This window comes from Acomys minous (assembly GCF_964271855.1).
Source record: "Acomys minous genome assembly, chromosome: 6".
Classification (NCBI taxonomy): Eukaryota; Metazoa; Chordata; class Mammalia; order Rodentia; family Muridae; genus Acomys; species Acomys minous.
This window is the reverse complement of record NC_140487.1, coordinates 93038515-93170533: the sequence shown is the minus strand read 5'-3', so window position 1 is coordinate 93170533 and position 132019 is coordinate 93038515. Positions and strand designations below refer to the sequence as shown.

The 132019-nt window shown below is 44.9% G+C and overlaps 4 protein-coding genes across 6 annotated transcripts; 1 reads left to right on the top strand and 3 right to left on the bottom strand.

Moving 5' to 3' along the window:
- Positions 1 to 2567: 2567 nt before the first annotated feature.
- Positions 2568 to 12397, bottom strand: MOB3C (MOB kinase activator 3C). Of its 2 annotated transcripts, XM_084786664.1 has the most exons (4): positions 11377 to 12384; positions 7901 to 8356; positions 5512 to 5714; positions 2568 to 5205 (listed from the first exon to the last, which is right to left on the bottom strand). In XM_084786664.1, the coding sequence occupies exons 2-4, from the start codon at positions 8316 to 8318 to the stop codon at positions 5176 to 5178; spliced, it is 651 nt and encodes a 216-aa protein (XP_084642790.1). In that variant the 5' UTR covers positions 8319 to 8356; positions 11377 to 12384; the 3' UTR covers positions 2568 to 5175. The 2 variants fall into 2 exon arrangements, with proteins under 2 accessions (XP_084642790.1, XP_084642789.1); XM_084786663.1 differs by lacking the exon at positions 2568 to 5205 and having other exon boundaries at positions 5319 to 5714; positions 11377 to 12397.
- A 14780-nt stretch (positions 12398 to 27177) lies between these two features.
- Positions 27178 to 52134, bottom strand: ATPAF1 (ATP synthase mitochondrial F1 complex assembly factor 1). The gene is made up of 9 exons (XM_084786633.1): positions 51553 to 52134; positions 48982 to 49090; positions 46875 to 46925; positions 46191 to 46253; positions 40992 to 41042; positions 39645 to 39692; positions 38394 to 38489; positions 36443 to 36550; positions 27178 to 30225 (listed from the first exon to the last, which is right to left on the bottom strand). The coding sequence occupies exons 1-9, from the start codon at positions 51876 to 51878 to the stop codon at positions 30031 to 30033; spliced, it is 1047 nt and encodes a 348-aa protein (XP_084642759.1). The 5' UTR covers positions 51879 to 52134; the 3' UTR covers positions 27178 to 30030.
- A 4241-nt stretch (positions 52135 to 56375) lies between these two features.
- On the top strand, positions 56376 to 58832 carry TEX38 (testis expressed 38). Of its 2 annotated transcripts, none has more exons than XM_084786669.1 (2): positions 56376 to 56552; positions 57109 to 58830. In XM_084786669.1, coding segments are annotated over exons 1-2 (606 nt in total). In that variant the 5' UTR covers positions 56376 to 56551; the 3' UTR covers positions 57714 to 58830. The 2 variants fall into 2 exon arrangements, with proteins under 2 accessions (XP_084642795.1, XP_084642796.1); XM_084786670.1 differs by having other exon boundaries at positions 56379 to 56552; positions 57188 to 58832.
- A 1875-nt stretch (positions 58833 to 60707) lies between these two features.
- On the bottom strand, positions 60708 to 102272 carry EFCAB14 (EF-hand calcium binding domain 14). The gene is made up of 10 exons (XM_084786612.1): positions 101172 to 102272; positions 99383 to 99531; positions 93995 to 94140; positions 86365 to 86463; positions 82049 to 82159; positions 79459 to 79545; positions 76379 to 76570; positions 71284 to 71395; positions 69843 to 69962; positions 60708 to 64360 (listed from the first exon to the last, which is right to left on the bottom strand). Exons 1-10 carry the CDS (start codon positions 101354 to 101356, stop codon positions 64185 to 64187), a joined length of 1377 nt encoding a protein of 458 aa, XP_084642738.1. The 5' UTR covers positions 101357 to 102272; the 3' UTR covers positions 60708 to 64184.
- Between the last annotated feature and the right edge of the window lie 29747 nt (positions 102273 to 132019).

Genomic DNA, 132019 nt, shown 5'->3' with positions numbered 1-132019 from the left:
AGGACCACTGCTTGGCTTCAGCTCCAGTTCTAATAGAGTTTTCCCTGTGTGGTGAAGTAAACACCCCTCTCCCATTCAGGATTGTTGTTAGGGCCTGGTGAGCAAGGCTCTTAAAAAGCTTCTAGGTTTCCCACCACTCGTCTCGAAAACATTTGCTCTCTCTTCTCTCCTGGTTGGTGTGTTCAAGTATGATGGAAGGAAGTGGGAATATTCAAGACCTTGCTAGATTTCCAATCTTGATAGGAAAGGGGTGTCTTCCCTCAAGCTTTTGTATTTAGTCTATTTTCTATTTGAGTCCTACCCAAAGGCTGTATATTACAATCTCTTCCAGTTTACCACCTCCCAGGCCCACCAGGCATCATGTCTGTACAGGCCTTTCTAGTTTACTCTCCAACTCTCAATGGCCAACTGGTCTCGAGTCACTCAGGAATATACTGAGATCCAGAGTCTCCAAGTTACTAGCCCCCCCCCCCACCCTTCCCCACATATGGTAACCAAGATTAATTAACATTGGATAAGGATTTTTTGGTTGGTTGCGTGGCTCCTAGGAAGGAGGGCAAACCATGCAGAACTCAGACCTTCTTCTGGTTTATTCTACTGCATCCCATAGCTCCATAGTGTGGCAGCAGGGGACATTCACGAAAGCCACAGGCCGTTCAACATCACTTCCTCAGTGGGGGATGTTCTGTCCCAGGGTGGAGAGCATAGCTTACTTTCTTTTCTCTGCCCCAAAGATTGGTGCAGATCCTGAGCTGACAGAACGACAAAGGCCTGGCTTCCCAGGCAGGCTGCTTTTGCTAGGCTCTGCCTGTTTGAGTGAGAGAGTCTCTTTTCTCTCATGACTCAGGTGGACATTTTCCCTCTTTGTCCTCTAAATGCCCCTCTCAAGTCTCTTAAAGCAAGTGCGCGCGCGTGCATATGTGCTTCCTAATGTATTTCCAGACACCTCAACTTTGAGATAAATCTCTTACTTCCATAATATATGTGGACTTGCTAACAGTTAAAACGTGCAGTGACCAAAGAGATAATGGTTTGTAATAGGTTTGAGAACACCACTTTCAGAATGCTGGGCTCTGGGCATTAGGAAGAGGAGCAAGACTGTAGGCAGCAGGTGCCCTTATCCACTGAGTAATCTTGCTAGAACACCATCATCTCCTCCTCCTCTTCTTCTTTGGTTTTTCAAGACAGGGTTTCTCTGTGTAGCCTTAGCTGTCCGGGACTAACTTTGTAGACCAGGCTGGCCTGGAACTCACAGTGATCCGCATGCCTCCCGAGTGCTGGGATTAAAGGCTTGCACCACCACCACCCGGCTTAGGCCACCACTTCTGACCATAGAATAGATTGAAAGTGGTTTAGAGAGACCTTGTCATGTGACCTTGGGAGCTGGCTGGCGCTAGAGGTCAGGCCTCTGCCTGAATCTGGAAGAGATGCTGAGGGCTGGAAGAAAAGCCAGGCTAAAGAGAGACTTCATCATAATTCAAGTGATTGCAGCTGTGCTTGAGACATTGCACCCTATTGTTTGGACCATAAGGTGTATTTACTGCCCCCCAAAAGTGTGTGAGGGACTTAGGGTGTGCCTTATGGTCTGATTGCTGCTTTTACTGTTTTTCTTGTTTTACTTATGTTAGAATTCTGCTTCAGTCTGCCTACCTGTGATGTCATTGCTTACCTGCCACAGGGGCGTGGCCCTGCCCAGGGCTATATAAAAGGACAATCCTACCTCACCCCTCCCTCTTACTCTTCTCCTCTCTCTCCCTCTACACCCCTGCCCCGTACCCCTCATGCTCATTTAATAAACTATAACATAGCATCTGGCATCTTATTTTCTTTCTTTTTTTCTTTTTTTTGGTTTTTCGAGACAAGATTTCTCTGTGTATCCTTGGCTGTCCTGGACTGGCATTGTAGATCAGGCTGGCCTGGAAATCCACCTGCCTCTGCCTCCCGAGTGCTGGGATTAAAGGTGTGCGCCACTACCGCCCGGCTTATTTTCTTATTTTTAAAATCATAACAACTTCTCTAAACACTGGGTGCGTTTTATGGTCTGAAAAAAATGGTAAGTATGAGGCAAGCACGAGCACATTTATGTACATTCACAGGTTGAGAAAGAAGGAGCCTAGCGGTGATTCAGACCTCCATACCCACTTTTAAAAAAAAACAAATATGCCAGGTGTGGAGGTGCACACCTTCAATCACAGTACTCAGGAGACAGAGGAGGGTGGAGCCCTGTGAGTTAGAGGCCAGCTCACAACCGTGAGTCTACAGGATGAGTTCCAGGCTAGCCAGCATTATATAAGAGGACTCTGTCTCAAAACCACAACAAAATCATTACTGTGTTATGTGCTGCTGCATATGTGTGGGTACACATGCCAGAGTGGTGTCTCTCCTTCAGGCTCTACATGGTCCTGAGAAACAAACTCGGCTCATCAAGCTTGCATTGTTGGGCAGCAAGTGCCTTTATCCACCGAGCCATCTTTCTAGCCCCACCACTTCTGAAGTGGTTCAGAGGGAAGGTGCTGGGGGGTGGGGTGGGGTGGGGTGGGGTGGGGGTGGGGGGTGGGCAGCTGGGGCCGGAGCTCAGGCCTCTGCCTCCCAGGTAGAGTCCCTGCTGGCTCCTTTGCAGCTATAAGAGGAGCCTTTGTTGATTCTGAGCGGCATGTGGCTGGGGGCAGCGAGTTCTAGCTGCCTACTGGGAAACTGAAAACCTCTGGATTGAAACCTGCCCCTCTCCCCTTCCTCCCCCCACTTTGAGTTCTGAGAGCGGCTTCCTGTCCTGTGACTGGGGTTGGGGCTGTATTTCCCACTGCTCTTTTAGCCATTGGTTTCTCCAAGCCATCCAGGTATGAACAGGAGAGCCAGTGCCAAGTGCCTCAACAAGGAAAGATTTACCCCCTCACACTGAGTTCCTTGAAGGCAAGGCCCTGCATGGCCCTCTGCTCCCCTCCTCAAGGCTCCTAACTTAGCTTGGTCTAGAATTCAGAGCCCTGGGAGAACTTGGGTGTCCTCACACTGGAGAGCTAGGTCTGTCATCACTGTGCCCTTATGGTCCAGGAGCTTAGGTCAGAATGTCTTTTTAGCCACTCTGGTGGCCTCTCCTACAATCTGTCAAGACCCATGTGGCACCCAGACCACAGCTTCCCACTACTGGTTGCTTTAGTTTGCATCTTTTATTTTACCAAAAATAGCAAAATCTTCCCTCTTTCACAAAAATAGATTTCCCTCCCCCACCATCATCCCTTTTCACAGCCTGGATTTCAGAGTATACTCTGCAGCCCTATGTGGAGGAGTCTCCCACTCTCCTCAGTTCTGAACCACTGCCAAAGCTGTAGGCCTTGGGGACTTTTCTGGAGACGAGAGAGAGAGAGAGAGAGAGAGAGAGAGAGAGAGAGAGAGAGAGAGAGAGAGAGAGAGAGAGAGGTGTGTGTTCCAGGGCCTGCTGGTCTGGAGAGCCCCGGCTGTCTCTCTGGAGGGCAGGCAGTCCCTCAGCCATAAGGAGGGGCCTGGTTTTGAAGGTTTGTCTCAGCAGCCAACCCAGGCATGGTGGGGCTCTCTGGCACCAGGCTAGAAACCCTGGAGAGCGTCTCTGACAACCCCTATTTCCACATAAGTGGGACAATCAGCAGGCCCTAGAGAAGTCAAGAGCCTTGGCTTTTATGCAGGTTTTGGTTTCCTCTTCTGCACAGTGAGAGACAGGACTCTTCTGTGACTTCTTGTCCTCCATCCTGGCCTCTCAGGATAAAGGCTCTGGAAGGGCAGAGACCTGTTTCTGCCGTGGTTTCCCTACCTGTGAATCTGTGCACAGGCTCAGCATGGAAGTGCTGAGTAATGGCTACCGAACGAGCATCCCAGACTCCTCCAGCTCTGAGAAGCTGGAATGTGAGGGATGGTTGGGTGGAGGCAGGTATCTTTAGGGTGGAAAGGTCTCCATCAGCTACATGGTCCTCAGAGTCCTGATATAGGAGAAGAGACTCTGGATTCCCCGATTCAAGTTCCAGTGGCTCTCTGGTCTGGAGGGCTATTTTGTGCTAGCCTTCAGTCACGTCAGTAGGTTCTGGGTTCAAGACTGAAGTCCAAGTTCAAGATCCAGGGCCCTTTGTGGGCATGAGGGATCAATCTCAACCCCCAAGAGGCTTCCTGTTTGTTTTCTTTAGACAGGGTTTCTCGATGTAACCCTGGCTGGCCTGGACTCCCTCTGTAGACCAGGCTGGCCTTGAACTCTATGTCTGCCTCCTGAGTGCTAGGATTAAGGGCATGCGCCACCACTGCCCAGCTTAGAGATTTATGATATCAGCCCTTCTGGAGGCAGAGAGATGAGGGAAATGACAATTCATGGACATCCTTGGCTGAACAAATCAGCACACACGGTGGTAGGTCAGAGGTTTAAGGAACTCAAGGCAAAGCTGTGCTTCCTAACCTCTACCCAACTGCTTGGGACTCATGTTGATAGAAAATGGTAGTCTAGAAGATTCAGAGGTACAGTTCTGTCTACATGTACATGGTCAGGGCTGAGCTGGGTCACTAAAGCTGCCATCACTCCTATAATAATCATGGACTTATGTCAGCCTGCCCATCCATCCGTCTATCCGTCCATCCATCCATCCATCCAACATGAGGAGGGCCTACTATGTGCCAAGAAAGACCTGGATCTCTCAGACAAATCTCACAGTCAATTCACGTGTGCATGCGTGTGCGCATGTGCACACACACATGCACGCACACACGCCCGCGCGCGCGCGCACACACACACACACACACACACACACACACACACACACACACACCCCTGCTCAGATACAGGCATTCACTCTCTTATAATTTTCTTGCCCTCACTTCAGCCACACCCATATTCTTCCCCCCCTCCCAACACACCTCTAGGAACCACCATGGTTGGGTGAAAGGGTCAAGTATCAGAGCAGAAACCTGGTAGCGTACCCCACTCTTGGACTTGATGTGAGGGGCTAAACTCCTCCTTTCCTTCTGTGGCTCACTTGAAGCCCTCCCTTCTCCATGCATGCGGGGACACACAGACAGACTTCTGAGAAGTCCAGAGGTGTTGGGTATATAGAGGTGTCCTACAGGCCTTCAGGTTGCTTTACCAAAGGCTCCTAAGGGGCCCCTCTCCCAGCTACACTGTGCTCAGATGGTCCATCTCATAGGCAACAACATCCAGATCTGGACTCAGTGACAGATCCGTTCTGTCATCTCCCTCTGTAGAGACACAAAGTAAGGAAGGGTTAATTTGATCTCAGCCTGCTGGGCAACTCCTTGCCAAATCAATGGGTTTATTGAGCCTGACTCCCCCCCACCCATCCCCCCAGCTGCAAACCATGGCAGCGGAACTGGATTTGTAAACGGACATCTCCATGAACACTCTACGAGGGCACAGGACCCACTGTTGAGTGAGTTGCCCCCCCTCACTTACCCACCTGGCACAGGAGTTTCATACAGATCCTTTGGATCTGGGTGTTTAGAGGCTAGCATCGGCAGGGAAGGGCAGTGGAGACTCGGCCTTACCAGTGGCTCTAGCTCCCTCTGGTCCACCAGGCTGAACTCCTGGATAAAGTAGTAAAAATGCTTGTAGCAGGTGTTGACGTGCGCCTCCGCCCCCATGGTAAGGATGCTGTCGAAGTGGTGGATGTAGACATGGACAAAGACCCGGAAGAGGCGGGTCAGGATCTTGGTGCAGACCTGCTGGAAGTTCTTGGGGAAGGGAACTCCTGGCAATGGAGAGGGGTGGAAGAGGGATCAAAATCCTAGGGACGAACGCTGCCCCTCCCCCAGGCAGCCTTCACCCCTCCTTAGCACAGGACCCATACAGAACGGCAGGGCAGGAGTTTGGCTTTTTTCCTATACTTTTCTTTTCTGGGTGGGAGAAGTGTTGGGGATTGAACCCAGGAATTTATTCACACCACTGAGCTCTAACCCTAGCCACCCCCATCTTTCCTTTTTTTTTTTTTTTTTTTTTTTTGGAGACAGGGTTTCTCTGTGTAGTTCTGACTGTCCTGGACTCGCTTTGTAGACCAGGCTGGCCTCACATTCATAGCAATAAGCCTGCCTCTGCCTCCCGAGTGCTGGGATTAAAGACGTGCGGCACCGTGTCCAGCCTCCATCTTCCTTTTTAAATGAAGCACATATCTGAAAATGCCTTCTCCTTGCTATAACCCGGATCACCTTCCACATTTCCCACAGCCTAAAGCAAGGCTTGGCAGGCTTGTCACTGGCCAGTCTGCCTCAGACCACAGTGAAAATTATGGCCTACCCTCTCTTCCCAGACACGTGCATGCCTGCAGAGATATGCACATCACTTTCTCCTACACAGCCCAGTGGGAGGTTGTCAGCATAGGGGGACTATTTTTTTTGTTTTTGTTTTTTTAAATCACGGGCCTTCAGGGTTAAGTCTTAGTATCCCAGCATGCATGGAGCAAAGCCTTTATGAGACAATACTGATTGCCCTCTCCAGCCACACCCTCAGTCCCCCTGCTCACTATTCTTACCGCTGGCTCATGGCCCCCCACCCCCCACCTCACCCCCCACCCCCTGCCACCCCCAACCCGATGCTAACACTTCAGGAACTGCTCCGGATATCACTCATTCCTTGAGCTATCCAATAGCATGAAGAGCTTTCCCTCGGTGAGCCCAGCCCTTTGTACCTCTGCCCTATTGTGCTCATGGGTCTGGTAGCCATTCTAGATATGATAAAATGCAGGCAATGTGTAGAGGTGAAGGCACTTGCCTGAGGACACGTAATTATTAATTAGTCCAGACTGGAGGCAGGATTCAATCCCTCTGTGCACAGTTGTGCCTCTCAGAGATAAATGATACGGATCCTGCCTGTCCAGAAAAGGCCACGAGAACCACGGGAAGGCAATGTGTGCACAGGCCCCACATCCGAGGCAGGGATCCTGGTGGCTTACATCCTCTTTTCTGCTATGACAAAATCATCCAGTCATCTGGTTAAAAGTTTACCCAGGGCCCACAGACCCAGGGATGTAGGCTAGAGGGAATAAAAGGCAGGATCAGATCCGGCCCTACTCCACACATCTTCCTTCTCACTGCTCTTCGGGAGCTTGCACCCTGCCTCTCTGAGAGCCCAGCTTGGTCCCCACACCCGGGGTACCCATCTAGACTCCGGCACCTGGGCCCACAACACCTGAGCTCTACTTCTGAACCCTTTTCTATTCAATGTGCTTTCCATTGTTCGCCTCAGTTTCCTCCTGTGTAAAAAAGGGGGCCAGTTTGTACACGACTGTGCAGGAAATGGCAGCCACAGCTAGGGAGGACGGTGACTCAGTGCCCAGCTTTCCTCAGCACTGGGACTTCTTCCCTCTGGGCTTGACCATGTGCCCCACCCATTTGAATCTCTATAGCCCAGGTGGGTGCTGGGACCCAGGTTGCAGGTGGAGCTTCTGTGATGAACTTAGCTCAGCACCTGGGTGGGGAACCTGGGCCAGGGTGACAGTGTTCATCCCTCCCCCCCCCCCCCCCACCCGCCAGGCCCTGCTGAGATAAGAAAAGGACTCATGGCCTGAATCTGACAATGGAGCACCAAAACACTCTGAGGGAAAGATATCTTTTGGGCTGATTCAGCTTCCAATCGGTCCCTTTCCTGGGGCCAGGATTCACAGTGGACTCTCAGGGGGCTGGAAGCCAGATCAGCCCAAACTGATATAAACAAGTAATAAAAACATATCACTTGTTCTGGAAAGTGGAGAAACATTGTTTGTGGTCATGTTGGGATAGCCCACAGTGGAACGAACACTCATGCTTTGGACACGAGGTTCTCCGAATGGGAGTCAGACAGTCCTTGTTAAATGTTTGACCCTGCCTCAACTGGTTTCCTCTTCTACAATATGAGGGATGACCGTCCCTGCCTACGCAAACTCTCCAGCCAGAGGGTGCTCACCAACACGTGTAGGAAAGACATCCTCATCATTGATGAGACCCTCGATCCAATCCATGAGCAGTGCCATATAGCGAGGTGCTGAGAGCTTGGCTGGCCTCCGGTACTGGCGCTCGTCCTGCCAGCGGTACTCATAGCGAGGCCCACCAGCCATGACTGGGCAGCTGGACTCACTGCAGTGCTCAGCCATGGTGCCGTAGATGAGGTTGATACGGTTGAAGAAGTCCACCACGTGCACAGCGATCCAGTCATCGATGCTCTCACCGGGAGGCAGCCTCACCACAGTCCGAAGGTCCAGGCCGGACTTGAGTGACGCCTGTGCCTTCTTATAGAGCTCAAAGCGTTGCGTGCCAGGCTCGAAGCGCTTCCGGGGCCGGAAAGTCTTGTCCTTAGCAAATACCTGCTTCAGACACAGTGCCATGGCCAGGCAGGTGGAGCTGGATGTGTAGGCGCAGGGACCTGAAGATGCCCAGACAAGGACAAGGGCAGGGGAAGTAGGTGGTCAGGGCCTTATCCAGTGGGCTTTGGCATCCCACCACATCATTTTTCCCCTTAGCTGTCAGCCTCGGGGCAATTTCTTGACCTCAGTGAAACCTTCATCCCCTAGCAAGCGTTGTCCCTCCACCCCACCCCTGCAGCAGCCCCACCTGCCTTTTGTTTTCCTTACTTTCCTCCCGCTTTTCTTTGAATGTTGCAGAGGGTGTGGCCTGGGCTCCAAACAGGTGCTTACAGGGCAGTTGACCATTACAGAAGTGACAGAGGCTTCTGCAGGCCTACCAGGGAACAGGGAACCCAGATAAGACGTTCTCTGGAAGCCCCAGAGGCCAGCTGTGTAGTGAGAGAGCCTGGCTGCACTGTGCTAGGTGTGAGGAGGGGGTGGGCCCTGGACTTGGATTTCCTCTGGGATATCCCGAACGCCATCCGGCCACCGGGGATTCCCAGGGAGCAGAAGGGACTTTTCTACTGAAAATGTCCTTTTCTCTTTCTTTACTCTAAAAGAGGAAAGGGCCCTCATACAGCCAGCTGGGTGGCCTTAAGTGTGGCTGCAGGCTCTGCAGGAAGGGGAGGGTGGCAGGGCTTAGAAGAACCCGACTTCCTGTCACAGAGACTAGAGTTCTTTTTCTCCAAGGCAACTTCCTTCACTCCTAAACCTGCATGAGCTGCTGCACCTGACACTCCAAGGGCTTCCAGCACGCCTACTGTGCGCCTGGCACCAGGGGCTGGGGAGAGAGAGCAGCTAGACCCATCCTGTGGCCCTTCTGGCTATCTGCTTTGCCTCTCAGAACAGAACAGACTTCAGGGGGCATCAATCAGAGGCCCCAAAGTCCTGAGATCTCATCCCGGTTTCAAAGCTGGCTTGTGTGCATCACCGTGCATCAGTCCACGCAGTCCTGAGTTTGGAGAGTAGAGGGAGCTCCTGGCCTCTTGGAAGAAGCCTCAAGATGTGGAAGGCCGTCTCATTTATTCTGTGCCCCCAACTTCTTCCCAAAGAAATGCCAGGCTGAGACCCGAACTTCCTGAGTGAAAGCTCTGTACACTTCAGTTGCTGTCTCCCCTTTAAGCTCTTCCTGGGTGCAGGCTTCCAAAACCACTCTTTGGCATCAGTGGGGTTTCTGGTCCTCCACCTCTGATTGGCCTCCCCATTACTGTTGTTACAGACTCTGACGCTCTCTCTCTCTCTTCCTCCTTCCCTCTCTCCCTCTCCCTCTCTCTCTGCCTTTCAACCACACCCCCTCCTTTCCTGCCCCCCCCCCCCCCCCCCCCGCCCCCAGCAGCTCCTCTGGGCTTCTCCTTGATCCCTGAGCATGTCCTCACTCTCTGGACTGCTCATCTGACTGCATGCTGCCTCCTCCAGATCTCAGTCTTGTGTGGCGGCTGTCCTTTGACTGCTTCTGTCCCTACCCCTTTCCAGATCACAGCAGGACTGGCATAAAGTTGGCCAGGCTTTAGGGAAAGCCCAGCCTCAATTGTCTTAGAGTTGAGAGTAGTTGAGATGCAAGCGTGGGGACCATTTGGATCTCCAGAACCCATAAAAAGCCTCCTGTAACCCGAGAGCTCAGGAGGCAGAGGCAGGGGATCTCTGTGGTAAGCTGGCTAGCTAGACTAGCCAGACTTAGGAAGGCCCAGGTTCAGCAAGACCTTGCTTTGGGCTGGTGACATGTTTCAACAGATACACTTGCTTTCCTGAGATTCATGCCTGGGACCAACATGGTAGAAGGAGAGCACTCCCACACACTGCCTTGGACCTCCACATGTGCACTGTGGTACACAAATGTGCGCACACACATCAATAAATATAACTAATTTTTAAAAATAGACCTTGCCTCAATAAATGAAGTGAAAAGCAAGGGAGAAAGACAACTAATGTCAATGTTGGGCCTCCATACCTGCATGCCCACCCTTACATACTCACAACAACAACAACAACAACAACAACAACAACAACAACAACAACACACACACACACACACACACACACACACACACCCCTTCTAGTTGAAAGAGCTCTGAGAAATCAAGTGGCACATTCCACACCAACAGATGGGGAAACTGAGGCCCAGAAAGAGGATTTGAAGAGCCTGGCTTTGCATAGCAAGCTATAAGAAGTAGAGGTTTGGTATAAAGAGGGGCTCAACTTATAACAAGGTACAAAGGATCCTTTTCCTGCTCTGTCTGGACACTGGCCTGGTGTAGATGGGGGGAGGGGGGAAGAGCCCCATCTCCTTGCTGTAGAACTTTAAGGCAAGACTTTTCCTAGAAAGAGTAAACTTGGAGGTGAGTACAGGAGGTAAGAGGGCAGTCCCCTCCTTGCTATGTCTGTTACTGCTGTCTTCTCTGCAGCCTCGTGCCATCACTGAGACTGTTTCTCATGGAGCCTCTGTTCCCCTTCCCCAAAGACCTCCACCATAATTATTGGGTGGGGAAGTCACTAGTTTGTTCACGCTGTGACCAAGGATCTAATCTTCCCAGAGGAAGAGCAGAGACTGCCTGATCCTGCCTGTTTCTAATACCTAGACCCCTGCCAGGGACACACAGGCCCCTCCCTTGGCCTGACTCACAAACAGCCAGAAGATTGCCCTAGTTTGAACTCAGAATCAAGCCTACGCCTTGAGGTACAAGATCTAAGTTTTAGATCCGAAGAGAAAAGTGGAAGAGAAAGACAGCTCTTGTCCAGCCAGAACCTCCCCCACCTCCCGAGAGCCCCTAAGAGCCTCCCCCTTATCTTCAGCTGTTAGGACCAAACAGGTCCTAGGACCCAGAGGAGCCAGCCTGACATTTCCGCTCCTGAAGACACGCCCCCCAACAGCCACCGCCACCGCCACCCCCACCCGTCTTCGGGCGCTGTGTGAATCTCGGACTGTGGCCACCCTGCTTTCTGGCTGGAGTCGCTTCCAGAAGGTGCCACGCGAGGACCTAGAAGAACTGAAAGTCGAAGCTAGACCGGGCCTGGGGGGCGCGGAGTCCGGGTGCTCACTCACGCGCTCCGCCTGGGTGGACAGCTCCGAGTCTCTGGCTGCGGGGCCACACCGCAGCGCGCTGGGTTGTCCTCCCGCCTGTGATCCCGCCGGGCTAGTCTCAGCGCCGGTCCGCCAGTCTGCTCTGGGGCCGCGGCCGCCGTCCCGCCGCCCGTCCGCGAAGAGACGCCAGCTCCGCCCCGGGCTCAGCCACGCCGCGGCCACGGGGCGGGGAGGGGCGGGGAAAGGGACTCCCCCCCCCGTCCCAGGACACACACTCTGCTCTCCAGCCTTTCCGGGAAGTGGGAAGTCCGGTCGGACTCTCAGTCTCCAAGAGGGCAAAGGACTAACTTATCAGTCGCCCCAAGGGACCGTCTGGATATTCCTGAAGGAGGCAGCCTCAGATTTCTAGGCTGTAGAGGGGGAACAAGTCCAGCTTCCGCCTGAAGCAGAAAGAAAAAGGTCGTGATTTAAACGTTTCCTAGCCCCCCTGCAGCCATCTGAGTTTCACTTATCTCTGCCCTCGGTATGGGTTCCTAGCATCCAGTCTGTTCAGCTTCAGCCCACCGCCACACACAGCGCTCAGAACCCGCCGCTGGAGGCTGCAGACAGGCGTAGGTTGGCGCCGTATTTACTTCCCATCACTAGGGAAGCAGAGGCAGGCAGATCTCTTTGAGTTCCAAGCTAGCCAGGGATGCATGAGGCCCTCTCTCAAAACCCCCCCCCCCCACTTAAATAAATGAACAGCGGGTGGGAGTCATGGACTGGGTCACCGCAAAGAGGAAGGACTGACTCCTCCACACTGTGTCCCAAAGAAAGTTCAAAGAAGACCTCACTTTCCCCACACCTGTCACAGACTATGTCTGGTTGTGTAGATTCTCTCTCTACACAAAATCAGCCCATTTCCTATCTCCAAACCTTTGTCTCCGTGGTTCTTCAGAACGGCTTCTCTCACATTTGATCTTCGTTGCCCACTCTTCTACCGAGATTTCTCCTCGGAAACAGGCCGATATTCCACATCAGTGCTCAGTGACCCCGGGAACCAGTCTGCAGGTTCTGTCTGGGGTGGGGGAAATTGAAGACTTTCTAGACTAGGTGGGTGTTACGATTAATCCTCATTGTTAAATTCACTGGCTCCAGAATTGCCAAGGAGACACACCACTAGGAGTGTTTGACATGGGCTAGAGTCCTGGACTAAACTAAAAGCCAAAGAAGAAGAAGGGGGGGAGGAGGAGGAAGAGGAAGAAGAGGAGGAGGAGGAGGAAGAAGAGGAGGAGGAAGAAGAGGAGGTGGAGAAAGAGGAGGAGGAAGACAAAGAGGAGGAGGAAGTGGAGGAGGAGGAGGGGGAAGAAGAAGCCAACCAGTATCCACTGTTTATTTCCCGGCCAGCTACCTCCTGCTCCTGCTGCCACAGCTTAGAACCACCCTTCCTGCCGTACTTTCCTCACCATAGTGGGCTGCACTCTCAAACCGTGAGGCAAAACAAAACACCCTTCCTGAGTATTCTGTCACATCACGAGAGATAACTAATGCAGAAGGCCAAGGCAGGCAGCTGGGCTGCCAAAGTCACCCTAGAGAAAGTGCACAGTGAACAGTGTGACTGGGGACCCATGGGTGGTCTTACACCATGGCACAACTGCCCCCCTGGGATTCCCTGGGCCTGGGCCTGGGCCTGCTTTCTCAATTGCAGGAACACACACTTAGATCCTGAAGAATTTTAGGTTAGAGCTGAGGATTCACTCTTTGACTAAGGGCTTAGTTCTGCTCCAGCATAAAAATCTCTATTGTTTTGTGCCCAGGACCTTAATCTGTTGAAATTTTCCTATAAACTTTTACATATTAATGGAGTTCACATTTGCTCCATTTGATTTGATATAATAACCAATGCATTTTTGTTGTTTAGGGTAACCGTGTGCTGAGATCAAGATAATGAAACAGTCACTGATCTCAGGTGCTGATTGGGACACAACATATACAGGTGATGGGGTCAGGGCTTAGTCATTCAGAAGTGGAAATGGGTGACATAATGCATCGATGAGCCAACACTAGGCAAGAGTGGGGATATCCACAGGAAACAGAGCACCCTGGGTGCTTTGAGGAGCATTTAATAGTGGTCCCGCATATAGGTATAGTTAGTTGAAGGGAAGCCATGTAGAGACTATATCACCAATGAGGTAGCAAGGGCCGTAGATAGCTGTAGCTGGCAGGAATGCCAGGCTGAGGTACACCAGGAATGGGAGATCTGAGAAGGCTACAGGAAACTCTGCGGCCTAAGGTAGAGGCCAGACCTAGCTCAGTGCAATCAAGGGGAAAACTACCGGGCCAATAAGGGCCTCATTTCCTTCGGATTTTCTTCTCATCTTTGGCCAAGTTCCCCATGGCCGAGTCCCATTAAAAGCCAAGGACACGGGAACCTGTTGCCACAGCCCAGAGGTCAGTCCCCTGGACACAGAGCTGGGAGAAGGGTAGAAAGTCATCTGGAGGAACCGTGTTGGGTCAGGGGTGACTTCACAGAAGAAGTGACTTGGAAAATGTTTGTGCTTTTATTATTCTGTCCTAAATATTCTACCAATGCCCTTTATAATCCCTCTAACTCTTGGCTGACTTGAAAGTTAAGCCTTTTAGTTCCCCAAGACAGGAAAGTTTATGTATTTCTCGTTTATTTCTTCTTACATTGCCTTGTGGTTGGAGATCTTGGTCTATGAGATTCTTTGGAATTGGATATGACTTCCGCTGTGGCTTTGCACATGGTTATTTTCTGTGCCTCTGAGCTGGGTTTTATAGGGAAGGCAGGGGATTCAGTGAAAAACAGGAAGCACAGACTCCTCACTCTGGAAAATGTAGGTGATCCATGCTGAAGAAATCTTAGAAACTCCAGGCTCATCTGCAGAGGCTTGGATGTCTGTAGGGCAGGAGGTAGGAAGAGTTGGGCTGGGGGCAACACAGAAATGGTCCAGATTTCTTAATGCCTGTACCCCTTCCTGCCACTCTCAGTCTGGACTAGAAAGACTGTGCCCTTTCAGGAGGCCCTTCTGGGGCTGAGAGGACCCCAGACCATGTGGACGAGTTCCTGCTTTATTGAGCATTTATTGTGTGACCATGGGTTGGTACCACCCTCTCTGGTGGTATACTACAACTGTCCAGCTCTCACTGTACACCTATACAGGTAAGTCACTGTTCTTCCCACTGTGTCTTAAATGTGGTGAGGGCCCATCTCTTCAGCTTGATGGGAGCCAGCGAGGATCTAGGAGAGTATGCGCCCTCTTCCGTTACACAGCCCGGGCACCTACCTCCATGATGGCAGCTCCAAGTGACTGCACTGGTGTGTTCATGAGATCTGGACTCCTGTCCACTACTCCCTCCTGACTCCCTCCATACACGCTGTGGTGCCCTGAGAAAGCCCTAGCCCCTCTTTGGGACCCCGTTTCCTCACTTGTACCACCAAAGTAGCCACACCAAGGGTTCTCCAAGTGCCTTATGAGAACTAGCTCTCAGCTGCATCCCTCCAAGCCTGCACCCAGATAAAGAATAGCCACTTCCTGGGGACACACAGCCACTCTCATGCTAGGAAAGGCCCCCATCTCCTTCCTGAAATGAGCTACCACACTCCCACTTCACTTTACCAAGCATTTGGCATCTATTAGAACCTTTTTAGGGTCAAACCTCTCCCCATTCATTGTACTGTCTAAATCAAATTCTGCCCTTCCCAGCAGGCAGGATCGCTCATCCTAGTCTATTGAGCGGAAGCCTGGCAACCAGAGGAATTGAGGTGAGGCTTCCTTTAGCGCAGAGAAGACAAAGCTCAGTGAAACGTGACCAGAGAAGACAGGATTGACAAGGATATATATTAACGTTTAGTGTGACCTTGAACAAGGCACACATTCTTGCTGAGCCTATTTCCCCTTCTCTAAAATAGAAACAACATCTGCTCCGCCGAGGAGCTGTTAGGATTAGATGCGACAGCTCCTGTAAACAGCAAAAGGCGGTGGCAAGTATGTTTCAGGCTGCTGTCTTCAAAGCATTTGCGTAGAAGAGCTGAGTTGTTCTAGGGTAATGGGGGGGGCCAGTAGCAAAGGCTTGGGACAATATGAGAAGACACTGGCTCATTAGAGCTGCCCCCTGGTTGTGCTCCTTTTTCGAAGGGAGATGTGGCAGCAGAAGTGAACCAGCCCCCTGTGATGTCATATTCAGGGTTCTACTTTCCCTCAGGACTTCAGCCTGCTGTGTTCTTTGCACCAAAGTCCTCCTCCCTTCCAGCTCCCCCTCACCCCACTGAGCTGCGTCCACAGAGCTGGAGACAGCTTTTACTTCTCCAGGTTCAGAGTATTCTATCTTGGGGAGATAGAAGACCCTGGAGCTGGGGAATCTCTGTAGTTTTTTTTTTATAGGAGCCCTGTTTTCATAAATGGGGTAAATTCTTAGTCCTCTGGACATCAGCATGGCTCTGGTAGACACTGTCTCCTCCCATCCCTTGGGTTAGTTGGGAAGGAATTTTCACCAGTGTCCCAGGTCCAGCCTTCCTTGGCACCTACAAGCTACATAAACTGTCCAATCCCATCTCCCCCTATGCTGTTGTGGGCCCCCCAATTCCAGCCTTTAGGGCTACCTGCCTAAAGCACTGAGCTCAAAGTCCTTCTTCCCAAACCTCTTTAGACTTCCCCTGTCCCCACTGTACATGCTGGAGGCCTTATGGTTACCACTGGTCCAGTAGTAGGAAATCAACATCTAGAGACAGTATGACGGAAGGCAAGCTGCAATCCACTTTTCACCTGTCACTCACTCTTTTATTCATTCAATAAGTGTCAACCAAGGGCCTATTAAAGGTCATAACTTGTAGTGGACTAGGAGCAGACCAGTCCTTACCTGGTGGGACTCAGTCTTCTGAGGAACTTTCATTGCTCTAGTCATCCCACTGCCTAGTTCAAAAGGCCGAGACCAGAGTGGAATATTAGGGACCATTATTAGGAAAGTGAGTAGCTCTTACAGAAGGGCCCTTGGACATCACTTAGCCCATATCCTTGGAGGAGTTGAGGAAACTGAGGCACAGGGAAATATGGATTGTCCCAATGCTAAATCATAAAAAAAACTCCTTCAGTAAAATGTCTATATACTGGAGCCTTGCCAGGAGCCACTCTGTGAAGGGAGCTCACCAGGCATGTGGGCTGTCTAGGAGGTGATCTGGTATTTGCAAGTCTTGTACCATGATGCACCCCCAAACTGCTTCCAGCCTCTGATATGCTATCAGGAGCCATTGATTTGGGGAAGCACAGTAGGCACGAGAGATCTCTGGAGGTGATCCGGTATTTGCAAAGTGTGTATAGTGATGTACCCCAGAACTGCTTCCAACGTCTGACTACCCTGTCAGTTGTGCACCACTGCATCTCTCTAAAATCTGGCATTAGAGCCGGGCATGGTGGCGCATTCCTTTAATCCCAGCACCCAGGGAGGCAGAGGCAGGTGGATCACTGTGAGTCTAAGGCCAGCTTAGTCTACAAAGTGAGTCCAGGACAATCAAGATTATATAGAGAAACTTTGTCTCGAATAACCAAAAAGAAAAAACATCTGGCATTGGTGTGAACTCTTACTTTCTGGGTATTGACCAGCTCTGATTGAGCAAACTTCCTATGGGATTTTGATGAAAATGCACTGTTTGTTATTCAGATGAATTAATCCCTGATTATGGGATTCCTGATTTGATTCAAATAGTTTTAAAAGTTAAAGTTAGTTTATGGCTGTAATAAATACCTTTGTGGACCTCCAGATGCCTCACTAAGGGTAGCCTTGTAGCAGATTTGTGGCTTGAGATACACCTCCACTCCAGATGGCACCACAAATCCTGGTATTTCACCATAAATATAGGCAAGTTCGTTTAAACTTTCTATGAATCTAAGTTGGAATGAAGTTACCTAGAGATGTCTGAATTTACTCTGTTTCTTAGAATGCAAGACAGATAAAACTACTGTCCTGAACTCATTATGAACTAAGAGATAGCTGCATAATGTATAGTTAGGTCAGTCCTAATTGATAAGTTGTATATTCTTGTAACTTTTAGGCCTTGTCACTCTGAATTCACTGTGAACTTATGTAATGGATACTTAGATAAGGAATGTTTAGATTTAAAATATGTAACCTGTTGTATTTTAGAATTCGTCTGTTTTCCTGATTAATTGCCTTTTTTCAAGTATGAGGTAAGACCCTTTTCTCAGAAGTATAAGTACGGTCATCTTCAATAAATGGTGCTGAAATTGGGAAGCTTAACTTCAGTTGAAGTTAAGATGCCTGACCTCATCTACCTCTTCTCTTGAACCTTTTCTCTTCGATGTACGTGTGGAGATTGGGAAACCTGACTTCAGTTGAGGTCGAGATGCCTAATTTCATCCACCTCTTCTCTTGAATGCATGTATGTGAGTGGTTTATTTTCTACCTCTTTCTTATTTCTTATTTCCCTGTAGATTCACAAATAAGTTAGCAGACTCAGGGCCATCAGCCTTCTATGGCTAATAAGTCTAAGTTTACCTTGGCTTACTTGAGATCTCCACAAGGAGGCCTATCTACAGATCAAAGAGCCTCCTTTTACGACAGCCTCAGCCATAGGAAACTTGTGGTCAGTTTAAGTTTTTCTCCTCAGTAGCAGTACAGCCAGTCCCTAGAGAAGAAACCCTGAGCTCCACTTTCCTCTTTCTTTTTTCAATCCTGATCAGTTGCCTGAGCCATCAGCTCTGGCCACCCAAGAGATGAAGCGAACTGGAAGGGCATCCGCATCCAGCCCCGGAGACCCTGCCCTGGACCTCTCCAGAGCAGCAGCCGGGCATTAACAGAGATGCCTGAGATGCATTTTCTCATTTCTTCCTTTCAGCAACTTGGGGATTTGTCTTTGCTTTAGAGGGAGAGACGAAGGAATGGGAAAGATAAGTTTCCCCAGCAGAGGATGGACACTTGGATAAGGTCCCAAACTCTGTCCTGCAGTTCCATGTCCCCTCCTGCTGTCAACTTCTCAGAGATGGGAAAACTGTGTCTGCTGCAGCAATTCAGATAGTGGTGGGGTTCACTTCTTGGTGGAGACCCGACTGTACCCTATGAAATCTGGGTTCCATGCCAAGAGTAGCCCGTGACTTCCTGTGGGTGTTATCTGGCGTGTCACAGGGCTGCATGTGAGGCTCTGTGAGAAAAAGTTAGAGGAGTGGTCAAGTGGGTGTTCTCTTCCACGAGTTTTCCTGAATAGCCTCAGTTTCCTGAAGCAGCCTCTTCTGTCACAGAGAGTTACTGGTGCTTTGCAGATGTGTCCCCCATTATTTGCCCTTTTGTTCTGTAAACCCTTAAAAGTGGGGTTTTCTTGTTTTGTTTTTTGAGACAGGGTTTCTCTCTGTAGCTTTGAGTGTCCTGGACTCACTTTGTAGACCAGGCTGGCCTCGAACTCACATGCCTCTGGCTCTGCCTCCTAGAGAGCTGGTGTTACAGGTGTACGCCACCACACCAGGCTAAAGGTGGGGTCTTATTTAACTTCCCATGGAATCCTGTAGCAGCATTAAGGGCTGTAAGGAACTGTCTGTCTTATGGAGTGCTTTCGAGGTTCTGGTCACTTCGGAATTTGTCTTTTGTCTACAACCTAGAGAAGTGAACACTGTCTTCAAAAGAGGAAATGACTTGGCCAAGAAGCACAGCCCAAAAATGGCAGATCTGGGACTCAAGGTCAGGTCCAGTCACAGGGCCCGCATGTGTCCCTTCCCACCCAAGCACTGAGCAAATGCATTCATTGCCTAGGGAGCTGTCTCACATGACACACCAGGAGGTTGGGAAGGGAGCTAGACACTCCAGATATGTTCTCCTGGAGAAGCAGATAACACAGTCATTTGAACCTCAGTCCATGTTAAAGCAATTAACAGAATTAAGTATATTAATCATCTTCAGTAACTTTGACTCCACTGAGATTCCCTGTAAATGGAACTTATTTGCCTGTGTTGATGTCTCGGAGGCTTATTGCCTCCGTCTGCTCACTTAGACCTAGTCCTCGGAGCTTCTAGCCTCCAAACAATCTAATCTAGGCCTAGAGTGCTTTCAGCCTCTCAGGCTTACTGCTTAGTAACTTCACCCTTTCTTGTTCTTACTGAGCTCTGAGCTGGCTGGTTCAACTCAGCTGTTCTGGCTCAAATTCCTCTCCCAGCTGACTTACTCAGTCTGGCTTCTTCTTCTTCTCCTTCTCCTTCCTTTTTATTTATTTATTATTATTACATATATAGTGCTCTGCCTGCATTTACACATTCATGCCAGAAGAGGGCATCAGGTCTCATTATAGATGGCTGTGAGCCACCATGTGGTTGCTGGGAATTGAACTCATAACCTCTGGAAGAGCAGTCAGTGCTCTTAACCTCTGAGCCATCTCTCCAGCCCCAGTCTGGCTTCTGTCTCGGCCCCTGAATTGCTCTGCACGGCCTCAAACTAACTCCAGCAATCTGCTCTAATCTCCTGGCTCCTTCGGATTCTTTGGCTCATTCAGTCTTTACCTGAGTCTAGATTGTTCCTTCTCTGCAACCTGTCTGTCTACTACTGTCTGGGTAAAACTGTCTCCTGTCTCTCTGCATTGCACCACAAGTAGCTTCCCTTTCCTCTCGCTTGAGAGTTGGACATATCCTATTCTGTCAAATCTTCTCTGATTTGTCACTTTCTTTTTCTGTCATTCAATTAGACATCACTTTCAAACATGGGTGCTTCCTTCTGCAAACTAACTTTACTTTCATTTGGGATTAAAGGCATGCACCACCACACCTAGACTTAAACTTTTCTTTAACTGAAACTTGCTCTACACCAGGCTGGCCTTAAACACAGATCTGCTTGCCTCTGTCTCCTGGATTAAAAGCGTGTTTGTATTCCAGCCAGACACGTAGACCTAGAAGGTCTTTGGTGGTGATCTCGTGCCAGAGCAGCTGTGTTCTGATTTAAAATTCCTCTACAATTCCCTTCTCTTTTGGTATCACAAAATCTTCTGGGACAGATCGTATTCACACAATGTACAAACAGCACTCACGAGAGAAAGCCATTTAGTGTGAACTGAGGTAGAAATAAGATAGAGACAGGAAGGAGGACACATACAGAAAGAAGGAAAATGAAATGGCTGTAGAAGGCTGCCTGAGGGTCACTTGTTTTCCAGAGGCAGGCTGCTCGCTTCTGGAAAGAAGGCCTCAAGTGAACCACCAAGATATTCTCTGCCCCGGAGAGCAATTTCCTCCCTGTAGGAGCACCCAGAGAACACAGCGGGCTGCTGCTGAGACAAACTGAGAACAAGAGATTTCAGCCGACCAATCCAGCTCCAATGGGGTGTGAGCTTTCCCAGTGAGCTCTGAAGCTGAGTTCCCATCAATCCAGAGCTGCCTGCCTGGCTTTCCACATTTCATCACCCTCTGCTTGCTCACCACAGGCCAGGACAAATGCATACTGGATGGGTGGAGGGCAGCAACCTTCACAGGCAATATCCAATTCACATTGCCACAGGGGTCAGGTCCGAATCATCAGGAGCTCCAGCTAACACAGCATTTGCCTTCAGGGATCAGGAGCCAAGGGATGTCCCTGCTCTCAAAGTCAAACAAGGAAAACATCTGGGCCCCATGGGTCTGGAAAGGCCTCTGCTTTCCTCTCATGCCACATTGAGGTCCTCACCCAAGATATCCTGCCAACAGTGTTCTAATCTCTGGAAAACTTTCCTAAAAGCAGACAATGATCAAATCTTTGTTTTCTTTCTCTGTTTTTAAAAAAATTTTATTACTTCTATGAAAAATCTGTACAAGATATTTTGATCAAGCTGGGTGTGGTGGTGCACGCCTGTTATCCCAGCACTCGGGGGGAGGCAGAGGCAGGCTGGTCTACAAAGAATCCAGGACAGTCAAGGCTACTTGGAGAAACCCTGTCTTGAACCAACCAACTAAACCAACCAAAAAGCCCAACCAACCAACCAAAACCATATTTTGATCATAGTCACCTCTTTCCCTCAATGCCTCCCAGATCCACCTCTCCTTTCCTACCCACTCAACATGGTGTCTTCCTGGTTTTTAACCCATCCACTCCAGTTTGTGTTGCCCATATACTCTTGGCTATGTAGCCTTCCACTGGAGAGTAGCTGACCTACCAGGGACCACACCCTTAAAGAAAAGTGACTCCCCCTCTTCCAACAACTATCAACTGCCAAGAGTACCTGGGCTAGGCATGGGCCTTGTGTCCACTTCCTGTCTCTATGTGCTGGTCTTGTTTGTTTTGAGTCTGGTCCTGTGCATGCTGTAACAGCTGCCGGGGAAGAATGATTGCTTCCCTCCCGCCCCCCTCTGGTACTGTGCATGCACCTTCCAACATTGTGAAAGCTAGCCAACAGGGATAATGTTTCCAGGTGAATGCCAGCTTCATTTCTTCATATTCTATGACTCAAATCTGTGGTGTCTTCAGCAATAGAATCTTACTGTCAAGCCCCGGAAGGTAACCAAGAGCACTGGCTATAGCTTGTAATTTTTGGGGGGGGGTGTCTATGCCATTAGCCAACGACTCCAAAGGAAGCAATCTGTACCTGGCATTGGGGTTTTTAATGGGATTTCTAGACTTCTAATAGGGGCGTGGCCATCATCCCATTATAGTGTTTCCACAGGAGGGAAATATATGTACAAGTATATATAAATAAATTATACAGTGAAATCATCGTATGTTAAATAGTTACAACACTTGTCTTACACCAAAGAGGCTGAGAACCTGGTTGTTGCTGGGTCCTAGAAGCTGGATTCCCAGCAGCTGGAGTAGTCCCATAGTGGCTTTTCTCACTGGGGAGACTGACAACCCAGTAGTAGCTCAGTCCACTAAGATGTGTGCCTCAGCAGTCCCAACACAGCACAGAAAATCTGGAAGGTCCCTGGAGAGCCATTGGCTCTCAGTTAATGGCGGAAGCCTGGAAATGGTGGTTCTTGTATCAGCAAAGAAATCATCACAGCAGCAAGAGAATTAACCCACTTGACAGCAAGTGGGGGGGCCAAGCCAGCAAAAGGTGAACCATCTTCCTTCTGCCCATGCCCCCTTCTACAAATCTGCCTGCTACCAGAAGGAAGCCTACAGAGCTGGTGTGATCTTCTCATATCAACTGAGGCGTTCAGCACAGCTCTGCAGGTGCAGCTACTCACGTGATTCTAATTTGTAGCAAGGTGACATTAAAAGCCATCAGTAACAAAGCAAATGTGGTGGCACACACCTTTAATCCCAGCACTGAGGCAGAGGCAGAAAGATCTCGGTAAGTTCAAAGCCAGCCTGGTATGCATAGTGAGTTCCAGAACAGCCAGGGCTACATAGATTCTGTCTCATAACAACAACAACAACAACAGCAACAACAACAACAACAACAACAAAAACGACGATGACAACGATGACGACGATGACAACGGTGACGATGACAACGGTGACGATGACAAAGACAAAACAATGATAACGATGATGATGACAATGACAACAACAACAACAAGAAGCAACTGCCACACTCTACTCCTTATGAATTTGACACACAAACAGCTTACTTTAAAACCCATAACTTTTTTTGAGGGTGCACACACACATGCCTATTTTTGTAAAAAACAATTCTCAGATAAGCCATATATAAAGAATGACACATGCTTATATACCTTGGCCTCAAACACCAGGTGTTAACCAGCTGCTCCAGATGTTAGCTTGCTGGCTGTAGGGCTGCCTGCCTGTGTCTTACTCCTTACCTTCTGTTGTCTTGGCCTGAGTGTGGGCACTGGGCCCAGCAGACTGGTGACTAATGAGTGCTACAGCATTACCACAGCCTGTGTGGTCTGGCCTGAGTGTAGCCTCTGTCTCTTCTTTGCTCCTATCCTCCAGCTTCTGAATCCAGCCTCAAGACTCCCCAAAATTTTAACACCCGCTCCTTTATCTGATCAGGGCTCAAGCGTCTCGAAATTCCTGGCTGAGGCTTTCTGAAAATGGCAACGCCGTATGGGAAATGGCATAATAGAAATAGAAGATATATATTCTAAAAGAAAATGTACACTTCAGAAGTCCCACTCCTCCACAAAGACATGCACCTTGAGCAGGTCAGAGACTCAGTCTAGCAGCTACCATTCCGCACTTTCATTAGAGCATTAGGGATGAGATATACGTACCCTATTGTTTTATTAGCTTTATAACTTTGGAGACAGGACTATTGTTTCACTTACAGATGAGAACTCAAAGGCTCAGAGTGCATGGTTAGACAACTAATAAGGGACAAAGCTGGGGTTTTAATTTAGATCTGACTCTAAATTTACAATGTTCCCATCTGCAAAATGAGATTTTAATAGTATTCTTATTGCATTGCAGCAAGGAGCAAATGAAAGGAAACAAGTTGTGGAAGCAAACATATCCGGAGCCTGTTGAGACTTGTATATGAAGAGTCTCAGCAAACACCTACACTCTCCATGTAATACCAGGGCAGAAATTAAGACACATCTGCTAACCCCATCTAACCAGAGAAATGGCTGAGGAAATAAGAATGCAAGGTGGTGATGCTGTTATATTGTGAATGATCTGGGACCACAGGGAACCACAAGTCAAGAGTGACTAGGTAGTAATGTTTTTTTTTTTTAAGTTAGCTAATTCTTTTTTTTAATTTTTATTTTTTACATATACATTTATATTATTACACACACATATATATAATAGATTACCTATAACAAGAAGAACCATGACATAATAAACATTAATCCTCTGGGTGAGTTGCAGGTAAGGACCAGACTCTCAGGTTGTTTTCCTTTAGGGAGCTCTTGGAGTTTCATGAAGGACAACCTCTATGGACTCTTGTAATGCTGAAATGTAGTGAGCAAGCCAGGCTGCTACTCTAAAATCAGTCTTGTTGCAAAAGCTCAGTCATTATCTTCCAGTTCTTTCTGCTTACTGGCTCTATCTAGATGTGGCTGCTTCTTAGGGCAGCCCTTTGCCTTTCCTACCACCGTCCCCCAACATGAGCTTCTAGAAAGAGTAAGCAAAATTGCTACTGTCTGAGAGTGGGACACAATCACATTGTTTGCCAGGGCTGGGCATCAGGGATGCTTATACTCAGGCCATTTGAGTTTAGTGGTCACCTGAGAAGAATTTATTCTGAATCCTTAGGGTCTGTAGGATTTCATGCTGGAACACAGGAATATAATTCTGTCTCTAAAGAGTGTTATCTTTGTAAAGGCTGAGGAAGAAATGTTGGGGAAACAGAGCACATGACCCAGGCAGAGCAACATGGGGACAGCAGGACTTGGGGAAATAGAGATGCTTTAGTGGCAGTTTGAAAGACAATTAGAAAATAATTTGATGAAGGATATAGGCATTTCAATCAGACACAAATAGTTAAAAAGGCCAGGACAGATGTAGGAAGTCAGGGCATGGTAATTAGGATTGTCAGTAAGATGGCTGTAGCTAAGGGGCCCAGCAAGAGATGAGAGGCTGGAGAAGTCAAGGGGCACCAGATTCTGAAGCCTTTGTGAGTTGTTCCAAAGGGATTTGGTCTGGAATGTTCTGAGGATCCTAGGAGACTTGTTTGGGAACCATTTTTTTTTTCTTACAGACATCCCAAGGTCGCTTTTTTTTTTTTTTAACTACAAGGATACATGAGGCTCTATATCCCAGCTACATCCCTGTGTAAATGCATGTAAGAAATGAGTCTTCTCAGCACACGACCAAGAAAAGCCTTAAGTCTGGAGCATGGGCAGCTGCTTCTTTTCTGGGTGTGGCTCTTGATGCAGGCAGGTGCCTTGAAGTCACCTCCCCCCAGTGCCTGAAGTCTCGGGTAGCAGGCAGGAATAAGAATGCTGCTGCCAAGCCCCGTGAGCGTGAGCGTATAGCAGAGCGCCAGAAAGGTCTTTCATCAGCAGGGGAGCCGGCAGCCATGTTTCTGTGCCCTGGGGCTGCTACTACCCATGTCTTTCCGGAGACCTGAGCTTACAGATGAGGCTGGAGTTTGAGGGAGTTTGAGGTTGCTCTCTTCTGAGCTGGAGGTGGGGAACAGTAGGAGAGGATAAGGAGAGAGGGCAGTACAGCTCCCCACTGAGCAGGGCCTGCTGATCTCATAGGTGGGACTAAGATAACCCATGTAAAGGAAGTGCCTGGCATGTGATAAGGCCTCAGACAATGTTAGCGTCTATAGTTAATATGTACACACTGTGAAGCAGCCGCCAGCTTTGGGCTCACAGGATCTCTGTTTTCTGCATGAAAAGTCTCTCTCCCTCACTCTTTTCCTTTGTATGTACATACGCACATGTGAATACATGTAAAATACATCTTTTGAGGCTTTAACAATATTTACCTGTTATTTCCTATTTTGCCATTAACTACCACTTTCTCAGATACAAAGCTTGCTCTGCAAGGGCAGGGGCTAAACCTATACCCAGAAACAGGCATGCGTATGTTTCCAAATCTTCACACCTGCTTTACTTTCCCTGGTACTCTCTCTTCAACTATCGTATCAACAGTCACCCCTGCAGAAATGGTTTTCCTGGCCAGCAAGCCTTCACTCAACAGTCCATCACCTTATGTTTCACAGCTGGTATTTTAGTTGACATAATTTTACTAGTTTACTTGTCTTTGTTATGGGAATATAAGTTACTGAGAGCAGAGGCCCTGTTTGTCCTGTCCACTGCTATATTCTCACGTTAAATGCTCAGTATGTAAACATGCACTTGTTGAGCGTAACTGCCGAGACAAGGCTTTATCAAGTGCATCTGTGCCTCTTCTCCCAGACTGAACAAAAGGCCGCTACTGTAGAGAACGGCTCTACCTTCCAAGTGAGTTGGAGGAGAAACAAGTATGAATATCCTGAGAGCAAGGCAAAGCAAGACTAGGTTCTAGATTTAAGGCTCAGAATCAGAGGCAAGAAACAGGCAGTGGATACACAGCCTGGGAGCATGGATCGCACCCTCATCCTCCCACAGGCAGCACGTAACACAGCAGTATGTGCGGTGTGAGCAGCTGCTGAGCTGTGACAGCTGGGGGTATAGTTCACTGGTGGAGTGCTTTCCTAGCATGTGTCAAGTCCCGTGGTTCAATCCCTAGCACCAACACACTATGGTCATACTACCTCAAGGGAGAGAAGCCAGGGATAGTGGTGCATGCCTGTAACTCAAGCACTTAGTAGGTGGAGGCAGGCAGGAGATTAAGGACAGCCTGGGCTACAAGAGACCCTGTCTCAAACATCTGAGAGGCACTGGGGTTGGGGAGATGGCTTGATCAGTAGTTAAAGAGCACGGGATGCTCTTCTAAAGGAACTGGGGGTTTGATTCCTAGCACCCACATGGTGGCTCACAGCCATCTGGAACTCTAGTTCCAGAGGATTGAACATCCTATCTGGCCTTCATAGGCACCAGGCATACATGTGGTGTGCAGCACACATAAAAACAAAAACAAAAAAACAAAACAAAACAAAAATCTTGGTGGGAGGGGTGAGTGGGAGAATGAGATTAAGTGTGTGTGTGGCCTTAAATTCAAATGTCTCCCTAGTTACTTTTGTGTCACTGTGACCATACACCCGACACAGAGAGAAGCAAGGAAGGATTTGGGCTTGTGCTTTCAGCAGGTGTAGTCCATTATGGCTGGCAAGTTCATGGCAGTGGGAGGTGGTAGCCCAGGCTTGTTCACATTGAGGCCATGGGTCAGGAAGCAGTCATCTTGAACCCTGACCTCCATTTGCTAGCGAGGGCCCACAACCTCCCCAAATAGTGCCCAATGGTCTGTGTCAATGTGTTCAAACACAGGAGCCTGTGGGGAAATTTACACCCAAACCACAACACTACAGGATTTAAACAGAAATGCAGACGTCAATAAGAGTTTTTGGCTGAAATCTGTATCATTTATTTGCTCAGCAGTGGAGTTTCTTCTGTGGTTCAGGTCATGCCCCTGGCACTGAGGATAGAGATCAATCCTGGCTCTCAAGGAGCTCACAGTCTAGTGGGGCAAACACAAAATATAAATATAGTGTGATGATACTAGAGTACACAAAGGAACTACCAGGAAGGCAAAGACCAGAGGAATCTAAGCCCTATGTGAATGTCTGCAGGTGAGAAAAGACGACACTTTCATAAGGAACAGATGAGGCAATGGTTTGCAAAGGCTCACTAATTACCCAGAATACATAGTAAATTGTAGGCTCCCAGTGCTTTGTGCAGACTTTGATTTAGCAGGCCAGGGTCCAGGAACTGCATTTTAAAGTGCTTTTAAATGAGTCCACTGTATCTTAAGTTGAGAATCAGTGAGATGTGTTCTTTAAACTAAAATGAAGAGCAATCTGTACATCTGAAATGCTGACTTAACTTTCTTCCTGCCTGGGGCTGGGAGCTCAGGGCCTGACATGTGCTAGGCAAGTGCTCCACCACTAGACTATATTCCTAGCCCTGGGTTGGTCTTAATGAAGAGATGAAAAGAAGAGGAAGGGACCCAGCATGTACTAAATTCTATTGTAGTCTATATGTAAGCTAACTGAAGTCCCACAATAATCCTATGAGGTAGATAACATCCCCATGTTCAGAAGAAAGAAGAATTAAGAGTTTAAGTAATTTACTATTGATAAGCAAGCCTATCAATAACATGCTGGAGTCAGGAAACAAGTTTACAGACTAACTGATATGGTTTTACTTTATTATTTGCTAGATCTCTTTGGTAAAATAAATATTAACAACAGTCAGATGGTACTTTAATCACATCCAATATAGTTACCCATGGATGCATCATCCTTCTTTGGTAAGATGGGATTGAGGGTAAAGCTGGGAGTAACTACGAAATGGATGGCTTATTCTTTTGTCCCCATCATCTTTCTGCCCTCTAGTAGAGGTGCCATGAAAATGTTCTATGGCTAAGAACTGGGTCTATCTCGAGAGAAAAACAAACATGGCTGGATACCCACAAAAGCAACCACACCCAGTGGCTAAGAGTCTTGGGACATATATTATCCAGAAGTTTGGAAGACAGTTAAGGAAAACTGCAGGGTTGACAGGACTCAAGTTTCTCCAAATGTGTACTGTTGGACTATAGTGCGTCTAGAAGCTGCATTAGAAATCAACTCAACCTTTAGAGAAACCAAAAGCACAGCTTCTCCACTGGGGATAAACACTGTTTCTTTATCCAGAAAATGATGGGATGGCCATTCTGTCTTAGTCACTGTTCTATTGTTAAGAGACACTATGACAAAAGTCACTCTTATAAAAGAAAGCATTTAACTGGGGGCTTGCATACAGTTTCAGAGGCTTAGTCCACTGTCATCATGGCGGAGAGCATGGAGGCTGGCAGGGATGGCACTGGAGAAGTAGCTGAGACTACATTCTGACCCACAAGCACCCCGCTCCCCGCTGGGCCTCGCATGGGCTTTTAAAACCTCAAGCCCACCTCCAGTGTCATACTTCTTCCAACAAGCCACCTAATCTTTCTTATCTCTTTACGTGGTTCAACTAAGCATTCAAATGTACGAGACTATGGGGCCATTCGTATTCAAACCAACACACCCGCTTAAAAAGCTTTGGGTGAGGCCTACCCTTAAAAAAATCCTGTAATGAAGAACATATGTAGACTGGAAATACTGCTTAAATTTCTACTCACCGGATTTGGTGGCATCCAATAAGATTAGGCAGGGGTGGCAGATTAACGTGGGGCATATCAGACCATAATACTAGGGGACACCTGGGCTTTCAGGTCATGAGGTTGGTATGGACCCACCGTTCTTTTCCATCAGTGAACCTGGAGCTACGTGCTTCTGGTGCTGGAGAATAACTTGCTTGTTTCTGGAGTTTCAAGAAATCACTGAGCCCCAAGATGAGCTCTGATAAGATCAGCCACAGCACTGATGCTGCTAACAGCGCAAAGCTTAGTTTCCACTATTTGTGTAACAAAGACTGAAAACCAGACTTATTTTATTGCTACATTCCCCACACTCAATCTGGGAACATTTGCTTCCACCCACATTTTCATATCATGCTTTTTTTTTTTTTTAAATCATGCGAATCTGGAATGCTCTCCTTAGAAAAAGGTTTTATTTACACTATAGGGATTCATGAGCTTCTCACTGGCAAAGGTCAGGGAGCAGGGCCATAAGCAACAGCTTAATAGTATGCAGGCACTGTACCTGTTTATTTAACTATACCCAGAATTCACTGAGTTACACTGAAGGCAACTCTGGAGGGGCATCTAGAAGTCTTTATTTGGATGAGAATAGCTGGTTGTATTAGAGTCTGGCCAGGGTTTTAGAGTTAGGTTTTTAGCCAGCTCACTGGTGCAGGGAAAGAGTACATAAAGCCAACGTCTCTAAGAAGATCTTCAAGCTTATTGCTACAGTTTATGAAGACATAGAACTAGGAGCTGTGAGGTCAAATGCCCAGAATGCAACTGCACTGATACACTGAATAAAACCTAGAAAATATTCTTGCAGATCCCTGAATATTTCTTGTTCAAATGGCCAATAACACTTAAAAGGAACCCTTATGCTGAGAGGTAATTATCAGAATATTGTATACCTTTGTTCCTGAATATCAAGTATTAGGGCTCATGTCCACAGTCACTTCTTGCAATAAGCAATCACGGTAACTCTTTGCAGACTGACAGTTGCAGATGTTGAGCTCTGGAGTTCAAGGGTGTGGGTGAGCTTCAGGCTATCCAGGACTGAGCCAACTCTGTGAAGGGCCAATTCAGGTATCTCTAAGTCTTATCCTGGTTCTGGGCACATTTCAGTTCTGCTCCAAGTCCACTTTGCTCCAATTCAGCGATGACAGACATATATTTGAACTCATTCGGTCTGAAGTTAAAGGTCTCTACTAGCCCATAGATCTCCTTCCGATCAGTGGCGTAGAAGAGCTGAACCTGATTGGCGATGCACTGTGCCTCTGCAACATTCTGCAAGGCAATGAGAGTAGTGAGGCACCTCCCTGCCCAGGGCTGGAGCTCTGTGCCTGGGTTCTATGGTGGAATCACTGTCCCTGGACAGCTTCTTTGACTCCCTGACCTCTCCCATCTTGGTTAGATGGTCCTTCTCCACATAACCAAGGCATCTTATTTACCACTCTTATCACTTTCTCTTATATTTGGGTTTGTTTGTTTTTTCGAGACAGGATCTCTCTATGTAGACTTGGCTGTCCTGGACTCCCTTTGCAGACCAGGATGGCTTTGAACTCACAGTGATCTGTCTGCCTCTGCTTCCCAAGTGCTGGGATTAAAGGCGTGCGCCACCAACCTGGGCTTTCTCATATTTATTTGTTGCAGGATATTTGATCCCATTGTGAACCTCAAGACTGTGAACTGTAAAAACCTGTCTTTTGTTTGGTGTGGTCACGCCTTTAATCCAAGAACTTTCTGTTTATTGTAAACAGGTTATTATGGTGTGCCAGCCCTAGCACACACCTTTAATCCATAGGCTTTCTGTACACAAGATTTAATAAAGTTAACCCTAGGTCAAGAGGTAGAGCAAGCAACCAGCTGACAGGGATTAAGGAGCAGGAGGGGCTTTGAATTAAAGAGTATTTAAGACAGCCTGGATAAAAAGGGGCTTTTGAGCTTTGAGTGAGCAAGCTCTTTGGCTTTTAGTTTTTTGGCTTTTCCTCCTGGGTTGTCAGCTGAACTAGTGAGCCTTTGGGGCTTTTTCCTCTGAGATGCAAGCTGAGTAGGAAGGTCAGCGGGGTGCTTTCTTTGCCTCTATGAGCTAACAGGTTTTCACCCCAGCATCTGGCTCCTGAGTCTTTATTGTTAAAACTGAATGGTTGGGATTTTCATTTTTTATAACAACATATATTTGTCATTTTTTTGGTCTCATTCTCTAGTATAACTTCCTCAAAGATATAGACATTATGGATTGCTTGTATGTTCCTATACATAGTGATATACTATTTACTAAGTTCATATGTTCATAATTTTTCTCTTTAGTTCTTAAAGAACCATGACATAAATCACAGGGAAAGGAGCAAGAGTTACCCAGCTCTAAGAATCAGTTTGCAAGCTCTAAGTTCTTGACTAACTAGACACTCGAATACAACCTGTTATTTTGTTATTGATAGCACCCCAGCCAGGAAAACAGTGGCAAAGCCAGCTGTGATGATTATAAAATGTCCAGTTTTCATGGTCTTCCTTTCTTTGGTAGAATCCAATCTCCATTCCTAGTGTGAGGCTCTACTTAATGGGTTGCTTCTAGCAACCAGACTATGGTGAAATGATTGGGAAGAACTTTTGCCACTGGGATATAAAAGAGTATGTCTAGAGTCACTTGTTCTGGGGAAAGCTGTCATATTATGAAGACATCCAAGTAGCCTGAAAGAAGAGCCAATGTGTTCAGAAAACAAGTGGATCATTAAGTCCAGTCAGTCTTCAGATGACTGCAGTCCTAGCAACATCTTGACAGGAACCTCATGAGGCAGAGCCAGGACCACCCAGCTAAGCTGCTTTTTGTCCTACAGAAACTGTGAGGTACTGTTTGTCATTTTAATCCATTACTATGTTATGCAATCATTCATAGCCAACTCTAAGGTACAGAAAATGCACTGTCAGGAAATGGTGAACTCATGACAGGAGAGTATATAGGGGAATGCATGGGACACATCCTCAAAGCCTAATGGAAGAATTAACTGAGGCCAGTGATAGCTTAGTTGGTAAAGACACTTGCCTCAGACCTGAGCTTGATCCCTGGAGCCCAAATAATGATGGGTAGAGAGAACTGACTGCACAAAGTTGTCCTCTGATCCCCACACATGAATGCTGTGGTTACAACCCCTCCCCATTATATACATATACATAGTACATATACATAGTAAATTAAATCAAAGCAAAAACAACTGAAATAACTATCTTTTCTATGTATTTTATAGTTCTAGCTGACCAGAAATATCTGTCCATTATTACCACGCTTATACAGACAAAAACACCTCACTCAATTATGGATAAAAACCACTGCCAAAAGTGTGCAATGTGGGCCAGGACTTACCACAGTGGTAGAGCACTTGCCTTAACAAATGCAATGCCTAAGTTCAATTCTTAGCACTGGAATAAAAGAAGTATGCAATGTCTAGCTATAAAGTGATGAAGATAAGTTCATAAAAACCATGGGCTGTGCTTTTTATCTCTGTATGCTGCACTTCTTTGTAGAAAGCATTTATTTAAGCATTTTATTTTTTAAACTGGGGCCGGAGATGTTTCTCAGTGGTTAACAGCATGTGTTACTCTTGCAGAGGGCTTGAGTCCAATTTCTAGCCTCCATGTTAAAGTGGCTCAAAGCACCTCTAACTCCAGCTCTTGGGCTATCCAACGCCTCTGACGTCTGAGAGCACTCACACTCAGACCTACATATAGACACAGGAATAAAAATAATAAAGTAAATCTTTAAAGTAAAATTTTTATAATCATATTAATTTACTGTGTGTGCATGTTAGCAGGTGTGCCATGGCTCACCCAGTGAAGATCAGAGAACAAGTGACAAGAGTCTGTTCTTTTCTTCTACCATGTGAGTCCTTGACTCTGAGCTCAGGTCATTGGGCTTGGTGATGAGTACCTTTATCTGCTGAGCCAAGTATAGTGGGTTCTCAGAGTCTACGTGGCTTATACAAGGTAAATGAGTACTGTCTGATATGTATATCATCAAATGTTATAAAGTCAAACAAATCAGCAAAATGTATGTCATCAAATGTTATAAAGTCAAACAAAACAGCAAACACAAAACCCCAAAACCAACCAACCAATCAAATCCTCCAAAACCTTAATGATGTTAAAAATGCATCAGTTAGAGACTACCAAAGTGAAGTGATAAAACAGAATAAATCAAGAAAAAGTTTCCTCTGACTTTTAGGACTCACTTAAGCATAGCCAGACACTGTGTTTTGTTGAAGACCAAAAAACATAGTACAGTTTCTATGTTGTATTTTCATGTGACATAGAGATCAGACTTTTGCCCTCAATAATGACGTCCACTCCAAATCTCATCTGATACATCTGTACTGCATCCATTACTTTACCTTCCTAGTTCACTCCAAACTCTAACACTCTGCAACCGAAGCCCACACCTCTATCTTTTCACTTCCCTTTCCACCCAGCTTTATTCTCTGGCCTGTAAGTATAAGCATCCCTTTGCATTCCCCTTGAGCTGCTCGGCCCCCTAGTTATATCCTTATACCACATGGCTGAACTACAGTTAAATGTGACACCCTCTCTGCGCTTGTGTCTACACAACATTTCTCTTTTCCATTCCCTGGACTGGGCTTTGCAAACCCTTTAGGCTCTGGGGGCCATAGAGCCTCAAACTAGTCAACTGTAACAGAACTAAAGCAGTTGTAGGTAATATGTAAGCAAAACTTCATTTATAGACACTGAAATTTGAATTTAATACCTTTCACATCCCATGAAATATTATTTTTCTTGGTTCCTTTCCTCTTAATCATTTATAACTTATGGGTCTTACAAAAACAAGGAGTGGGTTGGATTCAGCTCCCAGGATATGCTTCTAGACAACAATCTCACATTTTCTCTCTTTTCTGTGAAGTCCTTGGGTGTCCTGGATCTTGTCATTTAGATCCACCTGCTTCTGCTTCCCGAGTGCTGGGATTAAAGGTGCACATTATCGTGCCTGGCAGACTATCTCCTTTTAACTCAAATATCTAACCCTATGCTTTCATGTTTCCTCTAAGTTGATGACCTTTCTTTTCATTAATAAACAAATAAAACCAAAACCAAGGCAAGAACTACAAGCTGCCACTAACTCTATTCATCCAGCTATACTTTACCTATGGCCGCGTGTCTTGACTGTTCTCAGTTAATACACCCCTGGCAAACACCAAGTCCTCGGGTCCAGACTGACTGACTTGTCCCACTTCTTTCCTCCATCTAATACTCTACTCTTTCTTTCCTTTGGAAGAGTTACTGTTTACCTGTCATAATTTTTTTCCTTTCTTTCTTTCTTTCTTTTTTTTTTTTTTAAGTTTTTCAAGACAGGGTTTCTCTGTGTAGCCTTGGCTGTCCTGCACTCACTCTGTAGACCAGACTGGCCTCAAACTCACCTGCCTTTGCCTCCCGAGTGCTGGGATTAAAGGCGTGCGCCACCATGCCTGCTCATCTTTCTTAAATTTAATCATGCTTATAATAATACTTTGAAACTGTTTTTATAAAAGTTCCCAAATAGTTCCATGTCTGTAAAATCTAGTCAATCTTTAATCTTTATTTCATTTGCTCTATAAGCAAGTTAGAGTTGTCCAACTAAACACTCCCTGTTGCTTAGAACATTTTATCTTTATTTCCCATCATTCTACCATCTTAATCCACCCTGCCCCCTAATATAAAAACTATTTTTCTGTTCTTTCTTTTGGATTTTTGAGACAAGGTTTATCTGTATGACCCTGACTGTCCCAGACTCACACTGTAAGCCAGGCTAGCCTTGAACTCAGAGACAACTATTTTTCTTAATTTTCTTTGCTGATGTTTCATCTCTCTAGGACTTAGTTCTTTTCTGCATCCTCACTTATTTTCTTGGTATTTCATTCAATCCATGGTTTTAAATACAATTCATATACTACAGCTGGACCACTTTTCTGAACACCAGGTTTATATATCTAACTAACTACATAACACGGATAGCTAGTGGCATCTCAGATTTAGCAGTCCAAAAGTGAGGTCTTGATTTTCTTTCCAAAACTATTCTCTTTGCAGCCTTTAGCTCAATTAATAGCAAATGCATATTTATAAATAGGATTTGGATCATTGACTTGCGGTTGAGTGTAATACAGAAATGGTTTAGGAGGAAGGAAAAAACAGGAGAAACAAAACCAGGCAGTCAGAGAAGAAGCACCCCTACTGTGTACCAGGTCTGGAGTCTACTGTTACTCTGAGACAGTAGCTTGGTGAAATCACTTCTTCCTCTCTATGCAGCTGGTAAACGATGAAGAGGAAACATAAGTGGGTGTTGTAATGGAGGAAGAGGCTTTAAAGTGCCCAGTCTTCTGAGGGCATCCTAAACAATCTCTGTCAGACAAATGAAACCGAAATAAACAAGCATTAGACAGACATAAAGCTGTCCCTGGTACTTGGATGCACAGGAAAACGATGGGCATCATCAGTTATGGGGATATGGTTAATGTTTTATCCTGGTGAGTCAACTGGGAATGGAAAAGGAGGAAAGGAAATCCCATGGTGGATGTTACACAGCCATGAACAGTGAGGAGGAAGATAAAGACACAACTATTAGTCTAGACTTTGAGCTCATCCCACACTTTATAAGTCACCTATGTGTCCACAATTTTACTTGAAATATCCAGGGCCAGATGCTTCTTGGTTCTAGTATTACTAGGTTAAAAAAAGGTATAGGTGAAGATAATATGTTATACCCCATAGTCAAATACATTAACACTTCCTTAATAAAATGCATAGTATTTTGTATCAAGTGAGAATGACTATAAATGACTTCATATCAGCTTAAAAGAAAAATTTAACTCCAAAAGAGTTTAAGAAAGGTAAAATGTTGTGATCAAATGAGAAAGAAATTATTCTCAGCATTAGGCATGGTGGTGTACTCCTTTAATCCCAGCACTTGGTGGGAAGAGGCAGGTAGTCTCTGTGAGTTTGAGGCCAGCCTAATCTACTTAGTGAGTTCCAGGATACCCAGGGCTACATAGTGAGTCTCGGTCTCAAATGAAATAGAATAACCTATCTTCAGGACCAGTGAGATGGTGGGTTCAGGTGCTTGCTGCAGGTGTGATGACCTGAGTGTGAGCCCTGTCAGCTAGATGGTGGAAGGAGAGAATGGACTTCCAGAAGTTGTCCTCTGACTTTTACACATGCATCTTGGCATGTGCCCCATTGCCTCCTCCCCCAAACATTTGCACTCTCTCTCTCATGTGCGCGCGCACACACACACACAGAGATTAGAAAATAAAATGAAACAAACCACCACCAACAACAAAAACATCTATTTGTCTATGGATAACTGTACTTCAACTTGAATGCATGTGAGCAAGACAAAATCATTTCAACCATGAGAAACAAAATACATACAGGTATCTTTCCCTAATCTAGACCTGAGGCATTGACAAGAGTAATACCTGCAGGTCTACTAGGTAAAGCCAGAGAGACCAACATAGATTCTTACCAGGAATGTGGAATCCATTTCTGCTGTCATCAGCACTATGCCCTTTTCTTCCTTCAGTTCAGGGTAGTGATATAAAACCAGCTGGCTGGCTGCTGCATCCCCTCGGGTCTGCACAGAGGAACACTTATCAAAGCTCAATAAGGTACCACCACAACAAATTGCAATTTCAAAGCAACAGAGTCTGGAGGAAATTCTAGCTCTTAACAGCCCCTTGGGTGGCTGGTGAGTTAGAGGACTGGTGTGTAGGGGAAGGTCAGGGCTGCAAAGGCACGGTGAACTGACAGTTTTCATGGTGTTATTTGTGTCTTCAATTGGAAAAGATTTGGCTTTTTTCCAGACAATGTTTACAAAGGCAGTGAATCCTTCATTGTGGTCATACATTTAAAAACAAAATGGTACAGGCAGCTACCAAGCCAAGTTCTAAAGAGAGCCGTGTGTCCGTGTAATTGCCACTTCTATGGACTGTGGTAGTTCAGAGGATTGAGCTCTTTTAAGCTATAGCAAGCACTGGAGAGTTTGTGCAGGAGCCGGATTTCTACTGTACTGCTTTAATATCTGGTTGGGGCAGGAAGGAGAGAAAAATGGGAATTCGGAATGCTTCATGAAGAATGATCAGTGAGGTCACTAGACCTCAAGTCTAGATTGGGAAGAGAAGTTGAATTTAAGGCCAATGCCTTTACATAATATGGAAGAAAACAACTACAAAACAAAACAAAACAAAACAAACCCTAAAGCTTCAGCAGGCATCCTTGCTTTCATGCCTCCCCAGCCATCATTGCGGCCCCGTGTGTGGCCTGTGAACTGTCAGTCCACACAAACTCTCCATAAGCTGCCCCTGGATGGTGTTTTGTCACGGCAACAGAAAGCGAACAAGACAGAGGTACAATTTGAAGCTCCCCTTGTACCTCTTTCCAGTCGCATCTAGAGCTAACATCTACTCTGAATTGGTATGTCACTTCCTTCCGTGCTGTAACACTTTTACTCTCCTCTTGTACTTGGCTATGACCCCATCAGGGCAGTCCTTTTCTCACAGATCTGCAGGACCCAAGAGGGTCCTCAAGACAATGGTACAATGTTTAAGGTCACAGACTTTGGAGTCAGATAAGATGGACTCAAGGTGGTTCATTACTCAGTAACACAAACAAACTTCCCTAAGCTTGCATTCTTCTCTATAAACAGGTATCACAACAGTGACCACTTCATGGCATATTTGAGAAGATTAAATGACAAGTATAAAACACCCATTGCATAGTATCTATCAAATGTTAATATAGCATATACGCAACAAATTATAAAACAACAATGCAAAAGCTTGCTCCTTTATTTTATTTTGTGCCATCTGCCTCAACTTTAAAGCCAAAAATTTACATGCTTTTTTTTTTTGGTTGTTTTAAACCAGATGTGAGTTTCAAAAACAATGTCAATCCTAGTTATTATGAATTAAAATACTGATGTCTTTTCTCAAGAGCCTTAAATATATTTTGAGCTATATTTTTTACTCTAATATTTGAGAATAGAACAAAGAAAAAAGAAAACAAACTAATATTTTTGAAATGAAAACTACTCATCTAGCACTTTGGAAAAGGCAATCTTGGTTAATAAAACGCAGGTAAAACAAGGGCCTCCCTTGGTGGGCTCATAGCTTGGGTTAAGAAGATAAATCTTGACTGATGCATTTGTGTTAAGTAGGTGCATACAATAGATGCCACAGAGGTTCAGGAGGAGACAAAAGAAAGACAGTGAGTTAGAGAAAGGTATTCTGAATTTAAATTTCTAGTATTGAGGCCTAGAAAACTAACCTAATATTCAACATATGACAATTCGTCAGTGCCATAGGAAGTACTGTTGGAGTCAGCAAATATTCTGTACCCCAGCCCTAGGAAGGTTCTAGTCTTACCAAAGGATAGGCTTCTTTTTCTACTCTGTGTTTTGTAGGGCATATGTCACCTACCTGAATATTTATCAGTGCAGTGAAGTGGAGTTCTGTACCTGTCCATTGTCCTACAAAGAACTCATAACCATCCCTTCTTGGCAATGCACAAAGAAACTATGGGAAACAGAAAAACAGACAGGTGAATAAATGAAGTCATGTTTTCAATGTCTAATCACTTGTACCACATTCTATTTCTTCAATGCTTGGATATTTAATTTTCCCTCCCTCCCTTCTTCTCCTTCTTTTTGTCTTCTCCCTCTTCCTTTCTTTCTTTCTTCCTTCCTTTCTTTCTTTCTTCTTTCTTTCTTTTTCTTTCTTTAAGACAATGTATCCCAGGCTGGCCTCAAACTTGTATGCAGAAAGCATGACCTAACTCCTGATTCTCCTGCCTCTACCTCTCAAGTACTTGGACTAAGCATATGCCAGCACACTTTGTCTATGAGACGCTGGGGACTGAACCTGGGGTTTGTGCATGCTAGGTAAAGCAATCTACCAATTGAGTTATATCTCCATCACATAGTACATGACTTTAAAAATATTTTTAAATTATGAAATTAATTATATGATAGTTTAACAAACATATGCACATTTCTCAAGCCATCTAAGAAGGAAAGCATCAGAGATGAAATTTGAGGAGAGCTGACATTTAAGCAATATTGCTAATCACCCCACAAACATGATTTATGTCTCCAATTTGCTATGGTATTCTTTATTTTCTGCAAGCAATGTTTGAAAAAAAAAAAAAACCATTGCAGACAAGCTGGCTATTGCATCAGCTCCATTCTCTTTTCTGGTGGGTCACTACTTCAGCACAAAATACTGATTTATTTCTGGCACATATTATCAGAATAGCATGCACAAAACTGTAAAGAAAATTCTAATACAGGAACCTGAAGGAGGCTATGAAGATTAAGGTCTTCAGGTATCATTCATTCATTTATTATTGAGGCAGGGTCTCTCTATGTAGCCCTGGCTGTCCTGGAATTTGCTACATTTACTAGCTGAACAGGTTTAAAGCCATGTATCACTACACCAGGTTCCTAGGTGCTTTTCATATGTACATATACTGATAGATTGAGACCCATATTAGAAAGGCCCAATATGTAGTAGAGAGCCTACAGACAGTTATAAGAATGAAAATATCATGCATCAGTATAATTAGCATGTGAGTCCCTTTGATAACAGAGCATTAAATTATGAGAAGGACTGGCTTGAAATCATCATTTGGTAGCATTTATAAGCAATTCTACATGGTCATCACAGACTTACTGTTGGGCAGGACTGAGCCCGGCTCCAGATCAAATCAAACTTCTCTTTCTGTAAATTAGAAAAGAATAAAATTAACTCACAAATAGGAAAACATGAAAAGTCACAATCACAACTGGGTATCCCAAGACTGAATTCCAGAACTGTATTATGGCTGATACATGCTTTTAAGTTCCATCTTTTACAGATCATTTTTATGATAAAAAGACAGGAAAACAGATGCATGCTTTGTTGCTCATTGCTACAAACTACGTGTGAAGATTAAGTGCTCCAATGCCTCAAAGTCTCTATGAACTAGGTGAATCAGGGAGGCTTGGGAAGGCATGTTCATGAGCTATATGACAGATCTAAAACACAACAAGGACAGACTGCTAAGTGTGGAGCACATGAAGGTCAGAATATATGTATAATAAGTTAACAAATGCGGGGTGTGGTGGGGCACGCCTTTAATCCCAGCACTTAGGAAGCAGAGTTGGTGGATCTCTGTGAGTTAGAGGCCAGCCTGGTCCACAAAGAGAGTTCCAGGACAGCTGGGGCTTTTACAGAGAAACCTGTCTTGGAAAACAAAACAAAACAAAAAAGAAGTTAACAAACAAAGGATAGGGATTTCTTCATTACAAAGGCCTAGCTTTCCTTCCCTTTGCATTTTTGTCTTTGATCTTAGATTTGTGTAATCTGAGGTTATAATTGTGTTCTTCAGTGTACTTTAAGGTAAGGTATAATCTTTTTCTTACTTGCTATCTAGACAAGGCTGGCCTCTAACTCACAGACCTGTCTGCCTCTGTTTCTACCTCTTGTGCAGTGGCATTAAAGGTCTGAACCACCATGCCTGGTCTAGAGTGAGATATAACCTGAACTAGAGAAGACAGCCATGTCTTTCTCAGTCACAGACCTTAATGATATGGCCAGACATTACCTCTAAAACAAATTCAAGAAGGCAAAACCAAGAACATGCCACTTGCTAAGGCTAGGAGGGAGCTCCAGGTCAGCTCAAGGCAGCTGCCATTTACAGACAAGAAGGGAAGACAGCTCTGCTGGGGCAGTGTCTTGAATCCCAACAGTTTGGTTGGAAAATGAAAAGGAAATAAAATGCACCTGGAAATCACTCAGAAACATGCACTTACACCAGCCTCTCTGGTTAGAGACTCAGAAACATTTCTAAACCAGAAAGAGGGAAAGCAAAAGTCATAAATATACCATATGGAGCTTTGAATCTCTGGTGCTTAGGGCATAATAAAACTCTGAGAGCTGTAAAGTGTGAGTTCTCAAGATGTCGTAAAGACACTGCCTGAGAGGGTTAGAGCGCTGACCTTCACGCTGCAACGCTTCACTTCCCCTTCAATTACTTACAGGAATCACTGCGTAGACTGTGTCTTTAGCCGAAAAATATTGCTGCCAAATCTGTAATAAATAAATAGATAAATAAATCTGTAACAATGTGGGTAGTCTTTTCAATGTATACCAAGAAATATTGATAGCTTTCATTCTCAGAGTATTATTCTATCTGATAACAGAGAGGAAAACTGCACTGCAATGTTTTCACAACTAGTATATGATTTAAAAATTTCAAGACACATGCTTTCTGAATGATTAAACTGTAACTTTAAATTTTCTAAGATTCTTTTTTTTTAATGTTTATGTCTTTGTATGTATAGATCACATAAATAGATGCCCTTAGACGCCAGAAGAGGTGTTGGGTCCCCTACAGCCAGAATTAAAGGCAATTGTGAGCCACCTAATATGGGTGCTGAAAACTGTACTCTTTACTCCTGAGTCATCTCTCCAAGTCCCAAACTATTTCTCTCCCTCTCTCTCCCTTTTTTTTTTTTTTTTTGAGACAGGGTTTCTCTGTGTAGCCTTGGCTGTTCTGTACTCTCTTTGTAGACCAGGCTGGCCTCGAACTCACAAAGATCTGCCTGCCTCTGTCTCTCTCATGCTGGGATTTAAGGCATGCACCACCATGCCCAGCAACTGTTTATCTCTTAATAATAAACTCTGGGGGCTGGAGAGACAGCTCAGTGGTTAACAGTATTATTGCTCTTGAAGAGGACCTGAGTTTGGATCCTAGCATCCATGTCAGGTATCTCATGGCTGCCTATAACTCCAGTGCCAGGGGACCAATGGGATCTGACATCTCTGGCTTCTGTAGGCTCCTGTACTCATCTGTATACACCTCCATACAAACAGACAGTTGAAAATAATAGAGACTGGAGAGATGGCTTAGTAGTTAAGAGCATTGGCTGCTCTTGCAGAGGACCCAGGTTCAATTCCTACTGCCTACACAGCAGCTCACAACCACCTGTAACTTCAGTTCCAGGGGATCTAACACTTTTTCTTGGCTTCCACAGATGGTGCATAGACATATATGCAGGCAAAGTACCTGGGCACATAAAAATAATAAAATTAAAAAACAAACTCTGTCAGAGAAGTTGCTTCTATGACCTCTGAAATAACTGTTCTCAAGATTTATCTTGTTTGTTGTGATAGCTTTTCATAGGTGCTCCCCCACCCCCACCCCAGAACCCATACCTCCCCAGCCAACTGTGGACCTTCTCAGAGAGCAAGAATACGAGCCAATCAGAGTTGAGGGTTTGGAGTCATGGCCTGGGATGCAAATCCTAGCCCTGATCATTTACTAGCTAGCCTACCTTGGGCAAATCATGGGAACTTCTTAAACAGAATCAATAAGGCAGCAGTGACACCAACCCCACAGGACTGCTACAAAGACTAACTGAACTAATGGAACCCTGAGGCTGGCAGGGTAGACACTGACAATAGCGTTAGCTTTCAGTGCTACATTACAGGCAGCTCTTCAGGTCTGCCTCCAGAAAGCCCTACACAGAAGGGGCAGCTAGGGCCTGCTGTCCGACTAGGACACAGAGCAGTCCTTTCTCTCTGTCTCGTATCAAAGAACGTAGAGGGTTTAGTTGACTTTCATGATGCAAATACCCCAAAAGTAGTGAATAGTTTACCTAGTATGAAATTAGGAAACAGGGAAGAGAAAAACGCCCATAGTTTTATTACCCTAAAAGAATTATTTTGGTGTCTTTCTAATCTTTCTTAGAAATGTTTTAAAAATATATTATATATAGTACATATGCATAGCACATCTCCTAGCACATACTGTATGTTCTATGTTCATATTTTTTACTCCTTTTTTCATTGTTCTCTGTGGCTTTTCACATTATTGGTTTTTACTGGAATTTCCTTTTTCCCATCTCTGACCTCTTTCCCCACCAAATCTTCCTCATTCAAGACTAAGTTTTCTCCTCCCAAGTAGTTTTCCCTTATCAATGCGGTCAGAAGTTTTCCTATGAATTGTCTTTGCACTTCGTCTCTTGCTAAAGATTGTGCTGGCTAGGTTTATGTCAACTCGACAGAATATAGAGTCATCTGGGAAGAGGAAGCCTCAGTTGAGAAACTGTTCCCACCAGATTGGCCTGTGGGCAAGAATATGGTACATATTTAAATTTTTTTATTTTATTATGTGTATAACTGTAAGGCTTGCATGTATATATATGCCCCATGTTTATGCCTAGTTCTCAGGAGGTCAGAAGAGGTTTTTGGATCCCTTGGACTGGATTTACAGATGTCTGGGAGCCATCAGGTTGATGCTGGAAATCAAACCTGGAGTCTCTGCAAGAGCAATAAGTGCTCTTAAAGTGCTGAACCAATCTTCAAGTAGTTTCTTAATTATTGATTGGTGTGGAAGTGCCCAGCCTACTGTGGATGATGCCACCCTCAGCAGGTGGTCCCGAGCCATATAAAAAAGCAGGCTGAGCAAGGCTGTAAGCAGCACCTCCTATGGCCAATGCACCAGCTCCTGCCTCTATATTCCTGCTATTTTGAGTTCCCTCCCTCACCTCCCTGGATGACAGACTACAGACTGTAAGCTGAAATAAATACTTTACTCCTCAAGTTGCTTTCGGTTATGGTGTGTTATTGCAGTAATAGAAAACTAAGACAAATATGCTAATTTATAATATGGTTATTGACATATGAATACACCCCCTTCACTAGTTTGCAAGTCCTGTATAGGAAGGATATCTGTCACCAATATCTTGCAATCCAACAGTACCAGATGTCTGTGATGCTGGGGATACAGCCCAGTGGCAGAACATTGGTTTAGCATGCTTGAGATCCTGGTTCAATTCCCAGTATTGCTGGGGGGTGGGAGGCAAGCAAGGGGAGGGAATTTGGCTTATACTAGGGCTTTTTAAAGCTTTTCAACTTGTGACTTAACTTTTGCCCAAGAAACTTGATTATGGATGGATGCAATATAAAATAGGCATACAAATCAAACATTTACTGATAGTAAGTCATAAAGAAATATTCTGAAAAAATTCTTTCACACACATATAATTTTATCATTTACTAAAGACAAAAGTAAATTTGTATACTATTGAGAGGGATGTGCTTATTTTTAAACAAAGAACTAAATCTTGGCTGAAATTTGGTATTATAAGATGCAAATAATCTTCAATATTTTTCAGAGGTGATTGATTTTTTTAAAAAAATTATAATTGCCAATGTTTAGAACTTCCAAGGGTGGACATTAGAAATTAATGAAGAAATACCTGTGAAGCAACAAGCATGATGCCTTCTTGTTTTTCTTATTCCTTTATTTACTATGTTGTTAATTAGCACCTATGCCTAAAATATAACTCCTGGAAATATAAAGGATACCCAAGTAGTTTCATATAGGCTAGAGAGAAAAGAATTATAGTCATAAAAAAGTAATGATCAATGCAAATCAAGGTCCATAGAATGACCAACAACGCAGAACAGCTCATGAATGCTTTTAAGAGAGATGTTGAGGAAGTGCCTACAGAAGGTCCTTAGGTCACAAGTGCCAAGGAAATGAATATGGGGGCTGGGGTAGGAGTTGCCACTGGATACCTGCAAACTAGTTCCTAACAGTATTTTATTTATTTATTTTAAAACATAGCTATAGCACTTACTCTGTGCCAGAATAAGTTTGTTCTAAGTGTTCTACAAATGTTAACTCACTTAATTCTCAAGCAGCTTAAGAAGTAGGTGTACAGTTGTTATCACTTTATAGTGGGGAAACTGAAGCTCTGAGAAATTAGCTTGTCAGAGCAAATAAGTGGCAGAGCTAGGACTTAAAATTGGCAGAGCTGGGTGTGGTGGTGCACCCTTTTAATCCCAGCACTGGGGAGGCAGGGGCAGGTGGATCTTTGTGAATTCAAGGCCAGCCTGGTCTACAAAGCAAGTCCAGGACATCCAAGGCTACACAGAGAAACTCTGTCTTGAAAAACGAAAACCAAACCAAAATACAAGGTAGCTTGTGAGATTCACAGCCAAACATTGGGGGGAGTGCAGAGAATCTTGTGGAAGAATGGGACAGAAGGACCTGGAGGTGCCAGGAGCTCCACAAGAAGACCAACAGAGCCAACCAACCTGGGCCCAGGAGGGGCTTGTGGAGACTGAAGCACCAACCAAGGACCATGCCGGGACTGGACCTAGGCCCCCAACACATATGTATTCTATGGGAGACTTGGTCTTCATGTGGGCCCTTTAGTAAGGGGAGCAGGGGCTGTCTCTGACAAGGACTTTCTTGTATGCTTTTTGATCACTTTGCCCTGGTGGGGATGTCTTGCCAGGCCACTGTGGTAGAGGATGCACTTAGTCCTGACGTGACTTGATGTGCTGGGATGGGTGGGTGGGGGGCTCATCTTTTTTGAGGGGTAGGGGAGGAGGAATACGGGGAAAAGGGAGGGAGTGTGGGACAGGGAGGAGGGAGGGAGGGGCTACAATTGGGATGTAAAGTGAATAAATAAATACATTTTTAAAATGGCAGCTTGTTTCTAAATTCTCTGTCTCCTTTCTTTCTCTATCTTTTTTTTGGAGGGGGGGCGCTTTTTGAGACAGAGTTTCTCTGTGTAGCCTTCGCTGACCTAGAACCTGCTCTATAGAGCAGGCTAGCCTTGAGCTCACAAAGATCCATCTGCTTCTGCCTCCCGAGTGCTAGGATTAAAGGTGTGACCCCACCGTGGGGCTTGTCCTAGACACATTTAACACAGAACAGTCTCAAAAGAGAAGGCTAGAGACACAGAGTGCTGGGATTAAAGGCGTATGCTGCTTTCAAGTCTCTGCTTTAACTAGCACACTCCTCTCCACCAGGCAAGCAGAACCTTAAGCACACTCAGCTGAGACAAAGTGAAGTGGGAGCAGGAAGAGCTGCTTGGAGGGCAGCTGTGCTCACCACTTTCCCCACCAGCACCGCACCAGGACAGCCTATTTGGAAAGGTGGTATAGTGACCAGGTACAGAGTTCTGACAACTTAAAATAATATATGGGCAACAGGAATGAAAAAGAAAGGTGGACTCAAGTTCATTAGACATATAAAAGGAAGACAAAGCAAGACATGTTTCTTATGTCGCTGTTATTTACGTGACTCATTTCTTTTGTACCTTATGACTATTTTTCATTTGAGAGAGAAAAAAGTGTAAGAAAAACATGTAACTCATTTTTGGTTTACAGAGCAAATACTTTTAGAGAGTGTGCCTACTTGTGTTTACTCATTACCTGTCTTATTTCTTCTGCAGTTTTGTCTTTCACCATCTCAATGTTGAAGATTGAACTGAGAGTCTTAAAAGAAGAAATAGCAATTAACATCTACAATTAACATCATCATCATCAACAACTTACTTTTGTCTAAAGCCTTGTGGAAAAGAACGTTGGCGGAGTGAAGCCGACCTTCAGTAAGTAGGTACAAAGTGAGCATTAAACACTCACATGCTCAGAGACTGTGAGCCTCTGCTCCCACACAGACCTTCACAGTCTATTCCTGGGGAGTATCTATTAGGTCATCAAGCACTCCCCAAATGCTTCAGGCTTGCCAGTAAATCCTGCAGCACACTGCAGCTGGCAAAAAAGGAGAAACACTGGCTGCTGTTCTGCCAGGGAGCTCCTTATTTGCACAATCAGGTATAGGCTACATGTGGTGTTTTGATTTAGAATATTATTCTATAGAAAGTAGTGCACTCCATTTCCTTCAAATTTCTTATAGCATTCTTGGACCCAGAATTAAGCTAGAGGTCATGTCAAGGACACAAAAATCCAGACAAATCATTTTCATTTCTACTGTTGGAAAAAAAGATAACCTTATACCAAACCACTGAGCACAATAAATGTGTTCAAGTTTGTAGTCTCTTATAGAGGTCCCCTGTGACCTCAGACTTGGGTTTCTATATTTAGTTAGACATCTACCTTGTCCTTAGTGAATCCTTTGCTCACAGGCTGTTTCCCCAAGGCGTCAGTCTGAAATACATGATGAGACAGATTATTGAACTATACTTTCTTCATTAAAAAAGAAAAAACAAAACAAAACCACTGATGTAGCCAATCTCATTAGTAATTCTGTGCCCGTGAACTCACTCCTATCCACTCTTTATAACAGTGTACACACTATTCTAAGAGTTACTGTTTATGAACAGTTTTCCTTCCCCTAAGATCCTGAGATGTGGAGATGAGCACTGACTCCCAGTACGAGAAGTTCATTCTATACCTGCCACTATGAAGGACCGTGAAAGTACACAAAGGATTCTTTCCATTTTGTTCTTTTTGGACTTTCTGTGCTTGGCCTTTGTAGATATATTTTTTAAAACTGGCTATTTCTGATAGGATTGCTAGTGGGAGGTGTCCTCAGTGCTGAGTTCCTCTACTAATGAGATTTTTTTTTGTGATAGTTAATAATCCACGTTACCCTGACTGGACTGAGAGGTGCCTAGGAGATTTTTAATATACCTCTGGGAAAGTCTGTGATGGATGGCACTTCCAGAGATGACCAGGTCATGAGGGCTCTGATCTAATGAATGGATTAATCCTTTTTTAGATTTATAATACTAGGCTATTCGGAAGGTAGGGTGTGGGGCTATCTGGAGGCAGTAGCCATCCTATATCCACCTTTTCTGCTTCCTGAGCCCACATGCTCTTTGACATGATGTGCTGGCACATCTGATAACATGGTGAAAATCAATCAGTCCTTCCTCATTAAGGTTGTTTCTGTCACAGAAACATGCTAACAACTAATACACTTCCTCTCTAAAAGGTCCAGAAACAACTAAAGGTGTTCCAGCCTGGCTCAAGTCTCCCCAGAATCTGTTCCACACACCTCTCAGATTAGAAGTTTCTAAATTATACATTGTATAATCAACTCAGTGGATTGACATCAGAATTTTCTAGAAGACGAAAAGTAAGAATGCACTACCGAGGCATGCTGGCTCACACCTGCAATCTGAACACACGGGTTACTGAGAGCTCAAGAGTGTTACCTACTAAGTTCCAGAAGAGTCTGGTTTACAGAGTGAGAACTAACCTAAAAATAGGAAAAGAATGTAGCATATGTCACAAGAGCACTGCTGATAAAAGCTTTGCTTGTTATAACATACACATGTATTCTAAGTAGCAAGGTAAATATATTTCCTACTATGAGTTGTTGTCAGAGTTTGGAAGCCATTGTCCTAGATTACCACACGCACACTTTCCCCTGCTCTGACGCTCGAGGATCACAGCGCCCAATGACACATGAAGTTCTTTGCATGTGCCGGCAACTGTGCTCAAGAGTGTATGGTACTAGCTCATGCCATCTTTAGCATGATACTGTGAGGTAGGTATTATTATTATTATTTCTAAGTCACAAACAGGCAACACTGAGGCACAGAGAATTATATAATTTGGCCGCAATGACCTCGCTGGTGGCTGAAGGCCATGGCTCAGTCCCTGGCACGTGGTGCTGGAGTCTGTCTTCTCATCAGGGAACCTACCCCACCTCTACCGCTTAAACTCCATTGACTCTGCAGCCATGTGTACATACTCACATGCAGACAAACATATCTACACATAACAAAAAAATAATAAAAAGAAAAGACAATAATAAAAAATAAATCTTGCTGGGTGTGGTGGTGCACAACTTTAATCCCAGCTCTCAGGAGGGAGAGACAAAGAATCTATGTGAGTCCAAAGCCAGCCTGGTCTACATGGCAAGTTCCAGGGCAGCTAGATATAGACAGTGAGACGCCTGTCTTAATTAAAAAAAAAAAAATCCTGGACCTTCCTGCTTCCTATAGCTCAGTGCCATGTGTACCTTGATTTGACCACCAGACTGCATTCCTCATGAGCAGGGACTATCCTTTCATTGCTCCACGTCACATCATGACTATAGGGTCTTGCCCAGAAAGAACAGGATACACATTATTGATGGAGAATGAGGAAAGATGAGATGTACAGGTCACCTATTGGTCCATCAAGGAGACCACTTCAAGGGTTAAACTTATAACAACAAACAAACAAACAAACAAACACCAGGTAGCCTTACCTTCTGCTCCATACGTTTGATAAAATCACTTTGTTTGGAGTGCCCCACTGGTTGCTTCCGAAACTCGCTGCGCTTCTCCAGGCGGGACTCGAAGGCAGCTGGGTCAGACCTGACAAAAGGTAAATCAAAGGATAAAGTGCCTAGGCCTTCCTGGATTTTGAAGTAATGAGGCGTCATATTCCACCTCCATAGATAAGGGACATGGACACTTAAGGGTGAAGGGGTTGCTTTCAGTTAAGAACTGGGTCTGAAGTCAGGACTGTGGAAAGCAAAGCCAGGTATTCAACTACTGTTAAGCCTTAAATGATCAGCAGCACAACATTTTTTTTCTCTTGCAGGCTATTTTCTCAGGTGATGCAGGGCTTTGCTTCTCTTTAAACATTATAGGTACTTAGGCTACTCAAGACAGAGAATGCTGGGTCACCTCTGCAGGCAGAAATCCTATAGCATGCCTACACACACACACACTCACACACACACAAACTCACACAGTTTTTCAAGACAGGGTTTCTTTCTCTATGTGTAGCCCTGGCTGTCCTGGACTCACTTTGTAGACCAGGCTAGCCTAGAACTCAGAGATCCATCTGTCTGCTTCGCCTCTGGAGTGCTGGATTAAAGACATGCCCCACCACCACCACACACCTCAACACCCCCCACATGGCAAAGTCTTATATTTTCTGGTGTGTAAGATGATCCCCCAACTTTAACTTTTCCAGTTAAAACATAGTTTGCAGCCCGAGTCTGCTGCACAGGGTGTGTGTTGGAAGAGGGGTAGTCTTATATGGTGGGTATATTCCAAACTCTATATTTTAACTGGAAAAGTTAAAGTTAAAATAGGGGATCATCTTATATGCCAGAAAATATGGTGTATCAAATTTTTGATGTCTCCCTCTATCCCCACCCTCAGCTCCTGTGCTTCCAAGCAGGTGTTTTGGAAGAAGAGTTGGTACCTGAGTGTCTCCCTGACCTATCAGACAGAACATCAGAATTCATCTTTTATGTTAAAATGGGGGTGCTCTTCAGGCTTGGAGGCCAGCTGGGGCTGCCATCACTCCTAGGAATACTTTAGAATGTGTGGCCGCCCATGGGATGTTTGGCTTTGAGATGAAAACACCATCCAAGCACTCTAGCTATTTGGTTGGGAGACAGACAACAGCATGGGTGATCAGCCTAAGGACATCATGTTTAACCCCTTGGTAGACCTTCATAGTCAAAAGACATTATAGGATACCCCCTATTCCATAAAAACCTTTTTGAAGTGACACCGAATGTCACTCATTTTATTATTATGAAGATGAGCTGATCTTTTTCTGTCCATCTGGAAGGGCTGAGTCAGCCTGGCTAGCATCACAAACATACCGAAGCTTGCCACGGTGAGCACGTAGAGAATACAGGGGCATACTGGGCAGCAGAGCTTTTGAGGCATAGAAAACAATTAGGACACTGTCCTTACTTGAAGAAAGCTACTATCTAATTGGAGAAACAGATACCTAAATATGAATACAAGCGCCACTGATAATTATAACTGTAACAAAAAGTTTGCTCAAACGTCCCTAAATGACTGAGGTGGTTTCATGACTGTGCTTTTGACTGTGTTGTCCCATCATTGCTTCGAAAAGTAGGGAAGATCGGCTATGCTCATGGTAAAGCAGACAGCAGCAAGGTTCCATGCTGCTGCCCATGTGAAGATGAAGAAATTAAGGGGGTGGAATTAAAATGATACGAAGTGCAGAGAATTTACAGCCCTTAGCATCTGGCTTCCTCTTATAACTGCCTTCCTATACTACCAAACTCTCCCTCTCTCTCAAACCTCCTTTCCATTTTTGACCGTCAACTCCTCCACCTGGAAGTGGGTACCCATTATACCTACATTGGCAGCCATAAACCTACCCCACTTTCCCTCCTCAGCGCTGGGCATGGAACTCAAGGTCCTATGCATACTAAGCAAGTGTTTTTCCACTAACCTACACGCCTTCCAAGTTTTACCTTTTGGAAGCTGAAGCATAAGGAAAGCTGGTTTTGGTCAGATAAACCTTAGCCAGTTGTGTGACCTTCAGCAAGCTTCTACCTCTCTCCAGACTCCTACATTACCTTAACGAAAGGGTTCAATGGATGATGCAAATGTAACACTATTACTCTCTGCAGCACTTTCGCATTCCCAGTCCGGGCCCTTAAGAGGGGAGCCTAGGAACCTGATCTCTTGGTCAGGTATCCGATGATTCAACATGTGACCTTGAGCAAATCAAGGGCTTTCTCTGAAGGCTTCATTTTCACATTTCTACATAGGCGACAACTTTTCTCCGAGCTGTCTTCCTCACACGGTTTTTTTAAAAAAAAGAGCCCACCTGAGCGTTCTGGGAACCAAGCACAAGCACAATTGTGGAAAGATCCAAAGCCTCTGCAGAGACCAGAGATGTGACCTTAGGCAAGTGACCTAGTCTCTCTGCACTTGAACTTGAAAACAAACTATTGCTTTAGTGGAGACAGAACCAGCCCACCAAGCAGAACAGTAGTACCTTCCGGAAGTTCTGCCCGCCCCACTCCTCCACCCCCCGCCGGTCAGGACCGCACCTGCGCAGCTGCTGGATCTTGTCCCGGTAGCGGTCATAGAAGGGGTTGGCTTCCAGCTCGCTGACCCCGCTGCCGTCTGCTCCCCTAGAGGGCTGGTCCGAGCCCTGGCGCACCGGGAACACGCGCAACTGTGCTGGTGACACGAACCCAAGCCCTAGGGCACGGCTGCGCACTGCACACAGGCCCCGGTAGAGGCCGGCCACCTGCAGGACTGCGGGGCACGCCCCACCCGCGGCCGACACCACTGCAGCCATGGCCGCCTGTGATTCCCCCTCCTCCTCCTCAGGCGCGTCAGCCTCGGCCCCCGGCCCGCGCGCCTGCTCCATCGCCCTCAAGGTCCGCGACGCCCGTGTTCCGTCTCCGAGGTTCCGCGCGCTCAAGGTTCCGGGTGCCGGAGTGGGGAAGGGACAGCGACGTTTAGGTCTCTTGGGCTCTGCCCACCAGCTCTGTGGGAGTAGTGGCGCGTCTCCTCCCGGGAGTCTGCCGGGATTCACGTCCCCCCTCCCGGACCAGCAGCCTCTGCGCGCCAAGCAGAAGCATCTGGAAAGCTGGCTTGGATCTTCGGGTTCTCGCTGGGCTTGCCTATCTTCTAAATTTACTTGGCACCAGCTGTAACAGTTCTTTAGCAGTAAAGGATGTTTTGAACATCACAACTGAAGCTTCTCTTTATCAGTTTCTATTTGCAGAAGGTTCCATGACCTTATACCCTATGAAATAGATGTTACCCTCATTTTAGAGATGGGAAAGCTAAACTGGCTGCTAACCACCAAGGTACCAAGTTCTACCTAAGAGCTGAGCTTTTTAAAAACGCAGTGCCTCTGAGGTCTGGGTTCTTTCTTGGCATTTAATTAAACTACTCTCCCCAGAGACACAAGGAATTGTCCTTGACAAATCTTTATTCAGGCTATTAATTCATCCTTCGAATGTTCTCCCCACCCCCCACCCCCATCTCAACCAAAATGCCACCATCGTCTTCACCTGCTGAACCAGGTGTGCACTTAGGGACAATGATGTCATCACTGTCCTGCTGCCAGCACGATGGCAGTCACATGGAAGTCCTTATCTGGTCCTTAGTAGATAGGAACCCCTCCTGAGGCAGGAACAGAGACTTGAAACTCTTCAACACAGCCTGTGCTCTGACACTAGCCTCCGGATGCTGGGACAAAGCAGTGGGAGCTTATGGAAGTCTGCCTCTGCTGGATGAGTCCTGGCTCAGGATTCTTGCATGTGCTGTTTCCTCTGCTCAAACAGGCACACACTGCGTCCTCTTTGTCTAGAACTCAGTTCACATATCAGCATCTCAAAGAGATCTCTCTTGATGAATTCCCCCATCGCGAAAAAACACTATCATAGTGTGTGGTGGGGTAGGGCACACGAATGGAAGTCAGAAGACGATTTTGCGAAGCAGACTCCTTCCTTTCCAGGGTCCGGGAATGAACTCAGGTCACCAGGCTCACATGGCAAGTGCTTTCAGCCTGCTGAGCCATCTCAGCCCCGTCTTTCTTTATAGTCTATTTTTACTCTACTTCACTGTGATCTCACTCTACTTTTTACAGAAGGTATCACTATCTAAACCTTTAGAACTGTGGTGGTTTGAAGGAGAAATGTCTCCTGTATACTCAGGAGTTTGAACACGTGTTCCCCTGTTAGGGGCTGCTGTGGCCCTTTAGGAGGTGGAGCCTTGCTGGGGGAAGTGTATCACGGGGGTAGTAGACTTTGGAGTTTGTAGGCTTGCCCCATTTCCAGTTACTGCTTTCTGCTTCTTGCGTATGGACAAAGATGTGTTCTCCCAGCTTCTTGGCCTAGTCACCTGCTGCCATGCCTTCTGTACCATGGACCCCCTGTCTGAACCGTAAGCCCCCCCCCCCAAAAAAAGGGAAAAAGGAATCCACATTTGACAACAGAAAAGTAACTAAAGCAAGCAAGCACCATGTTTACATCAACCCATGGAGTTTATGTTTTAGTGGAACCAGGTAAATGGCCATGCTTGTATATAGAAAAACAAGAGAAATACAGATAGGGGGATTGCCCAAGCAGAGATCTGAATGAAACGAGTGGTTTGTATGGATACTTGCAGGGAGAGCAACTAAGGGGAACAGCAAATGCAAAACATATTGTACTGTTGTGAAACAGCTAGCAAGAGGTTATCCCTTAGTAGGGACAGAGGTAGTGATGACACAGCTGGGTGGTTAATTGCTCAGGCTTTGGAGGCTGTGGGTAAGAATTGGCTTTTGATGGAGCGAGGTGCAAAGTTGCCATAGGCTTTGAGCAGAGGAGGAACACATCCTACTCTTGAGAGGATCATTCTTGTCACGGCCCCTCCATTAGAGTCTGTGTGATAAAATGTTATCACAGAACTGAGGCGACGACCCCTACTCATTTGGGAGAGATTCCTGGAAAGTGGGTCTGATGTTCTCGGCAGGAGTAGGAATCGCAGCCCCCTCTTTTTCTTCTTATTCATTTGTTCTGGGAACATTTCGCTTTTGTTTTCACTTGTCCTATCTAAGAATTTTTCAGATGTAACTGTGTTGCTAGGCGACCCTTTACTTGAAACTGCAGCCAAAGGTCATTCAGTCAAGCTTACTAAGTTCTGTTCCACTTGTTAATGTAAACATGGCTAAGAATTAGTCACCAATGAATAGTTTATATTATGACTTATAAAAAAGTTTTGAGTATGACTCTAGATAGTGGCAGGTGAGCTAAGAAAACAAACTGTCTTGACTCACAGATGTTTGGCATAATGAGAGAATACTGGCCTTTGATAAAGAGATAAAGAGAGCATATTCACTGATACCAATCTAATGACTTATGAATGACTGTTAAAGATTGATGACAGCATCCTGTATTTTGATTTGTATGGAAAAATAATGTAACCACGTGTGAACGCCCCCATTTTAAAATATGTATATAAACCTGGCTTGCTCGTCTCTAAAACATACTCATAATCAAACAGACCCTCTGTGTTTGTTTTTCTCTTGGTCACTCGCCTATCTTTGTCCGACACTTCGAGAACTCCTGACCCAAGGACTGATACCTGACTGAGATGGTCCGTGGCAATTCTGACTGCTGGAACTTGGAGTATGTGGAACAAATATGGAAACTTCCAAGGGTAATTTGTCCTACTTTAAACCCCAAAGATTAAGTATCACTTAGTAGACAGGCGAGGAAGGAGGTCAGCCAGACTGTTGGTATGTGACTCTGAAGTTCTGAGGTATGTTCCAGGCGGGAGGAATAAAGTTGTGAATTGCCAATGTCTTTGTGTTCTTTACTATTGTAAATGTAGATAGAATACTAAAGACTGGACCCTGGAGCAATGCCAAGGCTCTGAGACCAGAGGGCAACACCAGCAGAGGAGGAGGACGAGCATCATTGGGTGGTAAGGTAGAGCCAAGGTGAAAGACATTCTGGGAAGAACTCTGTAAATAGGGCTCTCCTCTCGCTCTGAAATGTCCTCAATTAAGCTCATGTTTTGAACACGTTGTCCCTAGCTGGTGGTGCTAATTTGGGAGGTTGTGGGCACCGTGAAGAGGTTGGGTAGAAGGTCACACTGGGTAGGACTTTGAAAGTGATAGCCCAGACCTTGGCTCTAGCTTCCTGATCTCTGCTTCCTGTTTGCTGTGATGTGAATGGCTGCCTCCTACCACATGTTCCTCAGCAGCCATGATGTTCTGCACCCAGTCTGCCATGGGACCAAGCCACTAGCGGCTGCACCCTCTGAACAAGAAGCTAGATTAAGCCTTTCCTCTTTACATTGTCTTTATTGGGTATTTGGATCATAGAAACACACAGGTAAGGAAGAGTGTCCCAGGCCACAATGGGAGACTATAAAAAGGAGGAAAACTAAATGGTAAGATTTCAGGTTGGGACCAGTTGGCCCCTGGAAGTTGACTTAGGCTTAACAGGGAAAGGGCTTTCTAACTGAGCTACTCATTAAATGGATGAAGCTGCCTTAAGAAGTAATGAGCAAGGGCCTGGATCCAAAAACCCCGGGGGATTGGTTGCCAGTGAGACCTGCCCCACAGGGCTCAGACTTCTGACGGAAGTTGGACTAGACTAAGTCTCTTCTGGGAAAAGAACTAAACGGACTATTTGTTACACAGCAGGGTTGATGTGTGTGTGTGTGTGTGTGTGTGTTTGCACGCGCGCACATGCGCGTGCACATTCAGGGGTCGGGGAATAAGCAGTCCTCAATGGTAAAAGGAGAAAAGCATTCCTAAGGCAGGAAACCTCATGAGCAAAGTTCCCCTGTGTTTGGTGTGTGTGTGTGTGTGTGTGTGTGTGTGTGTGTGTGTGTGTGTGTGTGTGTGTAGGGGGATGTCTGCTGGCCTGACCAGAAGGGAATGGAGTGTGAAGGGTAAGGAGGGAGTTAGGTCAGAAAGGGATGCAGGATCAGATAGAGGAGAGCTCCCATAGGGCCCAAGAACACTTGCCAGCACTTGTTGAAGGAAGGAAAAACAGAATTAAGAGACTGTAGGAGCCAAAGGAGGCGCTGACCACTTGGTTCCCTTGAGCTGGTTTTCTTCTGACAACTTGGCCCAATTATTTGTTGAGGGCAGACATGCCCAATTCTGTGTGTGCTCTCTGTCCCAGGCAGCACTGGGGAGGATACCCAGTGGTGTTTCCTTGCTCCCCAATCACATGATTAGCCCCCTGAGAATGCAGAGGCCTTTCCCAGGGCTGCTGCATGGGTTCACTGTGAGGAGGAGGGCAGACAACTCCGGGGGCTCAGCCTTTGGTAGAGCAGAAGGTGACTGTTGCTTATGAGATGCCACAGGATGGGTTTGTTGCTTCCGTTACCAGGACTACTCCACAAACACTGGGCCAGGAATGCCGGGCGGACAGAACCTGATGACCTTTCCTTTAGAGAACAATGAGACATAAGCCTTCCGAGGGCTCCTATTGGTGGAGAGATGTGGATTTCCTCTCCCCAGAGTGATAGGCTGGGTGTCAAGGCTGAACCTTTACGGAGTCCCAAAATGAGGACCTGAGCCTCCCTGGCAGTAAGTGTACCACCTCTAGTCCCTGCCCCCCAACTTTGTGCCTTTGGGCATGGGGACAAATGGTTAGGGAAAACCTTTTTTCCTTTTTTGTTTTTTGTTTTTTTTTGGGGACAGGGTTTCTCTGTGTAACCTTGCCTGTCCTGGACTCGCTTTGTACACCAGACTGGCCTCAAACTCACAGTAATCCCCTGCCTCTGCCCTCCTGGGATAACAGATGTGTGCCACCATGCCCGGCTGGGAAAATCTTTTGCCATGAATGGACGTGTGGTGGCTGCTTGGAGTGCTGAGCAGTTAGGTGATAATCTTTTCTAGAATCATAAGGACTCCTGGAAGGCTGAGTTCTTCTAACCTAGTGTTTCTTATCTCTAAATAGCTTTAAAAAAAAAAAAAAAGGATGCCTTAAGTACCCTGGAAGTCTAGTGTTGAGCCAGAGAATGAGGGGGAGGAGCTGAGGCAGAGTGACTGGTGCCGAGGTCAAAGGGGGGTTGTGAGAAAGAGCTCAGGCCTTACATTTGGTGCATCAGCCAGCCAACCTCTCTCTTTCTCACTGCCTTAGTGTGGATCTCCTTGTGCGTTGGATTCCTGGGGCTGTGCTCCATGCTAACAGGCAGCTTCATTCTCTTTCTGCACTGGAGGAAGAACTTGCAGAGAGAAGAGCGTGCCCAGCAGTGGGTGGAGGCGATGAGAGCCTCCGCGTTCACCTACAGCCCACTGCTCTACTGGGTAAACAAGAGACGGCACCTCGGCATGAATACAGCCATTAACACAGGCCCTCCCGCTGCTGTCACCAGGACCCAGCCGGACCTTCTGAAGCCAGATTCTCCGTGGGAGCTGGGCATCTCTGAAGGCAGGAACTATGCTGTGCAAGACGGCGGCCCCGAGGGTGAAGCCTCTGGTCCTTTGCACAATGTTCCAGATGTCCCAAAGCAGCCCCCGCCTTCAACGGTGCCACAGTCTCAGACTGACTCCCCACTCCCACTCCCCATCTTTCAGGAGGTGCCATTTACCCTGTCCCTCTGCCACCTACCTCCCATGCTCAACCACTCTGTCTCCTACCCTTTGGCTGACGGCCCTGAAAGGAATGTTCATTTCTATTCCTTCCCTACACTGGCCCACGGAGCAAACTGCTTTAACGCCAAGCCTTTTGCTTCAGAACTGTAGTTTCCTCTGTGAGGGTGGGAGCTGCAGGTGCAAAAGGTTCCCTTTGGTAGAAAATAGATAAACCTGAATGAGCTGATGCTGGAAGGAGGTCACGGCCACCTGGACATCACATCATGGAAGATTAAAAAAAAAAATCAACTTTCTCCTCTGTCTCATTTGCTCTGAGAAGGGCAATGTCTTTTTGCGTTCGACTGTGGCGGTCTCTAAGTCAAGCTACTCATGAGGTTCATGTTGCACTGGAGGTTAGCATTTGGGAGACATTGAACCAATACGTGTGGCTGGACTCAATACCCCTCCATCCACTATTTAAGTCTGAAAGAGTGCCAGGCTAGGACCTAGGTGTCCGAGAACTGCTGACAGTAGGATGGGAAGCACAGTCGCCACAAGAGGACAGCTGTTGAGGGCATTGGTGGCCTATGTTGGCTATGTCATAGGCCGAACAAATGCCACTATGGTGTAGAGGGACTGTTATTTACTACGTATTGATTCTTAGCTGGCTATCTTTGTCCCTTAAATATTCCCAATGCCAAATGGCAGTTCTGGTCCTCCTGTTAAGAGGCAGACTCAGGTTTTGAGGGCATCTGCCTTCATTCTCGCACAGCCAGCTCTCCGCTGCACATCTTCCTGGGGTCTCCCTTCTAGCATCTCTATCACACTCCATGGCGTCTTTGCTTAACGTTGTCTTGTTACAACAGTTAAGCTAACTGCATTAGTGTGTGAGGGTTGTCATAAACTTGACTGGCAGACTGGCCAGGGCATCTTCTAGAATCACACCTGTAGTTTGTATCTCACTCTTCCTTTCCTGTTTTTCTCCTGTCTTCACGATTTTGAGATGGGGGCTCACTATGTACTGCAGGCTAGCGTGGAACTTGTGCATGTCAGGCTGCTCTTAAGCTCCTCCTCACCCTGCCCCCGTCTTCTGAGTATTGACTGGGATTACAGGTTTGTGTCCCCATACTTTGCTTTATTGCTTAGATCTTTCTTTAATAACACAGGGTTTCTTGTGTTATCTTGGCTGTCCTGGACTTTGTAGACTCACAGTGATCTGTGACAAAGCTTAATCTTTCCCACACAGGTTGTATAATAAAGTGTAATTGTTAAGAAACAGAGCCAACAGTGATCACCAGTCTCTGCCTTCTCAGTGCTGGGATTAAAGGCATGCTACCACACCTGGTTTCAAAATTTTTCTTTAATTTTATGTGTATGGATGTTTTGCTTTCATGTATGTCTGTGCTTGTGGAAGCCAGAAGAGGGCATCAGATCTCTGGGGCTGAAGTCACAGACAATTGTGAGCCTCTTTATGAGCGCTGGGATCCTCTGGAAAAGCAGCCAGTGCTTTTAGCCATTAAGCCATCTCTCCAGCATTGTTTATATATTTCCTAAGATATACATGGCTCCTCAAAAATTAAGATATCCACTATGTAGGAATGTTACTATCTCCTGAAAAATGGTCAATAAAATACTGACAAAGACCAACACTACCTATTTCATCACAGCTTTAAGATTAAAAGGACTGGCTCAGCCAGAGAATAGAAATTTTTCCTTTTCATCCCACCCCATCTCCTGTAAGAGTTGTAGTACTGTAGTACTGAGTATTGGGGATTGAACACAGGGTTCTGCTCATGTTTGACAAGAGCTCTGCCACTGAACTATGCATTTCTAGACCTTTAACTGGGGAAATGAGCCAAACCCATGTTTGTAAATGCTGTAAGTTTTATGTATAAACTCCCTGAGGGCAACGAGAAGAGGATTCCCAGGATTTGGTGAATGCAGTTAATTTTTCTGTATATGGAAACACCCAGTTTATGCACTCTCTCTAGCAATGGATTTTAAGCCAGCCCCCCCCCCTGCAAGCCAATATAATGTTAAAAAAATGCTCTTTAAATAGAATCTGAAAACAAAACATACCTAAATGGAGCTTGCGGTGGACATCAGAGCAGCCTCACTCCTCACTTCATCTTGCTCCCCCTCATCCCAAATATGCCCAAAGCCTGAGCCCTACGGCCTCTGTTTCAGGCCACACACTGAAATTCTTTCATGACTTTTTTGAAAAACAAAAAACCACCAAACAATGAATTTCATTAGGGTTGGTTACCAGTGTCTGGCCACACTAATGAAAAGAACATCCCTCCCACAACAACCATTACCTTCATTAAGTCCTAAGGAGGGGGTGGGGGCCATGAGCTCCTTCCTGATCCATGGCAGGATATTGGCAGGCCCAGTTCCGTGCAGGTAGTCCTGGCTAACATTGGGTTTGAGAATTCAAGAGCCATACCAAGTTCCAAGTCAGCATTCTACACAATTCCATACTTCCTCCAGCTCTTATACTCCGTCTACCCTTCCTTCCATGATCCTTCCTGAACCTGGAGGGCATCTGTGGGTGCCTCACCTTGACTGGTTATGGGGCTCTGCAGTGTGGCCTGTGACCTTCCTAGCCACAGGCTTATGCCTGGGATTACGATACTAGTCATGAATCAATCGCCTCTTGTGGAGTGGTCGGCCTCAAATGCTAACAGAAGCTGGCTGGGTACTCCTGTAGCAGTTGTAGTACTGTACTAGCAGGCACATCTGGCCTTGCTGGTCAGTAGTATTGCATACAGGGTCCACAGCTGACCGTTGATGACTTTTCTCCCCCAATAGCCTGCAGAGTACCATCATGCATTATGAGGGCTATCCACCAGGAAGGAAACTTCCTGCCCAGGTCCAGCTTGATTTCTATCTGGCCAGCAGAGTATGTGGTATCTTCAGCAAAGGCCTTACAAAGGGCAACCACCTGCAGAGACAGTTCTTGCTTTTGTTGTTGTTGTTTTTAGCCCCAGGAGCCTCCTCGACAAAACATTGTAATCTAGGGCAGATTCTTGAACACTGTTTTGTGCCACCAACTTATAGCCTTTGATTTCAAGAACGGTAGCAAGGAGGCCACGAAAATAAGGATTAAAGTAGGTGTACCCCTTTAATTATCAGGGGAGTGGGCAAGATTTTACTCAGACACAGTGAGAGAAAGGAAATGTTTTATTTAGATAAATTAAAATGACTATATTGATAAGAAATAAGTAAAGCTTAAATGAAATCATGAAAACTTTGCATCTACTCCCTAACCAGAACCAAAATTGCTTATCTATTACCAAAATAGCTCCATTAATATAAAGTAGATTTACATTTCTTAATATGAGAAAACAACAAGATAGGTTAGGTTTATATAACAAATAATACACGCTCTCTGAAGTCTCAGGGATACCAAATGTGTTCTGGCTTGAATATGAGAGAAGGGACCACATCTAGATGGTTGGTAAGCAAGCCAATGAGGTGTGCAGAAAACAAAAGCTGTCACTAAAAACAACTCCATAGGCCATTATGAGTGTGAGCCCATCACAGTCAGAATCTTCAACTGTGACGCTGAGGGGCGTGTATGTGTGATGGGGCTGTGCCCAGCAATGGCACAGAGAACACTGCAATGGATGGGGTAAGAGCCAGTAGAGAAACGAGATTGTCCACTCCCCAGCTCTTTTGCATTCGAGACATTCTTAAGCACCAAGCATCCATTGCTCGCCTCTTCCTGAAATGTCACTGCAGTCATATTTAAGCCAGGTACCTTTTGGAGACAAGATCTCACTATGTAGCCCAGAGTGGACTAGAACTCATTACTTTCCTGCCTCAGGCTCCCAAGGGCGGGGACTAGCTTGAGGAAGGTCTTTCAGTAAATATTATGCTAGATGGTACACAGGCACACAGCAATAAAGCGAAGGACCAAGGAGCAAAGCACTCAGCTGTTGAGTGATAAGGCCAAAGGATTTAAACCCAAAGCCAAACTCACCACCACCGTCCCGTTCTTCTTTCAGAGGCGATCTGTGGCTGGTGACGCTTGACTAACACAAGGCACTGGATGCACAAGTTAAGACAATATTCAAATGACACCCCAGTCTGTACGGATTGATGGGCTCTGGGGGCTCCTAAGCCAGTGGATCTGTTTTTAGCCAAGGAGGATAAGATCTGCCTTTGCCCAGGAGATCTGGGAGTGCCTCAGGCTGGACGGGAAGGGTACCACACAGCAGAGGACAGTTACGGCTGCCTCAGGTCAACTTGGAAGGGAAGGGTAGAGGACAGCACATGGCTCAGGTGATGCTGGCAGACAGGCTTCAAGTGGAAAAACCAGAAGACAGACCAAGAAACAAACCCTGCTTCCTCACTGAAAAGCATATACCACAAAGAGTTAAGGTGTCTTGAAAGTATCTGCCTACAAATAAGAACTTGAAACTAAAAAGGACAAGCTACATTACCCTCAGTATATTTCATATAAATCAGTTCTCAAAAACAAAAAACAAAAACAAAACAAAAAACAAACAAACAACAATAAAAAACCCTTCCAGGTACAGACATACTATTTATGGTACAATATATACAAATATAGCAGAATAATTCAATTTATTGCTAGAACTGTATTTGGTTGTTACAAAATCTGTAAGGGTGTATATATTAAAAAGAGGGGGAGTATGGAAGGCAGCCAGAAGAAGAACAAGAGTTACCTTCAAGTTACCTAAAGTGCCAGGATAATGTTGAACTGCATCTTTAACCTTTCCAAGAAGGTGACCGTATATATGAGCAAGGCAAATGTTAAGGCAAAAAATTTAAAGATGGAGAAATGGGAGATAAGAAGTCACATGCACAGGAAAACTTTATCTTGCCTTCACTGAGTTTTAATATAGGAAAAAAAAAATGCCAACAGCAAGCTGAATGTCATGTAAAGGAAACAAAATACAAAACCAAAACAAGCTGCTGGGCCTGGTGGTGCACGCCTTTAATCCCAGCACTCGGGAGGCAGAGGCAGGTGGATCTCTGTGAGTTCGAGGCCAGCCTGGTCTACAAAGTGGTCCAAGACAGCCAAGGCTACACAGAGAGACCCTGTCTGGAATCCCCCTCTCCCAAAACAAAACAAAACAAAACAAAATAAAAAACAAGCCAAAAATCAAATGTCTTTAAAGGTTTAAGGATACTAGACTGTATCTATAGTTGACAGGGCAACTTGAACAAGATTAAACGGGAATAATTTGCATTAAAGAAACCTGCCATGCAACAGCTTCTCCAGTGTTTCCCTGACTGGCTACAGCAGAGTGACGCTCTGTACGGACTTCTACTCATGTTGCCCAGAGACTCCTAGGAACAACACTGAAGTGTTCTCAACATGTTGGTGACGTGTTGGTTTCCTTCTAGTCAGACCTTTCATGACTTGCCCACAAAGTGTGTAGAAGGGGAAGCAACACCCTTGCTTTTCAGACCTGGAAACCTGCCACCATCCCCAGGAGGCCTCTGCTCCAAGCCTGCCTGCTCACTGTGGCATCCTCTGGACAGAAAACCTACAGCTACCTCTGAGTGGACAACTGCGAGAGAAGACTGTGATTTCATGTTTCATTTGACCACATTTTGGCTTTAGGCATCCTGCCAAGAAATAGAGCAAGTTTTGGGGTAAAATCCCAAAGGAGTTGTTTCCTGACTCAAAACTCTAATGCTCTGGGAACTAGTTTGACATAGTGACCAAGGACATGAGCCTTCCCATTCCAGACTGGAGGTGGTACTGAGGCAGCAGGCAGTCACAACAGTAAGGGAGTCTGGAGTGGGGCTGCGGAGAAGACAGTATAGCTTGCTTGGGGGGAAAACATAATTCCCTACTGAACAACTTCTATGCTCATAAACCTTGAAAGTTAATTTACAACTGAGGAAAATCCCAGAAAGATTTCTCTGGTCCTTAGATTAGGAATAGGAAAACAACCCAGAGTCTGACTTTCCTGAGCTTGGAACTGGCACTCTCTGCACAGCATCCATACCTGAACTGACGCCCCAGCTTCCAGGCCAGACAGACCCTATGGTGGTAGGAAGGCCTTTGAGGGCTTCCTTAAGAGATGAGAAGACTCTCAGCCACCACCCAGAGCAGACTGTCAATTACTCATAACAAGTCATGTGTTTATCCTGTTCAAAGCCATTCTTTTGACTTTCTATACAATATGCACACTCTTTCATCTTATATATTTACAAACAGAAAAGACATCTTTCAAAGAAAAGACATATCCAGAGGCTCTATAAAGTGCAGCTAATTTAAGGCAAATCCATATGAATTATAAACAATGACTTATTACCTCTATATACACACTTTCCAGCTTTAAAAGGTAAATTCTCTTCCCCTCAAAAACAGGAAAGAGGGCTTTATTATTTTTCTCCTGGCAACTTGAAGTTACAAGGTCTCACTGGCTCTAGGAAATCATAGATTTCCAAACATCATAAGTAAATTTTTTTTAAAAAAATAATTTTTTAAAATAGCATTTTCAAACGAGTTAAAAGGTGGCAATGTGTCTGCTACAGTAGTGTGAAGGGCTGGAGGGCTGATGGGTTAGTCAAGAGTTTTGTTTTGTTTTGTTTTTAAGGTAAGTAGATTTTAGGTAGTCCAGGGTACACATCCATTTCAAAGTATGCCTGATAAGACTAGATACCTAAAGCTGCTCTCAGCTCCAGGAAGGAGTATCTTCCATCTCCATTGGAATCAAATGCTCTCAGGCTCTCTGGTTTTGGCATGGCAGAACCTAGGGAATTCCAGATTTCCTGGTAGGTCAGCATTCCATCCACATCTTGACCACTTTTGTGGAATAAATCCTGAAGATCTGTTAAACAGGAATTACAAAACAGACATGTAGTGTGTTTATGCATTCAGCTAAAGTAGCTTCAACTGACTTCAAAGCATTAAAAGAAAGGTTATTTGCTTGACGTGGTGTTGAAGGCCTTTACTCTCAGCATTTGGGAGTGGCTGGGTAGAGGCAGGCAGGTCTCTGTGGATTTTTGAGAGGAGCCTCACCTACACAGTTAAGTTCCAGACCAGCAGGGCTACATGATAAGGTCTTATCTCAATCCCTTCCCTGACAAAACAGAACAAGTCTCCCAACTCTGCTTCTTTGGGGCTGGAGACCGCTCAGTGGTGAAGAGTGCTTGCTGCGCTTCCAGAGAGTGTGGGTTTGCCTCCAGCCACTTGAAACTTCAGGTCCAGGGGATCAGATACCCTCTTTTAGCCTCCAAGGGAACACCTCAGTTCCTCCCCGCCCCATGCACACACACACACACACACACACACACACACACACACACACACCTAGCAGTCAGCCTCCTTTCTCTTCAGATGGCTCAGTGGTTAAAGTGCTTGCTGTCATGCAAGAGTGAGGACCAGACTTGGATGTCAAGACGGCATGATGGCCTTTCTGTAGTCCAGCCTCAGAGAGTGGTGACAAGATCTCCCGAACAAGCTGGCTACGACACTCGCCCTAGCAGCCAGCTCTGGGTTTGAGTGAAAGGCTCTGCCTCAGTGAGGCAGGAACAGCAGTGGGGATAGTTTCTTCTTATAGAAACATAATGGTTTGTAGAAAACAAAGACTTTTAATATTTTCTTGCCATTGTTCTTTAGCATGTATCAAATCAGCGCATCTTTTGATTGTATTGTGTTAGAATGTTTGATTTTTAAAATTGCTCTTTGAGTTGCTGACTTTAGTTTCCAATTTCTGAAGTGGTTCTTTAGCTACTTTAGCTATCTTGTACTACTTATTTATGTGAGGTGGCATTCTCAGTGCTGACAATTATAAAATACAAAGATCAGTCAACTTTGAAAAACACTGAAGTGTATCAATCAAATACGGTTGGCTGCAAATTTTCATGTACCTAGTATGGTGCTCTTTATACTGTGTAACACTGTCTTCCTAGACTCGGAGGTTAAGTAGCTCAAGAATCAGGAATTTGGGAGGGAAAGGGAGATAAACACAGAAGGAGGGAGGAAGGTAAAATAAGGATGTCTACAATAGACATAGGAATCATATTATTAACTATTTACCTTTCATAAAACAACAACAAAACCCCACCTATAATACAGATAAGTCCGTGTGTAAATATACATATATAGTTTAAATAAAATTTCCTCATCTTGGCTGACACTGCTCCCTCCAAGAGCCAAAGACCACCTAAGAAAAACCTCAACATTAGGCAGAAGAAGACCTCTTTTTGTTGTTGGTCAGGTTTGTTCAAAATACTCCCCAAACCTATGGGCTGTTGCTTTGCCACTGGTCACCATCCAAAAGCGGAAGGTAAGTCTCTGTTGCTGAAGACACCATGCACTTCAGACACAGAGTCCAGAGGTCTCTGGGCTGGACCCTCCTGAGAGACTCTGCCCTAAGGACTAGCTTTCTGGGGTACTAGAGGTACTAGAGGTGCCAGTTAAGCTTCCAAAGAGTGCCACCCAGGTGTGGTGACTATGAAACACGACAATGACCAGCACGGCATGATAACCCTAAGTGTGCAGAAGTGGCATGCATATGTTGGCAGTAACCATCAGCTCTCTAATTGGACTGAAGATCTGCTTAAGGTAAGAGGGAAATTGCATCTAGTACTGGAAACTTAGCAAGCTACCCAGGCCTAGTAAAGTCAATGATCTTACAGCCAACATAAATCCTAACAACATTCTAAATATTTGTCCTTATATCCACAGAGAAGTGCAACAGACAGAAACCACTACAGAGAACCACCACCAACCAAAATGGAGAGCTGTGGAGCCCGGTCCCAATGGGTATATTTACAGAACAACTCCTACACAGGGAACACTGCAGAAGAAAGACTGTAAGGAAATAACTGGGGAGCAATGTAAATTTCTCCCCTATTTATTGACTGTGCATATGTGGTATGTGTACATGTATACATGGCAAAGTGCATGTGGCGGTCAGAGGACAGTTCGTGGGAGTGGCTTTCTTCTGTCATGTGGATCCTACTCAGGCTGTCAGGCTTGACAGCCACGCTGAGGCATGTGGCAAGCCTCAGGAGGAGCTGTTAAGTGAGTACAAAGCTTCATTCTGGAATAAAAATGCTATGGAATTAGACCGTGGTGATGGCTACACAGCCTTGAGGATATACTAAGGCCCACACAATTACACAGCTTAGAAGGGTGACAGGGAATATGCATTATATCTCAATTAAAAAAGAACCCTCTTGAAAAACCAAGAAAAAAAAGAACCCTCAATTAAAAAAGGACTCTGTTTGCCTCTGTGTGTTTATTTTTTGGTGGCTAATGCCACCAGTTACTCTGCATTAAAAAGAATAATTAAGATACCATTTCAGCCAATGGGATTAGAAAGTTTCCAATAAAAGCCCTTAACATTTTTTGGCTTTGTGAGCCTAGCCTTTAATGAAACAGACACTGAGACTCACACCCAAACATCAGGCAAATAGAGTCATGTGGAAAAGTTGGAGGAAGGAGAAAAGCACGTGGAGGTGAGAGGAGCTCTACAAGAAGATCAACGGATCCAACTAGCCAGGGCCAGGGTGGCCTGTGGAGTCTGAAGCACCAACCAAGGGCCATGCATGGCCTGGACCTAGGCCCCCTACACAGATGCAGCCAATGGGCAGCTCAGGCTTCATGTGAGTCCCCTAGTAAGGGGAGCAGAGGCTGTTTCTGACATGGACTCTGTTGTCTACGTTTTGATCACTTCCCCCTGGAGGGACAGCCTTGCCAGGCCACAGGGGAAGAGGACAGACTCAGTCCTGATGTGACTTGATGATCTGGGGTGGGGGCTCCCCCTTTTCTGAGGAATAGGGGAGGAGGGATGGGGGAAGAGGGAGAGAAGGTGGGACTGGGAAGAGATGAGGGAGAGGACTACAACCAGGATGCAAAGTGAGAAAATAAAGGAAAAAAAAAACAACAGACTTACAGTCAAAAAAGCCAGGGGTGGTGGTGTATGTCTGGAATCCAGAGTTCAAGACCAGCTTGAGGTATACAGAGTATTGAATCAACCTGGCTAAATCAGGTTATCTCAAAACAATTACCCTCCTCCCCAATTTAAACCAACAGAAACCAATCAACAAACAAAAAGTCCAAAAGGGGCTTTAGAGAAATGGCTCAGTGGTCAGGAGTCTCTACTCGTCTTCCGGAGGGCCAGAGTTCTGTTCCCAGCATCCTTGTCAGGTGGCTCACACTGAGCAGCTCCCGGAGGACCTGACGCCTCTGGCCTTTGAGAGTGCACACACAATGAGGAGCTATGCCAAATAAATATGGAAACATTTAGCAGAAATAAAAATTAAAAAGGACTTGTTTGAGTTCTTATGTTCACTGAAGAGATTTTTAATATTGAAGAAATGAAGAAGGTCGAAGGGCTACGCTTCTTTTAAAGCCTTTATTGTTGTTGTTGTTGTTGTTATTATTATTTTGTTTTCATTTATTCAAGGCCATGCTTTGACTCTACAGGCCTCTTGTCATTTGGTACTTGGGAAGAATGAATGTGCTGAAAAGAGTAAAAATCGTTTGTGTACAGGCTCCACTCCATTGAGGCATTCTCATAAACTCCTGCTAGGCCCCCTCACTCCTGCTCCGGGCCTGGCAGGGCAGCTGGTGAGACCTCAGCAGTGCCCTGAGCCAGAAAAGCAGCTGGGTTACTTCTTCCCAATACCAAATGGCTGGGTGGAAAGTGCTTTTAGCAGAGAGTAAATACAATGACTCTCTCTTCTTTCCAGAAAAGAAAGGAAACCCACCACAGGCAGCAGGAAAGGTAGTGGTATTCAAGCATTATTTGCAGTGTGACTAAGCAACTCACTCATTCAGTTACACGCTCATGTCTACCAGGCTCTGTGCTGCAGGTTAGGGAGTGAACCGGACAGACTTTACTCGTGGAAGCTAATGCTGTTTCTTCCCAGGGAATTCCAACAGAGGAGCACATGCTAACTAGGAGCAAACAAAGTATGCCATAATGTACAGGAAGTGCCTACTCCAGACCCGAGAGAGAATGTACTCTGGCAACTAAACCAAAGTGAAGAGCCAGTGGAGGACATGTGGTCAGCACTGGGTGGCTTTCCAGACAGCGAGAGAAGACGAGGAAGCCTCAGCAGCACAATGACGAGCAGAAGATGCCGCTGGGAACAAGGCAGGCACCATTCTATGGCATACAGCCTTTCTACGGATATTTACTCTGGTCATTGTCAGGATCCCAGAGGGCCCTGGAAACAGTCAACTTTGACTCAGTTTGCTAATCTAACAGAATTATGTTTGCTTTTTCTGTCCTCTGCATTAGACAACACAGCTTTGTGGGGGGAAAAAAGGGACTTTTTTTTTTCTTTTTTGGGAGACACGATCTCATTATATATAGCACAGGCTGGCCTCAATTTCTTTATTAAACTTTGTGCCTCTGCTGGGACTAGCATATGCTGTATCTTACATAGTGTATTCCATTCTTTGACATGGGCTCTAGTGAGCACTTAGTGAACGACTGAGGGTCTTAAAGGACACTGAGAGACAGCACGGAAGCACTGGAGCCAGCCTCAGCTTGAGTTCTGTCTCCATCAATTATCTGCTGTTCAGACTTAGGTAGCTTTCTGTATCTGGCCCAACGATTTTAGATCTAAAGTGTGTTTGTACATGTGTGTATGTGTGTATGTGTTCCTGTGTGTTTGTAGGTATGTGGAAGACCAGAGGACCACTTCAGGTGTTACGTCTCAGGTGTTGCTCACCTTTTAAAGTTATTATTATTATACAAGTCTATGATGTGTGTGTGGGTACATGCCCCATGTGAAGGTCAGAGGATAACTTCACACAGTCAGGCTGTAAGTGCCATTGTGCACACAGCCATCTTTCTGGCCCCTGCTCACCTTTTCGTTTTTGAGAAAGTGTTTCTCACCAGCATGAACTCAACACTGAGCCCCAGGAATCCACCTGTTTCCATACTCCCAGGGCTGGAATTATAAACGTGTATGCCACCAAACCTGGATTTTTTTTTTCAACTTCAGCATGGCTGACTTTTTTTATTTTTTAAAAGATTTATTTATTAAGTATACAGTGTTGTCTGCTTGCAGGCCAGAAGAGGGCATCACGTTACATTATAGATGGTTGTGAGCCACCATGTGGTTGCTGAGAATTGAACTCAGGACCTTTGGAAGAGCAAGCGGTGCTCTTAACCACTGAGCCATCTCTCCAGCCCAAACCTGGCTTTTTTTTACATGGGTTCTGGGAACTGAACTCAAGTCTTTACCACCCGAGCCACCTCTCCAGTTCATTAGATATGCTTTTACTTTTAAACTAGAAAAACATTAAAAAGTTACAACGTTGAACATTTCCACCATTAACGTTACCTTTGATGCTAGAAATCCCCGGTAGGGAGACAGGTTTTAGTTGGGTCTTAATTTGGCCTCCAAGAAGCTGTGAAAATTTTGGCAATGCTGACGGATCTGATGTGAAGTTCTGTACTTGCTCTGTAGCAAACACATATAACTTTATTACAATCAATTCTAACACCAAATTAAATTAGTGGCAAAGGTCACCTTTTAGGATGATAACATATATATTCGCTTTAGGAGAAGTAGTGAGTTAAAGTAGCACAGTAACTAGGAGCTAAAGGTACAGACTAAGGGATGTTTGTGGACAAGCGACGGGGAATCAGTATTACATTAAGGTCTGAAACAGAAACAGGGCACAGGTCAAGGAACTCTAGTCTGAAAATCTGAAATGCCATCAAATTTAATGCACTCAGAATACAGACTCAGGTGGAAAATTCCACAAATGTGTGGGTCACAGTCAAGTAAAGGTGACCTAAAAATATGGAATAAAATGAACATCAGGCCATACGTATATGGACAATGCATGTATTGGACATGAGTGAATTTTGTATTCAGACTTGAATACCAACTTAAAATAACCTGCAAGTATTAAAACACGAAACAAAACAAAACAAAACAAAACAAAACAAAACAAAAATGGAAAGAACCCCAAACTGACAACACTTTAGGTCCCACCCATTTTGGATAAGGAATACTCAAGCTGTAGGGCAGTTACCATCATCTATGCGTAAATGCTAAGGTTTGAGTTGGCTAAGCCTTTTGACTTGGGAAATAGGATGTTAAGTCTGTGTGGGGGCCTGGGCCACCAGCCACGCTGCCGTGACAATGCTGTATTGTAGGAGCACCTTCAGCACTGTTCTAGTTCTCACAGGAGAGAATCTGGGGGAAGCTATTCTTCATCTCCAAAGCTGAGGAATGCTTGAGCTGGGAAGGTCAAAGCCAATACTGTCTAGTATCTTGTTATATCCTCACAGGTCCTAAATCAGTAGATGTTAATTAATGCATCTGATAATATTGATTAAGTGTGTCCTTACCTACAGCCAAGTGGCCTACAAAGTGAATAATTCCATCATTTACATGTTAATGACTTTCAGGAGGACTAATATTTATTTTTAAGTAAATCTTATACACTGACAATAACAGAAACATAACATTTAGGACTCGTTTAATATAAGCTATGACAGTAGCATTTTTGCCTATAATTGGATGCAGGCAGCATGGAGAAGTCTATTTCCAGCTAAACATTACCCGTTCTCCCCTTAATAGAATAGAGTACAAATCAAGTACAAAATGGGCTTTTGCTAAATGAAAGCGAGGTGCATCAGCCTCATCTCGGTGCGCTCAGGCATCACTCACTCGGTTCCATCAGTGCTTGCGGACACCGTCCCTACTCCCTGTGTGGGAGGCAGGCTGCCCAAGCCTGCGTGAAATATTCAGAAGCCAGTTAGCTGCTTACCTTCCTCTGCGGTCTCAGGAGGCCTGTTGCTTTCAGGTTTGTTTGTGAGAGCACTGATGAGCTGCAGTTTCTCTCGCAGCTTGGATACCTGAGAATTTGAATTATCTTCTTTCTGCCCAAAATGAAGATCGGATACGGTTTAAGGTAGGGGTAATAGCTCACTGGAGCCTCTGCTGTATCCCCAGAACACATTTCGCATGTAGGGTTTGACCCCTACCCGGTCCCCTCTCAAGTCCATGACGGGGTAAAAAAATACCAGGGCTGTCTTTGGGGCCCAGTGCTGGTGAGCATATAGCTGGATTTAAGGCTAGACCATTAAGGGAACATTACATTCTCCATGATCTGTTTCACTGCCAACGGTCCATTGATAGAGAAAGGTATGCATGTGTCAGCAGTAAAGAAAGCGTGCCCTTACTCAGGGGCCCGTGTAGCATCTGCCTCCTAAATGATGAGGGATACTATTTTCTGGAGCTATTTTACACTGACTAAAAAACTGCCTTGGACAGCTCATATCACCTTGTGACCATGTCACCTTAAAAACAAAATCCAGCAGAAACCAATCAAACCACTATGACTCAACTGGCAGCAGAACTGTCAGAGACACAAAGTACAAGTGGCAATATTTCTAATTCAAACAGTTACCGTTGTCTAACACCTTCGCTTTCCCACACTGCCTTCTTTCCAGCTCAATCTAGGATGGTACATAAAAAACAGATTTAGTTGTAAAGAGAGAAGCCTGGTTTTCCTGTGGTTAGCATGTGTTTACTGTATGAAAAGGCCTGGTCCTATGTTTAAGAGTACCTGTGCATCTCATTTCTTTTTTTTAAATTTTAATTTATGTGCATTGGTGTGAGGGTGTCAGATTTTGGAGTTACAGACAGCTGTGAACTGCCATGTGGGTGCTGGGAATTGAACCTGGGTCCTTTGGAAGAGCAGGCAGTGCTCTTAACCACTGAGCCATCTCTCCAGCCCCCAAATCTCATTTCTCACTTGGTGAATTCACACGTCCCCTTTCTATTTTTATTTCTGCCCTACCAGCTACTGTATGGTGGCTACTTGGCTTATTTAGGGAGATCCAATATGGACATCTGAACAATACTAGATGCTAAGTGCTTACTGCCAGGAGAAACTGAATCTGCTTGGGATGCTTTTGATGCGGTAACCGAAGAGACTGATCAGCTGGCAGGAGAGTTATAAAACAAAGCAAAACCAAGAGTTAGGTGGCCCTGAGGTACTGATCTGACTGGTATGCTGTGAATTACTACTGAAATTACTATTTCTTTCTAATAGTAACCATCTCTTATTTTTTGTGTTCAACATTTATACATGACTTTATCCAGACAATACAAATTTGTTAAGGATGAAAAAGTAAAGGTAGAAATCTTTACGTAAAAATCTTCTGGTTTCAGCTAAGTTCATCGCTTATGAACTTCCTATCGTCTGAACTCAAACACTGTGTGCATCTCAGATGACACTGTAGCCACCGGCACAATCTTCCTGGCTTTCCCTTTATCTCAGCAGGACTTAAAGGACTATGGAAGTGTTGAGAATACAATTTAAACATGAAATGATTTTTAAGCTGGATGCCATTTTCAGATTCTCTATGCTTCTGCCGCACTATCATTAGTTTAGACAACTGCACTAATTCACGTTTGTCAGCTTGACACAGACCAGAGTCACCCGGGAAGAGGGAAGCTCAGCTGAGGAATGCCCGCCTCCCTCAGACCTGCCTGTGGACTGTACATGGGGCATCCTCGCAACTGATAATTGATGTCGGAGAGCCCAGTGCACTGAGGGTGGTGACACAGCTAGGCAGGCAGGCCTGAGGTGTGTTAAAATGAGCTGAACACGCCAAAGAAAACAAGCCAGTGTGGCATTCTTCCATAGTTTCTGCTTCAAGCTCTGGCCTGGGCTTCCCTAGATAATAGACCGTAACCTGCACGACGTAATAAACTTTCCTCCCCATGTTGCTCCTGCCCATGGTGTTTATCATGGCAACAAAAGCAAACTAGGACAATAACTGTCTTAAGAGTCATTTCCTCAGGAAAGCCAACACGATCCCTCTAAACACCTCATTGTCCCCTGTGCTTTTGCACTGTAGCACTTATCAGACTTGTGACTGTCCAGTTTTGTGAGCTGTGCCACAGTATGGGTCACGTATCTGTGTCATTTACTGTGGTCATCCCAGCACAAGGTAGGTGCCTGATGCGACATTCATTCATTCACTAATACCTGAACTTACTAATTGCTCTGTCTTGGAGTTTATCACAAGAGATCAAAGTGTTGTAGCATGGAGATGCTGATGTGTTTGCCTTTACTTTACAGAAGCTTCCTGTTAGTTACTTTTACACTTTGGGCCTTTACAGTATCAGTTCTGTTGCTCACCAAAGACTCTCTTTTCAGAGTGGCAGCCCTATCAGCCATCTTTGAGGGCAAAGAATACAGAAGAAGAGGTTAAGGAGAGACATTAAAACTTAAATGACACCAAATCCATTTTGTGTATTTGTGTGGTATACTTATGTATCTGTATGTGTGTGTGTGTGTGTGTGTGCGCGCGCGCGCGCGCGCGCATGCAGATGGCGACAAGCATCAATCACTCTTCACCTTCTTTTTGAGACAGGTCTCTCTGTGAGCCTGGAGCTTGCCATTTTGGTTAGGCTGGCTGGCCAGTAAGGTCTGGAATCAGCCTGTGTCTGCTCCATCCCTGAACTAATGGTTCGGATCCACACCACTGTGCCTGGCTTTTACGCGGTGCTGGGGTCTGAGCTTGGGTCCTCATGCTCGTGTGGCAGTCACTTTACCAACTGAGCCACCTCTCAACCCTGACAGAACTTCTTAAACAAACTGCTCAAATGCATTTAAAGGATGTGGACTATGTTAAGCACACACGGCAAAGGAGTGGGAGAACAGAAGAGAATGGGAAGGGCATAAGGAGACAAGTGGAAATAGAGGCTTCTAAATGCTTTATTTAAGACTTATGATAGGCAGATTTGGGCCCAGAGGTCCTGCTCAAACTAAGGCACCAGCCAAGGACAATACAGGCGGTAAACCTTAAACCCCTACCCAGATCTAGCCAATGGACAGAACACTCTCCACAGTAGAGTGGAGAGTGGGATATTACTTTCTCACATACTCTGGTGCCTCACCTTTGACCATGTCCCCTGGAGGGGGAGACCTGGTGGCACTCAGAGGAAGGACAGCAGGTTACCAAGAAGAGACTTGATGCCCTATGAGCACATACAGGGGGAGGAGGTCCCCCTCAGGGACAGTCATAGGGGAGGGGAATAAGGGGAAAATGGGAGGGAGGGAAGAATGGGAGGATACAAGGGATGGGATAACCACTGAGATGTAACAAGAATAAATTAATAAAGGAGAAAAAAATTATCTCACACACACACACACACACACACACACACACACACACACACACACAAGACTTTAAAACTCTGGGATAACGTCTACCCAGATCCAGGCATGGTCTGTTGCTGCTGGAAGAAAGAGCAGGGCAGATGGACACTACTACTGATTTTCTTTGCTGGATAAAAATAAAAAGAGAGGGCAGAGACAGCAAGGGGTATGGGGTGGTAAGTTTTCACAATAAGCCTTGAAAAACCTTCAAGGCACACTATTCATCAAATTGTCCAAAGTTCTCAGGCCCTACTTAGCTTAGCTGAGTTCAAAAGGGCTTTAAAAACTAGGGCTCCTTTAATCTTCACAGCTTTGTAGTAAATTACACACTCTTGTAAAGTAGGATGGTTAGGCAGCAGGGGACAGGTCTTTCCACCCTACCCTTCAAAGCCATTTTCAGGCAGCTTGCCAAGGCTCACTGCGGCAGAGCCAGCTCAAGCATTTCTTCCCTGTGCCAGGGCTTGATTTTACATGTGGGGTAGCTTCCAGCTTTGGCAGTTACATGAGTTTACAGTATAGTTTCTTGTATTTGGTTTCCATAAAAAAAAAATGTACCTCTATGAAACCCTTAAAAGTGAGACTTATCACTGTTAATAAAATGATCCTCATGCATCCCAGCATAATGCACAGATGAAACGTGACGACTACAAACAAACACTCTATTCATGAGATCATGAAAACCAGCGGCCCTCAGAGCCTGTAAGCTTCAGTGATTTAGTGCGCCACTCAGTTCTCCTAGATGTAAAATAACTCGTTGACCTTGTAGGTTGAACTGCTTTGACTTCATCTTTTAAAAATGTTTTTATTATAGCTGGATGTGGTGGTGCACACCTGTAATCCCAGCACTCGGGAGGCAGAGGCAGGCGGATCGCTGTGAGTTCGAGGCCAGCCTGGTCTACAAAGTGACTCCAGGACAGCCAAGGCTAACACAGAGAGACCTTGTCTCAAAAAACAAAAAACAAAAAACAAACAAACAAACAAAAAACCAAAACAAACAAAAAAAGAAAATGTTTTTATTAGTATATATTAATTGTACATAATGATGGGTTTGATTGTATTTTCATCCACGGACATAATTTATCATAATCACCTCAAGCCCTGCCCCCCATTAACCCTTCTGTGTTCCTTACACTCCTGCTAATCTCCTCCTTTCCGACTAATTCCCTTTTATCTTTTCATTTTTTTTCTGTGTGACTTGATTGGTTGGGTTTGTTTATAGAGGCAACTTCGCTTGTTTAAGTGGTTTTCCTAACATTATATGCAAACGGTTTCCTCTAATATGCAGACAGAAGCAGGGTTAAAAAAAATGGCACAAGATTTTTGTATTTGTTGCTCTTACCACTTGTAACACCTTAAGAGAGAAGAGAAGAGGTGACAATGACCTCCTTTGGCAATGCATGTCCAAGTTTCCCTGCCTGATGGGCCACTGCAAGAGACTTGTCATTTCTGCCAACAAGTTGATGTATTTAAACTGACCCTTGATACCATCCCTTTGAAACCCAGCTATAAATCCCGTACTGTTCACTTCGGACAGCTGTTATATGGACTAAAGCAGATGTAAGTGCAAAACAACCTTGTAGCCTCTTAAGGATGTCAGGCTACTGTCACAGGCAGAGGGCAAGATCACCTGCGCACAGACAACACGCACCAACACAGAGTGTGTCACAGTGGATCTGAAAAGGCTTACCATGCTGGAGGCCAGGTTTGTTCTCTTCTCTGCCTTGCTCAGTGCAACCACATCGCTTTCAATCAGGCTGAGCCTCTGTGTCAGGTTACCGAGTGTCTCACTCATCCCCTCGAGCTTAAGGTCGTTCTGTCTCTGGTATCCCACTACAGTACTGTTGACCTCCTCTAAGGAATTGTGAAGGTACAGGATATCCTAGATTGGAAATAAACCAAGCCTTAGGATCCACCTAAACACGCAACTAGACAAGAGGACAGGAGCAACGCAGCAACCATTACTGTGTCAGCTTACTAAGGAAAGGCACTTTTCCTGGCTGTGACCACCAGTTATCTAGATCTACTCTGTTTTTCCTACTCTAAACTGTTCCCTGTAGCTTGTTTTCTTACTCCTTTATGGCTTCTTCTTCCTTCCACTCTTCTCCACCCTTTCAACCCCATAATGCTAGATATGAGAGGAAAAGATGGACAGAGCGGAAAGGGGTGACGTTATCATCAAGACTACTTCCTGCTGATTTGGGCTGTTGGGATCCCTGGGGCAAGTTTGATCTTCATGGTCAAGATATCTAATTTCTTCTCCTTGTTACTTCTTTGTGCATAACTACTTCATAAACTACAATCAACAGCAACCAACAACCAAGCAACAACCCATCTGTCAGGGCTCTAGCATTTACATACCCTCTTAAAAAAATTCCCAGAATTCCAAATGTCACACACTTGTAGAAACTATCTGCAGCTGGCAAAAATCATACCTCTGCTAGAGCACGAGGCAAATTGTAGTCAGCTGCTGGAAAATAGCCCCATAGCCCCACCTGGGATTAAAATGAAAGCACATTCTTAAAATATTTCTGTGCTTTTTAAAGAAACCAAATTTCCCAAATTCCCACTACAGTTCCCAATGCACCTTCTCTTGGATTGTCTGGCTTCAGCTGGACAACAAGGGGAAAAAGAGGCCCCTCTGCAAGCTCTCACTCCCGTCCCTCAGACCCCTCTGCAAGCTCTCACTCCCGTCCCTTAGACCCCTCTGCAAGCTCTCACTCCCGTCCCTTAGACCCCTCTGCAAGCTCTCACTCCCGTCCCTTAGACCCCTCTGCAAGTTCTCACTCCTGTCCCTCAGACCCCTCTGCAAGCTCTCACTCCCGTCCCTTAGACCCCTCTGCAAGCTCTCACTCCTGTCCCTCAGACCCCTCTGCAAGCTCTCACTCCCGTCCCTCAGACCCCTCTGCAAGCTCTCACTCCCGTCCCTCAGACCCCTCTGCAAGCTCTCACTCCCGTCCCTCAGACCCCTCTGCAAGCTCTCACTCCTGTCCCTTAGACCCCTCTGCAAGCTCTCACTCCCGTCCCTCAGACCCCTCTGCAAGCTCTCACTCCTGTCCCTCAGACCCCTCTGCAAGTTCTCACTCCCGTCCCTCAGACCCCTCTGCAAGCTCTCACTCCCGTCCCTTAGACCCCTCTGCAAGCTCTCACTCCCGTCCCTTAGACCCCTCTGCAAGTTCTCACTCCCGTCCCTCAGACCCCTCTGCAAGCTCTCACTCCCGTCCCTCAGACCCCTCTGCAAGCTCTCACTCCCGTCCCTCAGACCCCTCTGCAAGCTCTCACTCCTGTCCCTCAGACCCCTCTGCAAGCTCTCACTCCCGTCCCTCAGACCCCTCTGCAAGCTCTCACTCCCGTCCCTTAGACCCCTCTGCAAGCTCTCACTCCCGTCCCTTAGACCCCTCTGCAAGTTCTCACTCCCGTCCCTCAGACCCCTCTGCAAGCTCTCACTCCCGTCCCTCAGACCCCTCTGCAAGCTCTCACTCCCGTCCCTCAGACCCCTCTGCAAGCTCTCACTCCTGTCCCTCAGACCCCTCTGCAAGTTCTCACTCCCGTCCCTCAGACCCCTCTGCAAGCTCTCACTCCCGTCCCTTAGACCCCTCTGCAAGTTCTCACTCCCGTCCCTCAGACCCCTCTGCAAGCTCTCACTCCTGTCCCTTAGACCCCTCTGCAAGCTCTCACTCCTGTCCCTTAGACCCCTCTGCAAGCTCTCACTCCTGTCCCTTAGACCCCTCTGCAAGCTCTCACTCCTGTCCCTTAGACCCCTCTGCAAGCTCTCACTCCCGTCCCTTAGACCCCTCTGCAAGCTCTCACTCCTGTCCCTTAGACCCCTCTGCAAGCTCTCACTCCCGTCCCTTAGACCCCTCTGCAAGCTCTCACTCCCGTCCCTTAGACCCCTCTGCAAGCTCTCACTCCCGTCCCTTAGACCCCTCTGCAAGCTCTCACTCCCGTCCCTTAGACCCCTCTGCAAGCTCTCACTCCCGTCCCTCAGACCCCTCTGCAAGCTCTCACTCCTGTCCCTTAAAGCGATGAGTTTGGGAATTAATTTCCCAATATTTACCTCGCTTGCTGGCAGGAGAGCCTACTAGGTTATTAACTTAAGTCCCATTAACCTAATTGGTCAGAACAAAACTACCTTAGGAACAATACCAATTACTGAATTGGCTCATGAAACAAAAGCACAGCAAGTAGTGCATTATTTAGTACAAGATTCAATTATTTTTATTGACATCTTGTAGTACTGATTGCTACTTAAAAAGGAATGATGACTCTTGGTTTTAAAGGGCATTAAACTCAGGACAGAAATTCTTCTTAAGAGAAGATTTCCTTTATTCTCTTTAATGAGATTCTGATCCTAGTATCGCTCTCCTCCTCCTCCTCTCCTGCTTTTTGTCTTTAGACTTTAGAAAACACAAAGTTTCAAGGCTATGTTTTCTGTGGTTCAAAATAGCCATCACTTTGGATTTTGCATCCATCTTTCCCTTGTCCAGATTGCTGTTCGTCATAGAGTTTCAGGATAATCTGATAATTGTGTCTTTCAAGACATTAAAAGGAATTTACCCCACTGGTTGACATACAAAGGAGAAAGCAGAGTATCACAGAAGAGAAAGGATTCCCAAGTGCCAATACGTATCTTTTTCTGCTCAGCGCTCAGGCAGGAGGGTGATGATGAGGCACCTGCTGAGGTGCATACTGGCGCTTTCTGTGCTAAGCCCACATTCCCGCCATAGCTCACCACCTCCAGAGCCCAGCAGAGTCCCAAGCAAAAAGTACCTGTTTTGAACTTTCACTGTGGGTTTTATTGTCAAGTTCTGATGTAGCTGAAGGTGATGGTATGATCTGGTTGCTCCCATTGGTCTCCTTTAAGAAATGTTAACATACACACACATACGAAAAGAAAAAGAGAAAGAAAGAAATGTTAACACAAATGGAAGTTAGTATATAGGCAACAATTAACTACTGTAGAGGAATGTTAATTCAGAACATGGCTGCTCAGAGATCACATCCAAAGACCTTCTAGGTCTGTGTGATCTGGTTGGAATACAAATACACCTTTAATGCCAGGAGAAAGAGGCATGCAGATCTCTGTGTTCTTGTTGGTGATGTTCAGGCAGTTTGGTTGAGACAGTGAGTTAAGAGGCAGTGCAGTGGAGCTGAGTTCATGACAGTTCAGTTTGTGGAATTCAGAGGTACTTTTTACCAGGAGAATTTTACAGAGATGTTGAAGAGAGAACAGGCTAGACACAGGTGAAGACAGAATGAGCCAGAGAATGTGAAGGAGCCAGAAGATTAGAACAGATTACTAGAGTTGGTTTGAGGCCAAGCAGAACAATTCAGTGAGAAACTGAGAAAAGCCAGATTGAAACAGTCAGCTTGGAGAGTAGTTTGACCCAGACAGCTGAGTTGAACCAGCCAGCAAGAGCTCAGAAAGAACAAGAAAGGGTGAGCTTATTCACCTGTAAGTCTCAGAGGCTGAAAACATTCTAGGCCTAGATTAGGTTGTACAGAGGCAGTAAAGTAAGCCGTAGAGATGACAATTTCATCAGGCAGATAAAAGTTACTTTTACAAACTACTAGGTTACTTAATTATGTGAATGATCCTGGAACACTCTTGCCTCCCTAGGATGTAGCCATGGATTAATCTACAGTAAGCCCCAAAACTTATAGTATGACCCACCTGAAAGGTGTCAAGGGTATCATGGACTTCTGAGGGCACCCAGCGTGAATCAGAGGCTGGACAGCAGTGCCCAGATTACCCCAGGAATCTGAGCTTCTCCTGTCCTAGTATGCTTTTCAGTTTCTTAATGGAATGAATTCCTTAGCGACATCTCTCTCCTCCTTCAGTCCCTGTACTGCAGGGAAACTACATGATCAGGGGCACAGCTGGTGAATACACAGTTGGCTTTCCCTTACAGATATGCTGATATCCACATGGAAGGGTGACTCTGCTCTTCCCTTTCCTCTCCACTGCTGTGGTGTCTCTCTGCAGAGAACTACATATAACACGCTTAGATACATTTTCATGCTTTATTGGGGAAAGCTGCAAAGCTGCTTCCTTTGTAGGCCACAGCCATAGTTTAGTACAGCATGCTAGTAGGAAGATTACTACCGGCAGTCGTGGAAGGTTAAAAGATGTCCATTCAGTTACAACAGTATAGTTGACAAAACAGTTCTTAAAATTTGAATGCCTAGATACTTATCAGACTTGCTTTCATACAAATTGAAGCTAAAATTAAAATGACAAGGATGTAACACTCATGGGTCTAGGAAACAGAAAATATTGAGGTAGTATTTTAGGAAATGGCTCACTCCTTGAGAGCATGACAAAGGAAAGGTGAGTTGTTATCATGGGCCACGGAAGTCCTCAGTGGCACGTGGAATTAGAAGTGAGGTGTCTGGACACCTAACTGAAATTTTCCTTTTGCGTTAGCCCCACTAAGTAGCAAACAGCGACTCACTGAATAACAGTGAGTATTGGTTCTGAAGAAATGAAAACCCTCCTTTCTGGAACTCTCTGATGCAGCTAAGGTTTCTTGGTACAAACTGCCAAGTCTGAGATCAACTTGTTTCTCCATCAGGGCAGGAAGACTGTGAGCCCGCTTCTTTACCTTCACAAGTCCGTCAGGGAGCTCTTACAAAGTGGTTACTGCCTGGGTGACTGTGGAGAGCTTTAGTGTAGCTGCAGTGGGACAGTGAGATGGCTGAAAACGGCAAGGCTCCGCCTCCACGTCAGCTATCTGTTGCTCCACAACAAATCATCCTCAAATTTTGGGGTTGAAACAACAACAACAAAAATGTTTTAGTTCTCACTATTTTGGGGGTTCCCTGACCTCATCTTGGGGGCTGCAGCAGCATGGATTCCATGTGGTCTACTCAGGTCATACATACAGCTGTGTTCCACCCACCCTGGCGGGAGCTGGAACATCTAAGATGGCCTTTCTTTCTCTAGGTCACCTCGTCCCCTGGTCTCGCAGCATCCTGAGTATCAGGGTGTACAACCCTGCTCAAATCCCTGATACCCAGAAGAGTGAGAAACTGTACCTTGCTGGAGTGGTTTGCTTTGCAATGATCAGTGAGACCATTTTCCACCTCCCTCTCCTTTTCCTACTTGTTCCATCTGTGGAAAATGTGTTGTGAGCATCTCTAATTCCATGTTTGCAAAAGACCTAGCTTTCAATCCATCTACCTTAACCGTCTGACTTACAGACCGCAGACCGATGAGTCCACGCTGCTCGTTAGAGGTCTTGTTTTTAAAGAAGGCACAGAGTAGGGTCTGCTCACCTCAGGAGGAAATTAGTGTCATGACTGACAGAAAATGGCGAGCAGGTGCATGCTGCCTTTCTGTAGTGTTTTCAGATCTTACCATACTGCTCTGTAGTAATTCCAAGGTTTTCTTGTGTTCATCCACAGTTTTCTGTATCTCCTCCACAACAAGATGGACACTGTTTAAAGTATTGCCAATGGAAGCTACGCTCTGCACAGAAACAATGTAGAAATGTCAGTCTTTTAAAGAGCGTTATTAAGCATACCTGACATGTAATACATGCCCATATTCAAAATGCACAATAAGCCTGGGAAACTATTCCCATAATAGAAGCATAAACACTATCCTTCCACCCCAATTTCTTCATATCTCCCTGTAATTTCCACTTTCCTGTCCCAAGGCAACCATTTACTCATTTTCTGTCACTATATACCAGTTTATGTTTTCTAGAGCTTTACATAAAAGGGAGCAATGAGTATATACTTTCAAAAGGCTTTTTCAGTATGTCTTCTTTTCTAAGTGCAGTTGAGATGCATGTATGTCTAAGCTGATCAGCATGTTACATGCCATTGGTGTGGCTTTATCAACTTGTTCAGTCACTGGTTAGTACACATTTAGGTTATCGTCAGTATTGGACTATTATAAATAAAGCTGCTATAAACATCCATGTAGAGGTATTCATGTGGATTTGTGCCCTCATCTCCCTTCATACTTCCTCATTATCACAATATATAGATGCATAGCTGATCACATGGCAGATCTATGTTTACCTTATTAAAAACCCTTACAAACAATCTTCTAAAATGGTTGTGCCATTTTACAATCCGATTAGCAGTGTTTAAGAGAGTTCCTACTACTCCATTCAGTCACGAATAGAGGCGCTGCTAATTTTAAAATACTGCCCATTCTAATGGCAGTATAGTGGCATGTTGTGATTTTAATTTACATGAAAGCACTAGCTGAATATAGAGCAATATTTTAATTATTTTAACCATATTCAAATTATGAATTCCATGTAACTTATACTGAAACAACAAAAACACAAACATTCATATTCTATAGAAATAGTTTCTTATATATACATATACACACACATACATATACATTTAATTTATTTATTTAATTTATACAAGTTATTATACATTTTATTTATTTTATTTATACAAGTTATTTTCCCAATTAAGGAAAACAACAAACTTTTTTAAGTAAAAAATATATTCCTAAAAAATTATTTACAACAGTTGTTATGGAAGTTTTGGTTTCTCAGGGGTGTTATGTAAACATGTTTTTGTTTTTAATCCCAGGTGTGGGATATGGGATTGTCCACAGCAGCAGACTATTTGCCCAGTGTGGCCCTGAGAAGGGCATGGTCTTTGCCAGCTGCAGTTAATTTTGAAGTGGGGTCAGAGGAATGCTTAGAGAAGGAGGAAGAATGCTGCTGCTTCCTCCTGCTGCTCCTGGCTGTTGATGTAGTTTGATGTGAAGAGGTTAAAGATATCCTGAAATGAGGATTGGACTTGCCCCAAGGAACCTGACAACCCTAAACAGCAGGAAGTAGCCAAAGAAAACTATACCCCCTTTTCCCACTAACCTTCTTTCTCTCCTACCTGGTGCTGAGTGTGTTGGAAGGGACTGGGATGGAGAAGGGAGAGATATAAGAAATCAAAATAAGCCGGGCGTGGTGGCGCACGCCTTTAATCCCGGCACTCGGGAGGCAGAGGCAGGCGGATCGCTGTGAGTTCGAGGCCAGCCTGGTCTACAAAGTGAGTCTAGGACAGCCAAAGCTACACAGAGAGACCCTGTCTCGCAAAACCAAAAAAAAAAAAGAAATCAAAATAAAAATAGAGTTTAAAAATATGCAAAAAAAAAACCCCAGTCAAATACTAAAACAAACAAAAAAAGTCAATAAAACCGGGGCACATGGATAATATGCCCACCCTACAGGCAAGCACATGGCCAGAGCCAATGCTGTTGACTACCAACAGTCAGGAGTATTAAGTGATGACTTCTGAGCAAAATTGAGTGGGTCTGAGCTTTGGCTCTAGGAAATCCAGTTTACAGTAGAATTCTGTCAGCAACAAGTAGTTAGGTAAGGGCAACTACTAATTTTGCTTTTACTAGTCCTAAAGATCCCAAGTATACAGAAGAGGGCACATGACTCAGAAGTCATCTTTTAAAACTTAAGAAATTATGCATATTCATGAGTGTGTGGGTGCATGTGCCTGCGGAGGCCAGAGACACTGTATCTCCTGGGTCTAGAGTTGCAGGAACCAAACTCCAGTCCTTGGCAAGAGCAGTATGTGCTCTTAACCAATGACCCATCTTCAGCTTCCAGTAGTTATTTAAAAAAAAAAAAAATCCTAAAGAATGTTATTATTTGGTGGGTTTTATCCCTTTATTAAGACATACTGTCAATTTACAGTGTGACATTAATATTTTTAACCAAAGTTATTTTATTGTTTTGAGGTGGACTTGTGTAGCCCAGGCTTGCCATATAGCCAAGGATGACTTTGAATTTAGGCTCTTTCTGCCTCTACCGTCCGTGTGCTGGGATTATAGGCCTGCATCACCACGGCTGGTTTTATGTGGCACTGGTGAGCAAACCTAGGGCTTTGTGCATGCCAGGGAAGCACTCTACCAACAGGGCCGCATGCCCAGCTTCCAAGGCAACTTTTAAAAATTACACTGACACAAGACCTCAAGAGAACAGGCAATGATAACATTTTCAATATTAAAAATATTACATGACATAAATGAAAGCCAGCTGGCTTATCACTTCAAAGGTCCACCATCGTTTGCAATAAAAGCCGTGCCCAGTAGGATTGCAAAGTGATAACATTTGGGGTAGTCTTTAAGCTCCTAGGCTATGTAAGCACTGTTGTTGCAAAAAGTCACAGACGTTCAAAGACTCCTTCCTCACGGGCTGCCTGGCTGAGCCCATCAGGGCACAGAATATAGGGAGCCCTTGTTTAGGGGTTGTTTTTTAGGAAAGCAGCTGACAGCTTGTGTAAATCCTAGGATGACACTCTGCAACTAGCATTTCTACCAGCGGCAAAGTGCCTGGTACACACTGGAGGAAGCTCCACAGTGTTCATTGAATTAACGGGAGGAAAGAACAGGCCAGCTTCCTTTTCTAATGCAAGGCTGCCAAGATTGCTTCTGTAAGGCCACAGAGGCCTGACTTTTCCTGCTCGATCCTTGGGAATCATGGCAAGAATCTGCCTCATTAATGTTGCCTCAACATTTTTAATTTAAACGTTGGGAGCAGATGGCTATCCTGGACAAGCAGCAAATTACAGGGACTAGGCACACAATGCTGTGGTTGTAAAACATTCAGTTTTATTTTTGTTTGTGGTTTAGCAATTTCTCACTTTGTGTACCAATTTTGATATTTATGGACAGAGACCAGCATATAATTGAACCAAACATCACAGGCTAACTTTTAAAAACCACAAATCCTGGATTTAAAATTCACTGTACCAAGGGTTTATTCCTAAAACCTTACTTTGATTTCTTGTTATGAGGACAACGCTCCCTGCTTCAATCAGAAACCTTGTTTCCCTCCAACCTCTCCTCACTCTCCCCACCTAGCTCTAGGCATCCCCGTCCTTCAGGCTTGTATTTGTCTGCTATTAAGTCTACACACTAGGGGGCAAATAAACAGATTATGAACCACTGTTTGCATAGACCCTGAGGTCTAGGGTGTATACACAAACAATTGTTTAGAATTTATACAGACATCTTTAGAAAAGAATACCAAGTTGTTTCCAAAGTAAGTTTTTTCCACTTATATCCTAAAGTGCTTAAAAGTACCTTTTTTATTTTTTGGTTTTTCGAGACTGGGTTTCTCTGTGTTATCTCGGCTGTCCTGGACTCACTTTGTAGACCAGGCTGGTCTTGAACTCACAGTGACCCGCCTGCCTCTGCCTCCTGAGTGCTGGGATTAAAGGCATGAGCCACCACACCCGGCTTAAAAGTACACTTTGTCATACTCCTGCTCCCTAATTTTTAATTTCAGCATTTCATCTTTGATAATTTTTAAACAGCAAAAGAAATCAAACAACTCAATTCCTTTCGAGTCATGGAAAAGTAGAGGCTTAGAGCAACTCTCACCCAGAACTGGTCTGGGCTCATGAAGACAGGATAACGACAAACTGAAAAGTAAATACAGTGGTCCCAGCAGAGCAATGCTAGAACCCAGGCAGACAAATGGCACCGTACAACCATAAAGTCACCTCATGAAAATTAAAGGCCCAGCTATTAAAGCTGTTTTAAACTCCAAAAAGCACACTGGCATACTACACTGCTCTTTTGGAGCAGCTGATTTCAAATGCCAGGTTTTCAAAGTGCCAGTTTCCTCAAGGTGGCAGAACTCTAGCATCAGAGTGACCACCGTGCCCAAACACAGCACTTACCTTCTGAAGTCCTTCGACAGTGCTTGGCAGGCTAAGTAAGTCTGCAGCAGACTTGACATTGCCTTTCAGGTGGTTTACTGCAGAACTCAACAGAGAAATCTGAAAAAGATTACCAACAATGAAAGCAGGCTCTGTAGGTTCTGTATGCTCCCTGCACAAACGCTACGGCTCCCAGCACCAGCTCACAGGAGTGGAGGACCTGTGGACCGTGGGAGAGCTGAGGCTCAGGAAGCAGCAACAACCCCCTCCTTCCCTGGCCAGTTGAGCCGGTGCCAAAGTGGCAGAGCCAAGTGTCATTCTTTACCTTAGTCCTAGCTGTGGCAAGGTGCAAAACTCCTGAATTACTCAGAAGGTGCGGTGCCGCCACACCATCCTTCAACAGTTAGCTGAGCAGGAGAAGACTGATGATCAAGGGCCACTTCAGAACTTCACTTTGGTAAAATAGAACACCTCAGTTATTTAACTGAACTTTGTTCCTGTCCAAGTGGGGACGTATATTATAGAGTAAAAGCCCATCATCACAAAATATAGTCCACGGGAACGGTGTCCTGACAACGTGAACAGTGCTTTCAGCTACTCGGGGACTTGGTTTTGGTTTAATAATGTGATTAATATTTCAGACTCAATAGCTCAACCAAAGCATTACTTTGTACCCTGAAGGAGCTCAATAAATACCCACTGACTCACTGAAGGAGGCAATGAATGTATTAAAACAGAAATGAATAAAAATAAAATGTGCCTCCTTTCTGCTACTTAAGGGTAGGGTCCTGAGTAGGTGGACTCCTATCTTGAATGGGGACTGGGGGAACCTGCCTAACATGCAATTTCAGGCTCCAAGTTCACATTCTAATAAACGCAGTGTGACTCAAAACACTCTTCAAAGAACCTTGGTACCAGACTGTTCTCTTATTCGGAATTTTAGGATGAGAATAAAGGCCTATCACAGCTGTAACGAGTGGCCTCACAAACACCCGACTTTCCGGGCATTTGCCAAGCTGTGGCAGACCCCAGAGGACAGGAGACACAGCAGAACTCTGGCACTTGGCATTTCCTCTGTGCACCTTAGTGGCAACCCTAGGGATTTAGCCAGAACATTCTGTTAAGCTGCTTCACAATTCCTGGCATATAGACAGTATGAGATAATGAAGGATTGTTGTATTAAGCTACTAAGTTTGCAGATTAAATGTATCCCAGCAACAGATGATTAACATAGGTTACAAGAATTAAAGGACACACATGACTATAGTTCTTAGCACATTAATGAGTAAAAATCTTTTTAAAAAGATTTATTTATTTATTATTATGTATACAGTGTTCTGCCTACATATATACCTATAGGCCTGAAGAGGGCATCAGATCACAGATGGTTGTGAGCACCATGTGGTTGCTGGGAATTGAACTCAGAACCTCTGGAAAAGCAGTCAGTGCTCTTAACCGCTGAGCCACCTTCCAGACTCCAGCGGCAGATCCTTAGAAGTAAAATGACAGGCTGGAGAGGTGGCTCAGAGGTTAAGAACACTGACTGCTCTCCCAGAGGTCCTGAGTTCAACTCGCAGCACCCACATGGTGGCTCACAACCATCTATAATGTAATCTCATGCCCTCTTCTGGACTGCAGGTGTACATGCAGGCAGATCGTTGTATACATAATAAATAAATTAATCTTAAAAAAAAAAGTAAAATGTAATGAGTACTTACACATGCCACATTCTCTCAGTGTTCTCAAATACGCACACCACTCACCAATGCTCTAACTCTATCCATTTGAAAACAAAAAGGTGAGACGCCTCAGCCCACCCTGAAAAAATACTTTTAGAAAGCTATAAACCTCTTATGGTAGCAATCATATCAGGGAGGTTTTTTTTGTGTGTTTTTGCCATCCCTTTAAGAAGCTGTGGATGATACTGAGGCTTCAGAGAACACGAGGAAGCAGGCATTCTCACGCAGTGTTCATGGGGACGTGAACTGGAAAAGGACTGTTTTGAAAGAATAGCCCTCAAATGTTTATATCCTTTGTTTAGCAACCTCATTTTTAGAAACCTATCTTGAAGATTACGTGTTCAAAGGCACAAAGGAATATGCACAACAGGTCTTTCTTATTTGTACCAGCAAAAAACTAGAATTATCCAAATGCCTATCACTAGCTATGTAGGTATATTTGGTGAACAAAGGACACACACAGGACACTGCAGCACACCACATCCTGAGTGTCTCCATTTACTTACGTACACACTTAGTGTAACCTATAGGCTGGTAACATATTGAAAGCTATTATAGCTTGACAACGCACAGAGGTGCGGGCTGCAGTACTTACTACCGTGGACAACTATGTGCGAATGTGAAGGGAGGGGCTGCCTCTCCCAGGCAGGTTTTCCAGTTAGTCTACATGTCCTCTTACGTGCTTATCATTCAGACACCAGTGGACAAACTCCTTCCACTGAAACTGCTGGATCCTCAAGGAATAATAACGTGCTGTGCTCTGGGGATCTGGGTAGAAACTATCCTATCAGGTGCTCCAATACCTAAGGCCGCGGCAGAGCTCGTCAGGAGTATCTTAGGAACATTATGAGAAGGCCAATGTGGCTGCTGGAGCTGCCATTTCACGTAAAGATAGAGAAGCACTAAAAGCCAACGCAGGAGGACCCGGCTAGGCCTTCTCTCTGTGTCACGGCACTGTGAGTCTAGACGGCAGAGTGTGAGCTGCATCCCTAAGACTATGCTCTGCAGAGCTGACACTGCAGTTACTGAGCACACAATCAGTGTCTTTCTCACTTACAAGACCTGGATCGCAGACTGGTCACCGGCTCAGTGACGCACACCCCTACAGCACAGAGCTGGAGTCTGCCTTCCAGACCTCCCCTCTTCAGTAGAGCCAAAGGACGAGTTATGATTTTTATGCATATTATATGATTTTTTTCAGCAAAAGTAAAAATAACCATTGCTGGCTATTTACTTACTATAAATCTTATACTTCAAAAGCAAAAATGCCACTTTTTTCTTTAGAGTTGAACTCAATGTTATTAAATAGCAAGAAAAAAATTACGAAAACAGATAATCACAAATGATGAACGATTAGGAGTGGGGACTCTCTACGTGGACTTGGCTGTCCTGGAACTCGCTACTAGACTAGGCTGGCCGTACACTCCAGAGACTCCGCATCTATCGTCACAGTGCTGGAATTAAAGGTGCACCCGGCCCTACTTAATCCTCTAAAGAGGGAAGGAAAACAGGCAACATTACTGCACACGCTGTGACCTTGGGTAACCTCTGAGTCTCAATTTCCCTTTTTTTTTTTTCCTTCCTGTTTTGTTTTTCAAGACAGGGTTTCTCTGTGAAACCCTGGCTGTCCTGGAACTCGCTCTGTAGACCAGGCTGGCCTTGAACTCACAGAGGCCTGCCTCTGCCTCCCAAGTGCTAGGACTAGCACCGCCAGACAAGGCTCAATTTTCTGACCTGAACACTGGGGATACCACTTCCTACTTCATGTGACTAAAGACACAGAGAAAGGGGATCATACATGCAGTACAGCTAACAGAGTGGCCTGCGCAAAGGAAACATTTAATGTGCGGCAGTTATCACCGCTACCCGGATTTTCACCACCAGCTCGAGGCTGACTACAATCTCTGGATACAATTAGAAGCTTTTGCAAATGGCCATCATACAAGTGCTTAAAGAGAGCACAAGGAACGACAGAGGGGCACCTGAGGTCCCTGATAACTACGCTTGTTGATTTACTTTATCTCTGGCTTCCTTCTGTGCCCAGCTAGGGCTATAAGGAAGAACTAAAACTTCCTCAACACATAGTCTTTACACTTACGTATTCTTTTACAAAGGTCGTCCATTCTTGTTATTAGGTAGGTTTAGTGTCTGAAAAGCTACAGCAAATGTTGAATTAGTGAACGCTAAGCCACTGTTCCCGGGGTGGGGGCGGTGGGGGCGGTGGGGGCGAGGTTCCTGTAAGCCCTTTGGTCACATTTTCAGTTGACTTATCAATATGATATATAACCTTGTTTCACATGTGTTCCTGTTTAAACATCTCACTTAGCGACGCTGCTGATGAATTAACCCTGACCTCACAGCCAGCAGCACTAAAGTGATGCCTGAAGGTAGGCCACCTGACAGTGAAATTGCCAACGAAGAGCACAAAAATGTGAAAAACGACACAAAATGTACCATAAACCCCACTTGTTTACAGTGTGAGAAGATAACAAGAAACCAGGAGCTCCAGCCTTCGGGGTCTGCTGGGTGACCCCAAGTTATTGCTGCTCTGCAAATGTCAGCGAATGACCGAAAAAGCCTCATCCTTAGAGATTCTGAGTAGATAAAATTAGGATCAACTGTACTGTCCTACTGAGAGTAACCTCCTCTCTTTCTCCAGGGCCCACCTGGTCCATTTTCCCTTCAGGCCTTAGCCTGACACTTCTGGGAAAGCTGACCGCAGTCTGGATTGGTGTTCATTTAATCATGCCCTCAGAATCCGAGCCATGTGGACCTACTTCACGTCAAGCTGCTCACTGTCCTGTATTCTGTTCATCCGTAAGATCACTGGGGTAAGGAACTGCATCTTTTTGGTTCTAAATCTATTTTAGTCTGAATAGTGGTGCTCCCTTAAAAGATTCATGTTCAAATTCTCCAATGTTGTGGCAGTAAGAGGAGGGGCCCTTCAGGCAGGACAGGAGAGGGCTCTACTTTCATGAACAGCTCAGAAGCCACTTCGCTCCTTCTGCTAATGAAGATGTAAAGAAGGCACCACACATGAAGCAGACAGTGAGCCCTCACCACAGACCCAATGTGCCAGGACCTGAGCCTGGACTCCTGGACCTCCAGGGCCGTGAGTAATAAACTCCTACTGTTCATAAGTTACCCAGTCTAAGGGGTTCCGTTAGCTAAGTCGGAATGGACTAAGGCAGAATCAAAGGGTTTAGCTCCAACAAGCCGCTCTGTAAACATCTGCCTCCAGAGAGGGAGTCCTCCTCTAGCTGGCAAGAGGGAGCCAGCAGGTACCAGAGGTTTCATGAATAAAACAGAGTGTAAATCAAGTTTCAGGCCTAGCTTAAAGTGTGCCAGCGTGAGTTTCTCTTTCTTTTCTAGTACCATGTTGGGATAAATGCTAACTACCCATGAAAAGCTGCATTTCCACATACACTTGACACGTGAAGTGGGGGACACATTCAAATTCCAGCATACTGTCGTGCATGTTTCCTGGGCAATGGTGACATTTTTACTGTGGTTCCAGGCAGTAGCCACTTTCCTGCATTACCTTCAGCTGGCTGGGTAGTAGGACTAATTCTTGTTAAGTGACAGCATACACTTTCTTCTTGTTTAGGTGTATTTCAATCTCCTAAAAACGCTACTAGAAGCACCTGAATGGACAATTACCATGAGATATAGAAACCTAATTAAATACTATTTTCACCTTTATCGCTGTTTTGGCTCAGGACAAATGCTGCTTACTTGAATAGAGATGTGCAGCATTAGCTTTAGGAAACCACCCAGCCTGCCAAACTCCCTTTGGAAACAAAGGGCAGCTCCACCTCATCACCACTCATCGCTCTGGGTTTATGCTAGCAGAGAACACCTCTGTATTAGGTTAGCCTTAAACATCAATCTAGCGTCTGCTAACGCACGGCGCTACCAGTCTGCAAAGAGCTTCAGGAACCTTCTCCAGGTTCATACACGAAGTCCTAGGGTTTCCTCCAGCACACAAGGCGCGGGTTTCCCCTGGAGCAGGCCTAGAATGCCAATGTGCAACGAGGAGGTGGGAAGCAGGCAGCTGATGTTTGTCTTTCCATGCAGAGCAATCTTATCCTTGTCTGAGAATGGCTGACTGTTCTGCCAACTGGAGCCCACGGACTGCGCAGGAGAAGCGTCCATCCTCTGAGAGCTGTGCCACTCACACCTGATGTCACCTCTGTCCATGCTGCTCATTTGCTGTGCGAATGAATGTAGGGCCACAGTTGGTTCTACTCTTTGTGCACGAAAGGAATGACTATCTGCTTTTCTTCAATTACTGAGAACCTAACAGAGGGTAACTAGTAAACCCTAGTTGCTATCATCCATCACTTACTTCCTCTGTGATAAAATAAGTTAGAGCCAGGTATGGCGGCTCATATCATCTCAGCACATGCAGCCAGCATGGACTAAATAATCAAACTCTGTCTCAAAGCCAAAAGCCAAAATAAAACAAAACCCCCACATAGGAATGAGTAGGAATGTCAAAAGGCACTGAACATTTTCTGGGTGAGCCGCTGCTCTCAGAACATTTCATTTTACCTACTTATGGTGTCTAAGTCTCCTTCCTGTAGCCACAGCTAAATACCACAGAGTGGGCGACTTACAAACAGGCTTGTTTAGCTCACTTAACATGTGACTGCATCTAATGAAGACTGTTTTGCTTCATCATAATACAGTGGAGGGCATCACACACGTGATAAAAGCAAACACGTGTGCCAGCATGGGTTTCTCTTTCTTTTCTAGTACCATGTTGGGGAAAATGCTAATTACCCATGAAAGGCTACACTTCCACATACACTTGACATGTGACCTGTGGGATATAGTCAAACCATAGCATACCGTCATGCATGTTTACTGGGAAATGTAGACATTTTTACTGAGGGTTCCAGGCAGAAGCCACTTCCTTAGACCACTGCATTTCAGCCTTGACACTGAACTATCTCACTCCCAAAACGGAGGTGAAAGGTGTAGCTTTATATATATTCACAAGCCCTTTCTTCTAACAGTGCTCCTTCTAGGAATCCGTGGACTCCACCCTAAACAGAATGTTCTTTTAATCCCAACACAAATGATATACCTAACTTTTAAGTATTCTGTATGTGTATTATTCATTTGGTTCTTGAGTCTTCTTTTCAAAGACCAACTAAACTGAAAACAAAAAGCCAAACTAAATCAGCAACAAGAACAAGAACCAAAAACAACCCAAAACCCAAAGATTAGAACGGGGCTATGGATCCCAGTAGAATTCTTTACATGTGTAAGACTGTCGGTCAAAATCCTTAGACTAAACACAATTTCTCTGGTAGGTTCCTTCTTCTGGAAGCAACGCCTGCTGAGCTCTGCACAACTTTGGGGCTGGACAAGCGTGCTTAGACTTGTTTGTCTGGACACAGCATTTACCTGATGCTACCGCCTGCTGCTGAGCTAGTCCAGCTGACTGTTGGCGGTGTGGCATTTCTAGATCTGACTTGCCACCTATACCACTGCCCCAGCGCTGACCCTCTAAGTTGGTAAACCCTCTTAAATGAACCGTCCACTGACAACAGGCTTCCCCTCCCCCTTCTTACTCGACACCTGTACTACTCTGCAGGGAAAAGCTGGCTCAACTGTTTACAACTCCCTCTATAAAGCTCTCCTGCTGTGGGTGTGCAGAAAGGGTTAACATTTTAAATACCTGGTGAATGCTCTTACAATTCTGGCAAATAATATTTGCTGTTGTTGGGTTTTTTAAACAAACAAACCCCCAAATCCTACTATTTTAACATGTTGTGATCACAGCAGTCAAACTCCAATTTAAAAAGACAAAACCCAAACTTATAAATTCATACCAAATGCTCACTGACCAATGTAAACTCATCTCTACAGCCTACATGGGAATAAAGGCACACTCCCGCTACCTGCTTATTCATTTCTGTGATGTTGATCCAGACTCTGCTCAAGCCCAGCTCCCCGGACTCAATCTTCTCGAGTTGTTTTTGCTTGCTGAGAAGTTCCTCATTAAGCTTGGGGATTTCCTGGAATGAGCTTTTCTGATTAGACTCCACTGAAAGCAAAATAAGAACAAGTGTAAATAAGTACCACACTCCCTGCAGTCCCAGACTAAAACAAAAGAGCAATCTCAAGGTAGGACAGAGAGGAGAGATTAGTGAATAATTAATGAGTTAATTTTGGGATGATGATGACTTTAAAAAAAGTGAAGGCAGGGCAACGCTATTATTTATGTAAATGTGCATCATTAGCCATTTTACCCTTTTATCACAAAGCCATAAGTAAGGTGACTGAGCTCAATGACAGCTTTGGCTTGGTGTGTGCAAGGCACTGGGTTCTGTCCCCAGGACCACAAAACAATAGGACAGTCAAGGCAGGTGACTGAAAACTGTAACAAAAGCCATGAAGCAATAGGGGTTAGATGATTTCAACTCCTAACTTATTGTTATTTTGAGTAAATTACTCAATTTTTTTGGAGCTCAGTTTCTTTATCTGGAATGGTGTGGTAAGATTCATTTCCCAAGAGTGTTAGAAAGAAGGGACTGAGTGGTTGTAAAGCATTAACACAACTGGCCAGGCATACAGTAGGTGATAAGTATGTGTCTGACCAACTTTCAGATTAGTCAGCTAAGACTTACAATTCCTACTCCATGGATGCTCAAGGTGCCATAACAACCTACCTCTAATTGCTTATTTTAAGATACTTTTAAGTTGGCTGACTGTGAGGCAAATACTGAGAGGAGGCCTAAGATCATTTCATAAATAGCAGTGTTTTCTTAAGCCAACCCAGAAGCTCAAGATGAACCAGCAGAGAAGCACGCTGGGCGAAGTGCAGGGAGGCATTTGGACCCTGAAATAACAATTCCTGCGTGGGTAAGGGATCTAAAGCCAGAGGCAGAGGCGAGAGTGCGCCCTCTTCTTTCTTTAAAAAGCATTTTTCCTCTTAATGGAAAATAAAATATTGATAATGGCTGTTCCCCTAGAATAAAACCTATACTTTTCTTCAGGTCACAGACTTCCTGATTAGTTACTATATATATATTTTTTAAAGCCCAAAGCTGGCATACAGGACAAATATAAAATAATTTACTAAAATGTGAATGTACCCCATGACTTGGTCTTGCCCATTTCTGTATAGTCGGCTTTTAGAATACCATTTTAGGCATTCAGTAAATACTTGCTACCTAAATAAACCTGATCTGTGCTGACCTCCCCAACCTCATCTCAGTCCATCATCTTCCTCTTCAATCCAGCAGAGAAAACTCAGAAGGTAAACATGCCAGACAAGCAAGCACACTTACCAGTAACAACGCCCCATGAAAACCGGGCCGTGGTGATATCCCTTTAAGCAAGCCCACTATGGAGCAATTCACAATAATGAAATGAGGTATTTTCATTTATTTTTCAAAAGTAGCTGCCACAGAACTGCATTCTAAGTAACAGACTTCCCTGAGTGCTCTTACTGCAGCATTTGATTTACACATGAGTCGCAGAACACATTCCATCTCAGACAGTAAGAGCATTTCATTACTCATTCTAATGAACGCAGCTCTGTGTCACTGGATTGCTTAGTTTCAACTAGGTTGTAAAGAGACGCTCATGCCACGAAGCCTCCCATGCAGGGATGGTCAAACACCCTTAGCAGGGAGGGTCTCTCTTTCCTGACGTCTGTGCGCAGTAAGTAGGACTTAGAGGTGCAAACAAGTAAGACCAAGACATAAATGACCCGAGCTACATCTGTTAACTACCAAATACAGAAAGCTGACAAGCCCTGAGGACACTCTGGATCCTGGGGAGTCTACGAGCCAAGAGGGGATGTAATCATTATCTGATGTGGGCGCTCTAGGAGAGACCAGCCAAGTTGAGGCACTTCTGTTACATAAATGGAAGTACGGCAAACAAACAACTTATGATTACTTATTCATGCTCTTCCACCAAGGAAAGCAACTCATTTAAAATTTAATATGTTGACTCTCAAAAGAATTTTACCTAGTTCTCATTTTTTCATCTTTATGATTAGGAAATGGAAATTTCTACATACACCCTTCAGACACAACACGCAAAATGCCAATGCCCTCACACTGACAGTAAGTTTTGATATGATTATCACCAAACGACATGCTACTACCTTCACTTGTGCCAGCCCTGCACTTGACCCCACTGTAGTTCTCAGTGTTGAGGTGAAGGGAGGGTTACCATAGATGCTGACAGATGTCATAACAGAGTAATGACCAAAGTGCTGTCGAGGCAAAAATATATCTTCATGTGTCATGCATGGCTAAAAAAATACAGGTTCAGAAAGAAAATGTGATTGTTCTAATTTCATAGTGAGTAACGAGAAGCAAACAGCCAAACTGTGTGCTCACAGGACTAACCCTCTTTAGGACGTTCTCAAGATGTCAGGGACACATCTTCGTGCCTGTATTCACAGAAGAACATCGAACATTTTGTACAAAATATCAGGCCACTACCCTCCCTGGATGAGCAGGAGAACAGATGCTTGACTCACTAGTGCTTTCCTTCACTACCAAATTCTTTTCTCGTCTGCTAATATCTCATCGCTGACAGGAAATATTAGAGATAAAATTTTGTTTGGAATGACTGTGGAAGTCTTTTGAAATTCCTGATTTGGGATAAAGAATACTGAATTAAATTCCAACGCCAGAGGTTGAGGTGATGGCTCAGTGGCCAAGAACACTGGCAGCTCTTCCAGAAGACCTGAGTTCATAGCTAGCACCTACACGCTGGCTCACAACAGCCTGTAATTCCAGCTCCAGGCGATCTGACGCCCTCTTCTGGCCTCCACAGGTACTGCACATACATGGTGTGCAAACATATGCTGCTTAACAAATATTTATCGACATTCAGGCGTACTGAATGTACTGAATGTACTGAATGTCTTACATTTTTTAAACAGATCCATGGCATGCCTAGGTAAGGCACAAACTGCCTTGGTATTCTGTAAATACAGGCCCAGCACAGTGGCAGAAAGCAGTGTCTAGAGGGCTGGTCTGAACAGTATATGACATGTATAAACGTATAATTGCTGTATGTGATCAGAACAAGGTGTGTCGCAAGCCTAGGAAGCTCAACTAATTATTGAGAGTTGACAGGTCAGAAAGGTGTGGTCAGTGGTCACATATAGTTCAACACTTCTCCCAAGTTATGACTATTATTTATGTTCAAACACAATATAGGCTTAAGAATATTTACAATATTGCAAAATCCAGAATTACACAGGAGGAAACCCTTCAGGACATACATTAATTTTTTGTGCTGTTCTTTGATTCAACCATATACATCAGAATGATTCTGGCAAAGAATTGTGGGCTTACCCAATCCCATCCCTGAGCCAGAAATTCAGAAGAAAACCAAAGTGAACATTAAGAGGTCGTAAAAACATCACTGTCAGAGACACCAGTAACTCTGAGGAGGTGCTGTCTCATGCCAAGGTCAAAGCTTGAGTGAGTGTAGGTCAAGAGAGGCTGAGTGAAGGGAGGCGGGAGTTTGTGATTTTTCTAGGCTTAAGAGGAAAAGCAAAAGCTCAAATTCCACTTTTGGGGCCAGAATCCTTTGAGGAGCCTGTGGTGAGTTTCCTGGTATGCTATGACAATTGAGGTCTGTGATTAAGCTGAAACTGGTACCTTAGCTCAGAACGTTAACTCTTAAAATCTAGAACCAAAAGTTATACTTCGTTAAAAAAAAAAAAAAAGGAGAAAATTACTCATCTAAACCTGGTTGAAACCACAGTATAAACACATCTTTCAGAAAGGAAGTAGTATGTACGTATGAAACTGAACTCTGCATTCACATCATACGCTGTTTTGTAATGTGAGGCGTCTCACTCATGAGACAGGGATCTCCATCAGCTGGACTGTGCTTGTGGCAAGAGCTGTTATGATTAGCGCACCTCTTCGTGACTGTGTATTGTACTTCAAAGATCAAAAGAATTTCTACAGCTTTAAGGTGGTGACATTCTCAGTATTTGAAGATTTCCCCCTTGAAACTGATGTTGCAAACAAGCATCCTATGGAAAGAGGGCTGTTAGTTACTTATTAGTTCCTGCTCTGTGCTTGACCACCAAAACCACACACATACATACGAAATTAGCTCTTTCAACATCTAGTAAACTCTTCAAAGACTACTGGTCCAAAATGACACAGAAATAACTTGTGGTCACTTTCAGACATTCACAGAGCTTTTACAGGCGCTGGGACAGTAATGAGTACAGCAGAGGCTATAAATACAAACTTAGGGACAAAGGGCAAGAGGACCAGGTATAACTCTCAGCTCTACCACACTGAATTGTTAGACAAGCTTAATTTTTCTAAGTTTTTAACTTTTAGTTACATTTATTTTTTATTTACTAATATGTGTGGGTGCACACACGCCACAGCGTGTCTGTGGAAGTCAGAGGACAAGAGTCAGTGCTCTCCTTCCAGCACGGAGGGATCTTTGAGACTGAACTCAGTTGATTAGGTTTGGCAGCAAGTGCCTACACCTGTTGAGCCATCTTGCTTACCCAGCTGCTGCTGCTTCTTTTTTTTTTTAGAACACAAATAGTAATACTCATTGGTTTTTGTTTTTGTTTTTGTTTTTGTTTTTTTGAGACAAGGTTTCTCTATGTAGCTCAGGCTGTCCTGGACTCACTTTGTGGACCAGGCTGGCCTTGAACCCCTGGTCATCCACTTGCCTCTGCCTCCCAAGTGCTGGGATTAAAGGCGTGCGCCACCACACCTGCCCTCATCGTTTTAAAAAAAAAATATGGACGGCTTCATGAATTTGCATGTCATCCTTGTGCTAGGGGCCAGGCTAATCTTCTCTGTATCATTCCAATTTTAGTCTATGTGCTGTGGCTTGACACCAGCAGACAGTGTGTAAATGGTGGCTCTTACAATGACTGTTGCCCATTCCTATGTTCTTACAGTGTGTTGAAAGAGGAAGTCATCAGACACATCAGTCGCTGGCCCTGTGAGGTAGGAGGAAGCAGTGTGGTGTCAACAGCCACTTTGTAACTGGAGCTCAGGCTGTGCGTGCAGTTTAATCCGGGCTCGGGGATTCTGGCCTACAATTCTCTCCCTTTCCACTGAGCTGACTACAATGTCATAATTTCAGATGCTACTTGTCCTGATGGTTCATACACACTGAACTTATTTATGGGTTGAAAAAACAAACAAACAAAAACAAAGGTTACTACAGTCAACAAAATGTGTGGTTGCTTACCAGAATGGGCAAATTCCTAATTCAGCATGGGCCAGTTTTTCCAAAAACTTGAAAAATAAGACTTGACCACTTACTTGTTGTAAATTTTTCCTTGAGGGCATCCAGGTCCTCCTTGAGCGCCACTTGCATCCACACCAAGCCAACGCAGGCCGCCACACAGGCGGCGAGGATGACAAAGGCACAGAGGGGATAACAGATCTTGCAGCATCGTAAGTAGTCGCCCCTGTCGTAGGAAGACATTCAGCCATGAGTGAGGAGGTGGCTGTGAGGAAGCCTATCAGCAACAGCAGTCTGTGCTGCCATATGCTGTCTTCTCCAATGAGTAACCGGTGAATTTACCAAGGAACACAGGATAGCACACTTACATCCAATTGCAGGGTATTGAAAGCGACTGAACAATATGACCTATGAAAAGCTCTATTGGGTACAAAGGTTTCAAACTGCACAGGAAACAGGGAGTGCCTATGGGTCCGTGGCAAGCACGCGTAGGCTCCAGCTCACTGCTGTCAATTCAGGAAGGAGGTTGTGGGAGCTGAACTCAGTCTGAGGACCGTCAAAGACAAGACAGGCAGAGCGGCACAGGTCTGTAATCCAAGCACCTGGGAGTTTGAGAAAGGGGGTTTCTAAGTTCTACGCCAGCCTGAGCAAGTGACTAAAATCCTGTTTTACAGAACAGTGTTGGATGTCTGGTTGGTGGTGGGGAGGGTACTGGCCTACCACGCATGGGAACCTAGCTCTCTCCTTAGTTGTGCTAAGAAGAAAAGAGTGACGGAAAGAAGAGGGATGCAAATTCCATCCCTGAACCATAATTTCCCCATCTCTTTCTCTCGAGAATACATGCCCGGGAGACCTTTGCCCCACTTACTGGAACTTCACAAACTTCTGACCAAGTTTTACCGCAAATGGAATGAAAGAAATAAGATCTTCTGGTTTAAGTGATACTAGATTTTTTTTTTTTTAACTTACTGCCTCAGGAGGACAGAAATAGAAACACACTAGATTTCACATCAAACTTCGCCTAGCCGTCGGTACTAAAGTTCCAAGACTGACATTTCATCGGATGACCTTCACAACACAAACTCGGAATGGTTCCTAGCTAGGCCTTCTGACTCAGTCAGATACAGAAATCAAAGTCTTAGGTAAAAGTCAGAGTCTGAACACACTGCAAGATCAAACTCTCTCGGCACCCAGCCCTCTGCCCAACACTTGTTTCTCCACGCCCGCACAAGTCCCTTTGCTTTTAGTTTGGTCTCCGGTAGGTCCAAATGTCTGCGGTTTCCTTTCAGCTGGTCCGCAAACTGACCTCTTAACCCCCAATCCTCAAAGCTCACAAATTTAGTGCTGGCTCTACCTGAAAACTAGTTTGGGAAAAGACTGCGGCTTTTGTCGTTGTTGTTGTCGTTGTTGCTGGTTTTGTACCCTCAGCCTCCACCTATCTGCAAAGTTCATACTTTCTACAGTGTGCCCCGGACCAGATTCTCCCATCCCCAATATCCAAGGCTCATTAAGAAAACATGAGACAAGGGTCTTAGGTCCCTTGACCTACTTTTTAAAAATGCCTCGCCCCCAAAGCCTCTCTGTTCCTCTGTCTCCATTAGTAACCTTTTAATTCCTTCTTGGGCTACAGGCCCATTCTCCAAGTGCACATTCCCACAGTGGATTTGGAGCTCCTGCTAGACACCAGAGTGACCTCTTACTTTTCATTCAGGGGTTGAACTTACGTTCTCCAACATCCTTTCCCCCTCTTTGCTTTCCAAGGCCTACTTATTATTATTTTTTTTCTTACTCCTCTCTCCCCATCCATGTGCCCTGCTGGTAAGTGCAAGATGCCTTTTTCCCCCCACTTCTGCTCTCACCACTCACTTGACAAAACGAGAGCGATTTCCAATGGCTCCAAATTCCTCTTCTTCCTCTGAGCTGGACTCCGAGTCTGAGTCAGGAGGCTCAGTGCGAAGCAGGCGGTGGCTGCTTGGGCCTTTCTTGGGCTTCTTTCGCCGACCGTCACCAGCCAGGCCGATCAACGCATTGAGCTCTTTGCGCTTTTTCATCTTTTTGTGGGGGGTGAGTGGAGCACCCACTCCTGAGCTGCCAGGTTCGTACCCGACGCCCAGCTCTCTCAGTGCTTTGGAGCTGCCTTCCAGGGTTGGAAATCCTGGGCCAGAGCCCCCTTGATCACTCCCACCTAGAGGTGGGACTGACCAGATCTACTGAAGGCTGAAGAATGGGGCCCAGAGGAAACTGGACTCGGATGGCTGGGGAGAAGTTACATAGAGATGACCAAGGAACTGGTGATCCAAATGGATAAGTTCTGCAACAACTATAACTTGTCAAAAGGAAAACAAAACAAAACAACCCGCTATGCCAAAAATGATTTTCTTAAGTCGTGTGGGCAGGCAATATTTCTAGGAGTGCTCCAGAAGCTGGGAAAAGCTACACAAAACTCTGGGATCTCTGGGACAAGATTCCTAATGCACTGGGAAAATAAACTTGTTTTCGAATGGCAGAAGAGGACACTTTGCAGAGTAGGCAGTGGGAACTCGCTAGAGAGGTGCCGACAAGGAGAGGGAACCGACACTGCCGGGAGCCTAGAAAACGCCCAGGCCAGGAAACCGGCTAGGATTCGGGGCGATCACCTTCCTGTGGCTTCTGTCCTGAGTTTGACGAGATCGAGAGAGAAGCCGGAGCCTGGGGCAACTCCAGCCCTTGCTGCCAGGGCCTGGGAGTGGGGCGCGGAGACGAGGGGTGACCACCGCTCGGCCAGCCTGAAGTGCTCCGAGTGTGAAGTATTCCGCCACCGAAGACTTCCGCAACTCACACGCGCCGCGGCCAGTCTAGCCGCGCCTCCGGCCCCTGCTCCGGCCGCGGCTGCCCTGAACGCGCTGGTGGCGGCGGCGGCCGCAGGTTCCAAACCTGGGCCATCGCTCCAGCCTTAGCTCACTTCCCCTTTGGCAGAGGCCCAGGGCGCCGCCTGCCAGTAAACCGCGCCCCCATTGGGCGCCCGTGGTGACGTCACGAAGGAGGGCGAGCTAGGGAGGTGGAAAGTTAAAGGGGCCGCGGATTTGAGTCGGGCGCTCGGGTTAGGTAGGCTCCACCCCCTTGCTGGACCCCGGGAGACTGCAGCTTTCTCGAGTAGAGAGGCAGGCGGAGTTTTGCCTGCAGAGAAGCAGGGGCACTGAAGCTCCACCCGTCACACCCTTAACTTGTTTTGGCTCCTTGTTGAATAATCCATTCATCTATCTATCTATCCATCCATCCATCCATCCATCCATCCATCCAATAAATGTTTATTGAGGGCAATATTTCAAGACTGTTTTAGGTCTAGGGATACTTCAATAAACACAATAACTAATATCTTTGTCTTCCTGTATGGAGTTGCCAGATTTAGCAAATTAAAACACAGAACACTAGGGTTTTGTTTTGTTTTGTTTTTTTGCTTTTTGTTTTTATTTTTGTTGTTGTTGTTTTGGCAGATGCTTTCCATGCAGTCCTGGCTGTCCTAGAACTAGCTATGTAGACCAGGCTGGTCTTGAACTCGCAGAGATCTGCCTGCCTCGGAATCTTGAGTTCTGGAGTTAAAGGCATGCATTGCCACACCTGGCTTAGCTATTTTTTAAACTAGAAGAGCCCTCCAGTATCTATGGCTAAGGAAGAAGAGCACAGAGGAGAGTGGAGAGTGGCCGCAGCGGGGTGGCCAGGAGGCTGTGTGCTTCTTGAAGACACAGCTAGTGCTGTTCACTGGAGGATTAGATTAAAAGAATTTTAAAAAGAAAAAGGAGCCATGGGTGAGCCAGGAGCTTGGGATGGTGCAATGGAAAAGGCCATTTGCTGAGAGGGGGAAGTTTTGGGGGACAAGCTCTAGAAGCCAATTTGATATCCAAATTTGGACTCCAGTAGGCTGCTTGGTATTTCCATAGGGAATTCTGGGCAGGAACTGTGGCCGGAAATATAAATTGGAAGCTCACGGCTCGTCAGTGATATTTATACCAGGACTGAACTACCTGGAAGGAAATCAAAGTGATTTAAATCCCTATATTCTCACGACATTTGCTTGAGGATTCCCACCTAACACCTAGGCGTGTGTCTTGATTTGTCTCTAAGTGTTTTTTTTGTTTGTTTTTGTTTTTTGTTTTTTTTTGGTTTTTTGAGACAGGGTTTCTCTGTGTAGCCTTGACTGTCCTGGACTCACTTTGTAGACCAGGCTGGCCTCGAACTCACAGCGATCCGTCTGCCTCTGCCTCCCGAGTGCTGGGATTAAAGGCGTGCACCACCACGCCCGGCGTCTCTAAGTGTTTAACACAGCAGTATGCACCTAATGACGTGATGACACGTTCATGTATGGGAACAGGGTTGCACAGAGGGAGGGACTGAGAGCTCTGGGGTCACGAGACTTGGGATTTAATCCTGCCTGCAATACCAGCTGTGTCCAGAGGGCAGCTCGTTGATGTTCCTGGGGTTGTTTTCCTCACTCTGTACCTGAAAAAACAAACAAACAAACAAACAAACATCTCTGTCTTAGGAGACTGTGGTGATTGATGCTTTTGAAGCCTGGAATCATGGTATAAATGCTTCATTTTATTGTCCCTTTTTTTTCTTCATTGATTTCTTTATTTATTCAATTTACAGACTGATAGCAGCCCCTTCCCTCCTCTCCCCCCAGTCCCACCCTCCCACCCACTCCCCCATTCCCCTTCCCCCCTTCTCTGAGAAGGAGAGGCCCCCAAGGGATACCAACACACACTGGGCACCTCAAGTCACAGCAGGACTAAGCACATTGGCTCCCACTGAGGCCAGACAAGGCATCCCAGCTAGGGGATTGGGATCCACAGGCAGGCAGCAGTCAGAGACAACCCCTACTACCATCGCTAGAGGCCCCACATGATGGCCAAGCTGCACATCTGTGTAGGGGGGTCTAGGTCCAGCCCATGCATGCTCTTTGGTTGGTGGTCCAGTCTCTGTGAACCCCCATGGGCCCAGCTTAGTTGACTCTGTAGGTCTTCTTGTGGTGCCTTGACCCCTCCCCCTCCCTCAATCCTTCCTCTCACTCTTGCACAAAACTCCCCGAGCTCTGATTATTGCTTGGCTGGGAGTTTCTGCATCTGTTTCCATCAGCCGCTGGATGAAGCCTCTCAGAAGACAGTTATGCTAGGCTCCTGTGTGCAAGCATAGCGGAGCATCATTAATAGTGCCAGGGGTTGGGTCTCAAGTTGGATCAGTCATTGGTTGGCCTTTCCATCAATCTCTGCTCCATCTTCATCCCGACAGGACAACTTTTGGGTTGAAGGTTTTATGGGTGCGTGCGTAGTGTCCCCCTCCGTCCACTGGAAGTCCCACCTGGCTACAGGTATTTCCCCTTCTTGTTTCTAGAGCTGCACTGACCAAGCATCACGGCTAAGAACCATATGCCAAATGAACAGGCAAATGTCCCGTTTGGCTTTGTAAAAACAAAATGAAAATGTTTCATTTATTCCTTTATCATCACTGGCTCCTTGCCCAGTAGCCATATGGGGCTATAGAGAAGCACAGTTTTGTATCATTATACCGCCATAAACAGTTTTATTGGTCGATTTTGCCATGGTGCTTCCTTGATGGACTGGAAGTGGACAGAAGAGGTTACTGAATTCACGAACCGTTTCATAGACACATCCTATCTATAGTCACTATCCTCCACAGGCAAGGTCCCTATTCACATGGGGAAGGTCTTTCTATTGTAGATGCTACATCCTTATCAAGGGAACTCTGGCTGAGGATCTCAGAGCAATGGGATAGGGTCAAGAATGCACCGCCCTCCGCCCTCACTGCCGGTGGAGCTGGTCCTTCTGCTGAGTCTGCTTTTGGTTTCTCTGCCTGTTTGGTCTTCTGTCTATCTCTGTTCTGGAGACCACACCTCTGTGTTGGGCAAACATCCCCCAGGATGCTGAGTCACCCTCTAAATGCTGCATACGTGGCAGTTCTTTTTCTTAGGAGCACTTGGCTTCTTCTCTGGTCTCTTTCCTCAGAAATGGGACCCTCAAGTCCAAGGACCAAACCAACACCCTCAGAGCCAGGGATCCTGTCCTAAGGGGCCTACGCTGCTCTGCTTCACTAGGATGTTCCAGATGATGGCTGCTTCTCCTTTGAGGATGCTCATATAGTCACCCTGATCCTCTGGATCACCGTTGACCTATTTAAAACTTGCTTGAGAAGCCATGTGAGTGAGCAGTAGAGGTGGTGGTGTAGGTGTAGGTATAGGTGGTGGATGGAGGTGGTGGAGGTGGTGGTGGTGGAGGTGGTGATGGTAGTGGTGGTGATGGTGGTGATGGTGGTGGTGGTGGAGGTGTTGGTGTTGGTGGTGGAGGTGGTGGTGCTACTTCAGTTCTGATGCTTCCACCTCTCTGCAGAACGGGAATGTTAGTATTTCCTGCTCTGCCCTCAGCGCCTGCATTGTGTTGATGAGGGAATGGCATGACAACGCTCTATATGCCATGACGTGTCATGTAGGGTGGGTGACTGTTGTCTGCTACAAGATTCTGGAAGTTCCCAGGGGTGGGGGAGAAAGAGGAGAAAGATCACTGTGGTTACAGTCATGGCCTGTGCGAGTGCTGAAGTCACACCTGAGACCTGCGGCCTTGGAAGACTCCCCAGAAACCTCTCATTCGGGAAAGAAGAGAGTGGGCTGTGTGCTCAGGCCTCTGCTCACAGGTGGACACAGGGCTCCTAATCCCTGGGCGGAAGCTCTTCAAGACCTTAGAATGCTCTGCCCAGAGTCTACGTCTTTGTCTGAATACCGCCACTTGGCAGCTGTGTAATCTCAGACAAATCACCGAGCCTCTCTGAACTTTAGCCTCTATTTCTGTCGAGTGGTTTTAATTAATAGCACTCGGGATTAGCTATATACTTTTGTGAGGAGTAAAGCATTTTCACTTCAGGCAGGCCTTAACTTAAAAAACAGCGGAGGACAAGCTTTCTTCGGGCTGTGATTTTTCTCAGGCTGTCAAACTGTTTATTGTTCTTTGTTTAATGTTGTGCTGCTGATGTGAAATGCACACAGAGCGTAGGTAGCTATAGGACACTGCCCTATGACTGGGCAGACACACCTTCCTTTTCTCTCCCTGGTCCTGTATTGAGGGCCTCACAGTGGGAGTGGCCGGGGAGCAGGGAACAGGCAGGCACCTGCCAATGGATCTCAGAGAGGTGGAAATTTAGATGTGCTAAGTGGCAGGTCTTTGTGCAAAGTGAGGCTTTGAGTCACCCTGTGTGTGCTCCATTGTTTTCACACACAAAACACACTCAGAGATACTATTATTCCAAGATGGCCACCAGAGGGAAAAAAAGCCCCAAGTGGAAGTTCCTCTGTGGACCTGTGCTGCTCACACTCTCATCAAGCTGGTCTTGGCTGTACCTAGCCCACGGTAGCTGTGCCAATGTCATGTGCCTAATACATTATAAATGCCCACAAACATCAGCTGCTCCATTAATATGATTATAAATTATTAAGTATAGTGTCCATTCATCAAACATGATTTTGATGACACTTCCAATATGGGGATACATCTCTGTTTACCTAACAGAAAGAGCAGCTTTCATTTGTTGGAAAATCTCTGTTTGGCACTGTCTTTCTTGACTCTCTGCTATGGCTGAAGTAGGAGGAAGCAATAGTGATGAAGGTGTTTAAACACTTAGGTATTAAGACATTTCTGTGTTAGTCTTCACTGCAGTAATGATCCTTCATTAGTTAAGCATCTTATCTTTGACCTAATTATGACACAAGGTGATGCCCAGAGATGGAAAAAGACTTGTCTAGGGACACACAAAAGATCAGTGGTTGTCTGTCTCTGAAGCCTACTTTTTGCACCTGTACAAGATGCCTGGCACCTTTGTCTTCAGCTCACCTGGAAAGATACCAGCAGCCAAAGCCTCTTGCCTTTCCTAGGATTGCCTTTCGGCTTCCACCAGCGCCTTCCCAACTTTCTGCTGCTCCGCCAACAGCTGCATCCTCTACCCAGATGACAGGGGCTTAAGGACAATGGGGAGGGGAAGGATTGGATGGTAGGAAAGTGACTAAACAAGCTAAACAATGGCTTCTCTCCCACAAAGCCCAGGGGGCCAAAAGCTGCAGCTGGTCCCCAGCATTATTGTGGGCAGGCATGAGAACTGGCCAGCCAGCCAGGATCTCCTGTTCTGCGCACAGTTTTCTCTGAATTGTGGTAAGCTTCTGTGCCTCTGCTTAGCGTTAGCTGCAGTTTCTGTTAGCTGTGTCTTTGGCATCCAGAGCAGAGTCCAGGGGTAGCAGCTCAGAGGGCTGCTTGCGGAAGTGAGTAGTTGGGGTTGAGGAGACTAAAGAGTGTCCAGGTGTCCTTGATCCTAAGACGCCATCTACCTGCGCACCCACACATCTTGTTCCAGCTGAGCTGCTCCTTGTTCGGAAGGTCCTGTGTGCTGCACTGAGTACTCTGGTGCCTGCGCTCCCTCTCAGGAAAGCAGGGAAAGGCCAGACTCACAACCTGACTCTGTATCAAGGCTCCCAACCCACCTGGCTGGCCTTCACACCTGGCTTGTCCCCTGGGACTTGGTGAGCTGCACCGGGTGCTCCTCTCAGTGACCTTAGGCACGGTGTTCGTCTCAGTGGCCTTAAGCACACTCTCTTTTCCTCTTGGAGCCTGTTTCCTCCTCCTTTATTTGGAACTAGCAGTGCTTAGTGCTTGTGGCAAAAATGTAACTGAAGTGGTAGGCATAAAAGGGCCCTGAGGGGTTTGCTAGCTACAGTTAGTGAGCTGGGAAAGAAGGAAACAGACTTCTGGAGACTCTCATTTGAACCAGGGAACTCCGCAGAAGCTACAGAAAAGGGGACTAGGTTAGAAGGGGGGGTGGGGAGGGCAGCTCTTTTAACTGAGGAAGGGCCTGGCACCGGGTTACAGTGAGTAGTGGTAGACACTGAATTTGTAAGGTAATTTGCGAGACTACTAGGGCTCCTTGAGTTCTTCTCTGTGGGAACCACCATACGGGCTTTGAGGTCTAAGCTCCGCCCCTAAGTAATAAATAACTTCCTGACCTGAGAAGCCTGGAGGTAGGGAGGCAGCCCTCTGCTGCCCTCTGCTGTTTTTCTGGGAAACTGCAGTTCTCCGATTGGAAAAATTACTATTCATATACAATGAAAACTTTCACAGTAGGTCCACCCACCACAGGGGACTCTGTGTGTGTGTGTGTGCGCGTGTGCGTGTGTGTGTGCGTGTGTGTGTGTGAGAGAGAGACAGAGACAGAGAGACAGAGACACAGAGACAGCGAGAGAGACAGAGACAGAGACAGAGACAGAGAAAAGAGAGAGGTAGAAAGAGAGGGAGAGGGAGAGACAGAGGGAGAGGGAGAGGGAGAGGGAGGGAGGGTGAGAGAGGAGGGGGAGACAGGTAGAGGGAGAGAGAGGGAGAGATGGAGAGGGAGGAGCAGCAGGAGGAGGAAAGGATGGATATGTACCAACAATAAACGTTGATCAACACTATGATACAATATACAGAAAAGATAGGGATGTCATACGGAAAGTTTTCAAATGTTAACATTTATTCTTAACTCATTCATCACTTAGTATAGTCTTGGTTTTAATCTTTGTTCTGGATCTACAAAACAGAAAAACCACACAAGATCCTTGTCTTTGAGGTGCGAACATTCCAATGACTAGAAACAGTTACTAAATAAGATGGATAAACACCTAAGTGATAGATGACGATAATTAGAAAAGTGAGGCAGAAAAGGAGGACGGTGATATTGCCAGGAAGACTGCAAATCTTGAGGTAACATTTGAATAAGGCTCTAATCTAGGGGGCTGGAGAGATGGCTCAGAGGTTAAGAGCACTGTCCGCTCTTCCAGACGTCCTGAGTTCAATTCCCAGCAACCACTTGGTGGCTCACAACCATCTATATTGAAATCTGGTGCCTCTTCTGGTGTGCAGTGTTCTGGTTCTGGCAGAACACTGTATACATAATGAATAAATAAATCTTAAAAAGGAAATCTGACCTGGATTAGACACTGAAGAAGAGATCAGGGAGCTCGAAGACACAGCAACAGAAAACACCTAATCTGTAATATGGAAACAGTGGTAGCATCGGCAACAGCAGGATAGGAGTTCAGAACCTGCAGGTCAGTAAAAATGTTCTGATATATTTATAATTGAGGCTTCAGAATGGCAAGGGGCGGAAAAATATTTTTGGAAAACTTAATGCTAGTAAATCTGTTATCTTAGAGGTGACATGTGCAAATTCTTTGAACAACACAGACTACTAAAGCTTCCTGGATGGAACGAGTGACTTCAGTAGACCTCTATTATTAAAACTCTCAGCAAAACTCTCACATTCCCAGGTGATAATGGAAAATAAAAGCCAGAGAGGTGAAAAGAACTCTTTTTATTGCCCAGTGAGCTGCTCTTTTTGGTGTGTTCAATAGACCCATTTTTCTCCCAACCCTCAAAGTCTCCAACCCCCCTAAACAAACAACAAAACAAGAAAACAAAAACATGAAAGAAAGCTTCCAAGGTGTGTGTGTGTGTGTGTGTGTGTGTGTGTGTGTGTGTGTGTGTGTAATTATACTTAGGATCTCACACAATTCAAACATGCTAGGCAAACAGTCACTGGGCTATATTACTAGCCCAAAATTTTTGAGACCAGTTTTAACTTGGTATTAAAATCATAGAAAAACATTCCAAGAGAAGAAAATTAGAGGCCATGCTTTCTTATGAAAAAGATACAAAGCAATACATAAGAGGGCATATCAGAACTAAATGAGGTCAAGATGAACAGGGCAGTGGCTGTGCATTCCTTTAATCCTAGCACTCAGGAGGCAGAGGCAGGCAGAGCTCTGTGAGTTCAAGGCCAGCCTGGTCTACAGAGTGAGTTCTAGGACAGCCAGTGCTACACAAAGAAACCCTGTCTCAAAAAACAAAACAAAACAAAACACAACACAGCAAAAAAAGAGAGATGAACTTAAGATTTGAAAATCAAAAGAACTCATTATTTTGTATGTAGGAAAACAATATAACTATTCCACTCCATCTTAAAAAAAATTAAGAAAAAAGAAAAGAAAAGAAAAGAAAAGAAAAGAAAAACCCACCAGTTGATAACCTTGAAGAAGAGAAGTTCTACAGTGTGATAAAGGACATATACCTAACGCCTACAGCTAAATACCATATTGAATGCTGTTCTTCTTTTAGATTAGGAAGAAGCCAAGGATGTCTGTTCCCCTGGTTCCCATTCAAAACTGTACGAAATGCCTAATCACTACCATAAGACAAAACCAAACCAGACCCAACCCAAAACCCAAAACCCAAAAACCCCAAGCCAGTTTGCTACTGATGTGTTAACTTTGAGGTGACCATTGAGCCTCCAAGTGGATCTATCAAGTGGTTAGAGGTAAAAGTCTGATGAGTAGGGTAAGGTTTAGATTAAAGACAAATTTAAATCCACAGGAATAGATGGTGGGATGAGTGGAAATAGAAGGACACGAACACTGAGAGCAGAGCCCTGGGAATCCTCCAATCCTCAGCTTGGGAACTGGGGTGGGGTGGGGGGGGGAGGGGAGATAGGTGAGGACAGTCATCAGAGAGGTAGAATGCAATGCTCTGCCCTGAACAAAACGATGTGGGCATAGAGGCTGTCTGTAATGCTGGGAATAAGGGAGGCGATGTCTTAATGGACCTTGGCTACCAAGCTAGGGAACCATGGAAGTTTCTAATGATGGAACTGTGGTCAGATGGACAATTTAGAAAGGTTGCTCTGGCAGGATGGGGTGTGGTGGAGATTAGAGTTGGGGGCGTGGGGGGGGGGCGGGAGGGGGGGGAGCCTGCATACAGGCAGGAAGGTCTAGGAAGAAGCAAGAGGAAGCATGTGCTGGGAAGGGTAAAAGGGTTTCTGAGGCCAGAGGGATCTGTCCGTGGTGCTGATGTGTAAATCTCACCTCCACCTCTTGAGTCCTCTCAGGACTGACAAGGAGTCAACAAGTCCAGTGTTACTACTGGTGACCCCTTGCTCAGGGACTTTAGGACCTGGCAAAAAAGTGTAGAGACTTGGGGGATTCGTAGTGTCCTCACTTCCTGGCCCATTCCTCATGTTGTAGTTGGTTTGGTGGAGTCCAGCTAGTCAGACAGACTGAGGGAGGGAACTGGAGGACTCAGACATCTGTCTCTCATGATGCTTAGCTTCCATTTCATCCCATTCCACTGCTATCCTCAGCCACCCCTAGGCTCAGGCTGTCACCTTGTCATGGTATGTTAGCTTTTCCTGAAAAGCCTCTTTATGCTTCATTTTTATGACTAAAACCTAGTGTACCTATCTTAGGAGGCCTTTTTAAAACCATCCCAGGTTGATGAGATGTCTTTTCTTCTTTTGTTTAGTTGACACTATGAACAAAATTAACTAATCTGCAACCTTGTCTTCACTGGTTTTCACACAGATCTCTTTCTCTCAGACACATACTTACTTCAACCCATCCCAACAATGAATATCATCCATAATTTATGTTTGAGCATTCAGTGCCTCTCCCCATGGCAAACACCAATCTGAAGTTTGCACTTGCCGTTTCCTTCATTTAAAAAAAGATATATCCAAATACTTTTGAGTTTTAGATGCTATTTAAGTTTATTAAAAGAGTATCTTGTTGTATGCGGCATTCTGTGACTTGCATTTTTATTTCAAAATGTTGCCAAGATTTAGTAAGTTGTTATGTGGGCTATAGTTCATTCACTTTTTTCTGATATGCAGAAAATATTCTTTTGTAAAAATATATCACTATTTTCATGTCAATGGACATCGATGTTGTCGTCACCATTTTGCTATTATAAGTAATTCAACTAAAGAATGATCAAACATGTTCCCTGGTATACATATCCTTTAAATTATAACATTTTATTAATTATTTGAGGATTTTATACATACAAAATACACACAATGTATTTTTGTCATATTTACCTCCCAATTCCTTCATCTAGCTGCTCTTCGATCCATCCTCTACCATCCATCTGACTCTCAACTTCATGACTTCTTTTAAAACATTTTAAAAATTGTTCTGCTCTCTGTATATGGGTGTGAAGTCACCCACATGTTCCACCAGGGACTACTTCCATAAAAAAAAAAAAAAAGACAGGCGTCTGTCCCCTAGCAGCCATCAACTCCCAATAGTTCCTTAGTAGGACTCAGGGCTCACGAGCCCTCTGGCCTCCATGCTAGCATGGTGACTGGTTTCATCTTATACAGGCCTTACACAAGCAGCTTCAGTCACTGTGAGTTCATGAGGGAATCGAATCGGTCCTGTTGTGTCTCTAAATGTCGTTTCATCCTAGTTATTGTTGACCTCTGGATTTTGTAATGTTTTCTCCCCCTTTTCTATGATGCTTCCTGAGCCTTAGTGATAGAAAGTGTGATATAGTTGCCCTACTTGTGGCTGAGCATGCCATAGGCTCTTACTTCTGTCCCTTTTCTGTTTCATTCCTACATTAACCAGAATCCACTACAGAAGCTTCTCTGATGATGCCTGAGAATTGCACTACAAGTTAGAGCACACTTTGAAACAATACTTACTTAACAAATTACCAGTAGCAGTTCATCGCTGAGGCCTGTGGTCATGGTGTTCTTGGTCATATTTACAGAACCACGAGTTCATTTTCTCTTATGGAGAGGGCCTTAAATCCAAACAAAAAGTATTTGATGGGGGCGGATCTGGGCCCAGGGGTTCTGCTCGATCTAAGGCACCAACCAAGGACAATAGTGCAGTCATCATCAAACCCCTACACAGATCTGGCCAAGGGACAGAACATTCTCCACAGTTGAGTGGAGATTAGGAACTGACTTTCACACGAACTCTGGTGCCCCATATTTGCCATATCCCCTTAATGGGGAGGCCCGATGGCACTTGGAGGAAGGCTAGCAGACTACCAAGAAGAGACTTGATACCCTAGCATCATATTCAGGGGGAGGAGGTCCCCCTCAGTCACAGTCATAGGGAAGGGGAATGGGGTGAAAGCGGGAGGGAGGGAGGAATGGGAGGAGGCATGGGATGGGATAGCAAATGAGATGTAATATGAATTATTTTATTTTTCAATAAAAATATGTTTAAATAAAAAAAAAGAAAGTAGTTGGTTACTCCTATAACATTCATGCTACTACTGTACTCATGGGCATATACTGTCAGGCGAATTGTTATTGTAGCTCACAGGGTTTGCAGGGCTATTCTTCTCTCTCAGCAGCCTACAAAGCACCTTCTAGTACCATGAAAGCTAGCCAGCAGTGAGGAAACTTCCTGATCAGCGCCGCTTTGATTTCTCCATGCTCTGTGATCAAAGTACGTTGTGTCTCCAGGAATAGGTTTTTTTATTATCTAATTCTGGTGGACAATGTAGAGCAATGGCAACAGCCTAGGTTGTTTTTTAGGGGGGGTGTCTCAGACATCCCTGACCAATAACTCAAGTAGACTTATCCAATACTTGGCATTGGGCTTCTTAATTCCTCAATCTATGGCTTCTGGGGAGACTATTATCCCCATAGGTAGGGTAACTCCAATTAAACTCTTAAATAAGCAAGCAAGCAAGCAAGCAAGTAAACAAAAAACACGTCTCTGTTTATAAAATATCAAGTTTCCATATGGAATTTTCAAGTATCACTAATTTTAATGTTCTTTTCCTTACCTCATTCTGTTCTCTACTCTCTCACCTCTCTTTTCACTTAAACCTTCCTCATTTCTTCTTCCTTAAGTTACCCTCCCCATGGATCCTTTCTAGTTAAACACACACCCACACCTACACCCACCCACACCCCCGACACACACATGCACGCACTCATGCTCCTAAAAATTCCACTCTAGGATCTACATATGAGCGAGAACATGGGGTGTTTGTCTTTCTGCATCTAGATTGCCTTACTAAGTATAATTTTTCCATTTCCATCTATTTACCTCAAAATTTTATTTTTCTTTACTGCTGAATAAAGTTCTGTTCCGAATAGGCAGTACATCCGCATTATCTATCCATCAGTTGATAGACATCTATGCCGTTTACATTTGCTAGCTGTTGCGGACAGAGCAGTGATGAACATGGATGAGCATCACTGTGGCAGAACAGAGTCTTTTGGGTACATTCCCAGGAATGGCAAAGCTGAGTCATTATGATTAATAGCATTTGAAGGACTCCCACACTGATTTCCACAGTGTCTGCAGTATTTAGCTAGTGTTAATTCAACTTCATAAGAACACCACACTGTATCAATAGTCAACACAGTATACAGTGGAGCAGAATGGTTAATTAAGTGTCTCTACCACCTAGCTTTGTCATTCTTCACAATCTTTACAGGTTGAATAGAAACAGCTAGAAGTTTTATTTTTGAGTCCTTGATTTTCCTTTCTTTACTGTTGAGACTGAGGCAATTTTTAGCTATATTAAGTACATATGTTCATGAACCTGAGGAAAATGCTGTCTTCATTTAATTAGTCATTCCTTACTATCTGTCAGTACAGTCTTCCCTCCAAATCTGTGGGAAAATACTAAGGCCATAGCCTACCTATAAGAGTAAAAATCAGCACACACACACACTCTCACAACATTTTATTTCACTCTCTATTTGTATATAAATATCAATATCTTATTTTATTCTGAGTTATTTGAGACTAACTCTCTGATTATGAAATTTCCACTAAGTAGAATGACATTCTTCTGAATGACTGTAACATAATTATTACACTCAGGAAATTTAACACTGAGTTGTTACCACCCTTTAATAAGCCCTCCAAGACCCAATAATGTCCTTCAGGATCCAATCAAAGATCTCAAATTATAATCAGTTGCTTTGATTATTTTTCTCTTTAATCTGGAACAGTTCTGCAGCTTGTTATTGATCTACATAAGGTTTGACTTTCGTGATATATTATTTTTATTTCACTTTATGTAGACAGACATGTGCACAAGCTCATAGCTTCCTTATTCCCATTTCAATAACTTATCTCTGAATATTTTTTACTTATCAAAGCTAGCATTTCTCTTTTGTGATTTTAAGCCCTGACAGTTTCCTCATAACTCTGCTGATACAGTTCCTATCGGGTACTGAGTTGTGCACTTTACATAGGTTGTTTCATTTCTCTTCCTAACACAAGATAGATACAACCACTGCATCCCTTTTTAAACGAGCAAACCAAGACTCAAGAACAGTTTACCAAACAACTTACCAAAGGCTCCATAGCTAGGAAGAAGCAGGGCTCAGATTTGAGCTCAGACTTAGTCTTTAATATTTCTCTGTATTCATGGCTTTTCTCTTGCTGTGATGAAATACAGTGTCCAAAGGGAACTTACAGAAGAAACAGGTTGTTTTGTCTTAAGTTTCCAGAGGGAGAGTTCAAACGCGAGGGTTGTCATGGTGGCAGTCAGCCAGAGCAGGAAACTGAGAGAGCACATCTTCAACTGCAGAAAGGAAGCAGAGACAGCCAGCAGGAAATGGGGTGAGGCTATAAAGCCTCAAAACCAACCTCAGTGATGTACTCCCTCCAGGAAGGCTGTACGGCCTTAAGGTTTCATTTCCCTTCAAACAGCTGTCACCAAGTGGGGGACAAAGTATTCAAACACAGGAGCCTCTAGTGGACATTTCTCATTTAAACAAATGCATCCACAATTATTCTCTGCTTCCCCAGTGAGTTAATGAGTGAATAGATGGAAGGAAGCATTGGGGTGCTTCCTTCTGTCTTTAAGGCTTTAGGAAGATCCCTTGGGGTCTCTCATTTCCATAGAGACTTGAGTTCAAGGTGACCAGTTCTGGGTATCCCAGGATGCCCTCCTAGTCTCCATGCCAACATGATGGGTCCCTTTTTGCATTCCGTCTTTGAAAGCAGTGCTGTATTCTAGGGACTCACAGTCTAGCTGATGACCACAGGGAGTGCAGTCCTGGGAAGGCATTACCATTTTAGGCAACTTGGGATGTGAGCTGAGATTTTTCCTGGATCCAGGAGTGACAGGCAGCTCTGGTTCTCTAGGGATCATAGCATCACCACAGACCCCAGCTACAGACTTGGATTTGAATTCAGATTTAACGGAGAACTTTTTGGAGGTGATGGGCTTAAAGAGCAGAAAGAAAGATTATGACAAAAGCTGCACTGATTGTGAATCCGCAGGTCTTCCTGGACGTGACTTTTGCCTGCAAGTGGCTGAAAAACGGGGATCCCTGAGACAGATTGGTACCCACTAGAACTTTCCTTGGTTCCTCTGGGTATACACAGTCTCCATTCTGCCTCAGTACCACCCTAAAGTAGGACTGTCATCTTCCACTGGAGTGACACTACTCAAGTGCAGGGCCAACTGCTCAGATCCTCCTTGAGTTTTTCGGTGCCCAGAATGGTGGGAGAAGGAGCATCAAAAACACCTGATCACAAGCACTTGAGGTTAACTTGGGTTTTCCGAAGTGTCCCAGAGGCATCGTCGTTTGGGATTTACAGCAACTCTGAAATATTGTAGGGATTGTCACTCCATTCGTACAGCTAAGCAGACGCGCTCAGAGAGGCGGAGGCTGCACGTACCTTCACACTGCTGCTGGGTAGCTGAGACAATCTGAGCCACACCACACCTGCCTTCTCCATGGGGGATTTGAGTAGCCAGCAGAGAGGTGAGGATTGGCATCTTTGACTCTCTCCCTGGTGGAGCTACTTACTCCCTTTGGCCAGCAGAGGGAAGTGCTGAGTCGCAGAAACATCTAGCTTGTTTAGGTCCCTCTTTAACGGATGTGATCAGAACTTCAGCAGAGTTTTAGGAAGATAGTAAATGACCGGCATTCACTGAACACAGTGTGTCCAAGTCATAACTACTGTATTACTTTAACCTTAAACGACTTTGCCCGACAGGGAAACCCATCTCCCTTTTCCAGATGGAAACGGTTTCAGAGACTGTCAGTTGCCTGCGGCCTTGGGGTTGGTACGTGATTTGTCTGGAATTTGAACCAGGGTTTCTGGTTCTCAAGGCTTATTGCTTCTTCATAGTAGGCCCGGAACACATGTTGGTGACTTAGTGGCCTGAAGCCTGAGACATGAAGCCTTCTCTTCTTTAGATCAAAACTTGTAATTCTTCCATATCTTTACTTTTTAAAAATTTCATGACACATTGATTTTCCTGAGTCATGGATAAAGGACTGCTTATGGGAGGGAGCATGGATACCTTAGCAGTGGCCAAAGGAAAAAAAAAATCACCCCTCAGGGAGGAATAGTGCCCTGTGAGCTCTTCTCCCTTGATGGCAAGGTGTTGATAGGCCTAATCTTATGCAGATGCTATGCAGGCAATCACAGCTGCTGTGACGTCATGACCAGAACTCAGCATTCCACATGGGTCCTTTACTTACTACATTTTTTCTTCTGTGTTGTTCCCTGATCCTTGGACATGTGGGTGGGTGACATAGATGTCTCATTCATGGTATTCATTTAGTAGTAATTTGTTATCTGCACTTGGACCAGTTATGAGTCTCTGCAGTCACTACCGATGACTACAAAAGAAGCTGACCAAAGTTGGCGGCAGCAGCTCACAGCACAGACATAAACATAGTTCTGTGGAAATGATTTTGATGGCCACATCCTGCCCATCAGTTGCTTCCCGCTAGTTCATATGACTTCCCAGCTTTCAACCAGATTCAGAGAATCATAGTTCAAGAATTTTGTTTTGTTTGTTTTTGTCTTTGCTTTTAGATCTGATCATTATTTGTTACTTTAAAAAACATATTATTTTATTGAAAACATTTTTCAAGATTTATTTAATTATTATGTATACAAATCTCGGTATAGATGGTTTTGAGCCAACATGTGGCTGCTGGGAATTGAACTCATGACCTGTGGAAGAGCAGCCAGTGCTCTTAACCTCTGAGCTACCTCTCCAGTCCTGAAAAAAATTTTATACAACATATTTTGATCATGCTTTTTCCCACCCCCAACTCCCCCCAGATCCTTCCCACCTCCTTACCTAACCCCGTGACCCCCATCTTTCTCCTTAAAAACAAACAAACAAAACCAACACAAAAAGAAAAGTAAGAAACACAACACACTCCTTCACCACAAAACATAGAAATGGAAACCAAAATACAGAAGCCAAAGACTAGTAAGATTAAAAAAAAAATGCCCAAAGAAAGAAGAATGCGAGAGAAAGTCTGAAAGGACCCTGTTGAGTTTGTTTTGTGTTGGCCATCCACTAGTGGGTATGGGCCCTACCCTGAAGTGTGCTTAATATAACCGGCAAGACTTCACTGGAGAAAACTGATTTTTTTTTCCTTTGCCGTCAAGCTGGAGTTCAAGTTTCTGCCAAGGATCATCAAACCATACATAGCTCTATTGCATCCTTAGCTGTCGGTTCATGGAGGTGGTGGTTGCTTCATCTCTCAGTTCCAAGCATGAGAACTCTCCAGGCCTGATCCTCTCCTAGCTACCCCAGAATCCATGTGGGAGCGCAGAGCACCCAGTGACCTCTCTGCTGTGAGGCTGCTAAGACCCAGGAGTCTATAGGCACCATACAGCTCCATGACACTTTCTCATAACAAAGAGCGCATATGTATGATAGTCGGCTTTTTGTTGCTGAAACAAAATCCCTAAGGACACAACCTAGAAGGAGGGGCTTATGTTGGCTCACAGTTTCAGAGGCTTTAGTCTATGGTAAGCAGGCTCCTTGGCTTTTAGTGCTGTGGTAATGCAAAAACATCAGGGTAGAAAAGCGCGTCAGAGGAAAGTGGCTTACCTCATGGCAGGGAGCTGAGAGAGGAGCAGGATTAAGAGACAGGGACATGACACATACCTGTCAAAGGCATGCTCCCAGTGGCTTCCTTTTCGTACCTAGGTTCTACCTCTAAATGGCCCATTTGCCTGTGTATTCATCATCCGTTGGCGATATCACTCAAACCAGGTCCCCGTCCCCCTCTGAGTTCCGTGAAGGGGTGATGTACTGGTTTCCATCTCATCCTCCCTCCTCCTCTCCTCTGCTGTGCAGTAAGTTCTGGTCTGGTTTTAAGCATGGGAAAGCAGCTCCGCCATCCCATGGACTTCTCCAATCTGGCATTTTGGTTTATGCGCCAGATCTTCAGGATTAAGCTTTTGAATCCTCAAATCACGAACTTCACTTTGATCGAAAAGACCTGCAGGACTAGCCGGCGTGGAGGGGCTGTGGTGAGGAAGAGGAAGTAAACATCAGGGCCTATTGTTTGCTCAGTTCACAGCTAATCTATGGGCAGGGTAACTGCATCTCAAAGTTCTTTTATTTCTTCTCCAACTGAAAGACTGTTCTCATCTTAGGAACAAGTCTGTCATCTCTCTAGGCCAATTGGACACGACTATGAGATTAAAATACCATTCTTTCCCCCTTCTGTTTTCTGTACTTACAAAGCTGTGTAATCGGAACTATGGTGCACCCTGGCCCTCAGGAATGTTAGAACAGGGCTTAGGGAGGAACTGCTTACAAGAATGGGCTGCAGAAAGCCTCTCCATGGGGAGAGCGGTCCAGTTACAGGCTGTCCTGGGCCTTCTCCAGATGGGAAGAATTTATAGGGTGCGAGAGAAGAGGGCACCAAGTTGTCCCTCAAGAATCAGCTTTGTGGCAGGCCTGAGAAACAAAGGGCTTGGCTCCTATCCCAAGGGGGAGAGGTATGAACCCATCAGAAAATTCTAGACTGGGTAGTTTACCTGCTTCCCTCTCCAGGTGTTTGCTCACTCCACTCCCCCTACTCGAAGTGCCCACTTTTGTTTGTAGTGTGGGAAGGATTCTGCTTTGTTCAGTTAGGACTCCGTGTGCTCTCCCTGTACCCTCTATTGTCTGTGCTTCCCCTACAACCACCCCAAACTTACAGGCTTCTGAGTGCTTTCTTCTCTTTGCCACCTCTGGGCCTTTATTCTTGCTGCTCCCTTTCTTGGGAGGGGACACCTTCCTCTTTCCTGCCCTCCCCTCTCCACACTCAGGCTGCCTTGTACTATCTTGCAGGTCTTGGCTCTGTCGCTATCTCCCCAAATCAAATCCACAGCCTGAGCCACAGCAGCCTTTCTTTTCCTGCTTGCTTGCGTGCGTGTTTCTTGTTTGTGTGCTCTCCAGTGTCCCCAGGCTGACCTTTGAATTGCAGGCTTGGAATTGCTAACCAGAACTACCAGGGCTCCTGGCTGAGTAGCAACTTGACTTTGTTTGCTGTGAGTGGGTAGGTGGAGTCGGCAGTCCCTGGGCGCTGATGTGGATTTCCAACTCAAGGCTCGGGATGTGCAGAATTTAATAGGATTAGTAGGTATATAATTAGACAGTTACAAGTGAAGGGGCGGACTCTGGGAGGGACATACGCTTCATTTGCTTCTAAAGGCCTAGGTTCTGTCTCAGAGTCAGATGACCCAGCACCAATCCTGGTTTGCTGTGTGCCTTGGCCTTGACTTCCATGGGTGCCAAGCTAGCTCTGCCTTGGGTGGCATGTAAATGAGACTGATGTACAAAGCAGAGGGTCCAGAGGAGAGGCATACATGCTAGGATGGTTCACTCATTCATACACAGATGGTTGATGTGCACACAGATGGTTCTAACACAGAGGCAAAGGGGAAAGGATAGGCTTTGTGTTCGTGCTCACCCGGGGAAGTCCTAGCTGAGTCATCTTGGGCATCTGTCTATCATTCTCGGAGCTTCAGTTTCCCCTTTGGCAAACTGAGGATGGTAATTCTTGACTATGGAAGGTGTTTATAGAGGTTTAGTGAAGACCATACAGCTAAAGAACCCCAGAAGTGACTGTATGGATTGCAGTTAGAAAGAGATCCTTTACAGGTGCTAAGCTTAAGTGTTGCTCATTCACCCAGCAGTCAGAGTGCGGGGCCAGAACCCACAGCTGCTGTGTGATGGCACACACAGCAGCTTAGCTGCTTGGTAGGTCCTGTGTGATGTACTGGGGGTGGGTACTCCAAATGCATTTGCTAATCTTGGGAAACACCTGAAAGCAGAAAAGAAGAGACAAATGACAGATGACAACAGACAAGAAACTATTCTGTCTCCCACTGAATCTCTTTTCTTCCTCTTTTGAGATCTAGAGCGGGCAATTCATCCCTTCGTAAAGTGCCGGCTGTGAGAGCTGTGCCTTCATCAAGCTGATGTGCTCTCTTCCCTCAAGTGTGATGTAGGACTAAGCAATGTGGCTTTAAATAGTCTGAAGATGAAATGCAGGGGTGTGTGGGTCGAGCGGGGAGTGGAGTTGAGTGCCTAAGGGGAACCTGTGTCTCCTGGGATGCTCATTAGTTGATAGAAATTGGAAGGCACCGGGCTTTTTGGAAAATGGACAAAATCATGTCCCTGGGCTGGAGAGGGACTCCACAGAAGAACATCTTGTGTTGCAAAGTGATAGATGAAAATGAGATTTTCATGAGGAAGAAGCCTCAGCTGTGCATCTCAGTGTTCTCCTTGGCTCTCGAAGAGAAACTGACCACTGAATCCCCCAAGACACTGGGTCAGAGCAACTGAGAGAATTCTATCTGCAAGTGATTGCAGGTGTAGGGAGTGCCACAGGGGGAAATCCTCTTTCTTCTCTCCTGCTTCTCTTTTTATGCCACTAGCAGTCCCTGGGGTCCCCTCCGTTTCCATGACTTTAGTCCTACGCAGGCTGATGACCTTTGAGAGAGACATCCCTGTTTCTTGCTGAGACATTTCCCTTCCTTGCTCCCGGCTTTCTGTGTGTGTTAGCGATGTGCTCACCTTTCCCAGATGAAGGGATGGTATGTGATTGCAGTCCCACCAGTCGTGTGCATGTTTTGGAACCTGAATTTTGGGGTAATTTACCTGGCAGTGTGTTGTAAAGAGGATGACTAATACTCCCTGGGTTTCCAGCGCTAACTTGAAGTTTCTCGTTTTTGATTGATGACAATGGCTGTAGGCTCTCTTCTATGTTTAAGAATTGAGCAACACGTATCTCTACTTGGCTGGCTGCTGGGCACCTATTGCTCATTGCAGATAAGGCTGATCCTAAGTCCTTGCATCCTTTGTCTTCTTCCCCAGACTTGAGTCACTTCTGTTTTTTCTTTCTCTCCCAGAGAACATCACAATCTCAGGCGCTCTAGTTAACACTTTCATTTTGAGGCGGGGTCTACCTTGGTAGCCCTGGATGGATCACACTAGTCTGAAACTCACAGAGATCTACTTCTTCTTCCTCCTGAGTTCTGGGATTAAAGGTGTGGACCATCTTGCCCAACCGTCAAACTAATACTTTTGAAAATAGACCTATTTTTTCCCTTTCTTGTATTTTGCCCTAGTTTATTATTAAAATCCGCCCCCCAGTACTTATTATGGACCTTCTCAAAATCCTTTATTCTTATCACAAACCTGTGAGTGTCTATACCTGATCTAAGTAATTAAGGGGTCCCCACTCCTGTATGGCCATGTGCTATAGATTCCACCTTCCCTTCATTTCTTAAGCTTGCATTGTAAGCTGTCCATTCTATCCTCCATTTAAAAAAAAATGTCCTCTCCAGCCTATACTCTTGTCTTCCAAGTCCCCAAACACCCTCACCTGACACCACATTCCTTCTGTCCTACATCTCTGCATTTCACTTCTTATCTACAGATATTGAAGGTGCTTTCTGTAATCTGATTTATCTTTTATATCAATATCCTCTACTTAGATCCAGTATCCCACTGACATGATGTTCTCCAAGATTGATGATTTTTAAAGACTCTTTTGAGATTATAATACAATTGCATCATTTCCCCCCTTTCTTCCCTTTAAACACTCTCATCTGCTCCTCCTTGCTCTCCTTTGCATTCACGGCGTCTTTCTTTTAAATCAATTGTTGTTACATATGTGTATGCATGTGTTTCTAAATACATAAATATACCCTGTTCACCCCGTATAATGATATTTGTATGTGCATGCTTACAGGGCGGGCTGCTTGCTTTGGTGTGCTCTCCAGCATGGCATGATAACCCAAAAGATGCAGTAGCGGCATGCATACCTTTGCCAAAGCTCTCTAAGTGGACCTAAGTCCCACTGAACAAGGGGGAAATCACGCCTGGTACCGAAAACGTAGATAACTACTCAGGGATAACGAAGTCATGATCTTGAAGGAGAACCCACAACCGCCATTTTATTGAACCAGCACAATGCTTAACTACATTCTAAACATTTGCTTTTATTTTTTACACACAGATAAATTGTAGTCCTCCATGGGGATCAAGAAAACATTTCTCTGTGCCCGATGAGGATCATTACAACTGGTTAAAATGCAAGGTGCAAAGGCAAAATAGGATACATCTATAAAAGAACTCCCCCACCTAAGGCTAGACAGGGCACAAAGATTTTTTTAAGAGGCAGAGGATCAGGGAGTTTGCTGTGCGACTGTGTCTCTTAGGAGTTGTCAGGGGGCCACACACAAAGTCTCACCAACACGACTTCTTGAACGAGCCCTACACCAACGCCAAAGTGGATTGGGAACAAACACGAGGCTTCAACCCAACACAAGAACTACAGGCAACTTACAGGCAACTAAGTGATGCTGAGAGGGGAGTGGGAAGCGAGGGTTCTTACTCTAGGAAGCCTAGGGATAGTTTCATCCTGTACACACCCCGGATGGACCCAGGTGTCTCCTTTCACTTAACTAGCATTTGTTACGTGCTGGGGACATCGCAGGCAGCTGGAGAAGGGAGTCGTGCTCTCACCTCTCACAGACTTTAAATTCTCGTCAGGGACACAGAAATAGAGCAGGCCAGTAAAATAGACTAATTCTGCAAAATGTGAGAAGCCTTGTACAAGTCTTTAAAGCAACTAAATTCACTCACGTTTAGGAACTCATGGGCGTAGCACGGAAAGTGCTGTTTGCAATGTGAGATTTCTAAGACTTAGCAGAGGGGGAGCAAGGGCTTACTCTGGGTGTGTTAGCGAGGGTGTTTCTGCACAAGATTAGCATTTGGTCTTGAGCCACTGGATGAGGGACTGGAATTACACCATTCCCTTTCTTGTTTCCTGGACTATTGCTTGTCAAGGAAATTGAGTCACCATCTGAACCCCAAGCAAACAAAAAGTGTGTGAAAGATCTTTACCAGCAATTTATCTGAAATTAGCATATTTTTGATTTTAGAGGTTTTAAATTTTTAAAAATTTATTTATTTGTTCACTTTACATTCTGGTCATAGCCTCATGCATTTTTTTTTTAAAGACAGGGTTTTACTATGTACTTACTATGTCCTGGAACTCACTATGTAGATCAGGCTGGCCTTGAACTCACAGACACCCACCTTCCTTTGCCTCTTAAATTCTGGCATTAAAGGTCTGTGCCACTATGCCCAGCTAAGCAATTTCTTTCTCTTTCTTTCTTTCTTTCTTTCTTTCTTTCTTTCTTTCGTTCTTTTTGCTTTTTTGAGTCAGGGTTTCTCTGTGTAGCCCTAGGTGTCCTGGACTCTCTTTGTAGACCAGGTTGGTCTCGAACTCACAGAGATCTGCCTGCGTCTGCCTCCCAGAGTGCTGGGATCACAGGTGTGTGCCACTGCACCTGGCTTAAGCAATTATTATGATAAAATATGTCTACCATTTCCTTTATGGTTTCAAATCCTTCTACAAAATTTAAAAATTTAAAAGTTCATTTGCATTTTATATATCACATGAGACAAAGATCTAGCTTTCCCTATTTTTTTTGTTTTGCTTTCCCTATTTTTATGTGGACAATGAATAGATACTGAGTTATATGTAGCTATTGGAAATGCTATTTTTGCCACAAATGAAGCTTTAATGTAACCAGTGATCTTTCCGTAAGTTTATGTCACTTCCTAGGTTTTAATATATTATTGTAGCTTTAAAATAAATGTTGATATCTCTATGGGTACCAGTCCATTCTTATTCTTAAACAAAACAAAGCTCTTCTGGCTATACCTAGCCCTTGATTCTTCTGTAATGATTGGAGATTGATTCATTGGATCTCATTCCTGTTGGGATTTGGTTGGGATGGAGTTGAACTTATACATTATTTAGGGAGAGGTCCTGTCTTTGTGACACCAAGTCATCTCCTCATGGACTTGTCACATTTCTCCATTTATTAGCGTCTCTGAACCCCAGTGTCAGCAGAGATGATGATTAGGTTTCCTTCTTTAAGGAACAAATAGGGTTTTCTGAGAATCCACAGGGCATATGCTGAGGAAACACTTTCCAAAGTTTAAAATTTTGTGCAGATGTGTTACAGTATTGACATGTTAAGACCAACTAGCTTTTTGGCTTTTATCCCTGAGATGAAAATTCATTAGAAGTGGCCTACCCCTATTGCTAACATATTTCCTATTTTTCCTTGATTTTATATAATGCTGCATGTAGAAGAATCCAAATAGATTCATGCTTACCACGCTGCACAAAACTCAACTCCAAATGGATAGAAAATGTCAACATAAAACCAGATACACTGTTGCGTGGTGGTGGTGCATGCCTTTAATCCCAGCCTTGGGGAGGCAGAGGCAGGTGGATCTCTGTGAGTTCCAGGTCAGCCTGGTCTACAGAAGAGATTTCCAGGACAGCCAGGACCACACAAAGAAACTCTGTCTTGAAAAAACAAAAACCAAACCAAACCAGAAGTACTGCACCTGACAGAAGAGAAAGTGAGAAATAGCTTTGAACTCTGACATAGGAGAAGACTTTCTGAACAGAATACCATTAGCACAGGTATTAGGATAAACAATTAAAAAGCTGAGAATTTTCTGAACAGCAAAGGACACCATCATTCAGGCAAAGCAGCAACCTACAGAATGGGAAAAGATCTTTATAATTTACACATCCAACAGAGGACTAATAACACACACACATACACACACACACACACACACACACACACACACACACACAGTATATACTCACTTATAATTGGGCACTAGCCTAAAAGGCATGTCCCACGAAAGTCTTCACTTGCCAGGAGATTGGGATATATGTGAAGACATCCTACTGGCACTCCAGGTAAGAGAAATATATGAGATGGGGAAATAGAAGGATCCAGAGGGTCCTAGAAACTTACAAGAAGAACATCATGATGGGTGGATCAGGGCCCAGGGGGTCTGCTCAAACTATTGCACTAACTAAGGACAATACAATAGTAAACATCAAACCCCTACTCTGATCTACCCAATGGACAGGACATTCTTCACAGTTATGTGGAGAGTGGGGACAGACTTTGACATGAACTCTGGTGCTCCATATTTGACCACCTCCCCTTGGTGGGGAGGCCCAATGGCACTCAAAGAAAGAATAAGCAGGCTATCAAGATGAGACTTGATAGCCTATGACCATATAGGGAAGAGGAATAGGGTGAAAGGGGGAGGGAGGGAGGAATGGGAGGATACAAGTGATGGGATAACAATTGAGTTGTAACCTGAATAAATTAATACAATTTTTAAAAAGGGGAAAAAAAAGAAATGGGGTTCAGAGCTAAACAGAGAATTCTCAACAGAGGAATATCAAACGGCTGAGAAACACTTAATGGAATGCTCAGCATCCTTACTCATTAGAGAAATGCAATCAAAACAACTCTGAGATTTCATCTTACACTCATCAGAACAGCTAAGATCAAAATACACTCTTAATAGTAAAGCTAGGGACTTTTTGAGGTTGGTAAGCAAAGACAACACTCCAATTAGCACTAGCTGATGTGACTCTCACTGAAGCTGGACTTCAAGGTGACTAATCTCTTATACTTATTTTTGCCCTCAGCTTCCTGATATGATTTAATAGATATTATTGGGGAGTAGTTGAGCAACTTTAGGATTTAAGGTAGAAATAGCTGGGTTTTTTAATACAGAATTTTAGATTTTTATTCTTTTTGAAAATTATTTTTTATTTTTTACATATACATTTATATTATTACACACATATAAAATAAACTACATACAGCAAGAAAAACTATGAAATAATTAGGAATTCTATTAATGTTATATTCATAGTGTTTTGGCTATTTGTATTTGGCAACCTTGAAGAAAACATATTTCCTATCTTGGTGAGTCTAATCTTCTGAATGTAAACCAATATTTATCATATCTCATTCTGTCAACCTAAAACATCTATCTAGACTAAAAACATCTTAACCCCTAAACAACTAAGCTTAATTGTAAAACTAAACTATCTGGTCTTCACCATCATCAGAGACTTGAGAAGGAATAAAATTAATTACCTGATTAAACAGGAACTGCAGGTTAGCAGCTTCCAAAGTGAAGATTTTTGATTCTCTTAAGATTTTTATAAGATTACTTTTTAAGGTAATTGATTCTTTCTTTGTAGCCGCAAATTGCGACCTGTCAGTAAAGAAAAGCTAGCTGAGAAATTACCTTGTGTGCTTATTCTCTGTTAATAAATATATAAAAAGTTGCTTAGTTACAAATATATATGGCTTTTTGGAAATAACTTGTTTTTCATGTTTGGTTCTCACTCACTCATAGTACGTAAAACATTTGATCACGTGAAGGTATTGAGGAACTTCTTTTTTTTTTTTTTTGTTTTTTTTTTGTTTTTCGAGACAGGGTCTCTCTGTGGAGCCTTGGCCATCCTGGACTCACTTTCCAGACCAAGCTGGCCTCGAACTCACAGCGATCCGCCTGCCTCTGCCTCCCGAGTCCTGGGATTAAAGGCGTGCGCCACCATGCCCGGCTGGAACTTCTTTTTTTTAACATATACTCATTGTAATCATTCACTTAAAGAGAAATGGAATGTAAACACATTGTGATTTTTGTACTGCTTGAAAGATCTTGCTGGGATACATAAGCTATGGAAAAAATAATAAGGTTGTTGGAACTCGAGCTTTAGCGTTTGTTCCAACCACCAAAGTATATATGCATATGTACAATGGCTGGTTGGATTGGAACTTACTCTTTGGACTTTTTTCCATCCACCAAGATATATGTATGTGTGTGTGTATGTATGTATGTATGTGTGTATGTATGTGTGTGTATGTATGTATGTATGTATGTATGTATGTATGTATGTAAATGCATAAGATAAGAGAAACTTGAGAGAAGAAGCTTGTTGGAACCTACCTGCTGCAGTTTGTCATCAATTGTAAGTGTGTATGTGGATGTAGTTCTTCTTCCTTCTTCCTTCCCTTTCTTTATTAGATGTTTGCCACCATCAGTGGAAGCCATCGCTGGTAACAATCAGTCCCGGCCTGGAAGTTTGCCCTCAGAGAAAGCCACCAGCCAGCCACGGGATCCACGCCCTGCCCAGTTACTCCAGGTGATGTCGAAGCTGGATTCTGATAAGAACTACTTGGAGATTTCATCTTACGCCCGTCAGAATGGCTAAGGTCAATAAAACATGTAACAGCTCATGCTGGCGAGGATGTGGGGTAAGCGGAACACTCACGCCTTGTTGGTAGGAGCACAAACTTGTACAGCCACTATGGAAATCAGTATGGTGGTTTCTCAGAAAGATCAGAATCTATCTATTGCAAGATCCAGCCATACCACTTCTGGCTGGCATGATATTCTCTCTTTTCGTTTTTTTTGTTTTGTTTTGTTTTGAGAGCTCCAGGCAGTCACAGGTGGGGAGTGTTTCTAGTGAGGAGATAGCTTGAAAGGGTTAGAGGGAGGAGCTATAAGAGCTCCCCATGAAGCTTGGACACCTACCATATGAATACTTAGTTGTCAAGGTACTAAAAACAGAGGCTGATAGGAACGCCTATGTGGGAGGAAGCTAATGAACGCAAGCTGTCACAGAGTCAGGTTGCAGGCTTAGAGTTGAGTCAAGCTATACCAGTGAGGAGGTATGGTGCAGGCTGTAGAGGTGAAGTGGGGGATTGAACAAGTGGATGGATGCTCTTTCTTCTGGAAGGACAATGCTCTTTTAAATGTATCTTTCGTAAGTGTGACTAACTTGATCCCCAAAGCTTAACTGGAAGGAGGCTGACTTATAGGAACAATGTGATCTGCCAATTTAAGTTACATGCTATAGAAAGTTAGCACTGCTTGACCAGGGAGCTAATGACAACTCCACTCCCTGTTAGATTTCAGCTTTTTATTTTTATTTTTTCTGAGACTCTCTATACTTTTGTCTATTTCTTGTGTAAGCTGTTGATTTTCTTATCCAAACTTTTACTTGACATTTTTTCATTCACGTTTCTTTGAATACTCTTTGATATTATTAATTATTTTAACATAGACTTTAAAATTTTTCATCTGGCATTCCAATCATATTAATGTCTTTATATTTAGCTATTTGAGAGTTATGAACTTTTGGAGGATCCATGTTTTCTTGCCATTTTTTACATTTCTTACAGATTTTATTTGATTGTTTTGAGATATAGTTTTACAATATGGCTAAGGCTGGCCCCAAACTCATTATTTGCCTGCCTTAACCTCCTTAATGTGGGCATTACAGGCATATGCCACCAGTCCAGGCTTTTTCTTGTTTCTATGTTGCAATTTGCACACTTATTGCAATGTACAACTCTTTTATTTTATACAGGTTCTTCCTAGTGTTCATTCCTTCCCTCAGAGCTCAATTACCAACACCTCTTAAAAAGTAGAAAACTACCACAACAGCAACAACATCCAAAGAAACTACAGGAACACAATTAAATGAATTAAAGACAACTATCACACTACTACTAACAATGAAAAATTGATGATATAACATAAACTATGAAATTACAAATGTATGAAGGTAAAAGCAGTAGTAAAAAGTGAAGTAAATTATAAGATGAGAAAGGGAAAAAAGAAATATGGTTAAACAAAAGAAATTAGAAAAAGAAAATAATATGAGGAAGAAGAGAGTAGAGCAAGAGATAAAAACCTCTGAGTATAAAATAAAAGTGCATAGATAAAGTTAGGTGAAGGTATGAATAGGAATGAAAGTCTAGGTGTAAAATATTTGAAAAATGGATATAAAACAGTAATAAAAGTGAATTCAAGATAAGCAACTTGCAAAACAACCCCAAAGCACTCTGTTTCATGCTTCCGCTAAATGATGTGATCTCTCAGTCTCCTGCTCTGCCACCTTACGTGACATTTGCTGTCATACATCCCTGCCGTGGTGGACTCCCATTCCACTGGAACTGTAAGCTCAAATACATTCTTTCTTCTATAAGTTGCTTTGTCATGGTGTCTCACATGGGAATGGGAAAGGGGCCAATACAGAAATTAGTAGCAGAGAGTGGGCTGTTGCTGTGAAGAAACTATGTCTTTTTTTGGTTGTTGTTGTTGTTGAGGAACTTGGATGGCTTTGGAACTTTGGACTAGAAAGTGGATGCATGCTGAATGCAGAGCTCAAGAGGCAGTTTCAGTAGGAGCGTGGAAAGCAGTACGGAGAGAGAGTGTGTGGACTGTGTGTGGACTGTGTGTGGACTGTGTGTGGACTGTGTGTGGACTGTGTGTGGACTGTGTGTGGATTGTGTGTGGACTGTGTGTGGACTGTGTGTGGACTGTGGAGGCCAAACGCAATAGTTTCAGAGGGAGTGCTATTAGCACAGGCTAGAGGCGATTTATAGGAGATTTTTAGCAAAGACTATGGCTGGCTTCTGCTCTTGTCCTGAGAACTTTCCTGACTGAAATTGTGAAGTAATAGGCTAATATTTTTGGTGGAGGAAAACTTAAGACTGCTGAGTGCGTTGTATAGTTATTGACAATGCTTATGTAAATTCTACAATGAAAAAATGCAAGTGGGGCAGAATGATTGATAAAGTGGACGCTAGGAATCTTAGTGTTCTAGTCAAGGCATTCGCTAAATAACAACCTGTATTGTTAATGATATTAGCATGATTTAGTTACTCATTACTACAATGAAGGAGCACGCCTTCAGGGCAATAGCTAAGCCAGATAAGCTTCCAATTTGTGAAAGAGAACTTAAGACATTTTCTACTTCTGCAAAGCAACTGCATACAAAAGCTACTTGCAAATGTGATTCCACAGGGTGAGGGTCGATTCCAAGATGGAAGCCAAACGGCGGTGTTGTCCATGTGGTGCTGGCTTTAGAGGCGCGAAGGATGAAGAGTGAAGGGTTTGTGTATTCTTTCTTCACAGTTTTAAAGAGCTTCTGAGGCCAGACAGTGTGAAGCAGAGGAGTTGTATGAAGGACCTGAAAGGGTAAGGGTCTGTGAGACGCCATTGCACAAAGCTGTGAAAGGGAAAGCTGGGTTTCAATGGAGACTTAAACAAGTTGGAGATTGTAGAGCCATGAGACATCTGCCCAGGAGACCTTCACACAGGAAGTGCAGCCATCTGGAGGAAGAGAAGGAAGGGAGGGAGGGAGGGAGAGAGTGAGAGAAGGAAGGAGGAAGAGAGGGAGAGAAAGAGAAAGCACAAGCTGGCAGCAAGTTGGAGGAGTGGAGCCATCCACGCTTTTTGAACCATGTTGGAGCTACAGGATTTAGTGTTCTCCCTGCTGGGTTTTAGTCATGCTTTGGGCCAATATTTCCTCACTATTCCCCACTCCTCCCATTGGGATGGTAATGTATATTAAGTGTCATTATATATTTAAAGTATATAATTTGCCTGAGTCCCAGAAGGGACTCTGGAAATTAGACTTTTTAAAACAGAAGACTTACAACAAATGTTAGAAGGGATGTGGAGAAGGATTCTTATTCATGGTAGGTGGGGATACAAATTAAAACAGCCATGATGGAAATCAGTTCGGAGATTCCTCAAAAGCTTAAAAATTTGGATTTCCATATGACCCAGATATTTCACTCCAGGGCGCATACCCAGAGAACTTCATCCCCTATCATGGAGATATTTGTATCAACATGCTTATACTGCATCTAAAATGAAATACTAGTCAGACCTAAAGAAAAATGAAATCAC

What these genes read in the sequence shown, in the direction of transcription:
- MOB3C (XM_084786663.1), bottom strand. Translation starts at nt 8,318, where the DNA reads ATGGCACTGTGTCTGAAGCAGGTATTTGCTAAGGACAAGACTTTCCGG. An exon ending in TGTCTTTCCTACACGTGTTG is followed by an intron (nt 5,715 to 7,900) that starts GTGAGCACCCTC and finishes CTCCATTGCCAG; the next exon opens with GAGTTCCCTTCCCCAAGAAC.
- ATPAF1 (XM_084786633.1), bottom strand. Translation starts at nt 51,878, where the DNA reads ATGGAGCAGGCGCGCGGGCCGGGGGCCGAGGCTGACGCGCCTGAGGAG. An exon ending in CAGTCTACGCAGTGATTCCT is followed by an intron (nt 39,693 to 40,991) that starts GTAAGTAATTGA and finishes TCTAATTTACAG; the next exon opens with AAAGAGAAGTTTGATTTGAT. An exon ending in GGGCTCAGTCCTGCCCAACA is followed by an intron (nt 38,490 to 39,644) that starts GTAAGTCTGTGA and finishes TGTTTCCCATAG; the next exon opens with TTTCTTTGTGCATTGCCAAG.
- EFCAB14 (XM_084786612.1), bottom strand. Translation starts at nt 101,356, where the DNA reads ATGAAAAAGCGCAAAGAGCTCAATGCGTTGATCGGCCTGGCTGGTGAC. An exon ending in CAAGGAAAAATTTACAACAA is followed by an intron (nt 94,141 to 99,382) that starts GTAAGTGGTCAA and finishes TTTTGCTTTCAG; the next exon opens with TGGAGTCTAATCAGAAAAGC. An exon ending in CTGTCGAAGGACTTCAGAAG is followed by an intron (nt 82,160 to 86,364) that starts GTAAGTGCTGTG and finishes GTTTCTGTGCAG; the next exon opens with AGCGTAGCTTCCATTGGCAA.